Source organism: Gallinula chloropus, assembly GCF_964237585.1.
Source record: "Gallinula chloropus genome assembly, chromosome: 4".
Taxonomy (NCBI): Eukaryota; Metazoa; Chordata; class Aves; order Gruiformes; family Rallidae; genus Gallinula; species Gallinula chloropus.
Window position 1 is genome coordinate 43,450,690 of NC_140088.1, and position 144,179 is coordinate 43,594,868.

The 144,179-nt window shown below is 44.0% G+C and overlaps 2 protein-coding genes across 3 annotated transcripts; both read right to left on the bottom strand.

Annotated features, from left to right (window-relative positions):
* Positions 1-10,671: 10,671 nt before the first annotated feature.
* COX16 (cytochrome c oxidase assembly factor COX16) lies at positions 10,672-65,028 on the bottom strand. 2 transcript variants are annotated; one of them, XM_084264039.1, is made up of 5 exons: positions 64,947-64,973; positions 47,717-47,794; positions 38,922-38,973; positions 23,847-23,909; positions 10,672-11,038 (listed from the first exon to the last, which is right to left on the bottom strand). In XM_084264039.1, exons 2-5 carry the CDS (start codon positions 47,740-47,742, stop codon positions 10,922-10,924), a joined length of 258 nt encoding a protein of 85 aa, XP_084120165.1. In that variant the 5' UTR covers positions 47,743-47,794; positions 64,947-64,973; the 3' UTR covers positions 10,672-10,921. The 2 variants fall into 2 exon arrangements, with proteins under 2 accessions (XP_084120165.1, XP_084120164.1); XM_084264038.1 differs by lacking the exon at positions 38,922-38,973 and having other exon boundaries at positions 64,947-65,028.
* Positions 65,029-70,060: 5,032 nt separating this feature from the next.
* On the bottom strand, positions 70,061-131,127 carry LOC311191762 (deubiquitinase DESI2-like; the record flags this gene model as incomplete). The annotated part of the gene is made up of 5 exons (XM_084264036.1): positions 70,061-70,303; positions 87,912-88,053; positions 89,017-89,110; positions 91,023-91,095; positions 131,089-131,127. The coding sequence occupies 5 exons, from the start codon at positions 131,125-131,127 to the stop codon at positions 70,061-70,063; spliced, it is 591 nt and encodes a 196-aa protein (XP_084120162.1).
* Positions 131,128-144,179: the final 13,052 nt, after the last annotated feature.

Here is a 144,179-nt window from a genome sequence, read left to right on the forward strand (position 1 = left end):
TATCCCCTGTTACAGCACTTAAAGGCATGAAACAAACACAGCATCGCAACAAAACCCTAGATAAAACCCTTCAGTTATTTTATCTGGGACATCAGCATCTCCCCTCTCCCCCACTCTGATTGCCCAATAAACCCCATTTCAACCCCAAATTAATAGACCTGTGTATAAAAGTCAGGATTAGGTAAGGTCTTGAAGCATTAAGTCTGGCTGGCAATTATCCACCCTTGTGGATACTGAGCTTTGAATTTAGGAAGCTTACAACTGCCAAACCAAGAAAATTTCAGCACTGTATTGCCATAACAGTATATTAAAGTCATCCCACGTAAGAGATGTTTTTACCTGATGCCAGAACCCCACTGATGCAAGGGCACAAAGCTTTGAGAAGACTTACCCCTATTGTCTGTCTTCAAAAATAGCTGGTATTATATATTTTAAAGAAAAAAAAAAGGGGGGTGGGGGAAGACTCTCCTAATGCAGATTTTTGTTGGCCTCCAACAGAAGTGAAACAAAACCACCACCCACATTACCACTCCCGCAGAGGCCCACTACCTTTTTGTAACAGAAGTAATTGAGGCCAACGCAGCTCCTGTGTACTCAAAAGGCAAGTTAAAGGGCACTTGACTTATCAAAGCTGCCAGGTCTCATAAAGAGCAGAAAGGGTAGCCATTACAGATGGAAAAGAGCTAGGAGGGTCACCGAGCTCACAGCCTGCTGCCAGGGCAGCATTGAGTCCCCAAAGAGAGGACACAGCAAGACTTCAGCTGATACTGAGCTTGATCTAAGCCAAGAAGCGACAATGGAGACTGAGGATAAAAGCAACTGGCTGTTGCCTCTGTGTGTTCTGCAGAGGAGATTTGGTCAGACCTCTTTGGAATAACACTTTATCATGTTAGGCAGATGGTATTTGACTTGCTGCTCTTAATACATAATCCTGAATACTGCTGTTTTATAATAATAATTATCATTATCATAATCATGTAATAATAATGCTGGTTTGCTTGTTACAAGAAACCTGAAGCAGCATCGATAGTCTCACAGGGCCAGTTTTCTGACACACTGTTCGTGCCCTTGCTGTACACCAGGTTCTCTTTAATGGCAAGAAAGATCTTTTTCTTGCTCCCTGTTGACTTGGAGGAAACTACGGATCCTCTGAGCTTATTGCCTGGACACCATGAGCTCTGACTGAAGGATGGCCTAAGCACAACTTTGCTTTTGAAGTAGGAAAGGTGTGTTCCCTCAGGACTGCATTCAGTCCAGCCCAAGCAAGCCTATAGTGTGACTCCTACTTTTCCATGCAATGATTCCCCTCCTCAGAAAGGCATCTGGGTTTGCAATTTCTAGCTAAACACCAGTGTGACACAGTGAGATATTTGCTAAACTTTGTAATAATAATTTACTGACACAATCTTTCTCTCAGCTGTCAAGTAAAACAGCAGCTTCTTGAGACAAAGAAGAAATAATAACTTTAAAAATTAGGGCAGTGTCAGGTTTTCAAACTCATTCAGAGCCCCTAACACCCTCCCAGAGGGTTCAAGGAGAGAGGCTTGAGGGGACTAGCAGAACACAGGCCCTCACTGTTTTTGCAAGCCCCCATCTGAAGGTTTTGTCTTCACTTCCATGAAAGCCAAAAGTGGAGTGCCCCAGACTTACTAAATCAGGAGACTTCTTGGGATTCAGCTCACCCAGAGCTAGTCTTATAAAGACAAAGTGATCAAAACTCATCTAAGTGCCTTCCAAGATAGGAAGGGAAGAAGCAGTGAAGCACAATTCAACACCCACCTCAATAGAAATCTACCTTTGACTGAGGTGATCCAGGTCTGTGTGTGCCTTGATGTTAATGTATGCCTAGACACTTGGCTTCTACGGAGCTGCCATGTATCTTGGAGAGAAAATTAATTCTCTTCTGTGTGACCTTGCAGGCAGTCACTGCACAAGGCTGCCATCCTCATCCCTCAGAGGTGATCCCTGCAAGGCTCACCTGGGCAGGGCAGTGACCGCAAAGGAACACCATGTTCCACCTCTCCACTGTGTGTGCACAGAAAAGGGAATGCAGTCTTTCAGGCTTTCTAATCTCTCTCTCTTTATATATATATATATGTATCTCACATACACACAAAAAACTGTCTGAAGAATCATATTGCGACACGCAAGAGACCTTTAAGGTGTGACATATTTTCCAAATTCCAGGTCTTCTGCTACCCCTCTTCTCACAAAGAAAGCACAGAGTGGTGAGTCCCCATCTGGAGTCCTGTATCCAGAGCTGGGGCCCCCAATACAAGAAAGATGTGGAACTGTTGGAGAGAGTTCAGAGGAGGCAACAAAGATGATCAGAGGACTGGAGCACCTCCCCTACAAAGAGAGGCTGAGGGAGCTGGGCTTGTTCAGCCTGGAGAAGAGAAGGCTGCGGGGGGACCTCATTGCAGTCTTCCAGTCCATGAAGGGAGCAGAGAAACAGGAGGGGAATCAGCTTTTTAAAAGGGTAGATAATGGCAGGACAAGGGGGATGGATTGAAGCCAAAGGAGGGAAGGTTTAAATTAGATATGAGGGGTAAGTTCTTTACAGAGCGAGTGGTGAGGTGCTGGAACAGGCTACCCAGAGAGGTGGTGGATGCCCCGTCCCTGGAGGGTGATTCTAGGCTGAACAAGCCCAACTCCCAACAAGGACAATGCCTATTCTTAGACTAGGAAAAGTGTGGTTTCTCTTTTCATTATGTTAGGGCATATGAGCATGCTGTTGGAATATTTAACACAGGATGACAATATTTAGGGTGAACTCAACAGAAGTGAATTTAGGTTGCAGCATTAGAGGAAGCAGGGAGAAAAAAAAGGATGTGTTTTTAGATGCAACTTCCTCATTTCATCTAAAAATTGCCCTGCCATTAATTAGCTGGGGTAGCAGAATATTGGATGCAGTAAAGGGTAGAGAGGTCTTTTCCCCCATCGAATTGCAAGCGTGCACGTGTGGCAGGGAGAACGCTGGCGTACAGAGCCACAGAGGCGTGCAGCCACACTCGTCAGCACAAAGGATGAGCACTCATTTAATTAACAGAGGAATTGCCTGGTACAACTGATAAAAGGCATTTTACAATACTACTCTCTCTATTTTTTTCTTTACTCAGGTTGGCTGACGTTTTGCAACCCGTTCATTGAGCGGGATCTGGTTTGCTGTATCTTTGCTCTTATTGAGAACCCTTTTTTAGTGAAAAGATTGGAAACTGTTGAAACATTTTGTGCTGACAGTCTTTTAAGGGAAAACCCAGACTTTTAACATCAGTGGTGTTTTTTTCATTTCTAGGGTTAAGGTACCTGAGCTATCAAGAATGGCAAAACCTGGAAAGCAAAATAAAACATTGCAGTGCACTGAAAGAAAAGTATTTCTAAACCCAGCAGCCTGCAAAACATACTTTTCATTCTGACTTGAGTTTGAGCTCAGAAGTTTTTTCCTGAAACAGAAACAGTTTTCTTTCTGACTCTATCCAGAGGGATGAGGCAGAAATAATACTCCCTTTTCTATTACTATTTTTGTCCCCAAGCTTTTTCTTTTCCCATTTTTTCTTTTATTTCCTTTTTCTTCCCTTTCATTTTCCTTCTTTTATTTCTTAAAGTGCCCTATCTATTGCAAAAAAAGAAGAAACTTGAGCCTGGAATCCAAGATTCTTTGCTCCTGCTCTCCTCTCTTCCTCTGTTTATTCAGAAGGAGCTTGAAAAGAGCTATATTAAGCTGAAATTTTATTTTGCCATCCTCTGTTCAACAAAAGATAGGCCACTAAAGCCACTAAATCACAGATAACACTTCCCTGGGTAACATTATTAGGAACTGACAGCTGGTGATGGATGAAGATCTCATCTTTTAAAGAAAAAAGTACATTTAATTTCCTTTGTACATAAAATAGAGAGCACAGCATTGTGTATCTGAAGATAAAGAGACCCAGTGTTTGCTAGGTGCCATACTTAAGGGGATATAATACTAGTCTATGTTTCCAAGCTTACATTTTACAGGACATTTTCAAATTAATTTAGAAACTGCTATTCTTCAATTCTTGGTAGAGAATGAATTTAAAAAAAAAAGGAAAAAAAAAAGAGGGTGACATTTTACAGCCAGCTCCATTAGAAATCAACAGCTCAGAGGCTGAGCTGTTACTTTTTAGAGGGAACACTGGAAGACAGGACAGAAAGAGGAGGATGGATGTGCAGGGCAGAGAGATGGGTTTACCCCAATCCTGCCTGGGATTAAGCTGTAGGCCTGAGAGCCACTGGACCTTCTTGAGGTTGATAGCGTAATGGATTTGGCACCGAAACCACACATTGGTATTGAACAAGAAGAATCTCATCAACTACCTTGAAAAAGACATGCTAAGTATAGTCATTTTTCAATCAGCTGAAGCACATCAAGCCAGGAACCATGTGTGTGTGGCTACAGAGGCACTAGCAACACACAGTACCGCCTTATTTCTGGCTTTTGTGGTGGTTTGGGAGTATTTTTTTCCTTTCACAAATGACCTTTGTCTATGACATATGCTCCTAATATTTGCAATGTATAACCATATTTTACACGTCCTTTCAGCAGCACTACTAGCTGCTGCTTTGAGTTTAACACACCTCCCAAGCAGTGCAGAGAGCTGCTGAAGGTGAAATTTCAATTGCCTGTCTTTAAGCAAGACAGCTAAATTATGGAATCATTGAGTCCAACCGCTCCTGTCCTGTGATAAACCCTATCCCTAAGTACCTCATCTACCCGTCTGTTAAACACACCCAGGGTCAGTGACTCAGCCCCCTCCCCAGGCAGCCTGTTCCAGGCCCTGACAACTCTTTCAGGGAAGAACTTTCTCCTAACATCTGATCTGACCCTGCCCTGGGGCAGCTTCATGCCATTTCCCCTTGTCCCATCTCCTGTCATCTGGCTGAAGAGACCATCACCCACCTCTCTACACCCTCCTGTCAGGTAGTTGTAGGACATGTGGCTAAAGCACATGTTCAACAAGAGAATATGGTCAGTCTGATTCGAGTGGTGTGAAAGACTGCTCTGGGTTCCTGGGGTGAGGACAAGTTTGAGAGAAACATCTGCATGGAGTTTTTGTGTGTAAGTTTTCTGTTTGTGTGTTGGCTGAGTCTGGCTGCAAGTCCTTACAGGAAAAGAAGGCCTACCAGTAAGTAATTGCCTGCCTTTGATTGAAACCTAGTTAGGAAGTCTAAAATAGAGTGGAATTTTTTTGTGAACCTTACTCCACTGAAGGGATGAAAAGAGGTTTTCAACTGAAAACACTGACAAAAAGCAGCCCTTCCAACCATAAATTTTTATGGAAAGTTCTGTGACCATCATCATGTAAAAACAGTTATTCTGCTTTCCCTAAGACTTCAGAACATTCCCTGTCTCTGGTTCTTTAGTCTTATTTTTTTCCAGTGGACATAAAGTAGTTAGTAGCAAAGGACAATATTAGGCTTTTCCATCTCTTAGAGAAAGAAAAGACTGGAATAAAAGAGGATATAAAAATGAAATTTGCCCTGAACTTGAACCAGAAATTCAAACAAAGCAACTTTGAGCAAATGCATGATCATGAAGGTCTATGAAGGTCTACTTCAGAAGGTGAAACCGGCTACTTCAAGTTTAACCTCCAGACATGCACATACAGTTAAACAAGAAGCATCTGAACAGTGACCTTTAAATCACTCCCAGTGTCTGCTTCGCTGCGAAGTAATGGATTTCTCTCCTTGTTTTTTGGGATTGGTCCCCAGCTGATGATGGGCTATGTTTAAGTTGTTTTTCAGAAGTTTCTGCATCCTATATTCTGGTCTAAAACTATATGGTGGGTTGACCTTTACTGGACTTCAGATGTCCACCAAGCCCCTGTATCACTGGCTTCCTTGGTAGGACAGAGAGGAGAGAAAAATAAGATGGAAAACCCATTATGGATCAAGACAGAGGCAGTTTGATAAAGCAAAAGCAGAGGCTGCATGCTGCAAAGCATGAAGCAAAGGAAATAAAAAGTATTTAGTCTCCGCTGCCCATCAGGAGAGGATGTCTGGCTACTTCCCAGCAAGCAGGGCTTCTTCAGTAAGTGCAGCAGTTACTCCGGAAGACAAATGCAGTAAATAACAAATGCCTCCCCCTCCTTCCTTTCTTGTAGCTTTTATTGCTGAGCAGACATCATAAGGTATGGATCTCTTTTGGGCAGTTTGGGTCCGCTGGCCTGGCTAAGTTCCCTCCCACCCCTGGCCTACTGGTAGCAAGGGGGGAAATGTTGGAGTGACAGCATCGATACTCTGACTCCATCTCAGCCAGACACAATACGAGCTCCCATCACTCAACTAGCTAAAGGAAGGAAGGTTTACATTAGATAGGGGGAAGTTTTTTACAGAGAGTGGCGAGGTGCTGGAACAGGCTGCTCAGATTGGTGGTGGATCCCTGGAGGTGTTCAAGGCCAGGTTGGATGGGGCCCTGGGCAACCTTGTGTAGCTCCAGGCCTGGAGGTTGGTGTCCCTGCCTGTGGCAGGGGGGTTGGAGCTCTGTGATCCTTGGGGTCCCTTCTAACCTATGCCATTCTATCATTCTATGAACTCTTACTATGCCATAACCTACCTTTTTTGGGCAGCTGGAGCCATTTTCAAGACTTTGGAGGATTGATTTTTTTCTGCATCCAGATTCTGAAAGCCACCTGCTCATCCAGGTGTATCTAGGAGCTTTGAAATACAATTACTATGCAGGTTTTGAGACCTTTTTTTGGATCATGGTAGCTACAGCTATAGCTATGTCTCTCCATCTGTATCACAGCTGAACTAAAATATAGAGCATTTTCTCTTTTGGGTAGTCCATGAGTCTGCAAATTTGAAGCGCCACAGGAGAAACATGTCCAATTAGCAGGATCCACAGAGCTGATGTCATACAGAAATCTGGTAAGCGTTCTGGGCCGCAGATAGCTGCTGTTGGGAACCATCCATCTGGACACTTACTAGTGCTGCGCTGAGCTCTCCCCACATTACTTCTACTTCTGTGCCCTGCTGCTCTTCTGGTTATGGAAGATTCCACAGACCAATATCATGACAGTGTCTTTCAGAGACAATTTCTTCTTTACTGCCCAAACAGGGATTTTGAAACTGATTTTTCAGTTCACATAGACAGCTCCCTGGCCAGGCTCCCTTTAATTTCTAATTTCAGCAACACTGGCTTCTTCAGTCCTGTCTTTTACCCCTTTAATACTTCACAGCTCTAACTAAAGCCTTGTTCTCATTCCCCTCAGACCAGTATATGCCAGTTACCAAAGAGGATGAAAAGATGTCGATCAGTGTCTCAGACTGACAACTGCATTTAATTACCTCTGTGCCCCTGGCCACAGATGTTTAGAATAATGAAGCAGGAATTCAGCAAGGCTGTCCCCACCTACTTTGGAGGTAACCAGACAAAGGACAGTTCAGATAAGCAGCTAAAGCATGAGTCCTCCTGAACCAGCTGAAGTTTGCCTTTCTTTGCTACTGTTGTGAACTGTAATTCTCCACATTTTTGGAGTGCCTTCACTTAAGGATGCATGACAACTTAAGAAACTTTAATTGACTCTCAACATGCCTTTCATAGGTATTATTTCCAATTCAATGGCTAAGAAAAGCACAGCATAAAACATGAATCCATTGTCCAAGTGCATGGCAATAAATTGCTGAAATAGCTCTCCCAATTTAAAGAAAAGCACAGCTTCTGTACCTGCCCAAAGTTATTCTTTGTCAGGTTTGTTTTTTTTAAATTCATAAATGAGCCAACAGCAAAAAATAAGAAGTGGGATTTTCTTTTAGTGGTCTATCAATACATATGGGTTGTCTCTTAAGAGGGAAGTTGAAGGAAGGGAAAGTTTTCCAGCTGCATGTCAGTGTTTCTCAGAGATGCTAAGAGAAATCCATCACTTTCCAGAGATGCCACTACAAAGGTAGTTACAGATATGCCCCCAGAAACTACAGGAAATGTAGTGCCTATGAAAATGGGGGAGACGGGGGCACACCACAGTCAGCAAGCAACCAACTACAACCAGGTCCTAAGTTACAACATAAGAAGTGTTCTCCATAGAAGTAATTACTCCAGACCTGCTAAAATAAGATGACCATTTCCAAAACAGTCTTTGTGGGATATCAAATTACTAAAAATACACAGGAAATTTCAGTGAGCATTTCGTTCATCAAAAAAACCCCAGATAAGCCTAGGGGCTTCATGAAAGAAAAGTTGCTTTGCTTCTTCACCTGGGGCAAGGGGGAGCTTTTCCCTCACAGGCTGTTCTGAGAGGGCCCCGTGTTCGTTTCAGAGCCAGTGCTGGTCCGTGTTGTGAGCCAGTGTCACAAGGCTGGGAGCTGGTCATGCCCCTCCATGTGCAAAGCGATGGCAACTTCCCCTCTCCTTCAACTTCCCCTCTCCTTCAAGGCGACTTCAAGGAGAGCTGGGCGGTGAGAAACCAGATGAGGTTTAATAAAAGCAAGTGTAGAGTCTTGCTCCTGGGAAGGAATAACAGCTTCTATCAGTACAGGCTGGGGGATGACCTGCTGGAGAGGAGCTCTGTGGAGAAGGACCTGGGGGTCCTGATGGATGACAGGTTGGCCATGAGACAGCAGTGTGCCCCAGGGGCCAAGAGAGCCAATGGGATCCGGGGGGGACATCAGGAGGAGTGTGGCCAGCAGGTCAAAGGAGGTGATCCTCCCCCTCTACTCTGCCCTGGTCAGGCCCCACCTGGAGTGTTGTGTCCAGTTCTGGGCTCCCTGGTACAGAAAAGGCAGGGATCTCCTGGAGAGAGTCCAGAGGAGGCTACGAAGATGATTAAGGGCCTGGAGCATCTCACCTGTGAGGAAAGGCTGAATGGACTAGGGCTGTTCAGCCTAGAGAAAAGAAGGCTGAGGGGATCGGATCAATGTTTATCAATATCTGAAGTGTGGGACACAGGGGGAAATGGCCAGCCCCTTTTCAGTGGTCTGTGGGGACCGGACAAGGGGCAATGGCTGAAAGTTGGAGCACAGGATGTTCTGCACCAACATGCGGGAGAACTTTTTCCCAGTGAGGATGACAGAGCCCTGGGACAGGCTGCCCAGGGGGGTGTGGAGTCTCCTTCTCTGGAGAGATTCCAGCCCCATCTGGACGCCTCCCTGTGCGACCTGTCCTAGGGAGCTGCTTTGGCAGGGGGGTTGGACCCGATGATCTCTGGAGGTCCCTTCCGACCCCGACAATTCTGTGACATTGGAAAAATGGTTAGCAAGGCACGCAGGTTTAATTACTTGTTGCTTCTCCTATTTTATATCTTATTTGTCTGAGAATATTGTTTTCTCTTTTAGGGAAAGCTAATGAAAAACAATTAAACCAATTTCCTTCTTGTCTTGGTCTAGCACAGGCTTAATGCTTCCTTATTGTAGTTTTGAAGTTGTTTCCCAATAACATTTATGATTACCTCAACCTTCTATTGCTCCTTGTGTTCCTCTCCCACTGATTTAATTTGTTAGTACATTTATATAGAAGCAAAGCTATATATGACACTGAACAACAAGGAAAAGCACAGCTCCAACCTTGTTCCAGATAACGTGCAGCTTTTTCTGATAGTCTTTGCACCTCTATCAGAAGAAACATGCACAATACATGACTAAGCTATTTCCTGTAATGTTTTATGAATTGATTTACAACTCTCTAAAAATCAATATTGATTTCTTCTTTCTGAGAGAAAGACTGGACCTTATCACTGAAAGACTGAAGAAAATTAAATGCTGGGAAAGACTGACATGAGAACAAGGAAGTTAACCCTAAATGAAGTGGCTAAAAAGACATTTCAATTGCATTTGACCCTTCTTGCAGAGAGGAGTAAAACCACAGGTCTTCCACAGACAGTTCCAGAAGGTTTTAAATACAGATGTTACTGAATGCTTTGAAACTAGAATCTGCTGCTGATCTGTGCTCTGGTACCCCATTCCCCAGAAGAGGAGTTTTACCAGTCTGCTGTAATGCCTTTTACCAAAAGCTTCATTTCAACTGAAAACTCAACTAGATGCTTCTTCATTTAACTGTCTCAGCACAAGGGTCCTGCATGTTCACAAGGCTTCCTCTAACAGCAGACCTTTAGCAAAGACAAATATACAAAGAAGAATTCACCACAAGATAAAAGAATTCATGTGCATGTGCACAAAAATACATGTAATAACAGATGTAAGATGAGCTTTGCCACTATACAGTGGTTCAGTAAGATGCTGCTTCAGTTCTTGCTCACAGAGAAACAGAATGGCTCTTGGTGAAGAATCCTTCCAACTTAACCTGAGAAGTTCCAGTGCAAAGGTCCTGCCTGCACGAAGGTATCAATAAGCTAATCCCAAAAATCTGAGCACAGCTAAACAAATGCAACTTGGCTTCATCAGCAGCTGACACTCTGCACGTGCCTCTATAGAGTCAAGTTCATGGAAATGAAATGCAACAATATTATTCAGCTGAAAATGGACTCACTGTTCCAAACTATTCATATGCCTGTGGAGACCCTTTCGAGCTCGAGAGCCTGAGCTCATGTGAGAGCTCCCCCAGGCAGCACTGATCTGCTCACACACATCTCCATGGCAGTACCGTTGTCCTCATTAGGACCACAACTTCTGTTACTGACAAGTGTCTCCCAAAATGTTACTCCTGGTTGAAACATCTTCATTTTTGAGTAACAGGGATTGAAAAACAATGGGATATTGTCAGTAGAATAATCAGCTTGCTTTTTAATTGAGAATTCATATATACAGCCTATGGATGCAAACAAAGAGCTTCATATAATACAGTGTCTTTTGAATTGATCTCATACTTAGTTCTACATATACCAGCATGAATACTTCAGTGCAATCCACTCCTCCCACGTCTGTCCCTGACAATAGATTAAAAAAGACAGTCCAGCCTGAGACTTTTTTGGTTTTTTTGCAGAGGCACCAAAGTAGGCTTGCTCAATCACTCTGCCTTGAGATGGGCAGCCTCCCGCCGCTGCTTCTGAACAGCCCTGGAATCTTCCCACAGACTGGGTCCTCTGATGTTCTCCCAGTTATCCAAGTTGGACTTGTCCAGCTTCTGCAGAGAAACACCAAAAATAACAGTGTCACTTTGACAGCCCCGTGATTTGAAGTACATATTATTCTAAATTATTTATTTTTGGCACAAGAAACTCAGTATCACTGTTGGGTTGAAGAACTTTCATCTACCCTGCAAGAGAAGTTCAACAAGCAAAACAAAATAGTTGAGAGTTATGCAGAGGGCTCCATAAATGAGTAGGGTGCGCATTACTACATCTGCTTATCAACAGATCAATAACAAACAGGTCAGGAAGCACTCCAGCATCTGAACATGACTGAAGACACCTTGTGTTCACTTTTTCTTTCTTTTCTCAGCCCGTTTTCCAGATCTGTTCGTCATCTGCAGGTCTGCCAAGTACTGAAGTAGTAGATTAGTAATTAGTGACCTGCACTGTCCTGTCAGCAGAGACACATAGATGAACTATCTAGCACAAAGAGAGATGGTGACAGTACAATCCCCTTCAATCTATGTAGCTTTATCTTGAGAGAGGTATGCAATGCTTTCTGCTGCCTAATTTCTCGTGGCACTCAACCATCACAGCTAGGTCTCTCAAAGTCATACATGAGATACACTAACTGGCCAAACTGTCAGATATTTAGATACTTAAGAACCATCTAGATTTCAGTTGCCTCCTTGCCTATTCTAATCATCCCCCTTCAGAAACGCTAATGATCCAGTATTTATCTAGCCTTAAAGGCGCACAAAAAGCAAGAGCAGGCAACCTCCTGATGTCCCCTACCATATGTTGTCTGCAGTTGCATTTTCACAGTTCTACTGGTAGGGACACAGAAGTCCATTCGTGGCAGACACAAACCTCACACACCAGTATGCCATCTGGAATGGTACATCAGACACAAGGGGTGTCGCGAAAATGAGATTGAGGAGGGGGATCTGCACCAAAAATAGGGTTAAGAATCTATGTGCTGGTAAGAGGGCAATGCTGCATGCTGTTAATGATACGTACTGCAGCAGGATTTAAATCTCTGGGTTGTGGTCAGGGCCTCATCTCAGCAAATGCTGTAAAAGTGCACTAGAAAATACTTAACCTTGCCCTGCCCCTGTGGTCTAATATGCCTGCCATCACTCATCCAAATAAATGGCAAATACCTGAGTAACAGTTGCAGAATAATTCAACAGCTGGAACAGAACAAACCTGCTGCTGTTAGTTTCTGTTATGTAAAAGTTTTCTGCCACTGCTGCAACTGAGGAAATTTAGATTAGTCAGATATCAAAAGAAATTAGGCAACATTTGACAGAGGGTAGATGAGAACACATGCCCAAACCCATCAGACTCTCAACAAGGTAGGAGCAACTGGATTTTTAATACAGTGGAGTTGGCATAGGTCTTTCTGAAGAATTGTCCTCACTACTTTGTATATCTTATGATTAGCTGGTACTTCATTTAAACTGCAAGAGATCTGAGGTGAGATGGAAAGAGGCAGAAGGAGAATTATGCCCCCTCCCTGGATGTGTTAAAGGCCAGGTTGGATGGGGCCTTGAGCAGCCTGATCTAGTGAGAGGTGGTCCTCATGAGGAAAGGCTGAGTGAGCTGGGACTGTTCAGCCTAGAGAAGACTAAGGGGGGACCTTATTAATGTTTATCAATATCTTAAGTATAGGATGCAGGGGGAAATGGCCAGCCCCTTTTCAGTGGTCTGTGGGGACAGGACAAGGGGCAATGGCTGAAAGTTGGAGCACAGGAAGTTCTGCACCAATCTGGGGAAGAACTTTTTCCCAGTGAGGGTGACAGGCTGCCCAGGGGGATGTGGAGTCTCCTTCTCTGGAGATATTCCAGCCCCATCTGGACGCCTCCCTGTGTGACCTGTCCTAGGGACCCTGCTTTGGCAGGGGGGTTGGACCCGATGATCTCTGGAGGTCCCTTCTAGCCCCTACGATTCTGTGATTCTGTGATTCTATGATCTTGTCCCCCGTGGCAGGAGGTTGGAATTTGATGATATTTAAGGTCCATTCCAACCCAAACCATTCTGTGATTGTATGAAAACCTAATTATTTTTGGTCACTGACATGAAAATTCTTACAACAGTATCACCCTATAATCAATGGCTACATTACACGTAGGCCAAAGACACATCTGTAGCTATATTTTACATTTTAGATCTTATTAAACTGAAATCCCTATGAAATGCATTTTGCAGTCTAAAAACCAAAAAGCTTTTTCTCCCAGTTTGTATGCACTAAATAGTGAATCACTGGAGACTCCAGTGCAATGTAATCAGATCAGACCAGTAACACTACTCCTGCTTGTCTCAAGTAGCCCAAAGGATATTGAAAATTAGCTGTTAGAAGTAAGATCAGTGTAGTCCATTAAATCTACTGATTCACTTCCTAAATCAGTTAAACTGCCTCTTAAAAGTACAGGATTGACAGAAGCTGTAAATTAAAAAAAAAAAAATGCAGCTATGCATACAGGCACAGTGAGCAAAACTGCCAATTTTAAGACTTCTGTGGAACAGTTTGCCTGATGCAAAGGTACCAGTAAGGGTGTAGAGAGACCTTCACTTCTTCACAGTTCAAATGCCTGACTTGGTAGTAAGAAAAAGCCATAATCCTCAGAAATCTTCGGAAAGAGTTTGGATTCTACTCTCTCAGGGTAGTCTTCATGCCACTACAAACAGAAATCTGCAGAAGTTAATTTAGAGCTATTGCTGCTCAGGCTGAGTTAATTCAAGGTCATGACTTGCAAAGATGTTTGACTTCAGACTCTGTTTGCCACACGTGAAAGGAGGGGTAAGAAAATCCTGATTACTTTACAGCTTGATGCAATGAATTCTGTGAGGAACACCTGAGAAAGATCATACTCTAATTCAGAGAGACAATTATTTCTCATCATTCTAGTAATTAAACCCATTTTCAAATAAAAGATGAGAAGAATGTCCTCGTGGCTGAAAGATGCAGTGAAAGATATACATTAAACCAGCCTGTGGAGTGTCACAACACCCTGAAGACCATAAAAGATACACTGAAGAACTCTACAATGACATATACATAGAGAGCTGCAGAACTAAGGCTAATACTGAGTCTGCTGTCTTCTGTACTTCTGAACTTTATCATTACACTGGTATCACCTTACTGGTTTTTTTACAACTCTTTCCCAGATGTTTTGGACATCTGATTTTCTTAATATAAACTTGGTGTTACTTTCTTTAGGTTGTGACATAATTTACTATCTGTGATTAGTGATTCAATAATCTATGGTTTCATAGCCTGTGATTAGTGATTTAATCCTCAGGTTAAAAAGCAGTATTTTTTCCAACAAGAGAACGCTTAGTTTTTGTGTTATTAGTACACAAGTAATTCAGCAAGCAGATACTGAAAAAAGGCAGGGTAGGCGGGGGTTGTTCTTTAAGGGAAGAATTTTTAATTTTTATGTTTTTTTGTCTGTAGACATCCAGACATCTATTTTTAATTTTGGGCTTTGCTGAAGGCTGTCAAAAATTGCAATGATGAAACCAACAGAAGTTTTGTTGCTAATCAATCCCACTAATTAACTTATGGTGAATTGGTTTAAGAGACTCTTTCCCCATAAGTTTTTTTTTTCCCTTTAATTAGGCCAGTTCAGCACTTGGGTTGTGCTCCAATCACAAAACTGAAGTAGTTTAAGCAAACACATACTGTTTATGAGTGATTCCTATTTAAGCATATGACTATAAAAATACTTCACAGGCAGAGCTGAAGGCAGCATAGGGTGTAGAGAGAAACATCTTTAGGTGGCTCTGTTGTAAACCATGTGTACCAAGGAACTGCACCACCAAATGATGCACTTGTCTGTGCATCATTTTCCCAATTCGAAGAATGAGAACAGGACTTGTCTCCATCTCAGACGTGTCACAGTTTAATTAAGTTCACTGAATGCTCTCCAAGATGCTATAGTGATACAATTTCTTCAGTAAATCAAACAACCACAGCACTTGGTTAAAACTACATGGTTACACAGCCTTGAATTTTTAAAAAGTAACAGAAAGTAACATTAGGCAGATAGACTTGCCTCTAGGATTCAGGCTTCTCCATTATTTCCTCCTAACTAGCAAGCAGTTTCCCTTCTTCAAGTGAAGAATCTCTTTACACCCACATTAAATGTCAGAGGATAAGCCTGTACCATTTATGCTTTACAGCTGTGGTCCACCCAAGATGGACTTGTTGTTCCAAAGGATTCACAAGCCGTATGGATAAAGTCAACAAAACGCATGCGTGGGTCAACCTCTCTCTGAAACAGCCAACATATAAAGTATAGCATGCAATAGTATATCTCAAAATCAAAAATCCAGACTCAACAAATTCACTTTTAATGAAGTGATGAAGTATATTTAGGAAAGTTTTAATTTCCCTTGTATATGGAAGTTTTATCAAGTGATGGTTAATGTGTCCCAGAAAGAGATATGCTGCTTACTATCACTGAACTTGTAACTTGGGACACCCAGCCAAGTTAACAGGACCAAGAAATTTCCCAACTTTGAGTGCTTGATCTTGCCAGCTTTCTATCAGATTAAACTTTGTAAAGGTACACCCTAGTTACTGCTGCAGAACCCTCTGAAAGAGGAGCAGCCAGAGACAAGACTCTGAGGATGCCTTTTCAAGGTGAGCTTGCCTGCATGGCATATGTGACCTTTTACAGTGCAGGAGTGTGGGGAGAGAAAGAAGTGGCAGTTCTGTGTTTGGCAGAAAGAGCATATGGATTTACACTGCATGTCCCTGTCTGGAGCCCACAAAAGCCTGCTGACACCACATAGGTGGTGTGTTTCACACATCTTGCTATGACTATGATTACATGGAAGTGTGCACGATTTTTTTCCACTTTGTGTACATAAAATGTCCTTCTAATTATAAGATACTCAAAAAAGAAAGAGGTGTGCAGGAGGATCTAGACCCATGTTGAGTTCTGAAAAACAAGCTTTTACAGGTTTCTTATGCGAGAGGAAAAAGCTGTGATGAGATTACTACCACAAGAAACAACCAGATGCCACTATGAAACTACTAACAGAACTGTGTGGGCATAGGAAACAACTTGAGGACAATAACACCAAACTAAACTTAAATCCAGGCCATTAAATAACTATCTTAAAGTAACCACAGTCCATCAGCAGTCAACCTTATTGTCAGCCCTTCTGAATTAGTGACCTACATGTTCTGCCTCTCATGCTGCTGCTTCTATCCTGGCCTCAGTTAGTTCAGGTAGTTTAGGACTTTTGATTCTTATTTCCACTTTCCTGCTGTTTTTCCACTCATTTCTCTCGTGGTGGTTTAGCCCTGGCTGGAGGCCAAACGCCCATCAAAGTCAGTCGTTACTCCCCTTCTTAGTTGGACAGGGGAGAAAATATATATTAAGAGGCTCAGGAGACAAAATAATGACAAGGAGAGATCATTCTGTCAGCAATGACATGGGCAAAACAAACTCAACACAGAGTGAAGGAAAGAAAACTACCTAATTTATTACACTACACTACAAAGAACAGTGAAGAAATGGAGTTGGGAGCGTGACCAGATCTTAAAACAAATGCAACCAGATCTTAAAACACTTTCCCCCCACCACTCCCTCCTTAGCAGACTTCAGTCAGGATTTTGCTCCCTTCTTCCCCCCCGTTTGCAGCACAGGGGGGGCAGGGACTGGGGAAATGGGGTTCTCAGTAGCACCTTCCCCCCACCCCTCCGTTCTCAGCAGACTTCCCTTTAGCCATGATCTTGCTCCCTTCTTCCCCCCGCTCGCAGTACAGGGGGGCAGGGACTAGGAAAAAATGGGGTTCTCGGTTACTTCTTCATGAGCTGTTTTCCTCTTCCAGATCTTAAAACACCTCTAACCTCCCTCCCTGCTCCCTTCTTAGCAGACTTCACTCTAGTCATGATTTCACTCCCTTCTTCCCCCCGATGGCAGCACAGGGAGGCAGGGACTGGGAGATGGGGGCTTCGGTCAGTCCCTTGCAAGTTGGTTTCCTTCTCAGCTGGGGGGGGGGGGGGCATTCATTCCACACCCTCCCCCTGCTGCACTGTGGGGTCTCACCCACAGGAGACAGTCCTCCACGAACTCCAACGTGAGTCCTTTCCCACAGGGCTTTATCTCTGTATCACAGTGTCTCTCAGTCCCAGTCCTCCACAGGGTTATAAGCCTCCCCCTGCAAACCTGTTCCGACACAAAACTCTCTCTCCCATTTCTGTGTCTCTGATTCTCCTCATGGCTGCCAGTGCTGGCAGGGGCTTGTTCCAACGTAGGGTCACTGCGTCTTCTCTGTCTCCACCTGCTCCATCCAGCGTGGAGCCCCTCCACAGGCTGCAGGTGGGGGTCTCGGCCTTTTCCATGGGTTTCTCCATGGGCTGCAGGGGCATCTTTCTCTCCGGCACCTGGGCTGCCTCTTTTCCCTTTCCCAGCCTTGGTGTCTGCACAGCTCGTTACATCTTCTCACTCCCTTCTCTGGTGGCAAAATGCAGCTGCTGCCGGGTTGTTTTCTCCTGTATGTGATTCTCAGAGGGGCTGTGACTATCTCTTGGCTGCGACTTTGGCCTTGAATTGCTCGTTGTTTACACTTTTTGGGGCGGGCAGAAAACTGTAACTGCTGCTTACAAAAACTGTCTCAGCAGCACAGCTACAGAAAACTGCATCATCTCTGCCTGAGCTTACTTACCGATTTATATGAAAAGAAATGCTTTCTTCTGTGCAGAAACTATGGCCAGTACATCTCCCTTCCGTTCTGTCAGAACCAACAGGCCTTGAAAATCAAATCAGGAACACTTCTGTCTGAGCAGGAAGTTTCAGAAGGTAAGGTCTGCGGTCTTTCTATTGTTGGAGGGCATTTTTGGTTTTGAACTGCGTCATGCTAAAGACTCTTTATTCTCATGTTAGAGCTGTACAATGGCAGAGCTGTGCTATGACTTTCTGGGAAGATGCTATTGAACAAGGAGTATTACATATTGAAATGCCAACAGCATCTCCCTTAGCCTCTCAACTTCACAGGAATGTCTCCCAGCTATAATTTGGCAAAAGTGAAGACTTATCAGATATAGGATGAAGTCAGGGGTTGAAATTGGGAACTCTTCCTTTCAATTTTCTGAAGTTTGATTATTCAGTTTAAAAGTGTGCAAACTCTGCATTCCATCTTTCTGTTTTGTCAGACAAGTCTCTTAGGACAGCGACCCACATGGAACAAACTGAAATACAAAACGACTCCACTCGTCCCAGACACAACCTGTTGGACAATCAGAATCTAATGGCTAAGCTGGACAACACACCATCAAGAGAGCACGGAGAATGCAGAGTGATTAAAGGGGGTAAGAACAATATCTCAACCTCATTTAGTGTCACAACAGTTACTAAGGAGGGGGTTTTTTTCCCCTAGTATCTTTGTCACCTCTCCAACAGCTCAAGGTATGTAGCCATCAGTATCTTCACAGACACAAGGAAATGAATTCAATAAGCTAAGGTGTTAATTCTTAAGCAACAATAAAATCAGGAATCCTCTGGTACTGCTAATGGCAGCAACAAGATCCTTGCAAGACTTCAACTACTGGCATTCTGGAATTATCTTCATTCTAGAGTAGTCCTCATGTCCACATACATCAACACATCTAACTTAATATATGACTTACCGTGTCACTGCCCTGTTCCTTCCTGGCATTTCATCAATTCTGCTGGCACTTAAGTCAAATGAGCATTAAGTGGCTTGTATAATTTTTAGAAGAGCTTATTCAAATTATTCTTTTAAGAGAGTAAATAAGTTTACAGGCTACTGTCCCAAGCCACTTCTCCATATACATGCTTTTACTTTTTGAACTGTCCCTGAAAAAGTATTTTCATACTGCAATTAAAATACTTCTGTTGTAATCCTCAGGACAAACAGGTAACAATTACTCTCCACAGCTAATTTTGTGTTCTATCAAATTATGAGGAACAAAAACTGCTCAAAATATAATTTAAGTCAAAAAAGCAGCATTCTCTGGGCTATCTGCCGACCTGCATATTCCCTCATTTACCCAGTGAGGCCAATACCTTACAACCAGTTGAAGGAACGTTATGGAAGTGTTACAGTTTTGAAATTCTGAATGACAGAGAACCCATTTTTCTTGCTGTTGTGTTCAAATGATGTTCCCATCTATTAATAACAGACCTTACTTCTAATTTTAGTATCTTTGTTGTAATTAAAAAACCCAATTTCAATAGCTAGCACTTTCTTCTTATGAAGGTATTTACATAAAACTAACATTCCTTCTAGTACCTTTAAAAAGATTTAAATCTTTTAAGTTTCTTTTAAGGCATTTTCTCAAGATCTAAGTTAATATATTCAGCTTGCTCTGCAACCTAACATGTTTTTAAAGCCCTGTTCAAAACATGGACACCAGAAGTAAATCCAGTATGTCAATACCAGCCTCATCAGTGTGACACTCAAAAGTGAAATCATCTATTCCTACTACCTACCATTACTGTTTATAAAGACTGAATTAACATTTTGTGCCACAGCACCAAAGTAAAAGACCAACCTACATTGTTTATTCACTGACTCCTAAGTCTTTTTCTTTCTGCTCCAAGTTTTTAAACAAAGAGCTCTGGCTACTTTAAAAGATGCTTCCTTCATTGTGGCCAGCGGGGACAGGGGGGGGATTGTCCCTCTCTACTCCGCCCTCCTGAAGCCCCAGCTGGAGTCCTGTGTCCAGAGCTGGGGCTCCAATACAAGAAAGATGTGGAACTGTTGGAGAGGGGTCAGAGGAGGCCACGAAGATGATCAGAGGGGCTGGAGCACCTCCCCTATGAAGAGAGGCTGAGGGAGCTGGGCTTGTTCAACCTGGAGAAGAGAAGGCTGTGGGGGGACCTCATTGCAGCCTTCCAGTCCCTGTAGGGAGCAGAGAAACAGGAGGGGAATCAACTTTTTAAAAGGGTAGATAATGGCAGGACAAGGGGGATGGATTGAAGCTGAAGAAGGGAAGGTTTAAATTAGATATGAGTGGAAAGTTTTTTACAGAGAGAGTGGTGAGGTGCTAGAACAGGCTGCCCAGAGAGGTGGTGGATGCCCCATCCCTGGGGGTGTTCAAGGCCAGGTTGGATGGGGCCCTGGGCAACCTTGTGTAGCTCCAGGCCTGGAGGTTGGTGTCCCTGCCTGTGGCAGGGGGGTTGGAACTGGATGATCCTTGGGGTCCCTTCCAACCCATGCCATTCTATGATTCTATGATTTAATGGACCCATCTCACCAAGCTGTCCCTGCCTTGCCATACTTCTACTATTTCAATACTTCTGTGGCACTTATCAGCAATGATTTTACAATTTCTTCCATATCACTGAAAAAATTTCTCAATATTGCCCTTTTCACATAACAGTTTTGGTTGAAAAAGACCTTTAAGATGACCAAGTGCAACCACTAGTAAGTCCCCAATCTCACTGAACATTTAAAATATCATCTTCTGGCCTGGTGATGATTCCTAGAGATCCATCTTCTTAGATCCTAAAGATCCAGACCCAGATTTTTCAGCAGCCATTGAAGTCTTCCAAACATTTTGTTGAAACTCCACTACAAACTATCACAGCACAATAGACATGAAATACTATTGTGTTTAGTTATTAAGAGGTTTGAAAGTACATCACTTGTCTCTTCTGATTTGAATACAAAGGACTTTTTCTCTGAAAGAAATACAAATATATTTTGTAAATGCTGGCACACTGCCAATGTGGTTACTTATCACTGATTATTTTATTCTTAGTTTGCTGCAATACCATCCTCTTATCCATATGCTTGTCATCTTACTTAGGAGACAACTCTCTGATATCCTTAGTGTCTTTTATGAACCTTTTCTACTTGAGATTTCTCATTTACTGTTTCCATACAGTTACATTTTTTATTTATTGTGACACTTTATTCCTCTGCCTTCAATTGTCATTGGTTCCATACAACATATTTGATTCAAACTTAACTGATTTTTCCATCATAAAACGTTAATACATTATTTTTAAAGATGTTTTATTTCCCTGAAGAACCCTAAACAGCAATTATTTATTCTGGGGTCCAATGTGACTGAGGCAGATTTTTTTAGTGTGCATTAGACCATTAATTTCACAAAAATTCAGAGATCCAGTGTAGAAGAAGGAAAATTATTTTGCAGGGGGGTTTTATGCTCCTCTTTCAAACAATTTTTTGCGCTTTCAAATAAAATACTCAAGGCTTTCATCACAGGTCAGACACTTGATATTTTTTACAGGGTGTTCTACAAGGCCCCATCAGCAGCAGAACTACACTCCCATTAGTACCAGTGTCACTAGTGGACAGAGCGATGATTTATTAGACAAAGGGGAGCAGCAAGGACTAATTGGCCATATGAGGACACATAAGCATGTGAGAGGAATGCATAAACAATGGAGAACACATGCAAAGGGAGGCTGCTCCTCTGGCATGTCCCAAGGCGCAAGATAAATGGCATTATTAAGAGATCTGAGATAGAAGTAGTGCAATACGAATTACACATGCAAGTTCTTTCTTCCTCAAAATAGCATCCTGGCTAGAAATACTCCCACATGAAATAAAGTTAATTTCAAATAATTTGAGAAGACGTAATTTAGTACAACAGAATGTGAGAAAATGGCTTTATGTTCATTTCCTCCCAGTAAATAAATTAAATCTGGGACTACAATTTTCTTCATCACATTGGAGACAAAATGCAGACTGCAACTTCTTTGAACTATCAGAAATGTCTTTATCTTTTGCAATGTGCCCATAAAGGTGTACATGTAGAACAGGAATTAGAACATTCTAAAAGAATTTAGTATAGATTCAAGAAGCATGTTTCCATAAAGACAATCAGATAATTTTTGAAGTCTTAGGGTGGGATAATGGATATTTGCATGCATCAAGCAACCACGCTTCAAAAGAGCTGGCTTCGTAACCTCAGTAACAGCTGCAGATATAATGCTAATAATATTGTAAAATAAGGCTTTACATCACAAAACAGCAACTTTTTTTTTAACTGCCCTTGATCTCTTATCATACCGTATTTAGCAACAGCCACCAGAGTAATCCTCCAGTGTGACCTATATAGAGAACTAGAAGATGTTCTTCTTAAGAGCTGTATTTTGGACAAGTAAAATATAAAGGAAGAGGAATATTCCACCCGAAATCCCCTGGCCAGGAACACAGGGAGTCCATCGAAAACTCCTCTCCTAAATGTCAGCTGTACCTCAGTGATTTTGTCCACTAGAACATGGAAGTAACAGTGACTGAAATCGTCACCCACTCTGTGTGGGGCCTGCAAAGTGTGTGCCTCACTGCTGACAGTTCCACCAGCTTCAGTGAAGCGAGAAAGGAATCTGCCTAGTGCTTGCAGGTTGCTACCCGTTGTAAGACATATATTGAGATGTGAGTTCGGAACAATACAAACACTGGGGAAGAATTTCAGCCTGGGAACTCTCTGCAGTTTAGATGAACAGAAAAGCAAGATTGCTTCTGTTGTTTCCGTCCACCAGGAAGAAGCCTTCTTACCCAAGTAGGATTGTAACATTTTGTTGTGCCAGTTGTACTTTATTACTATTGATTTATCCATAAAGCTAATACAATTATGGCCATTTAAATATTACAGTTCAACTATTTACTTCTCTTCTGGAGAGAAAACAAGGCGTATCTGAATACAGATCAGTTGATGTTGAGGTTGGGTAGTGAGTTAAACAGAGATGTGGTTCTTTTTACCGCTGGTGGTTCTTCCACATGAATAAATCAGAGCAGCCTTACTGTATATTCCATGGAAAGTGAGAGACACAATAACCCCAGAGGCAATCAGAACTTAAAGGATTTGTATGTTTTGAGTTTCCGCTAGAGCTTTCCATATGTACTCAGGGATCACATCTCTTTATTTCCATCACCTAAAACACAGTTTTTTGAAGAAGGGAGATGATAAAACACTATGACAAATGTGGCAGGTAGGCAGATGTTCCATGAAATTAGGCATGTGAAAACAGAAAAGCTAGGTTTTATTTTTATTGTGGACAAATCATAATAGAAAGGTTTTATTAGCAAGACTATGTCCTGCCATTTGGACACCTAAGCATGAAGCCCATTGGTGCAAACAAGCTCTTCAAAGGCTTGTGACAGGAATGTGGTATGAGAACAAAAAGAAAACTAGAAAAACTGTGGTCAGCATAAAGACCATAGAGACAGATAAAGTGTTAGCTGGACATTTGATACAAGTTATGTTAAAATGTTAAAAATTATCCTAAATAACTTGAACCTTTTGTTTCTGGATACAGAGAGGGTTTTTCCAGTTTTCCTGCCATGGCTTTTTGCAGGCCTGAAGATTTATGAAACTAGGTATTACATTGGACAAAACAGCTATTTTGGAGCTCAGTAATGTTTGAAGAAAATGCATGGTTGAGGAAAGAGTGAAATATTTACCCATAAAATTATAATAGTGAAAAAGGAATGGCAGTTTCAAAAGCAAGAAATAACAGAAAGCACATCAAGCACCTTGTTCTGTAATTTGGTCTAAAGATCATCAAAACTCATGCAGCAGAAGCGCTGACATGTATGTACACACATTCCGTCTAAGGACAACATCTGCTCCACATTTATAGAGTAGGTTAACCACAGGAACAGCGGAATTTGTTTGTGTCACTGTACTTGGCACCTGGACATCAAAGTAAAGCTGTGTTCAGAAAGAGCACTGCATTTTCAAAAGCCTTTCTTTACATAAAACCTTGTTTTTATTGGACATCAGTGAGTCAAAAGCAGATGGCTGATCTAATTTTAGTTAGGGACAGATACAACCCACCAGCAGCCAGGGTAATCAAGGGTAGCCAAGGTTATGAGCCCCAAGCAACAAATTTATTTTACCTCATATTCAGATTCAAGTGTCACAGTGTTCTGTTTTAATTTTTCCTTCAAAGCTGGATCAACCTGAAAGACAGAAAAAAAACAAACCAAGAAAACCCTCAACAAAAAATGTTTGTTTTTAAGAAATATTTTTAAAGAAATCATAACCTCAAATAAACTAAATATTGGTAACCTCGAATAAACTAAATATTGGTACATGCAAACCTTGTCTCCTCTAAATTAGTTTATGTGCTGCCTGATCAGACACCAGGGTGATGAACATAGCACAAGAACTGGGCTGAAAAGAGGTCAAAAGCCAAACTTTTCAAATCAAAAGGGAAGCACATTTGTAACTAGCTCTGCACTTACATTACCATAAATACTTAAAGCTAAAACTGTTCAGTTTGAAACTGTCATGCTAAACAAAGCCTCAAATAAACAAAACAAGAAAGATCAAGAAAGAGCAAATTGTGATGACGTTACAAATTTTACTCCTGAATGTTGAGTTTAGTGAATGGTTGTCAAAGTCTCAGTCAAACTTCCAATCTTCTGGTGAACACACAGCTCTTGCCTAGTTTTATTCCTGTACCCACACTGCTGGTGATTCATGCCACTGTTCAGAGAAGTTTGTTCAAAGGACGTATCTAAGAACAGAAATGTCAGTGAATCACAGCAGATACATTCCACATTTTGTCTTCTTCTGAGCCCAGAAATGATGTCCATCCTCCCCTTTGCATTTTTCTCCCACAGGCCTAAGAGGGGGGAAAAGATAATTAGTATTCTTTATGCTTACATAAAGCGTTTTATGTTCTCCTCAGACATGAGCCACATAGGCAGTATTCAGACATAGTCTTTAGGCTAAACAATTAAAATATCAAATAAATCTACCATGAGAAGGCATTCTGATTTTTAGAACTTAAATAAAGCCAGATGTGTAAGGAGACTGGTAACATGTTTAGTTCTACAGTCCCAATACATATGTTCAACTAGTGTAGAAAAACTGTTATTCTTAATTTGCTGCTTCTTGATCTGAATGAAAAGGGTTGTTACCCTTGTAACAACCAACCTCAAATGTCTAAAGCTGTCTAGAATAAAAAAAAAAAAAGGAAGAAACACATTGTGGAATTTGCCTGAGATGACCCACTGACAGATTTCTGCCCCAACAAAAGCTCCTGATCCTCAGAGGTACTTAAAATACACATCTACCATCTCTATTGATGGGAACTGCTCTGAAGAATTTCCCTAGGCCGTAATGTTCCTAAGGATGCTCAGACAGGGAAGTCTAACACCATCTCTGCATGGCCAGAGGTTTGATTTCCCTATCTGATCAGAGATCTGGCCATGGAAGTACATGCATTTGCAACCTCCAGCCTCATTACACCTGAGAACGAAGCCAAAACATCTCAAATGGTTAAAGTTTGTACAGAACACAGCTCCCACCTTCTTTGTAATAGTAACAAAAAGCCCCAAACACCTTAAGCCACAAACCAACTTGTAAAACAAGACAGCAGCTCTGCACTAGCTCTCTACATCAAATAAAATTAAAATAAAAAAGAAGTGCTACATCTCTTTCTCAGCATTCAAGGTCTCCATAGAACTGCCCCTCATTAAAGATGGATTGCCTCTCCTTCTGTGACCACGACCTCCAACAACAGCCGTGCTTCATTAGAACAAGGAACCCATCCATCACATAGGCAGAAATGTGAGCTCTCTGGGCAGCCAGACAGGCTTTGGAGCTTGCTTCCACAGAGATAAGAGCGATCATGGACCTCAGTGTATTCAGAACTAAATACAAACTCTATTTGTACAGCTTGGTGTTCTTGGAACAAGGGGAAATGCTCCAGCAAATAAAGAAGGTTTTCTTTCCGTGTCTCCCCTACACTTAATAAGGCACCCGAGATAACATGGTTGGAGCAGCATTTTTAATTAATTAACCACAACCAGAATTTAACTTACAAAGACCCCCTTTATCAAGTATTACTTTAGCAATTTTTACTGTCTTAGTTGGCATGTGTGATGTTTGCATGGCCACATTTGTGTAAGGTAATGGGGTACAAGCAGTGAAGTTACAGCTGTTTCTCCTCCCTTCCAGACCCTTCTGTCCTCAGACTTCTTCATGTCTTCTTTCTCCCCCTGCACAAAGGGAGACTAGCTAAAACTGAGGCACAGCATCCTAATACCTGTAACTCTTTTGATGCTGTAGTTCTGATACTGACAGCAATGCAGAAATAAAGGAGGCCAGTCAAAATTTCTCAGGAAAAAGTTATCCTGTAAATGAGAAATGAAGAGAAACTGCTGCTTCTTTAGAAGCAGGAATGTTATTCAGTAAATTAACTTACCAAGAAAGAGTAGTTAAACACATATACACATATCTTGGCAAGCTCTTGACACTGAACATACAGGCACAGGAAAATCCATTCTGCAGAACACATTATTTTATGCAAAGTTCCATGAAAAAGAAAATAATTAAAAATGGAGCATATTTCCTCTTCTCTTTACCTTTTTTTTGTTCCCTAAACATTTCTCCATGTAGAATACTTGAGTTTGGGAGACTGAGTCATCTGCACATTCTAAAGCCTTGGTTGCAAACCCCTGCTTTTCAGTTGCCAAATGGAGCCAGACAGGTTACCAACTGTTTAAAAGCACATTATAAAGTTCTGTTTCCACTGTGTCTCTACCATGCTGTGACATCTTTGTAACATCACAAGGACAAAAAAAACCCCCAAAACCAGAACGGTGCTATTTTCATTCTGAAAAGGCAGATAAACATTGATATGAGCTACCAGCACAGAACACCACCAGGAAACACTTAAAATGTGGGCAGAGACAGGGAAGTGCCCATGCCAAAGTGGTAGCTCCTTTGTATTACACATCTGCCAGAAGATATAAACACAAACACATACATTTTACTTCCCCGACGACTTCGATGCCAACACACACACTGCCAAATGAGCTAGAAGTAGTCAGCTATGTACTGGCAAATGAATCATCAGCTAAATTATGAAGACAAGTCTGTATTGGTAAATATGATGGGGGCAGCAGACAAAACCCAAACGCTCTAACAGCCTGGCAGTGTCCTCTGCATTGTTATTTAGGAGGCAGGAAGGAACAGAAAATAATACCCCTTTACACTAGAGGACCCCTTTGTGTCAGGCAAAATCTCATAATGCTCCTTTAAGATCTATTTAAATTCACGCTTTGCCTCTAAATATGGAATTCAAAACCATTTGGACTTTTACAGCATAACTTCACATTAAATACTTACTGAAAAACTACTGAAATCCCTGATGCAAGTATTAAGGCAGCTTTCATGAGATACTGCCTGCAAGGCTTCCAAAACAATACTGTAAATATAATTTTTCAAAGCTTTACTATTTTTTTCAGAGGTGAGGTTGTTCTGTTGGGTTTGGGTTTTTTTCCTATAGAACACTTGTGGCAAAGATGAACAAAACACTCTCAGAGTATTTTACACTGTACAGGCATATTTCACACCACATCAGTTGGAGGAGCAAAGGCAGGTATACAGACAGATCTCAGAAAAGGTCTAAGAACAAAGGTTTTAAAATTTTGTCCCATTTCATAGTCCTTTGCTCCTTCAGCTTTGCCCTTACTTAACTTCAAAAGCTTCCCAAAGATAAGGACTTTCAGAAAAAATTCTTAGGTGACTAAAAGTAATAGCACAAAAATATCCTTAGAAATCTTAGTAGGCCACTATTGGTGCCTGGAAGTACTTCAAAACCTTTTAAAATAGGGCTGACACTTCTCATTTTAAGGCTGACATTTCAGTCAGAATTTCTAGGGGGAAAGAGATGCCCCTCTAGGTGCAGACCAGGGGCATCACTTCAGAGGCAAGCAGGAATACCTGGTCCTTGCAGCTCCTACCCAAATGCTGCTCTCTTTACACTCATTTCAGTAAATGGAATTTTTTGTTTGTGGCACAAATATTTCTGGTAGAGTTATAAACCCTAATGTGCTGCTACTAAAAAAATTCTTCATTTAACAACCCTGCACTGGTCCACAGTGACCACAGTTCATTTGGGTTCAGAAGCAAATAATCCAGACAGAGAGCGACTGTGAAATTGGTGAATGTCACTAACTTTACCTCCAGGATATGGAAAGGATAGCTCTACCACAAGGGAACCCAAAGAACACCATCACTATCCCCTTTTGATGTTCAGAAGGCTGGAGCACCTCTCCTGTGAGGACAAGCTGAGAGAGTTGGTGGTTCTTCAGCCTGGAGAAGAGAAGGCTCCAGGGAGACCATACAGCAGCCTTCCACTACCTGAAGCGGGGCTACAGGAAAAATTGGGAGGGGCTGTTGATAAGGGCATGGAGTGATAGGATAAGGGGTAATCACCTTAAACTGAAAGAAGGGAGATTTAGGTTAGATATTAGGAAGAAATTCTTTACTCTGAGGATAGTGAGGTTGCCCAGAGAGGTGGCAGATGCCCCCTCCCTGGCAGGGTTCATGGCCAGGCTAGATTTGGGCGAACTGGGTTAGTGGAGGGTGTCCCTATCCATGGGGGCGGGGGCAGGGGGGGAGGTTGGGACTAGATGGTCTTTAACATCCCTTCCAACCCAGACTATTCTATAAAACACAGAAATACAACACAGATCAGCAATGTCACTCTTGTTCAGTGTGCAGAGCTGTGGAGCAAGTCGATCCACATTCTGATTTTCAGGGTGGCACCTCAGTCATCCACGCCTGGATCTGTAACTCAGAGCCCACTTTCACAAGCAGTCTCCAGTCCCTCTCTCATCTATAACCACTCTTATTTATTTGCCCACATTCTATTTGTAGCCATGGGTTTTAGGGTAAACCAAGTCTCCAATATATTACATCTTCCAATATTAAGGGTTCAATTACTACACAAGGAAACTGTCATGAGACAACCGAGTCCTGAGAAGTAGACAGTCTCCTCTCACTAAGTTGTACACTTGTGTCCAGAGACTGGCATGTGTTGACCAAATATTTTTCTATGCCAAAGTTTTTTTAAAACTTTCCTTCTAGCAAGCATTTCCAGAAGGCCACAGAAGATGTTCTACCCTAATAATACTAGTTAGTTATTTTTACTGAAACATGAGTATCCTTTCTTACCCAGTCTTCCAGAAAATGGTATCCCACTGAAAAAGGTTTCAGCTTTGAAACCATTTGGAAATGGGGAAAAACAATGTCCTGAATGCAATAAACACGAACAAAGCTTGGTTTTTGTTTGAATCTGCTCACACTGGCATAAATAGATGTGAGACAATTCCCCTTGCAATATCCACAATGCACAGTCCACATAAAGTCTTGGCATAAAGTCTTTGATAACAGAGAAGGGCAAGGCAAAACATACCATTTCATGCAATTTCATTCACAACATCCTTTAACTAGTTATTTACAATATTTAATACATGAAGAACACTTAGATAGGGCTAACACTTCTGAACACTGGGAAGACAGCTGAGACTAGATGTAAAGCCTGGCTTTATGCCCTTTGATTCTTTCCTAAAATCTGTATAGAACACAAAGTTAAACAAAAAAGCATTTCATCAGGCCTCTGACAGAAATCAGTGCAGACATTACCAAAGGAGCAACAGAAAATCTATTACAATGGCAGAGTTACAGTACCCGCTGCATCTGTGATCTCTCAAAATCCAAATCTACTTGTTTCCAGATGGATAGCCCCCCCCCACACACACACACTATCCCAAACTGGACCAGACATTTTTACATGATGTTGTCATGAGAAATACAATATATTAAGTTAAAGGCTAATATGATGGTGAAACCGCCCAATACGTCAGCAAGCACTTAAGCATATCTAGAATTCTCATATATAAGGTATTCAAAACTAACAAGGGTTCTATAGCTTTCAGTTCTGAGAAGAAAGTACTCAAGCATTTAACCAATGATTTGTGTGCTTTTATATCCAGCTGGATTCACAGGTGCACATTTATTTATTTGATTTATAAAACATAAATTAGTGCCTTAAACCTTGGCTCTGAGCAAGCTAGCAGAAATTTAATTTCACAGTTAAATTCAGTGCAAAACCCTGTTTTTTCCAGAATAAAATAAAATATTCCAAGGGAGGAAAAAAAAACAACCCACAAGTTCAGAACTAACAGCAAGTCCCATGGTGTTTCTGTAGTGTCCCCTGCAAAGAAAAGCAAATTTTGCTGCATGCCTAAGACAAACCAGTTCTAAGTATGGAGTCAACAGCACCTGTGGCCTTAAAGTCAAAATAGCCAAGATCTCCCATACAGGAATCTCCAAGCTACCATTCCTGGGATTTGCTAGCTCTTGGTTTCCTTGCAACCTAATAGTACAAAGGGAGGAACTTGCTAAGTTTTTTTATGCAGTTTTTCCAAATTTCCTTTTTTACTTTCTTCCAAACAAGTAGATGGTGGATGAGAAGCTTGACATGAGCTGACAATGCTCACTCACAGCCCAGGAAGCCAACTGCATCCTGGGCCACAACAAAAGGAGCACGGCCAGCAGGTCAAGGGAGGTGATTCTGCCCCTCTACTCCGCTCTTGTGAGACCCCCACCTCGAGCACTGTGTCCGGTTCTGCAGTCCCCAACATAAGAAGGACATGCAACTGTTGGAATGGGTCCAGAGGAGGCCACAAAGATGATCCAAGGGCTGGAGCACCTCTCCTGTGAAGACAGGCTGAGACAGTTGGGCTTGTTCAGCCTGGAGAAGAGAAGGCTCCAGGGAGATCTTACAGCAGCCTCCCAGTACCTGAAGGGACCTGCAAGAAAGATGGGGAGGGACTTTCTAGAAGGGCATGTAGCGATAGGACAAGGAGGAATGGTTTTAAATTGGAAGGGGGTAGATTTAGATTGGATATTAGGAAAAAATTCTTCACTACAAGGGTGGTGAGGCACTGGCACAGGTTGCCCAGAGAAGTTGTGGATGGCCTCTCCCTGGCAGTGTTCAAAGCCAGGTTGGATGGGGCCCTGCACAGCCTGGTCTAGTGAGAGGTGTCCCTGCCTATGACAGGGGGTTGGAACTTGATGATCTTTAAGGTCCCTTCCAACCTAAAGCATTCTGTGATTAAGAAACAAAAGTTACGTGAATTGGTTGAAACATGCTGATGATCCATGGTCACATAAAAAGTTTCTTATCCTGGAACAAGAGTTGCAGAATTTGCTGAGTCAGCCATTACAAAACACTGATAGAGAAATCAGCAAGAGAAGCAAGATACCTATTTTAAAAACATTAAAAGACAGTTTCTCAAGGTGCCTTTGTAAAGTCTTTTTGTATGCTATACCTGTCCTGCCACAGCCACATCGTGAACTACAGTACATAAACACCCTTAAGAGATCAGTTCTGAAAAAGGAGATGTTACGTACAGCAGTACTTAAAACATCCCTTTCCTTCTCCTCCAAGTGTGGGTATAATTTATGAAAAATTAATTACATCTACTAAAATACTTCTAAGTTCATAAATCTCGGTTTCATACCTTATATGTGAGCTCTCTGCAATGTTTAACCCCTAACAATGCATCTGCTGGGAAGATAGATATTTGACATTTACGTGGAAAGGTGGGCCTGGGGGAACCTAATGAGGTTCAACACTGATAAGTGTCAGGTGTTGCACTTGGGCTGGAAGAATCCCAGACGTAGATACAGACTGGGAGAAGAGCTCCTGGAGAGCAGCCCTGCTGAGAAGGGCCTGGGTGTCATGGTGGATAACAAACTTAACATGAGCCAGCAGTGTGCTCTTGCAGCTCGCAAGGCCAATGGTATCCTGGGCTCCATCAGAAGAGGGGTGGCAGCAGGGACAGGGAGGGAATTGTCCCTCTCTGCTCTGCCCTCGTGAGGCCCCATCTGGAGTCCTGTGTCCAGAGCTGGGGCCCCAATACAAGAAAGATGTGGAACTGTTGGAGAGGGGTCAGAGGAGTCCATGAAGATGATGAGGGCAGGAGCACCTCCCCTATGAAGAGAGGCTGAGGGAGCTGGGCTTCTTCAGCCTGGAGAAGAGAAGGCTGCAGGGGGACCTCATTGCAGCCTTCCAGTCCCTGAAGGAAGCAGAGAAACAGGAGGGGAATCAACTTTTTAAAAGGGCAGACAATGGCAGGACAAGGGGGATGGACTGAAGCTAAAGGAGGGAAGGTTTAAATTAGGTATTAGGGGAAAGTTTTTTACAGAGGGAGTGGTGAGGTTCTGGAACAGGCTGCCCAGAGAGGGGGTGGATGCCCCATCCCTGGGGGTGTTCAAGGCCAGGTTGGATGGGGCCCTGGGCAACCTTGTGTAGCTCCAGGCCTGGAGGTTGGTGTCCCTGCCTGTGGCAGGGGGGTTGGAACTCTGTGATCCTTGGGGTCCCTTCCAAGCCAGACCATTCTATGATTCTATGATTTTCAAATGTGTTTTCTGCACATTTCAGTCAACCCATCACCACGCTGTTTAGCTACTATCAGTACTTCATTAAGCGGTGTATGCAAAAGGAAAGTCCAGTTCTAGTAACAATAAATATTGAACTTCGGTGTTCAGAATCACATGAAATTTGCTGGTAAAAGCTTTTACTTTAAATAGAAGTTGCACAAATACAAAAGGAACTTCAATAGTTCTTGAATTTACTGAACAGTGATTTGCTATATCCAAATTACAGGGTTACTTGGTTCCATCTGCACCATCTTGCAGTAATGGACATGCTACTGAAAGCATCACTAAGGTATACATAAGGATTCACAGAGTACAAGTTTGTGATGCTAGTGTTTAGGAGAAAAGAAACAACTCAATTTTGCCTCTAAATGGAAGATACTTCATAGCTGGAAATAATAAATAGAACTTTTTGGATGTAACTCCTGCAGAGTCAATACTTTGGTTACAGTTTTAAAAGACTGCATTTTAATGGCTATTTACCTACTTAAGTGAGTTAAAATTGGACAATTAGTGCAAACACAGTTTAAGCTTTTCCTTATCGTACCCTTAGTCATATCCTAACTCTAGACAGAACCAACCTCTTTGTGGTAACAGAAAAGGTCCCTAAAGTTTCTGTTAAAAGTAAGTAACTTCAAGAGAGAAGCCAGGAACTGGCAGCACACAATGCAAGCAGCCCATGTTCCTCTCATCTCCTTCTTTCCATTGGTGCACTAGCAGTCAGAAGACCATTGAAGAGAGAGTCCTCTTTACCTCTGTACTTCAGCAGAAATACCTGTGTTCAGGTGTTCACAGACTGTCCAGCAAGGCTCGTCCTGGTAGTAGCTTACTTTAATATAGAAAATCCAAGGCACCATACAATATCTAACCCACTATATTTTGGATGGTGTAACAGTTCAGAAACAGAAAGGAATTCATTTAAAAAGAAAAGTCTAACCATCTCACAGTAGACCAAACCTTAAAGCTTCAATAAAAGTACAAAGCTTCAAAAATCCACCAACCAATTAACCAACCAACCATCTCCTAATATATAATACAGTTAAAAGAATGCACAAACACACTAACAGATTAGGAATGCTTTCCTTAATTAAACTCAAATATAAGTGCTTTTTTTTCCTTGCCTAAATGTAGAAGTTAATGCTTAAGCCTTGCCTTGAGCCATGTGTATTTTAAATGTATTTGCTACCCTTATACAGAAAAGACCAGCTTTCACAAACCAACAGCAAGAAAACATATATTCAAATTTTTGCTGCCCCAAAATAAACAGTAATATAAAACAAAGCCAAAAAGTGTAGGGTTTTAACCCTAAGAGGAGTTTTAATTAACTTTTAGAACGTCATTTTGGTTCGTAATACAATTCTCAAACCTTTCTGCAAGTACTGAAACAATTCTTGAATTTCTATCTTCACACAGACACAATATTCAGAATTCGGTGTGAAGTTATCAAAATGGCTTTTTTTTCTCCTGAAACTGTTTCTACAAATAAACTATGTCTTGAGAAACCCTCCAACTACCAAATTCTAATACCTGCCACCCCAAATCCGCATGTGTTAAAGGAATTATCACTTCTCATTCTGCAGTTCACATAGCATTAAAGTGAAGATACTTTCCACACTGACATCTAGTGAAGTTTTACAGTAAGAAGAAAAGCCTACTCTAATACTTTTCACTTACAAAAAGCTTTCCATCTTCCAAATTACCTAGATTTTAGATTACTAGAATTTGCAACACATTTGTACATCATGACTGTTCTCTTCTGAAAGCTATTTTCCCACTATTTTTAATAAATAACACGTTTAGCTCCCAAAGGCTCACACATTACAGAAAGTTATGTGGTCTGATGCAATTACATTTAAAACCTGACTAGCAGAGTGTCTGTTTTTCTATTATGTCAGATAAAATTTTTCAGTTCCCATTTCCCACCAAGTTTTCTGATCAGTTGGATTTTGTCACTTAATGTATTGTTTCAAGTGCAATGTATCTGCTTAGAGCAGAGAAAAATAGAGAAGAAACACATCATACTTAACGGTACTAAAAATATTACAACGTTCAACACCACCCATGGAGAAGCAGATCCCTATGCCCTCTGGCTATTCACTAATACTTCTAAGGGTTAAACATCCAACACTAACAAAGCAGTTGTAGTAAATTAAATTCATAATTCACTGGGAATTATGAATGAAAAATATTCTAATTCATACATTTTAGATATTAATAAGACAAGTCATGTCTCTTCTCTATGTAGTAACCAGAAAGTTTGTATTCCTACATTCTCTCTGTAATCAATGAAGAAAGAGGGGTTCCTCTGGGAATACCTAAATTAGTCTCCTGCTCTGAATCATCCTGGGGTTTATGCATGGTAGATTTTATGAAGAGTGGAGGCACTCTTAAAGAGAACTCCTGAATTCCTTGACTCCATAGCTGCTCATCTGCTCCACAGGGACAACATACCATCTCGGATACCTTATACCCTCCTTGAGCTGCACTCCAGGGAGTCAAGATATGATGCTGCACTAGCTACAACATTCATTTCAGCATTGGTTAAGGTTCTAAAAGGCAAAGTTTCATTTTTATGCCTCATCAAAACAAAGGCAGTAAAGCATTGCCTGACACAATGTATAGGAGGTTCAATGCTCACTCCAGGGAAAACGTTATCACCCGTTGCATCACAAGCAAACCTCCAAATGCTTTCTGCAGTGACAGATACTTGAACAGAGACAGATTACGCATTTTCCCCTCTAATTAGCAGTGTTACTCCAGATAGGCCTTTGGGTGTTGCTTTTTTAGATTGCTGTGTAACTGCAGTTTGCAACAGAACCAATTGACTTCAGTCTTTCCAGCCCCAAAACACAGAGGAGAAGAAAGAGAAGGTCCATTTGAGCAGAGATTGCACTTAGAACGAAAAAATTCCCAGGCAAAGGGTTTTGAACACTTTCATGGTAAAAACTGTAGCGATCTACAAGGCAGGAACTGCAACAATTCCTCATCTAGGGACTGGGACCCCATTACTTCTGTTTGAGCTTCTGTCTGCAGACACCACAGCTATTGTCTTCACCAGATGAGCCTAAGAAACTAGATGTTTTCTGGTGCTTCAGGGAGATGAGGGGAAAGACAGCTGGATATTAAATTATGTTTTGGTTAAAAGCTGCCTGAAGCTAAATTACACACTTGTAATCATTTCCATTGCAAGGCAAAAATACTAGTAATTAATTGTGGCAACGTGACAGAGTTTAAAGCAACCAAACAGAATTCCTGGTTATAAAATGTAAAAATCTGAAATCTATCACCATTATATGTACTGAAATTAGTTCCACTTGCAATGGCATCAAAATGAGTTTCTCCACTTAATAACCTTCTCTTCGTCCGAATCTAATCTTTACAACAGAAACACCATCAAGAATTATGAAATAGAAAAATGGCTTCTGTTTAAGACAAAGACCTCTTAATACTTGCACTCTATCTTGTGTTTCATCACAGAGAAGCTCAATAATCTGAAGCAAAGCTGCCAGAAGTCCAGGTACCTCCAAACATATCCCTTTTCTTTTCCCCCCACATTAAATTTCTGTCCAGGAAGAAGAGAAAAAAAGAAGGAAAAAAAAGGACAAATGTGGCCATTTGCCTGGAATTTCCAGATGCTGGGCAGCACAGTCAGGTGGTAGCTCTAATGTGGTTGCTTGACGCTTGGAAATTGTACATGGACAATGTATATCTACCATGACTTACGTGCCTCCAAAGAGTTACCTTGTGTGTAGAACATACTTAGCATGCTCCCTCTGCTGAATGCTCCCAAGTAAGCCAGACAGCATCTAAATACTGCCTTGAATTTCCTGGACAGAAACAGAAGTGCCCCCACATGAAGTACTCGCTCTAAGGTAATCTTCTAAGTGCATCCACCACTAGTGTATGCATATAAGAAGCTGGAACAACACACTGGGACACGTGAGATACTTCCTATAGCAGTGGGCACATACGTGTTTGTACCTACATCTGAAGATTCAGAACTGCATTTACAGGGACCTCGCATGCAGCGAAACACCCAGCCTGAATTAGATGGCTGCAATGAAAGGGGGAAGAAAAAAACAGGGCAAAAGAAGATTTAGACACTTACAAAGAGGACAACAATTAGAGCAGCAGTAACTACAGGCCATCTCTAAGTACAAGGCAACTTACCCTGAGATTCGAGCAGACACTTCCTTTCAGTTAGGATTCATAGCCTTTAGCCATCTCAGACTGAGGTGGCCCAGGTTTGGTTTGTTTGTTTTAAAGGAAAAGAAACACCTCTTACTTAAGAGCAATGCCCTGAAAAAAGGGGACACAGCTTCAAGGTGCTTCTTAACACACATTGATTTGATAAAAATACTGAACTTCTAAGTGGTATAGGAATTAGAAAAGAGGTTTCCCCTATTTCACATACATACCCTAATCATCACCTCATGATCCTGTTTTTTCCCCCCTCATTCTTCCAAATCTTTAACTGTTCCCATAGAGAATTGAGTTTTAAAACTAGAGCAGTTAATGCCTGAAGCTCCAGGCTATCTACAACTTTCATCCACATCCTGGCTACCTACTCTCTGGCTGAACTAAGCAGCTCACAGGCAGCTACAGCATCCCTGCTTCCCCTGAAAAGCCTCATCAGTTGTACTCAACAGCTCACTCAGCAGTGCCCAGGTACTAGCTAACACAGATTGAGGAACATCTATTTAATGGAGCCTAAAAAATTTCTTGCTTGGCCAAAAGCAGAATTTCAGGTACATACAATTTCTTCAGTCCAAATGTGTAGGTAGCCACAGAACGGACACTTTAAGAATCAAAACAGTAGATCTAGGAAGATATTAAGCCCCTTAAACTTCATGTCATTTTTTTCAATCTTTATAACAGATTGCTCTGCCTCTTAGAGACACACCATTTTTGATTCAGTGATGTTTATTAATCCATGAGTACTGTGGAAAAGGACTTGGGAGTACTTGTGGATGAGAAGCTGGAAATGAGCCTCCAATGTGTATCTGCAGCCCAGAAGGCCAGTCACATCCTGGGCTGCATCAAAATAAGCATGGCCAGCAGATCAAGAGAAGAGATTCTGCCCCTCTGCTCTGCTCTGGAGTACCGCGTCCAACTTTGGAGACCTCAGCACAAGGAGGACATGGACCTGTTGGAGCACGTCCAGAGGAGGGCTGTGGATCAGCCCTCTCTGATCAAAGGGCTGCAGCTATAAAGACTGGCTAGGTCTGTTCAGCCTGGAGAAGAGAAGGCTCCAGGGGACCTTACAGCGGCCTTCCAGCCCCTGAAAGGTGCCTCTAAGAAAGCTGGGGAAGAACTGTTCATTGAGGGCTTGTAGCAGTAGGTCAAGGGGTAATGGTTTTAAACTCAAAAAGGGGAGATTTAGGTTGGGTATTAGGAAAAAAATTCTTCACTATGAGGGTGGTAGATCACTGGCACAGGTTGCCCAGAGAGGTAGTGGAGGCCCCATCCCTGGAGATATTCAAGGTCAGGCTTGATGGGGCTCTGAGCAACCTGATCTAGGGAAGATGTCCCTGCTCACTGCAGGGGGTTGGACTAGATGATCTCTAAAGGTCCCTTCCAACCTTGCACATTCTATGAGTCTATGATTAATGTATCCTTATGTGCAGCATATAGCATGACACCCTAGCATGGGTGTGATTTCTACAGCAGTAGTAACCACTGCATACATGGCAACTGAGAGGGAAGGGCTTTTCTTCCCGAAAAAAAGGTATAAAAAAAAACCTGACAGGGGTTCAGTGAAACATTTTCCCATGAAAATCCTGAACATTACTATTTAGGTTCTCTAGCCAAATTCAGCATCATTAACAATAAATTTTCATACCCATCAGCAAAAAGCTATGCTGGCACAATATTACAAGACTGAAACTAAATGTTGATTTTAAAATCAGGTATTTCACATTCTAAAATTAGTATAATTTTAGTTCTTCATCAGCAAACACAGGTATTACCAAAATAATCTTTGTATTACTAATATCAACATCATCTAATCCAGATGTACCATGACTGTGTCCTGACTTTTTAAAATATTTTGAGAGCTTGTATCTATTTCAAGTTATTAATAGAAGTCTTCTCATATTGACAGCTCTCCTGGTTTCATCACAACAGGCTAGGTGGCCTTGGACTATTTTTACTTTTTTTTTTTAAATCTTGATACAATATGGGATGAAAGAGCTGGTATGGGCAATACCTTCTTTCTAGTTTGTCTGACAGTGCTTTAAGCTGGTTTGGGGGACAATAATCAGTGGCTCTAGGTGGATCCAATCACTGGAAACCATTCAAAAGCCTTAGAATAGGGCAACAAACATCTTTCTGAATCCCAGACTGATTTCCTATTCACCTTTTACAGAAAGGTGGTGGTTAATATGCTGAACTGAAAAACGAAAACATACACCTCTGTCTGGTATGAGAGTGAATTCAGTAAGCAGCTTTTTAGAGAATAAGTGGGTAAGTCATCTGAGCTGAAGCAAAATGGATTAGTTTTTGCTGAAATCAATGCAAAAATATGAACCTAACACTAACAGCTGAACCTCAAAATCTTCAGGAATAGCATGGATAAAGAACTCATTTCCACACAAACCCTCTGGACTGAACTGAAACACGAAAGAAAACTGATGCCTGAACATCTGGTACCACCACAATATAGAATATGAAAAGCTCTGCTACCCTTTCATTTCTGTGCCATGTTGCAGGACTGAAATTACTACCTTGGATGCTTCTGAACCATGGTCAAAAGGCGTAACAAGTTCCAAATTCACCCTGCCAACAGAAACAAAGACATTATAAGGGCATCTGCTTAGCCATCAATCAAGAGCCAGGCTGCCACACTTCACATCCAATTCTAAAACCCTCCACTAAGTAGGCCATGCTTAAAAGCAAGGTCTGCTTTAATTTACCAAAATGTGCTTCATTACGTAAAGATAAACCACTGACAAAGATCTTTCTTTCCTATAAGCAATCATAAATGTATGTCTCTCACATTCTCTAAAGAGAATGTTGTTCCAAACAACATTTCAGTGTATTATTGCCTTAAATTCTGGAGGACCTAGGTCCAAGCTTGTTAATGAATTTAGTCTTTGAAAATCAACTAAATCTACTTACACAATGAAATTAGCCAAAGTTTGTCTTCATTAGACTTGAGACTCAGGTCAATCTGACCTGCTTAAGAATACAACAATAATCACCAACATCAATCCATCCCTTGCCACACTACACTTGTGTAATCAGCTTACTGAAACTAATTCAACGCATGAAGATGCATTTATAAATAAATAAATAAATGCTAAAAGACTATATGAGAAGACTTCCAAGTTCAGTGACAAATGTTAAAATGATTCCATATCCCCTTGCTGACAAGTTCAGAACAGGTACAATTCACATCCAATAAATTCTACCAATCACTAATTAAAGATACTTTGATTTGATTTTGTTCACTCAAATCAGACAGGATCCCTGTAATACAACCTCCTATGAAAGCACAGAGGAAACTGTCTAGAATCACCTAACACCTCAGATACAATAAATAAGAGTTCCTCTACCTTCATGCCATCTTGTTTGCCAGTAAAGCTCCAGGAAAAGAATATTTAAGGTGGGATTCATCTCACCCTATTTTTAGCCATCTAAACTTTTGACTGGAAGCCTGAAGTCTCTATTTAGGCTCTTCCAGCAGTCATCTGAAGAGAGATGAGTATTGCTAGAGAAAATTAAACCCACTTTATGGTACATGTCCAAAAAGCTAACTCATCTACAGTTGAAATGAGGCTGAGGTTTATCTTACCTACCACTCCCTGGTCAAATTAAGTAATATACTCTAACACTGACGATGATACTCATTGTCTCCCTGAAATGTGGTACTAATAAAGTGTTAAACTCAATCTCCTCTCTACTCTTCCATTGTTCAAAGCAGAAGTTCCTCAAGCGTCTATTTTAACGTTGAATGAAGCATATAATGGGGGCATTTCACTCTCAAACCAGCTATCCAGGCAGTCCATGTAGATATCTCAAACCAGGCATTTCATTTAACACAATGGAAACATGAGCAAGATGAATTCCCAACTTGGTGAACAGCACCACAGACATACATTTAGATTTAGATGAGCGTTTAAATGTCACCCCCTTAACTGCAATAATGCAACTAACCAACCCATTCATAGTGTTTTTAGTAATAATGGTGCTAATTTAAGTTGACCTTGGCACTGGTAGGGGTTCTAAAGAATGAGTTTAAGTCCATCTGGAACAAAATCAAGCAGAATGCCTGTAGAATACACAAGATAACGGAGAGCATGACACAACCTGGGCTGGCAGCAATAGATTTAAGTCCATTAGTTATCATTAGGAAAAACTACTCCCTGTGCTTGTCCAGTCCAATCACAATGACTTGGCCTATGTAGAATACTCCTTGAAATCCCTATGTGTGCAACTCCTGTAGACATGAGATAACAGGTTACAACTTAGTAACAGCAATATGAATGTGCCAGCCAGCAACTCCACGTAGTCTTGTCCAGTCACCTGCAAATTTATTCCCCTTTTTGGGTGGGTGTTGCAACCTCATTTAAACACTGTACTGCTGCAGCTGTCACCATGTCCACATGAGGGTTTGCAACAAACTGCAGTACGCCTGTGAACCAGGGCAATGTTCTGACTGCAACACAAAAGTACTCTGATATGCAGATACCACTTACTTCTCAACTATCCACTTATAATAATGAGAAAACGCTGGACTGATTTCCTGGACCTTCCAGAGGCAAATGCCAGTTACATACTCTTGTTATATAAAGGCCTCATGGAAAGTGGTTAATCCTCTACTCCTGTTTCCTCCTACACTATTTCACCCTGACCCAAAACACCTGAATTAATGGATCTCACCTGAGGAAATTTTTTTGGTTTAAATACTCATTTGTATGAAAATAATTCCCTCTGTTTGAATTAATTAACTTTCCTGTTCCCTATGTAAAGTAGAGCAGCATTAATTATGTCCCTTTTACAGACTAAGAAAGTGAGACACTCCAAATTCAATGACTTGCTCATAGGCAGAGAGGAGGTCTGTGGTAAAGGAGGCAACTGGAGCAAGAATCTGAACAAGGTGGAAATCCAATTACAATGAGATCAGTGGAAGTTATTTAAATCACATGCTGCTGAGGGACTCCTGAACCCATGCATGAGTTTCAAGACACAATGTTAAAGGTGAAAACCAGGGACCCACCAACAATATTTTAAAACTGTAATGAGTACAATCAACCAGACAATCAACACACTCAAACCACTTTCAAGCCCAGTTATGAGGACAGCTATAAACCAGTAAAATGTCAGTGTCAAGTACCATATTAGCCTTCTTTTCTCTTCCACTCCTCATTCTTTTATTTTTCAAAGGACAACAAGGCTTCCAGAATAATCCTCCACATACCATATGTGCTCTTCTTCTCAACTTCCAGGTCAAAGATTATAAAATAAAAGCTGAGATCCTCACAGTTATATAATTTCTTGAGTTAATGTTCTGGTTTTGCCCCAGCCGGCAGCTAAAGACCATGCAGCCGCTCTCTCTGGGGGAGTGTGGTGGGAAAGCCAAAGGCAAGCCTCCTGGGATAAGGACAGGTTTTTGGGATAGCAAAGGGTGGGAGCAATAACAAATACATGACTTTATAGCAAAAAATATAAAACTGGTGACACACAATGCAGTTTCTCACCTAACCACACAACTCAGACCGCACAGCTCAGAGCCATCCTCAAGCCAGACCGTGCCCAAACTGCACACCCTGGAAGTGTGTGTTCCTCTTTTGCCAGCCCCTGTTTATGCTGAGCATGATCTCATGGTATGGAATATCCCTTTGGTTAGTTTGGGTCACTTGTCCTGGCTGTGTCCCCTTTCAGCTTCCTGGGTGCTCCCTGCCTTCTCATTAGCAGGGCACTACAATCAACTGAAAAGTCCTTGACTGCTTGGCAACAACTAAAGCATCAGTGTGTTACCAGCACTGCTCTCATCCTGACTCCCAAACACAGCATCCCACCAGCTGTTAGAGAGAAAATTAACTCTATCCCTGCCAAAGCCAGAACAGTTAGGACTTCCAAGATACCTAGTAAATGCAGTAATTGAGAATTAACAATAGCAACACTAACAACTTGCAGGTGTCTATAAACAATGTCTCATAGGTAATTACATGCCATTCAACTGGTCAAACTCATTAGTAAGGAGCTTAAAATACTGCTATTCCCTGTACAGAATTTTTCAAAGCAAACTACTCAATCTGCATAAAGAAAGCCAACACACTTACTAATGAGTATGCTTTACATCACCACCACTCCTTTTATACTCCCTTCCAGGTTTACATTTTTACTGCTAATAAAGGACGACCAGGTCAGGTATTTCCATTTTCACTTGGATTTTAACCTCCGGAGTGGCAATCAATGTTCATACTTTAATGCAAAACAGCTGATTCAAGGATAAAACTCATATAGAAGAAAAGATTGAACTTCTGTCATTTTGACTCTTGACTACCTCTACTTTCTCCTTCAGTAAGACATTATTCTCATTTCTTAGCATTTTACTTTTGGGATGGACTCACTTTGCATAGGACAGAGGAAGAGCCAAGTGGATTGAGGTACTTTGTAAATACTAAGGAGGACTGAATAATAATAATGCTGTCATAGCTAATCTACAGCAGGAACTATCTGCAGACTTTAAAGGCTAATTGATGTTTTGTTTATTGACAAAATGACCTAGAGATTCCAACTTTACTAGAAGTGCTTCTACTGTATGTTATTCCGGAGGAACCTGCTCAGTCCTACCCCCTCCTCATACTCTGAGAACCTGCCTTACAACAGTATTTCCTCAACCAAGCAGTTTTGGGAGCTTACAAACTCTTTTATTCATTAAACCCTATTCATTTAATTAGCCTAAATGGTTTGCTAATGGGCTGAAATCCTGGATTTTCTCAGGTAGTTAAAACGTTGCTTCTCTTTAACCCTCTACAGTAACTATCAGCCAATAGTATAGACTATTCCAGAAGTCCAAGATTCCTATATCCAAAGTTAGATCTGAATGAGTAAGTTTCTCTCATGCCTTGAAAGACAGTAACAGGCACACAGTAAATAAAAATAATTTATTCTTGCATACTTGAAACATTTTCTGTAAAAAAACCTCCTTAAATAAGCATCTCTATTTAATTACATACATGACAAGAAGTAAGACAAAAAAGGGGCTAGTTTCCCATTTTAGAGTAAAGGGGTTTGGAACAATACCTATATAACCTTCTCTTTTCTACTCCATTAATTCCACATGATTTTCCTGTAAGCATACCTGGGTTTCTATAAGCAATTTTGGTTTGCATAAATTCTTCCCAGAAAAGAACCAATTATCCAACCTAATGATTTATCTATTAATGGACATTTTGGCAACAATAGATAATGGACAAGTCCTTGATTAGTTTCAGGAGGATTCTAACTAGCATAAACAGACATTTACATCAGCAACAGTCTCAACATAAATTCACTTTAAAAACAGAACATTCAGTGACTGATCTGGCATCCTGAGTAACTTAAGGTACACCCAAAATGGGTGGTTTTTTTGCTTTTTCCGCAGGATCCCAAGCAGCAGCACAAATGAACAAGAGGACAGATTACCTTTTGCAGGCCCTTCTCAGCCACACTCCAGCTACTGCTCTAGACTGTCTCTCTGCAAACCCCAATCCTAGCCCCAGCTGGATGCATCACCACCAAACCATAAATCACACTCACTCCAATGTCCAAACCACCATTTTCTCTTCATTTTCATCCCTTTATAAAGGAACATTCTTCAAAAGCCAGTTTGACATTAATAACAAAGGCATTATCACTAATGTAGCTTTTGCTCATTAAGCCACAAGAATACAAAGTCACAGTTAACCCCATAGTCACTGAAACTAAAGATTGACCAATGTTTTTAAAAGAGATGTCTTTCTTTTTTCCCTTCTAATTTTTTATATTCAGTATGTTCATTCTAGAGTCCCCAGAGGCTGCTGCTCTCTTCTAAGCTGCATGCTGCAGCAATCTGGGAGAAGCTATGCAGTGGAGGTGTCTGGAAGAAGAGGCAGAAGCCTCCTCAAGTACCACATTGGCAGAAGAACCAGATTCTGAGTTTATGTGTTGTTTTCTGCCTTATCTTTATGCTAGGAAGTGCAGTTAAGCAGCTGCTTTGCTAAGCATCTGAATTACTGTCCTGAAGAATCACAGAATCACAGAATCAGAGGGCTTAGAAGGGACCTCCAGAGATCATCGGGTCCGACCCCCCTGCCAAAGCAGGGTCCCTAGAACAGGTCGCACAGGGAGGCATCCAGACAGGTCTGGAATCTCTCCAGAGAAGGAGACTCCACACCCCCCTGGGCAGCCTGTCCCAGGGCTCTGTCACCCTCACTGGGAAAAAGTTCTTCCCCACGTTGAGGCGGAAGTTCCTGTGCTCCAACTTGAGGCCATTGCCCCTTGTCCTGTCCCCACAGATACTGAGAAGAGGCTGGCCAATTCCCCCTGTGTCCCACACTTCAGATGTTGATAAACACTAATAAGGTCCCCCCTTAGTCTTCTTTTCTCTAGGCTGAACAGCCCAAGTTCGTTCAGCCTTTCCTCACAGGGGAGATGCACCAGGCCCTTCAGCATCTCTGTGTCCCTCCTCTGGACTCTCTCCAGGAGATCCCTGTCTTTTTTATACCAGGGAGCCCAGAACTGGACACAACACTCCAGGTGGGGCCTGACCAGGGCAGAGCAGAGGGGGAGGATCACCTCCTTTGGCCTGTTGGCCACACTCCTCCTGATGCCCCCCAGGATCCCATTGGCTCTCTTAGCCCCCAGAGCACACTGCTGGCTCATGGCCAACCTGTCATCAACCAGGACCCCCAGGTCCTTCTCCACAGAGCTCTTCTCCAGCAGGTTACCCCCAGCCTGTACTGATTCCAGTGGTTATTCCTTCCCAGGTGACAGAGCTGCACTTAAGTTGGTGCGATAATGTTTGTTTATCTGCAGCAGTAAACTGTTCACCCTACGGCTTCTGTGATCTAGGTGACTGCTTTTAATCAGGGTGTTCTGTACTGAACCCTTTACTAGACACTAGTTATACTGTAACGCTTCTTCTGAAATATCACTGTCAGCTGAGAACCTGCCTAATAAGGTGGCTTCCCTCTCCACACAACAAGAATGGTTAGACTGGGAAAACAAAAAGGATAAATACTTTGAAAGGAAGGGATCATGGTTTAGTATTTGAAATGTAATGGAGATTTACCATGAAAGGACTAAGTTCTGTCTATCTAGCACCTGAATTAGTAGGAAAATAGGTCAGAGTCATGCTTACAAAAAGGCACATCCTTAAAACATGATCAAAAAAGATAGGCACGGGGGTACTACAAATCCTAGCCTACTTCTGGATGGGTTGCTTAACCTCTTGCAACCTCCATTTTTTCAGCAGTAAAATGGAAATAATACTACTGCCTTTTCTGAAATAAGGCTATGAAGCTTAAATTCTGTGAAAGTCTTTGAAGAATTCCCTATAAGAAAAGTGTTATTAAATTCCAAAGGATAAACGGTAACAAAAGAATCCTACTTATTTTACTGCCTCCTGCAATTTGTGTGTAACTGCTCAACCTCCCTAAAAGGAGTGCTTGTCCTGTCCTGATAAAGATTATGCTAGTCAAAGTACGCTTTATGAGAATAGCATATTTTACTCCAACCCCAAACCACTATAACCAGGGACAAATTAAAGAGATGTTCTAACCATCAGGAGTTTTGTTAGCATTTTTAAATTACTTAATGTTCTCTTCCTGAGTTTCATGTACATTTTAAACTAGGTTTGTTTCTCTTTTATCAGTTAAAATACATTCTAATCTCTTCTGACATATTTTTTAATGAATTAGAATGCTTCTTAACTCTCTTTTTACAGACATAGAAACAAAAACTAATGAAACACATTGCTTTGATTTTTCTGTCTAGAAACGAGCCCCAAACTGGTGATGTTAGTTCTCAAGCAACTGCACTGTTCTTTATCTAAAGTTCATCTATTCCTAAATAAAACCATAATGAAAAGAAAAAGAAAACACAAAAGAGATCCTGCAGCCTTAAGTAATACTGATCAGAGCAGAATCCAGATGTCCTCTTTTAGCTTTTCAGATCTTAAGAACTCCAGGGTGTAGTAGCTTCCCCTCAGAGCTTTCATGTACTACTGTCTAATTCAATGATGCTTCACTTGATTATAACTGCTGGGACAAGGAGCCTCATAGATCTGAACAAGCACAAGTATTATCAGGTTTTTTTCCCTGTGTTGCAGTCACAGTGCAGATCATGGAGGCCAATGGTAATTCACCAAGTATGATTCTGACCAAAAACCTGACAGAAACACAACAGGCGAATTCTTGCCCCTGTTGTGATCCCCATCTGGCTGGAGAAAAACTTAAAAGGCTCCCACTGGTTCTAAAAGCCCAGAACTGACAAAAAATAGCTACCCAGAAGACAGCACTAGAGAAAAGGTTTGTAAAATTACTCTCCCTAGTCTATGGGCTATGTCAAATATGGCACTGAGCAAGAGTGGGCCATGTGGTTCTTCAAAGGCCGCAGCTAGGTATGCAACACAAGGAACAGTGAGGAATGATGCAAATAATTTAGATGGCCCACAAGGACCTAAGACAAAACAAGGGGGTCTCAGACTCTCAACAGTTCAGGATCTAAAAGACTTGACCACAGTAGAAAGCTACGTTGTCCAGTATCTTACACATCTTTTTTTTTTTTATGAAGTGCCATATAGTCTTTAAAATAGCTTCATGCCACCTGCAAGTCAGCAGCACTGCAACCAGAAAGCCTCTCTGCACTGCAATGGCAGACTTGCATATTACAAAGTTAGGCAAAGCCACCCAATACTGCTTTCTGCTGAACTGATGTGCTCTGTTCAGATACTATTTGGAACTAGTGGCACACTAGTTTACACCTGGAGGTGTAAACAGCTATTTCCCTCATTCAGAAGATTTTCAGTTCATTTAAAGAAAGGCTACTTCCATACAGAACTTCCTGGCACACTGAGTAAAGACCAGCTCCTGTTTGTTTCATACAAATAGGATGTAGCACAGTGTTAAAGGTTTCTGCTTATCTCAGTCAATGCAAAGCCAAGCTCCAAAAATCATCTAACTTTATATACTCAATGGCCAAGTACTGTTTGAAACAGTTTTCTTCATATCTTATTTAGGTAGGATACAGTATTTTTGTAATAACCACTTCCTTCTTGGGATTCAGAATTGCCACTTATAAATAACCAAAGGAACAAAGTTTCTCTGCTATTTATGTCGATCCATTTCACTAATAGTAGAAGGATTCGCCATCATGTCGGCCCCTTTACTGTTACCCACACTCCTCACTGCTTAAGAACCTCAACTATAGCCCAGGGTGCAGTGGTGACAGGCAAATCCCCAATACCAATAGTCTGCTTGTCCTATCAACCCTTTAGAAGACAGTACATGTGAAAAGTTAAATAAAAAGGAAAAAATATCATGTCAACTACCTTGCCATGTAGTTTATGGACATCATATCTAATTTGAGCAAATTCACGGAGTCCAAAGGATCCTCCAACAAGATACAGCTGAAAAAGAACAAAATAAAACAGATGTGTTAGGACTATTAGGAAAAAGAACACTTGGCATACTGACCCATTTGATTTACCAAGGGACCCTACTATTCTCCCAACAGAAACTCCAGGACCTGAAGAATCAACTGGAAGCTACAGATAGAAGAGGAAGTATAAAATTAGAGCCACCTTCCAATCTCTGGGCCTGAACTTCTCAAATTTCTTCCTTTGTACAAAGACAGCTGCTTCACGACTCTCATTTTCTAGGGACTTCCTCTCCACTTGCCCCTTCTTCTCCCTCCCCATATATAGCTTCCTGCCTTAACTGCAGCAAAGGAACCTTAACCTCCTTTCCACAGCACTTACTCTCTTCATTTTCATGCCCTGAAAGACACTGATATCTGTGGGTAAGAGCTCTAATCAAATGCCTGAACACACCAACTGATTGGAGCTGTGGTTCAGTGATACATTATCACATCAGCTAAGAAATCATAACTAGCATACCTGCACCTTTATTATTGCCTCCTTAGTTGTCTTGCAATTCCCTCTACACCTCTTAAGTTTATGACTAATGAAGGGAGACATGGGGACAGGGGGAGAAAAACACCTTCATATCCACATAAAGAAATGATTTTTTTCTTATGACAGAAGGATACCATAAAACTATCCCTGTGGTTTTACCATTAAGAATGGGCAGAACAACCAAGAGATCAAGTCTTGTTAAAAAGCACCATTAAGGACTTGAAAATTAGTTTAGAACTCTAGCTACTCTGTAGAAGAATCAGGCCTCTTGTTCCTGCTCTGACCTGACAGACACCGTCTGCTGTTCTCCGTTAAGACAGATGCAGAGGAGGCCAAAAGGTATCACATCTAAAGACGCACATCTGTGGAAGGTGGAAGCACAAGGAAGCTCTAAGGATTTGACTGAAAAAAACCCCAAACCTCCAAACCTCTGTTTTACCACACAGCATTGTTCTTGCAGTCTGCCACTACAGGATATTGCTGTACTACCCACCTTCTACACATCGTCACCTGATTTCTTGTTATATGTTGTGTTTGCAGCAATCGCCTGTGTCCAAGAAGCCTGACAATTATGCTGCACAGGTAGCCAAAACTTATGTTCTTTCCAAAATGTATGGTATAAAAAGTTCAGGTCACTGGGGCCAGAAAGCCAGATTAATTTCATTTAAATTGAGAGGAGACAAGAGGAGAGGAGGGGCCTTCTACAATATTTATTCCTTCTAAAAACTGCTGGACTGCATAATTTCCTATTAGGCAGGTCAAACTGTTCCCAACCCTGTGAATGTGCTCTGCACACACACTGGTGCTGGTACATTCCAGACCGGTACCCAGGAACTCATGTGCTCCTTAGGGAACTTCACTGATTGACAGGAGTTAAAGGCCCCACAGTCTCTTTCTGGCCTGCCCTTTCAATAAGCCTAAGAATTGAGCTGAGAATTAGAAATAAACAGACCAAAACTTTGTGATATAAACATCCAGCTGCTAGGTCACAGAACTCCCATTTCAGAAAGTTAATCAGAAAACCATCATTTGGTAGCATGTTAACTGGGCACCACACTTGTATCATAACTGCTGAAGGAATTAACATTGCTCTTGCAAACAATCAATCATGGAATACACAAAGGAAAAAAATGTATTCATATAAAGGGGGGGAAAAAAAGGTCTTCCTTGTGTGTTAGTATTTTGGTAAGAAACAGTAACAGGAAACAGAAAAGAAAGTATTCAAAACAGTTGAAAAGAACCTGAACATTATTCAAGACTTACTCAATCAAGGCAAGTATGTCAGCTGAAGGAGACTGTGACACACAATGCTGAAAGTCACACCATAATGGAATTGTAAAATTGTTGACACTACAGCATACATCTTCATTAGCTGATCTCCTTTAACTGCTAACAAGTATTATGTTAATTACCTGCCAATGAGTTAGCTTAAACTTCAAGTCCTAGTGGAAAAGAAATCAGAAGGTCTACAGACAAGTTTGTGGCTGTTCCAAACCTCTTACTGCCTTTTTACATTACTAACACATTGTCAGAGAGTGGCTATGGCAAAAGCAACTGCACTAGAAATGGTTTAGATAAACTAGGCAGAAAGTAGCAATTAGAGACTTGCACAAACTACATACTGTTCTGAGGTGCAACAGGAACAAACATAAGGCATTTAACTGGCCTGTTCCTCAGAGCCCAACAACTACTTAGCATAATGAAAGGGCACACTGTGGCTTACCAAGCCATGCTCCAAGCTAAAAAGGAACTATGACATTATTCATCTCCCATCATTTAAAACTATGTCATGTACACCGTAAGTAAGGGAAATGAAGTAAAAGGTTGTTGCATGAAATCAATCATGTGCTACTCATCTCATCCTATCACCTGTTTGACAGCAACCATCAATTATTATACAGTGCCTTTTACATTTGTGGCTATTACACATGATGCAGAAGTTGATAAACACACCCCCCCTTCTCAGTTCCTTTAGGCAGGTTTTGGCCAAAGAGGGATCTCCTGGATGGAGTCCAGTGCAGGGCTACGAAGGTGATTAAGGGCCTGGACCACGAGGAAAGGCTGAATGAACTGGGACTGTTCAGTCTTGAGAGGAGACAACTGAGAGGGGATCTGATCAATGTTAATCAATATCTGAAGTGTGGGACACAGGGGGAAATGGCCAGCCCCTTTTCAGTGGTCTGTGGGGACAGGACAAGGGGTGATGGCCTCAAGTTGGTGCACAGGGAGTTCTGCATCAATCTGAGGAAGAACTTTTACACAGTGAGGGTGAGGGAGCCCTGGGACAGGCTGCCCAGGGGGGTGTGGAGTCTCCTTCTCTGGAGAGATTCCAGACCTGTCTGGACCCCTCCCTATGTGAACTGTCCTAGGGACCCTGCTGTGGCAGGGGGTTGGACCCAATGATCTGTGGAGGTCCCTTCCAATCCCTATAATTTTGTGAATCTGTGAATCTGCGATTCTGTGTAATTTTACTCACATCACCTTTATATACTACTAAAGTGAAAAAACCCAATTGGTTTTTTGCTCTTGATACAGCATAGGGAGTTGTTCTGTTAGTTTTCTCTCTGGCAGCTGGTGCAGCACTGTGTTTGGGAGTCAGGATGTGAGCAGTGCTGATAACACTTTTTCATTGTTGCTGGGCAGTCACAGGCTTTTCATGCTGCCCTGCTAATGAGAAAGCAGGGGGCACCCAGGAAACTGACCCAAACTAACCAAAGGGGTATTCCATACCATGACATCATGCTCAGCACAAAGGGAGGCCAGTGAGGGATGAGAGAATGGCTCCAGGACATGCAGCCTGGAGATGATCCAGCTTTAGCTGTACATCTGAGTTGTGTGGTTCGTTGAGAAACTGCACTGTGTATCACCAGTTCTGCAAATTTTGGTATAAATTCCTGTAATTGCTATTGCTCCCTCCCCACAAGGTTTGCCTTCCTCTGCCCAGTTTTTGTTTTCTTCCTCCTCCCTTGCCCATTTTCCCCCTTGGTGGGGGGAGTGAATGAGCAAGCAACTGCATGGTACTCAGGTACTGGCTGGGGCTAAACCACGACCTGGCAAGCTGGCACAATCTGCTTGTCAGGCATTACGAGGAAACATCAGTTAGGCCACCTCAGGGTCAAAATTACAAGAAGAAAAATTGTAAGAAATATGTAAGAAATTACAAATGCTACTGACAGATTACACAGTGCTGCAAGGTTAACTGATTTTCATATGCACAGAATACACACACACAAAATTATATGAGTTTACTTGATCAATGTTCTAAAGAACCAAACATGATGCCTAGGACTCTGTTGCAAAACCAGACCAGAATCAGTCATATTCAGCACTTATTTAATCAACCAACAGCATGTCAATACAGTTAGCTGACAGCCAGCAGCGTGAATTCCCTTGATCTACACAAGCCAGAGCAGCAATGGACAGCTATTCAGTCAATTAAATTTCTGAAAACTGTGTTCAAAAGGCATTAAAATAAGGTATAAAGTAATTTCTGCAACTATAATAGCATTAAAGGTAGTAAAGTACTCAGTGACTGACAATGCATTGAGTGGAAATGTTAGTCTTGGTTTAAGTGTTCCCTTTTTCTTTTTTAGGTTATGAGGAAAGACATCTTGTTTTCATTAAAGTTAATTCTGTTTAAAGGGAAGAATGTATACATACAAATAACAATGAAGCCCCAAGAGTCATCAGTAGAAGTATTAGAAGTGGGATAAGACTCAAGAACTCTAGCAACATTATCAACCTGTTGGCTTTGAATGTTCTGTATGTCTCATTTCTAGTTTCCCAATTCGTACAGAGATAATCTCTACATTTCTTCCAAAACACTCTTCAGTTAAGAAATGGATGCATTTGCTCAATGTAAGCCAATGGTAACAGCAAAGTCCAGCATGCTCCATCCACTAGTCCAAGCATAAAAGAGACAGAAGAAGACATTCAGGGTGCCATACACATAAAACAGAATATCAATTAAGTCAGGCTCAAGTTCATTCTCCAGGTAACTGAAAGGGCAAAAGTAATGTGTAGATCCAGGCCTGGAGGTTGCTGTCCCTGCCTGTGGCAGGGGGGTTGGAGCTCTATGATCCTTGGGGTCCCTTCCAACCCAGACCATTCTATGATTCTATGATTCTAATGACACATAGAGTGAAAATTAAAATATTTTCTTCATTTCGATCCGATACTTGACTGACTTCATATAAATACTTGACTTACATCATCAAATGTTAAGGCACTGGCATCTGAAGAGTACTCATGCTGGGAAGTTCAACTGCATGCATCTGCCTTTTTTCATTGTGAGGGAACTACTCATTTTATATGCTTCAGAATGCGAAGCAAAAAACATTATTTTGAACATCACCCCTCTGAGGATGCATCTCTCCTGAATGCACTCAGCAGATTAATGAAATGATAACTTCTCACTTTTTCCTTTATATTTGAAATTTACCTTAAGAAGGCAAAAATCATAAAACATACTAGTTAGCCAGCACGTAATACACTAGTTAACCAGCACAACCCCCATTAGAGATCTCATATTGGACTATTCCTTTATGTTTCAGTGAGTACACAAAAAAAACCCCCTCCAATGTTCTAATGCAATTACGCATGCATGGAAGATTTGCATGTTCCAAAACAAAATGAAAGATAGGATGTGACATAAGAGCACCATCTGTCACATACACTCAGCAACCTCAATAAATGTTTTATGTAAAAAAATGACATAAAATTCTCTTTAATAACATCCTTTTAAAAATTCTGTTTGTTCACTTCTCTGTTGTTACGCAATCACGGATGGCAGCAGACTGATCCCTTGAACCACCTCTTAGGATGGCAAATACTTGTATTTGTCACAAACTACAGTGAGATGGTCACTGAGGACTCAGAACAGCTGAACAATTTGGGAGTTAAGGCAGATCCCTATTTCTTTTGTAGTTTCTTGCATGACCTAAAGCAGCTATCCTAATTTCTCTGGCAGCACCAGCATTTTGCTGTATTACAGACATCCCTGTTGTTAGAGAACACCATTCCTGCTGCAGTACCAATTGTGAAAGCCAGATTACAAAGTTACATTTGCCATAAATTCCTAAATTAACCAAATCACAATGTTTTGTGCTGGCAACACAGATTATGAAGTGGTGGAAAATGTTATGTTACAAAGTACTAGAGAAGGAACATGATAATTTTCTAACCTCTTCAAAACTGCTGCTGTAAAACCCTCCAGCTATTCATCAAGAGCTTCAAAACTAGAACAGTCAATGTGAATGATTTTATTTTAGTTTGCAGTGATCACAGTAGAAAGGTTTTTGGGGCTTGCCTTTTTAAAGAACCTCTGTATGTGCAGTGCAAGACTGGTGAAAGACAGCAATCTGACAGCCCAGAGGACTGAAGTCTTTTTTTTTTTTTTTCTTTTCCCCTGTTCTTTAAATAAAGCAGCAGGGCAACCTGCCAGTCCCAGAAAAGACCCAGGGAAGTCATCTGAACCCGAAGCGCCCCCCTCTGCCAGCTCTACCTCTCCTCATGTCTCACAGCCAGTCCAGCATTTGGCTCCGATGCTGAAACTGCTCAGAGAGAACAGTGCAAAGTCTTCTCAGAACCTTACTAAACTCTCTCCCCCCGCACTTCGGTGGCAACAGGACTGTCTCGGCCTTTTCTTCTTGCCTGCAACAAATGGAAATCACCTTTAGCTCCGATCACAGGCCTCCTCCAGGGACAAACACAAAGCTCTACAACCCTCACGAGTTATTTCAAAAGCATGACAAAGGAAGAGAACACACTGACTTCATGCACAGATTTGAATTTGCAAAATGCAGAAAAACTGAAATGCATTGCATTCAAAAATGGGTGGGATATCCTGCCTGCATGGGTACCATGATGGCAATCCGGTACGGCAGCTGGCACAAACTGGTGCCAATCCTAAGCGACTGATAAAGGAGAGGAGTGTAGTTTTCCCTGTACGTAGAGCTCTCTGCAGAGTATTAAACTTGACCCAAGGTATCAGGTTAATTGGCTCTGTATAGAGTGTGTTCAAAGAAAAGATTTTAAAGGTTGCAATTATGTATAGCTACAGGTCAAAGCACAACACAATCTGCCTGTATCCTTACAGTGTTCCTATGTCTTAGGAAGAAAACAAAAACCATTGTTCATTAAAATGTCCCTTTCATAACACCTTGGAAAGCACAGAAAGTATATTTAATAGAAAACCATCTAAGAACAATGTAGAAGAGGCAAACCCATATGTTCCTCAGTGTGATTAGCTAAAAAGGGCATTTGCAGCCACAGCATTGTCATTTTGCATTACACACCTTGCGTGGGCTGGTAGCTTTGACAAGGGAATTTCATTCAGCAGCTGCAGCGGTTTGACAACCAAGCCTGCTGTGGTGGTCAAGCTGCAGTTTCTGAACACCACCTTCTCTTACTTAATAATCTTCCAAAAGCCAAAATTTCTATTACCTGTAAAATTATCATCCTCAGTACTCCCAGGTTCAAATCTAGCCAAGGTACAGTGCAGTAAGGAATTCCTTACATCTCATGGTGTTCTTGTGATGTGTTAGGCCCAGCTCAAAACAACAATAAACTGGAACCTGCTGTAAAGGATGTAAAAATGAACCACAGCTACTCAAGTAATACTTCCCTATTGACAGAGATGGGACAAAGGATGAAGATGAAATGTACTTCAGAGTAAAGACTCATCTTAGGTCTTTATATCTATCACCCCTCAAAGAATCATAGAATCATAGAATGGTCTGGGTTGGAAAGGACCCCAAGGATCACACAGTTCCAACACCTCTGCCACAGGCAGGGACACCAACCTCCAGGCCTGGAGCTACACAAGGTTGCCCAGGGCCCCATCCAACCTGGCCTTGAACACCTCCAGGAATGGGGCATCCAGCCCCATTCTGGGCAGCCTGTTCCAGCCCCTCACCACTCTCTCTGTAAAGAACTTCCCCCTAATATCCAATTTAAACCTTCCCCCCTTCAGCTTCAATCCATCCCCCTTGTCCTGCCATTATCTACCCTTTCAAAAAGTTGATTCCCCTCCTGTTTGTGTGTTCCCTTCAGGTACTGGAAGGCTGCAGTGAGGTCCCCCTGCAGCCTTCTCTTTTCCAGGCTGAACAAGCCCAACTCCCTCATCCTCTCTTTGTAGGGGAGGTGCTCCAGTCCTCTAACCATCTTCGTGTTCTCCTCTGACCCTCCTCCAACAGTCCCACATCTTTCTTGAACTGGGGGCCCCAGCTCTGGACACAGGACTCCAGCTGGGGCCTCAGGAGGGCAGAGTAGAGAGGGACAATCCCCCTCCCTGTCCCTGCTGCCACCCCTCTTCTGATGGAAGAAGGTGGAGACAGAGCAGGACTAAACACAAAGTGAAAACTGGCATCTGTACTTACGTTCCTGTCTTGAGGCTCAACATCAAACCTCAGTTTCCTGGAGCACCAGATCAGTCCATTCCAACAGCACTGAACAATGCAAATACACCCTCTATGTTTTTAAATGGAACAGAGGGGAAATCCAGGGTACTAAAGAGTGCTGGAAATAAAAGTTAGGCAAACTAAAAAAGTACTCAAATTAAGAATCAAAAGCCAAGTTTAACGTGTTGATTGGAAAGATGTGCTTGGAAATGTTAAAGCCTGACAGTCAACTGGAAAATGGAAGTGAGCTAATTCAGACTGCACAAACTGGAGTCCAGAGAAGCTCATTCAGCTTGAACACACTGGTTTCCACTCCAGCACAAAGAGTTCAGGGGGTGGTTTTTGTCCAGAACAGCCCCTCGCCCTGCTGTGGATTCAGACACACACAGATGAACATGAGATGCAAAGCAGAGGCGCAGCAGGAGCCAAAGATGTATTTCACTGTAAGCTTAGAGACCCAATATTTCTAACACAAATCACTGAAGCGTAAGAATGACACTCTGATTCGCTGATTGGGAGCAACCATTTCAAAATGCTAAAAAGAGTTTTGTATTTATTGCTCTTCCAGGCTACAAATGTAATACTTGTAGGCTTTTTCAGGCAATCACAATTTATCTGCAAATATTAGAAGTCAAAATTCTCTTCTCATTACCTTGTATTCATCTCTCAAAAGCATATTAACATTTAAATCAACTGTTCTGCATACATCAAATTTTATTGTAAAGTTGCAGGAAGCAATAGATATTAATAAAAATGCTGCAATTCAGTATTATGAATTGTTCAAGGTGATAATATGAATGATGTTAACAATAACACTGACATATCTGAAAGTGAAAAATGCTGATTGTAGTAATTCTGTTTCATACAATTATTAGAAGATAATGTAATAACAGCTTCTAGGCATTCACACTAATGGCAATGATAGAGCTTAGAAATGTGATTACTCAGGAGAAGAATTTTCCATATTTCTATCATCTTTTATGGCCAGATTTTCCATCATCTGTGGGGAAAAGTGTATTTAGTGTGTCCCAGGACTAGGAATTCAGCAGCTTTTTATGAAATAAAGAATGTTCTATTTAAAGAAAACTTCAGAAAAAGTTATTTAAATACATTTAAATGATAAAAACATACGTTCTTGTTTTGGGTTTGAGTGAAAAGGTTTTTGGGGAGGAATGAGGGTGCATCAGGAAGAAGGGAGGAGTAGCAGAAGATGTTTTAAGATTTGGGTTTATTTCTCATTATCCTACTTTGTTTTGATTGCGTTGAGATAAAGAAATTGGCATAAAATTAGGTGATTTTATATAGCCTTAGAGTTATTTTAATAAAAAAAGAGATCATAGAATCATAGGATGGCATGGGGTTGGGCCCTCCCAAGGATCACAGAGCTCCAACCCACTTGCCACAGGCAGGGACACCAACCTCCAGGCCTGGATCCACACAAGGATGCCCAGGGCGCCATCCAACCAGGCCTTGAACACCTCCAGGGATGGGGCATCCACCCCCTTTCTGGGCAGCCCCTTCCAGCACCTCACCACTCTCTCTGTAAAAAACTTCCCCCTAATATTTAATTTAAACCTTCCTTCCTTTAGCTTTGCATAGTTGAACTGCAGAAGCTGAACAACCTTAGAGGTAAGGAAGTAACTAGTTAACATGATTTTGTAGAATAGCATAATGTCTCTCATGACTCTATTGTAAATTAGTAACCAATTAAAGAGGGGCAATATGTTGCAATTGTTTAGGTGCATCCTGCTGGAAGTTGAAACTAGTTTTAACAGGGTGATGCTTATAGACCATGAAGAAAAGCACAAGGAACACGCGCTGAAAGAAGAGGTAAAAAGTTCACCAAGAGGAAGACATCCAGCCTTCATCCCTGACAACCACCAGAAGACCACCTGAGCGTTACTGGGCATGCTCTACCTGGGAGGAGTCAATGTAAATGACTTACTGGAAATGATATGTATAACCCTGCCTTTACTTAGAAATACAATGAATATGTAAAACTAGTTGGTTTAAAGTTAGGAAGGGTTGTCTTGAACGGCGCACGCACTAGCAGGGGCGGTCGGTCCCCTGTGTGCCCAGCGCTGCGATGAAGAATACCTGCTTCACAGCCACCAAGGCCTAGGGAGTTCGGATTTTGGCTTTCCACAACATCAGGGTAACAATCAGACGCAGTTTATTCCCTGTTAAGTCTGGTTTGCTCATATGCTGATTGTGGAATGATCTCTCCCTGTCCTCATCTCCACTCCTAAGCCTCTCAATATGTATTTTCTCCCCTGTCCACTTGAGAAGGGGGCAGATGGAGTGACTTCCATGGGCATCTGGCCTCCAGCCAGGGCCAAACCACCACAGTTCCCTACCAATTACCCTTTAAAACTTTCCCTTTCAGCGACTTACAGCACAACAGAATTACCATTTTGCAATATTTGCAAAACATTCCGGGCACCGGTCATAAATTCCAGGTGACTCTTCCCCAGTGAACAAAACTAATCCCCAGACATACAAATTCATGTCCTGATGTCTGGGAAAGGCTTTTTTTTGTTTGGTCAAAAAGGTTGAGAGGCAACTGGTTCGTTACCAAGGGCCTGAGATGCCATGGCCATTCTCTACCTGTGCCTAGAAGCACCGACCATATTTCTGCAGCATTGTTGGGGACTCTGACCTTTCTCCTTTGCCTGTGCATGACACAGACTCTTGGCCTCTCTTGACAAAGTGTTAACTGAATTAAACTTGCACTGTTCAAGGCAGCAATGCTGATGGCTTTGTAGTACAGTCTGTGTGCATAAACACTGACAAAAATAGATTTTAGGAACGTGTTTACTCACCAAAATAAAAATCTTTCCCTGTTCCAAGCTACCCTTATCTTCTCTTGGGGGGGTATGCAATATTATCCACAACATGTAAAACACCAAGACAGGATCCAGGAGAGTGAGATGCGCAGCCAAAGTACTTGTAAAAACACTGTCATTACAGGATGAGGAAAAAAAGCCCACAAAAATGAAGTCAAAATCTACAGCTATAGATGCGGAGGATGCTGCAGCTTGCCACAAACTGGAAACTTGCAGCACTACCTATATACACTTATTTTAGGTGTGCAATAAGTATCACCAAATGAGACACAGGCTCTATTTTCTGTCTGCTGAGATGTCACTTCAGCTCCTCAGAATTTAATTTCTCCCTTGTAAGACACTGACAACACAACTGGAACTGCATCTATACTTTCCTTATGACCTTGTCTAGAATCAGAGACAGAACCACAAATGCAAGTTTTGGAATGAAATATGCATATGAAATAACAGGTTTTTAACAGGTGCTTTAAAGCTGTTACTGCTTTGCAATTTTGAAATCCTAACATGTTTCCTCAATGATCCAGACTCACCATATATACTTGTCTTAAAAAAAAAATTCCTTTGAATGACCTTCGAGCATTTTAACTGCACTAGAGAAGTAACTTCACACTCTCAGTGTCTCCCAAGACACGTATGACACTAGCTGTAATACCAAAGAGACTTGTTCCCTCAAGATCTTACAGAAGCATCAAAGCAACAACAGGACACAGACAAGCACATCCTTCTTGGACAAGAGTGTGGAATATAAAGCAGCAGCAACACAAGCTCTTCTATAATGTGGCCAGCAGGTCAAGGGAGGTGATTCTGCCCCTCTACTCCGCTCTTGTGAGACCCCCACCTCGAGCACTGTGTCCGGTTCTGCAGTCCCCAACATAAGAAGGACATGCAACTGTTGGAATGGGTCCAGAGGAGGCCACAAAGATGATCCAAAGGCTGGAGCACCTCTCCTGTGAAGACAGGCTGAGACAGTTGGGCTTGTTCAGCCTGGAGAAGAGAAGGCTCCAGGGAGATCTTACAGCAGCCTCCCAGTACCTGAAGGGACCTGCAAGAAAGATGGGGAGGGACTCTCTAGAAGGGCATGTAGTGATAGGACAAGGAGGAATGGTTTTAAATTGGAAGGGGGTAGATTTAGATTGCATATTAGGAAAAAATTCTTCACTACAAGGGTGGTGAGACACTGGAACAGGTTGCCCAGAGAAGTTGTGGATGCCCTCTCCCTGGCAGTGTTCAAAGCCAGGTTAGATGGGGCCCTGCACAGCCTGGTCTAGTGAGAGGTGTCCCTGCCTATGACAGGGGGTTGGAACTTGATGATCTTTAAGGTCCCTTCCAACCTAAAGCATTCTGTGATTCTAAAACAGAACCATGCATCCTGTAAGTAGTTAAGCTTCACATGATAAAGAAAGAATCCCCCCAATGGAGATGTCGATACAGATGACAAAGATGTTTAAGTTACCACAGAGGTGGCACAGCCCTCCATCAAAACAGCAAATTTTACAGATATATCTGTAAGTTCACTGGAATTCATCCCAACATCTACACAGATGTTACCATCTTTACCAATGCTTTAGGACTACTCACCCTGCAGCACTCAAGCTGTTAAGATATTCCATGCCAAGTTACATCACTCTCCTGCATGCTTGTTTTATGCCATGCAGAGATACCTTATCTGTCAAGTTTACAGAGTTAAAGAAAACATTCATAAATCAAGGTTTCCTGCAAGTTTAATTCCTACCCCCTACAATCTTCTTGGTGCTCACAAAGAAACAATCTTATCTTCTGAGAAAGTATGAGTGAAAACTGTGATTTACACATCTTACTCTGAAAGCTGTTGTCAGTCTGCAGTTCAAAGATCAACCAAAAAAATCCCTTCTGCACTGTAATATTCTAACAGCCCCAAGCCCAAAAGGACAAAGGAACAAGATAATACGCACTAATCAGTGAGAAATATTAAATATATTTGTGCATGCATGGTATAATGAGACACTCATCTGACTTTGAACTATGATTTCTTTAATCTTGGAGACTTTACAAGTGTCACGGTGGATGAGAAACTTAACAGGAGCCAGCAGTGTGCTCTTGCAGCTCGCAAGGCCAATGGTATCCTGGGCTCCATCAGAAGAGGGGTGGCAGCAGGGACAGGGAGGGGATTGTCCCTCTCTGCTCTGCCCTCGTGAGGCCCCATCTGGAGTCCTGTGTCCAGAGCTGGGGTCCCAGTACAAGGAAGATGTAAAACTGTTGGAGAGGGTTCAGAGGAGGCCATGAAGATGATCAGGGGGCTGGAGCACCTCCCCTATGAAGAGAGGCTGAGGGAGCTGGGCTTGTTCAGCCTGGAAAAGAGAAGGCTGCAGGGGGACCTCATTGCAGCCTTCCAGTCCCTGAAGGGAGCTGAGAAACAGGAGGGGAATCAACTTTATAAAAGGGTAGATAATGGCAGGACAAGGGGGATGGATTAAAGCTGAAGGAGGGAAGGTTTAAATTAGATATTAGGGGGAAGATCTTTACAGAGAGAGTGGTGAGGTGCTGGAACAGGCTGCCCAGAGAGGTGGTGGATGCCCCGTCCCTGGAGGTGTTCAAGGCCAGGTTGGATGGGGCCCTGGGCAACCTTGTGTAGCTCCAGGCCTGGAGGTTGGTGTCCCTGCCTGTGGCAGGGGTGTTGGAACTGTGTGATCCTTGGGGTCCCTTCCAACCCATGCCATTCTATGATTCTATGATTCAAAGTGGCATGGGGACTTTTCATTCAAATATGTGATGTAACAAGGGAATATATAAAAGCCATTTGATTTTTTTTTTTTTTTTTTTTTTAAATAAAATACAGTACTTAAGAAAAGCCCAGCAGTACTGAAGAATAAAGAAAATCTGTTTAGTGAAAAATAAGATGCACAGGGTGCACAAATCTAACAGAAACCTCTGGTTCCAGTATTAACAAATCCAGCAGAATTTAAAGTGTTATGAAGGCTCCTTCTGATTTTGTGCATAGATTCAGTGCCTTTTTTGCTGTAATTGATCTTTTAGCACAATTCTGTTCAGCTGCTGAAATGCTTTCAGAGTTCAATAGAACGTTGGGTAACTGACAAGAATTGTATGAATTTCCCTTTTTCTTACTCCTTGGGAAGGCTTTAGCAGCAACACAGCAATATTCTGAAGTATTCACAGGGGAGAATAATTTTAAGGCAAGGAGACATGAAACCCTGGAAAGAAATATAATAGAATATTTCTCTATATAAAATTGTCTCTGGAGGAAAGAGCTCAGCAGCAACAGAAATAGAATAAAATTAAGCAGTACAAAGCCAAAGAAACCAGCCTCAAAAAAATTCTGCCATGTCCAATGGCAATTCAAGCAAAACCATTGGGAGGGCCAAAAGGACAACCACAGGTCTTCCTTGACCTGGGACACTGAAGCCTTGAGCTCCAGTGCTAAAGCAGAACTGAGAAAAAATCTATGCCATTGCTTCCAGATGGTTCTTGAACCTCTCCCTAAAAACCCCAAGTATGTATCACAAGTGCTCTTTTCCAACAAAGAGGAGTATTTTCCTAACATCAGCTTTAAATCTTATTTAGCTTGGTACTTCTTTCCCAAGCTATGAAAAGCAACCACCACTCTCAACATGTGATGCACAGAACTTCTCAGACCTTTCTAAAATAAATTAATTCCTTCAAGCATCCCTTAAGAGTGGACTGTCTGGTGTACCTTTTACGTTACTCTTCTCTATACTTCATAGTTTGCACCATAGTTAGCACCATAAAGCGGGAAAATTACTCCAGCTGAGGATTTTGAGTAGGCTGCAAGTGTCACTTACTTTACTTTCAACAAGTTTCTGTGCCTTATAATGACACTGCTGTTTTTTCACATTATTACAGCCCACACTATTTCTGCAGGATCCACCCCAACCAAGACACCTTTTGATTTGGAAGGCAGCTGATAACTACATTTTATACTATTTTTTCAATTCTTTGAGAGATCAAATGATAAGAAGCACATCTCTGGCATACTTTCTCTGAAGTGCAATTCTCAATAGCTAATTTATCAACATATAGAAAGCTTTATGATCTTGTGTATCAGTTGCATCTCCTCACCAACCACACCTATCAAGCATCACATCTGCTGTTTTTATTGTTGAAAAGCAAGGGTGACTGATTTTCTTCACTAGGTCACCATCTCTAAGTATCTACAATTTAATCATGTAATGTTTTCCCCAAAACCTTTATGGAGTTAAAATTTAGCCAGAGAGTAAAAAAACCTGCCTGAGTTCCCTTCATTTTGAAAGAGAAGCAGCAACCCTCAAATAATTATGTAAACAGTAAGACTGAGACCTGAAACTATACCCAAACTCAAACTCAAAGGTGAGATTAATAAATAATGTAAGGGTGCTCCAAAAAAACCCCCAAAAAACAAAGCAAAAGATGTGAAGAAATAGAAGGCAAAATAAACTCAGTGAAAGCATGAAAGCAGAACATTTCTGGACAGGCTTTTAGGTACACATACATGCAGCAGGATACCTAAACAGCTGTGCCACTGTGCTCATCACTTTATGAAAGGTGTTATATGAAGAGATTGTCTGCAAGCTCTGGGAGCCAAATTGCTGATGCAAATGATTCATACAGTTGGGGTATTACCACACTAGTTTGTTAGTTTGTTTGGGCTTTTAAAATGTTTTCATTTCTTACAAATGTCTTCAAGAATATTTTGAGAAAAGATACTTCAGTGTATTCAACTGCATGAATATTTCCACTTAAAAGTCCTTACTGCATAGAAAATAATTGGCCTTAAATGATTTTTACTCTAACAAATGTCACTATTCACCTTTGGAGCACTTCATTGTCTAAGGCATGCTGCTGCAGATGTGAGGATGACACTAATTTCTCTAGCAGTATTATAAAAATGTTGGAAATACCCTTTGCCCTACTCTTTACCCACCTTTAAATCTGCTTTTTTTTTTCTAATCTTTCTATGGAAAGTGAGCCATGAAGTGCATAATCAAGGCACACTGCTGCTTCTGACTTCCTTCCCAAGTTTTTATCCGTAAGTGCATCAGAATTTTTAATTTTTCCTCTGATGTGCACAGGTTCCCACGACAGGCAGCTGCAATCTATCATGCTGTCTTGTCCTAGGATTTTGTTCTGTTCCTTTATCAATCTTTTCTAACCTCAACTGCTCTAGCAGTTATACCTCCCCTAACACTTTGAGCACAACTGTAACTACAGCCTATGAACTAATTTAATTCAAATTCTTCCTATTTACTTACATGTACAAGTTATCAGACCAATACTGCCGTTGCCATTTAAAATCAAAACTAAAGAAAGACATGCATGTAAGCAGCATTTTAAGGAACATCAAGATGCAATGACCTCACTGCTTAGTTAGGAATACTATTTTAGTTAGGAACACTTTTAAGAGTACTTTAACTACTTTAAGAATACTTTAAGGCCAAAGGCATCCTGGCTTGTATCAGAAATAGTGTGGCCAGTAGGTCTGGGGAGGTGATTGTGCCCCTGTACTCGGCATTGGTGAGGCGGCACCTCGAGTGCTGTGTCCAGTTTTGGGCTCCTCACCATAAGAAGGGCATTGAGGTCCTGGAGCAAGTCCAGAGAAGGGCAACCAGGCTGGGGAAGGGGCTGGAGGGCAAATCCTATGAGGAGTGGCTTGAGGGAGCTGGAGAAGAGGAGGCTGAGGGGAGACCTTATCGCCACCTACACTGACCTGACAGGAGGGTGCAGAGAGGTGGGCGATGGTCTCTTCAGCCAGGTGACAGGAGACAGGACAAGGGGAAATGGCACGAAGCTGCCCCTGGGCAGGGTCAGATCAGATGTTAGGAGAAAGTTCTTCCCTCAAAGAGTTGTCAGGGCCTGGAACAGGCTGCCCAGGGAGGGGGTTGAGTCACTGACCCTGGGTGTGTTTAACAGACGGGTAGATGAGGTACTTAGGGATAGGGTTTAGCACAGGACAGGAACGGTTGGTCTCGATCATCTTTTCCAACCTTGTGATTCTGTGAGAATGTTCTAAAACCCTCCCCCTGACCTCCAGAGGCCAGCACTGAGCCCGCGGGCTGGGGGCAGACGCGGCCCACGCCCTCCCTTCATCTCCCCTCCGGGCACACAGCCCCTCATCAGCGTCGCCCACCAGCTAATACACGACCCGTCCCTGCTCCCTGCCAGCGCAGGTTCATCCACCCTGGAACACTGGGCACCGAGAGACCTCCCCGCGCTGCCTCCCCGACCCAGCACACAGCCTGGCGCCGTGCCCTCCGGAGACCAGGCGCCCGGCACTCAGGCAGCGTCGGGACCGTGGCATCCCCGGGGCCCGCCCGGTGCCGCCGGGGCGGGGCCTGGCACCGCTCCGGCCCTCCCCCAGACGCGGCACCTCCTCCCCGGCGCCGGTGCCCCCCTCCCCGCTGTGCTCACCAACAGGGGGACCCCGAAGGTCATCGTGCGGCCCCGCCACAGCTTCCGGAGCTTCTCCATCCCCTCAGGCCCCGGGCAGTGCCTCCCCTGCCGCGGCCCGGCCGCCACGCTTCCGGCGGGGAGCGGAACCGCGCGTCACCGCGGCTCCCTCCGCCGCGGCCGCGCGCCTCGGCGAGCAGGTTCCGCCGCGGTGTCAGCCCCCGGCGCCGCCGGCTGCCCTCCCGCTGGCAGGCGGGGGTCGCTGGGGCGAAGCGGGCAGGCGCGGCTGGCCGGCCGTCACCGGGCAGCGCAGCCGGGCTTAAAGCGCTCTCGCTTGCTGTCTCGTGGAAGGAGTCCACACGAAACGGCGCGGTCAGCGAGCCAGGGGCTTTCCCCCGCGCGGCTGCTGCGGCGAGCCTGCCTCTCCGTAGGCTGGTACAGGTGTGCCGTGCCCAGAAGCCACCACCGGCACGGTCACACTCACCAGTTACAAAGCCACAGGGTGCTTGATGGGTTTCTCTGGTTATACCCACACGCACCTAGCACAGAAACCTCTGGGAACTACCAGATATTTGTCGAACATACGACAGCCGTATGCCAGTACCAGACCAGTGTGAAGGGGGCCCTCCACGCGCTGGCTTTCCTGAGGGGAAATGCTTGCTGAGGGGCGCGACAGGAGAATGAAAGCTCCTTCCTCTGCGTCACTACGCACCGTTTGGTGGTCGGACTGGATGAGGTCCCTTCCAACCCCTACAGCCCTGTGATTTCCACAACCCAGATTGCTGCCTGATGGCGAGAACAGCCGGGACGAAGTGGAACAGGGCCCCTGGCTCAACACACTGGGAGTAATTTCAAACCATTTGGAAAATGAAACACTGGATTACTTGCTTTGGTCTACTCTATTAATCACGGTGAGGAATTGGGGGAGGGACTTCAGTTTTCTGGACATGTCAATAAGCCGCCATATCAATACAAACAAAACCAAGAAGAAAGTCAAGCACCACGTATAATAAATAACAATATAAACTGACATTATTGCAGCTCAGTGGCCGCTAACCTGTTCTGGGAGCCTCTCCTGCCTGGAGACAAATAATCAGAACTGAATAATAATAATTAAAAAAAAAAACATAGCAGGAGATAACTGCTTCATGAGTACCTCAGTATCATAAATCCAGTGCAGGTTTTGAATTTCTGAAATAGGAACTCTTGGCTGGGAGTGGAGAAAGTATGAGAGTAGGTCTCACTCTGTGCTGTGCTATGCTGAGACTGGGATGAACTCATCACACAGAACAGGCTCAGTGCTGGGGGACCAACACCCAGGGCCTCTGAAAGTACAACTGTTCCTGATAAAGTTTGACAAAGGTGGGAGAGATGTAGGCCTCAAATCACAAACTGAGGAAGAGCTGTGTCCAGTTTTGGGCTCCTCACTACAAGAAGGACATTGAGGTCCTTGAGCGTGTCCAGAGAAGGGCAACCAGGCTGGGGAAGGGGCTGGAGGGCAAATCCTGGATGAGGGAGCTGGGGGTGTTCAGCCTGGAGAAGAGGAGGTTGAGGGGAGACCTTATCACCACCTACAACTACCTGAAGAGAGGTCATAGAGAGGTGGGTGATGGTCTTTTCAGCCAGGTGACAGGAGACAGGACAAGGGGAAATGGCACGAAGCTGCCCCAGGGCAGGGTCAGATCAGATGTTAGGAAAAGATTTTTCACTGAAAAGAGTTGTCAGGGCCTGGAACAGGTTGCCCAGGGAGGGGGTTGAGTCACCATCCTTGTGTCTGTGATTCTGTGAAGAGAAAGCCAACTGACAAAAAATAAAAATCTGTAAGAACAATCTCCTGAAATTAAGAGTTGCTGTTACAGGTACAGGCATACTGAGAAGAGAGGTTATTACTTACCTCTTTCCTCTCACCCTGACTTTCCCTGGAAACTGTGTGTATTGTAGCTCTAATACTCCAGCATTAGGCTAACGTCACCTTCAGTTTTATTGTCTCATATGAGTGCTATTAGCTCTCTGCTAGAGGCATAACCCACAGCTGATGATACCCACATGAAGAGTTAGCAGTAAGAAAAAGGGTTTAAGAGTTTGTGCTTGTGCCATGCCATGGGTTGCTCTTGTTAATATTCAGAAGGTGCTCTTTTGTTTTCATTGATAACTGTTGCTAGCTATAATATTCATAGTGTTATGCTTGAAAACAGCGAAAGGAAACACATAACTAAATATGAATGTGATAAAATTATATGGTAACAACAATAATTTTATCATAATTGGAAGGAAAAGAAAAGGATACCTAAACCAGACATGCTGTGCTAGAGATGAGCAGTGAATTAGACTTTTAAAAGTCTTCATGTTTAATAATCTAAAATGCTATTAAATTACAGAGGTAAAGCTATCATCAATATATATTTTATTTCCACAGTGTCACTTTGTTCTTGTCATTGTTGGTCAGCTACCTTGAACAGAGAGGAGTGGGGAGAAACGCTTTTGAAGACTGGGACATACTCTGGTTTTCATTTACAACAGAGATTTGATGCCTCCTCGATGTGACCCCAGACTGCCATAAACAGACAGATAAATAAGGCAAACAAACATCTGGTTTTTATGACATTGACAATTTGCCCCAGTATTTCAAGCATATATTCGTGTCCCCAAGGAGGCTGAACATAGCTTTCTTGTGCAGGTTACCATACATACAGCTAGTTAAGCATTTTTTACTTTGTGGAATACTGTGAGGGGGTTTTCTGTGTGAAACATGTCTCTAGAGCCCTAGTTCCAGCCTAGATGTAGACACGATGCTTTGCCTGGAGTTCAGGTGCCGAGTGGAAATTTGAGGGCAATGGCTGGCTGGTTTTTATCACATAAGGAACTAGGTGTTTCTGGCTGCAGTTTCTCTGGCCTAGACAAAAGCTCTGGGAAAGCCTCTTCCCACTTTCCTCCAGAGAAGGATCTAAAAAGAGATTTTTTAAATTCAGTGCACGCAGTGTGCTGCTGGCTATTGGCAGGCTCCCCAGGAACTTCAGACAAATGAACCTTGCGCTGCTGGTTTAAGCTGCAATGACCATGACTGCAGGGGAATAGAGAGCGCAACAGTACATTGTGTAACGTGGCTTCTGGGCAGCAGCAGAATGGAGAACAGGATGGAAATCTCATTAAACATCCCTGGACAAGCCAGGGTAAGCAAGATTAGTGCTGGACTGGATACCAGGAGCTGCAGAATTGCTCACAATGCAGTATTGGCTGTGAGTAGCCAAGGTTAATAAGGAACATGACTTTAGTTCAGTACAGAACTTGCAGCAATTTGTTTGGAGGATGAAAACAAGAGGTGTGTTGTGAAGGTTTTGTTGCCCAAATAGGCATCACTTCAGGAGGCGGTGGAATAAGGCCATCCTGTGAGTTGTATTTCCATCCAATGCATCTCTCCAAAGCCTCCTGTTTCAGTTAGAGCATGCACATGTAACAAACCGTTAAGTGCTGTCTGTACAGATGCGATGTCATAGCCAAGACCTTCAGCCCTAGGAACACACATTTCTGTATACCTGAGCTAAAGAAACAGCTGGTTGGACTTAGCATGGTATTGTGACCAATAAAAGGAAACAGCCACTCATCTTAAGGGCTTACAGTTCTTTCTGGTTGAAGGGTGGAAGTTCTGACTTAGAAGTAGCTGTTGAGAACAACATTTCTAAAACAGCAACACCTTCTCAATGCTGTGCCTGTTCCTTTTTCATCCTCCTTTGTGTCGCCAGGAGGAGTTGCAAGAGAGAGAGGGGGCCTGGATTCCCCCTTTGATTCTCTCCATCTTCTGACTAGAACTCCTAGGGAGGTAATAGAGTGGAAGATTTGGTGCACTTGTCCTTTTCTCCTCTGCTTTCTTGTCAACTGTCAGAATGAGTGTAAATACATCCAAGGACCAGATTCTTGCCAAGAGCCAGCCCAGAGAGGCCAGTGAGCCAGCTGCGCCCATTTTTCATGCCACTGAAATACTGCACACAACAGAAGGCACCATGGTGACCTTTGCATTGGAAGGGTCATCCATGCTTTCCAGATGTGGCACTATGTTTACCCCTCCACCTCCAAAAAGGGAGGAGAAGGAAACAGGTTGACATTCTTTGGGTTCACCACTTATTTTTTAACTTCTTGAGTTGGCTCAAAAATAGGCTATGGAAGGGTGGCTCTGAAGCCACATTTTAGGTCTGTGAGTGCAGGAGGAAAAGCTGAAGGAAATACTGACCTTCCCAACAGATTGTCTCTCCTCCTCCTTGTACTCAGGAGGGCCATTTCCCAAAGACAGACAGCTAGGAGAGAGATTCCACAGGGAATCTGGGTGGGGGGAGGGGGGGAACCAAAGGAAACCAGGAACGCTGAAAAGCACCAATATGGTCAACAGTCATGCCTGCATCTACTTAGTAGCTGCCTCTAAGCACTAGCCCCATTCTCTTTTTTACCCCAAAGAAAAACCATAGTAACACATTCATTTTCTAGGTTCTTTGTTATTATTTTCAAGAGCAGGACAGTCATTCAAGCTCTTAAATTTGAGTACTGAAAACTGGTGGTTGTAGAACAGCAGCACCTATCATTTTTCCTTCACATGAGTTAGAAACCTGATAATTACAAAAGGGAAGGAGCTTGTTGCTGGTCTAAGAGATGAGAAGGTTGAGTTCTGGCTCTGCTTCCTTCACTGGGTGTGGGGAGGGGATTTATCATAGGGGAATGACAAATCCAGCCAAAACAGAGAGAGAGCTGCCGGGCTCACATGGGTGGGGGAAAGAGATAAAAAGATAAAACAGTTCCAGAGAAGGAACATCACAGTATGGTGCTCCCCTGCCCATATGTATGCTCTCATGCACAAGAGAGCCAGCAGTTCTTTGTAGATCAAGAACCATGAGGGGCCCTTGGAGGAGAATCTAGTTTAGTCACCATGCTCCTCAGTTCAGCGTTGGGGTTCACAGTCATTTTGCCAAGCAATTGTAGTGACAGCCCTTGGAAAAGGGACTGAAGCTTCACCTCCTTAGTAGAAAGGGTCTTCCCTCCCCTGTGTTGTCCGCCAAAGAGAAGAGAGAAGCTAAGGTGTGCGAAAAGGTGTGAGAAAGAAGTAGTACAAGAGAGAGGGGGATGTTATTTGAGGGCAAACTGGGCACAGTTTAAACCCGGGTATGTCTACAGGTTTGCGATGTGCCTGAGGCTGAGGGGGATGCAGAAGTGGAGGGGGATTCCTCATCCGTTGTGTCCCCCTGCTCCTCTTTGTGGAGGCCAAGGCTGATGTGGCTCTGCAGGGCTGCTGGGGTCAGCCACTCCTTGGGGAGGCAGCTCTGGAGGAAGGGGATGCACGAGCTGAAGTAGGCCAGGCGGTTCACCCAGCGGGGGATCTCTTTCCCACATAGTATCTGTGGAGCAAACCGAAAGGGAGCATGGTTAATAGTACCAAAACACACATGATCTGGCAATGTCAACCCCACCTGCACCACCACCTCAGCAGGATGAATTCCCCGTTGCTCAGAAGAGAGCAGTTTGACATGTAGGGAGCATGTTCTGCAGTCAGAAATACAAATGGCGACACAGAGTGCCAGGCCAGCAACAGCCCCTTGAGAGCACCGTCGCAGAGACTCAGGAAATCAGTCCATAGCCCTCAGTGTCCGTGCCACTCCACTTTCCAGGCAGTCCATTGGTAAAAGGACAGTCCTGCTGGTGCTTCTCAACCAAGACAATGACACTCATTCTTCCAAGTAGCAAAAAAATTTGGGAAAAAGCGTTTAGGCCATTGCTGGCCAGACCTGAAGAACCCAGAACCCAGCCTGACTAGGTAGATGGAGGTGCCTGAGAAACTGTTCTTCCTGCTCACTTCTCTTCCTCAGGCTGACACATTGGGTCAGTCAAGTTACAGTATCTGGAGATTCTTTTCCTATGATAGTATATCACCCTTTAATTTCTCATCTTACAGTATTTCCTAAATGTGGAGAAGAAAGCAATTAGCAGAAAAATACTAGCTTCTCACTAGGCCTGTGTTTCATCGTAAATGCTCCTGGCATTGATTTGGGTTACACTGCTAGCAGAGACACTGCTTTCCAAGATCACCTCTTGCTCCACACAGTGAAACAACTTGCTGTGTATGGCAGCTCCTGTCTTCTGTAGCATTTGACCACACATGCAGAGAGATGCCAGGCTCAGGCCACATCAGGACAGTTTCCCTTTACACTTTGCAGTTTCCTTTACCAGACACAGAGGAGGTACGTGGAACTCATCCATCAGGGTGCCTCAAGAGCCCATCTTCAGTAAATACAGTGCCTGGGTGGCACTTTAAACTAGAGCCTGAAGTCTGTGGCAAGTACAGTAGTCATAATACCCAAATTCTCCTTCCCTCTCAGTGCTGTGTCACGTGGGGCAAAACAGGCAGCAAGGAAACTCCACCCTGCAAACCTTGTCCCACAGTTTACACGGATTAGTGATTTCCAGGGTGTTCATACTGCACTTTCCACCAATACTAAATTCCTTTGCTCTTCCTCCTCCCACCCTCTTCCCAACTAAAACTCATCTTAATTTAGTACTAACTGCTGCAAAATCTAGGAGGGTGTTTTTCCATAATCCACAAAGGAGATTATTTGGCAAGATGCCTCTTAGTGATAATGGAAATGTAGAGCTTAGAATTTTCAAGAGATTTTTAAGGGAGCATAACTGGAGCGTTTGCTCTAGGATGAGCCATGATGCATTACAGTTGTTATGGCTAATGACCACCTGGTCCTTCATGTGTATTGCATGGCCAGCACAACCTAAGCCCCACTCTAACAGTGGTCACTCTAATAGTCACCTTGAGGATAAGGGAATAAGGTTGCTCCAACAGCCTGAATTTTCCAGTGAGGCATGGAGAAGGTAGTAAACCCGTGCCCATGCTAATTTGGCTCTGGAACTCCCTGTATTTTGACACAGGTGTTTTAAAAATCAGTGTGTGAAACTGAAGACATTACCATTAGGTACTGGAGGATGAGCAGAGCCGTTTACCTACTAAAATTACTGGCAAACATAGACAGTTATTTACATAATACACCCCAAGGAATTTTATTTCAGTTCCTATCAGTGCTGCATTCTACTTAAACCTGCATACAACTGTATGAATATGTATTTTTAAAATTTTTTATCTGGGGAGAATGACTTTATCAGCAAATCTTTATCTCCACCCTGATCCTGGTTTTCATTGCTCATACTATTGCCTGAGCCTATGAGCAGATGGCCTTTCCACCTGTGTTTAAGACTCAATCATAGAAAATTTGCTGATCCTTTTGATTTTCTCAGCAGACGTATCTGATTATTTTCACAAGAATACTGGTGAGTTTTTAAAATTATATTCAATACCTTCTACTCTAACACTGAACCCAAGCCAAAGTAAAAAAAAAAAAAAAAAATCAGCACAAGTTCCTCTAGATTTTGTACCATTTCTCATTCTTCCTCTCCAGGAACTTAGGAGACATATTGCCAGCATAAAAAGTGACTCAATTTAGGCTCCTTATCACATGTGCATGCATGTGAGTTGAGTTCTTAAGAAGCCCAAAGTCTTAATAAGACTTTTCCACCCCCGCCCCCCAGATATTAGCAGGAAAACAAAAGCAAGATCTGATTCTTTGGAAAATTAGCTGAAACAACAGAACAGATAAGACTGCCTGAAATGGAAATACTGGTTTTAAGAGTTGGCTTTCTTTTCTGAGCAGGTCCCCTAGCACTGAACAAGCAACTGAACAAGCACTTTCCAAAATGGAAGCGATGCTGAGAAGATTGCCTTTTGTCTATGGGAGCTTCTTCTCCCTGAGTGAATCAGTGAGGCAAGGAAGAGCCAGAATAAGAACGGAGATGTGTGGACGTTGGGCCATCAATCAGAAAAGGGCAGTTTGTGGAGCTTAAGGATAATGATGAAGTCAAAGTGGTTTCCCTTTCCTCAGTCATGCTTGTCCTCACCTCTTGTCAGCAAAGCCTCATTACTACTGCACAGCGAAACACAATGCTCACAGGAGCAAAAGGGCAATGGCAAGGGAATGCCACTAGCCATAGCCTGCTCCTGTGTTTTTCATTCCTTCCCATAGAACATACTGAGCTGGAGCATCCAGCGGTACTTCGCTTATGGAGGAACATCAAATAAACCTGACTGCAGTGGGATTAGGTCAGTTGAGTTACAATAAAACAGCACAAGCAAGGTGAAGTGGGTATTTTCCAGTTGCTTATGAGGCCACAGAAATATCTACCTACTGCAGCTCTCCAGGGCAATTCTCAACTGAAAACACCACACTAGAATGATAAACTCACAGAACCCTGTTACCATCCATTGTTTCCACCAACAGAACACTCTTCCAGATGTTTTTAGAGTTTAGGATTTCATAGGGTTTTTTTTCTTCCTTTCCAATCAAGTGGGGTTTTCTCTTTTGGAGGGGGTAAACTTCTCTGACAGGTCACACAATAAATAATAAACTGTTACAGGTCAGAAACAGGTGGTCCATACATCATATCAAATTGTCCTGCTTCCAGCCCTTCAGGAAACTTAATATACCATTTTGAAATCAGACAAGAAAGTAGCCGAGACTTTTGGCACTAGCTGACTTGAGAGGGAAATTCAAAGAAACAAAGTCACAGAAGGGCTAAACCCTATGTGATACTAAGCTGTGAGATAGAAGCTTGGGGGCTAGTTGTAACTTAACTAATGCAGAAAAGTGTTTGGGATGGGAAACTTTGCAGTGTACATGAGAGGCTGGACTACTGGCAGCAATGCCTGGGACACCTCAGTCCATGTAGGACTTCCCTCAGCTTTGCAAACCTCCTGTGAGCAACGTCCAGCTATAGTGGCCAACCATCACACTTCCTCATCTTTTCTCATTACTAGGTTCCTGAAGGTGTGAGTTATTCGCAGCCCACAGAGACAGCCATTCCCTGCCACACACTGAAATCCAGCCTTTGGGATGGCGAGCACAGCTTCTGCTTGCCTGGTCCCTGGTTCAGACAGGAACTTCTGCAAAGGCTGCATGCATGTGCTTACAGCTACCACTGAGTGGCACTTCATGACAGAGAGCCAGGTCTCCTACAGCTGCAGCTTCTCCTGGGGACTCTGTGCAAGAACTGCGAATGACCCAGCTGGCATCCACGGAGTCAAATGGAAACAGCAGTTCAGACATCCGTAGCTAAAGCCACGCATGTGGGAGAAATGGGAATTGGCAGTTTGGGTGCTATTTCTAGGCAGCTGTCAAATCCACACCAGGATTTCAAACTCATCAAGAAACAACTAGTTTGGGATACAAAAGCATCCTCAGAGTATCTTAAGCTGTATCATTTTACACTAAACAGTCACTGGCTAAAATGTACAAACTGCCCTGGGAATAAGGACTGCCCCTCATCACTCTTCTCTCCACTAAGTGCCCTAAGAACTCTGTGTCACTGCTCAGCAAGGCCTTCACGCTTCCCTGTAAAGTTTTACTGTGGGCAGGGGAACAGCCTAGCAGCTGGGGAACATGTTTTAAAACACATCCAGTAGTGGAACAAGCTGTGTCCTGCCGTCTAGAGAACAATGCTATCAGTGTGCTGCGTTTTGTGAGGGCTTTGGCTCTACGGGTATATGCTAGACAATATCTGAGATGATAGTCTAACAGGCTCAGCCCCTTTCAAAATGAAGTGGATGATTAGTTGGGGATCCTAAGAGTCAGCTCTTGAATGCAGTAGGTACAGCACTGTGCTGGATGATGCAATTGGGGCAATTCAGGCCATGCTCAGAAGTATAACTCAAGGCACTCAGATTTTTTTTTCAAGTGAGCCTTCCCAAAGGCATCGTTTAGTGCTCCGATCCATGAAAACCAAGATGAGCAGAGGCAACATTACGTTCCTCAAGCAATACATGCTAATTACTTCAATTCTTGTCTTCAAACTGAGGCTTGCAGAGTTCAGCACTGAACATCTGCTAAACCACCCACTGCCACTTCCACTTAGCAGCCTTGCTCAAAATGAGGTGGCGTCCACATGGGCCACAGATCCATTTGAGCTACTGTACAGTATTCCCCCTGGTGTGTCTTCAAGCATGCAGGCAGCTTTTATCAGTGCCTGAGGAGCCTAACACACACCCCAGAGAACTTTAACGGCAAAGCCTTTAGAGCCCAGGGGGAACCTTTCCAGCATTTGCATGAATTGACTCCTGTGAGGCCTAGACAATATAGCACAGATGATGATCATCAGAATTTCAGAATAAGACCATTAGACACAAACCAGCACATCTGCCCAGGCAAAGCTTGCAGGCTTTGGGCAGCCAAAAACATATGTATCTAAAGAAGCAAGGCAACACAATGAAATTAGTGCATGGATTCATCTGGAATAAGCCATTAACCTAATGCACAGGGACATCTTTTTTACCACCTTGCAACAACTAAACTGCCAGTATAACTGCCCAATGCTGGCAGAGACAAGGGAGGAACCACCAGTGAGGAACGTACCTCTATCCCTGCACTCCTGATTGGACAGTGCATGTGGTGTGTAAGCTGAAAATACACTCCTGGAACAGAACTGACACGCAGCCTTGGCACGGTCAGATCAATTGCTTGAAGCAGCTTTATGGTGTAGTTACTGTGTGAAAATGACAGGGCCTGCTCTAGGGACTACAGTTAGCCTGTGGGGATCAACTGAATAGATGAGGTGGCACTGGGCTGTGAAGCTGCATGCAGCATGCGTCCAGTGGAGCCAGGAGCAGCCTGCATCTTGCTGAGGAAAGGGTACAGCTGAGAAGCTGTAGATGAGGCTGAATGAGCTCAGTCGTGAGGCTGTGTTCTGGGAGATAGCATCCCAAGTCAAAGGGAGGGAGAGAAGAACCTTTCAAGTTGATTTAAGTGACTGTCTAAAATTTCCCCCATTTTCATATGGGTCCTCCCTAGACCTGCAGGTGTTTCTTCCACATAAAGCAGATGAAGCATCTGCGTCGTTTCCCTGAGACCTGCCATGAATGAGGAAGAAGGAAAGCTTTGAAAGGAGAGACTAATATCCCACAGACTTGCTCCCCTTGTGACATTAGTGGGAATGTGCCAGTCACCTCTGTGATCCTGTGGTGGGTGGACAGAGCTGCTTCTACACAGGAGTCTGAGAGAAGATACATCCCAGAGACTAAGTAGATAGCTGTGGGTGTTTTACAGCACCTCAGCACTCACAGCACAGTTTCAGCTTTACTGGCCAGGCCACCAGTGAAGAGGCACGGTGGCTGCAAATGTGACATCTTGATGAACCCCATTCAGGGCTAAACAATGAGTGGTATCACTGATTAGGTATGTCCTAGCACTGGAGCTCAGCAATATGCTCTTTGGGCATGAAGCTCTTTGCAACCACCACTTGTAAGTATAGTAGGGGCATCATTTGAAGCGTTACAGACATGCTGAACCCATATGCACCAGGCCGACCCATATGCACAGAGGAATGGACATCAAGAGCATCTAATTTTTTTTATGAAGAGTAACCAAGAAAATCCTTTGTTTTGGTGTCAATCCTTGTTTCCTGACATTAGTGAGGAGCAGATTTCTGCAGATGGAGATACAATGAGGAGAGAGAATAAAGAAGCTCAGAGGAAAGAGAACGGGGAAAGACCTTCTGTTGGGCAGTGTTAGCAGGACTCCTCAGCAAAAAGTTCCAGTCTCAAAAACCTATCACCACACTTACATGATTCATTTACACTCCTGACACTTTTCATTTATTAACAGGCAGTGGTGAAAAGGCCCAAGATTATTCTCACCCTCTTCATTTGTGGAAGAGAGGCATCTGTTCTCAAGTGTTGGTGTGCACAAAGACTCCATGGTGGTGTGACTAGAGATGAAGTCCCCAGACGGTGTGAACTAACTTGGCTCCAAGGTATTATGCTCCTTTCTAACAGATAAGGACACAGATAAGGGTTTTGGTTTGGCAAGACAGATGCAAAAAGTAGATAAAATAAATAGTACAAAACACATACATTTACACGAGCCCCAGAAAGCTTAAGATCTGGGTTTTTTTTTTTAATTTACTCTTAAAATATCTTCATATTTAATCTTTATGGCTAGGGAGATTGCATTAAAAGGAAAACCTGATATAACAGCAGAGGCACATGGGGCAAAATGAGCCCTTTTTCAAAAAATTGAAACAACAAGCTAAAAGCTTGCTGTTTAGGGGTGGGGTGGTGGTTCAGCCCCAAACAATGCTGCCCGGTGATAACACAGAGTACCTTAACAACCCGACAATAACACAGATTACTGCACAATAGAGGACCGACCTAACACTCTGGCTGCACTCAGACTGCTCTGGAAGCACCCAGTAGCATCCCTCCCCAACCAGCCCCTTTTTTTGGGAGGGTGATGTCAGGTGGTGTGGGAAACAGCCCAGGCTAATTCAGCTCACCTGTGCTGGCTGCTTGGGGAGGTAAACTCTGGCCTGGTTGGAAGCAGGACAGGGGCATTTATTTCTGTTTCAAATTACTTGCCACCTCATACTATCCCTCTGCACATGTAGATAGACAGGGGAGAGAAAGGACTGAGCTGAGAGGTGCAGAAGAGTTATTCCACTAATCTTTTGCATTGGACTCATTCAGGATAGCAAGGTAGGAAATGTTAATGACAGAAAAAAAATCAAGTTTATGCTTTTTTAGCAGCCTTCATTCTAAGGACTTCCCAAATGCTTCATAAATTTCAACTAATACATAAACCACACCTAGAAATCTCGTTTTACTGTGGCAGAGAAGCCACATCTAGAACACAATATAGCCGTTTACTAAGAACATGCAAGCAAAATTTTGCATACTTACAGGCAGAAACAAGAGGGGGAAAAAATACATCCATCTGAAATTGTGAGGATAATTTATGGGTGCATGATTAATAAGGTTCTTCTAAATGTATGTGGCAGTTAAAACCCAGAAAACAAATGCAGCCTGTTCCTTATACAGCCAACAACATTCCAAGTCTGCTGCAGTGAAGCAAGTCTTTCCATCAGCTTCACTGAGGACTGGCTCAGGCACCATAAAATAAAGCTTTCTTAATGTTCTTTCATGCCCTGTGGTTGATTTTTTATTTGTTTATTTGTTCATTTCCCTCTCCTCTTTCTGTCCATTGGGAGCATGTAGGCTTTTACGCAGCAAAACACCCATCTTCTCTACAGAGGAGGCAACTGAAAAGCAGCTGTTGACTAAGGAAAACATGGGTATTATTTGTCTGCCTGAAGACTGGTTTATAAAAGCTTCTGTTGCTTTTGACTGTGACTCAAATGCCACCTGAAGCTCCTTCTCTGGCATTTAATCCTTTCTCTCTGATAGCTTTCAGGGTAAGGAGAGCTTCCTATTTCTTAATATCATTATGATGAGAACTCATGTGTGCCTGGGGATGGACTTGAAAAGCTTTATGCTTGAATTATTCACTGATGATTAAAAAACTGCACTCACTTGGTCCTTGATTCGGCAAACGTGCCTTTTCCGGAGGATTTACTGAAAGCCAAGCTCCTCTAAGGAAAGCAGGTTTCTAAGGTCAGTTTGTTATGTGTGGCCAGCTTTACCTTGGTTGAAAAAGGACAGGTGAATAGCCAGAAAGAAAAGACTATGCACTGGCTACTTTCTCCTGTCACTTCAGCACAGCTCCACACCATCTACCAGTAAAGAAAGATCCCTCTGTTCTACTAAATCTCTAACCACATTGACAGAGGTCAACCAAAACAGCCACATCATCAGGGAAGTATACGTCAGACATTGTCCTAAAGCCCATCACAGACAGACCTTACATTGCACTTCAGTTACAAGAGATGCCTATTTCCTGCCACCACACCGATACACAATACTCTGCTACTACCAATAGACAAAGAAAAGGGGAAAGAAACCCCAGCATAGATATGATCCACAGGCAGAGAACCCTGGTTGCACCTGTGGCTCCCAAGGAGATTCAAACTGTGTGGCTTCACCAAGCCTTTCCATCTGATATGGCATGCAGGTTTAATAATATCACTGTGGTGTCAGCATCAACAGTGGGTGTGCCAGGTGCCTATTTCAGTCCTCTGTAACCATCAAGTTGCAGGAGTCACTGTGCAGACTCCATCTGTTAATCTTCAAGGTATATCCCACTGGACACCATCCTTTTAGGTTGACTTGAGTGAGTTCAAGAGACTGGGAGCTACTTATCTCTCAGGTTGAACATCACAGTGCTGGAGCTAAAAGACTGTGGCTGCCAAGCATTTGATGGTGACAGGGTCCATAATCCCTGCCCCGTAGGAGCAAGCCTCATCTAGAATGCTAATGAATTTTTCAAGGCTGACCTAAGCCACCTCAGATGCTTAGGAGACTGTCTTCCTCTCCTGTGTCAACAAATAATGGGCCAAGCTCACGTCATTAACCTTCAGGTCTATTTTTGAAGGCCCCTTCACCCCAAGAGCAAGACCCCCAATTTCCTAAAAAAAATTTCTCTCTCTGGAAACTTCTGGAAATTCTACAACTTCAAAATGAGTTTCTAAAACCACAAGCACACAAATTCTCCAGATGAAATGTGTTACCTCCCTGTTTATGTAAATAACTGAAGTAGGACAGTTCCCACAGGAGAGGCTGAGGGACTCCCTACTCCAGAACATCTTGTGGCTGATATTAAGAAGGATTTTTGCTGAAATACAGGAGAAAAGGTAAATAAATCTTTAGACTCCCACACCTCAGTAAGCTTCTTCCTATCCAGGTAGCTTTTAGTTACCAGCAGGTGACTCACCAGCTAAAAGTTCTGTTTGAACCCACAAAATGTCCTAGCGAAAATTGTGTGAAAACTGTTGGATTCCCCTAAAAGGCTTTGGGTTTGATGATTTGGTTTAGTCTGAAAGTCTTAGTTCAACTCTAACAATTTTAGACATTTACCCAGATGGCATCTCTGAGCACTGTTCCCCTGGATCCAGCCCTTTGGATCAGGAAATGCTGATCAATTAAAGGAAACAGATCCTTCTAAATAATAAAGGAATAAAGGGGTGGAAAAGATGGGCGGGTATAAGAGGAAGCTGAATAATGAGATACCAATCTATTTTCCTCAAAGGTTTTTAATCACCCAAATCCAAATGACCTTAAAGAACCTTCTGAAGAATGATCCCATGTGGATGTGAACCATGCACACTAACTTCAGAGTGGGTTTTAGTCTTTTTTTAATAGCTTTCTCCTGGTATGAGAGAAAGGCGTGATACTTTTAGAAGTAAATAGGGATGTTTCACTGTGCTTCATCATCCTTTAGTCATGCAGCCAGATTCTGCTTTCAGTGACGCTGGGGGAATTCATACCAGATCACTTGGGTGTTTCTGAGACAGGTTTGTCCAAGGGAGCTACTGCAGATTCTCTGAGTGGACTTTAAAAACCAAAACATACAGATCCTACTAACAGAGACTCAGCCTTCTTCTGCCTGTCTTCTCCTTGGAAATAAATAAATTAATAAATAAAGGTCTGGTAGTTTTAGATCAGCTGCAAGACAGATGAGTAACTCTGGGCTTTTTACCTTTTCTGGTACTTAGGATAAAATACACATACAAATCAGAAAAGATTGCCCTTTTGGAAAGAGGGAGAAAAGGCATGATAAAAGAATAAAAGCTTCTGTCACTGCTGTCCTCAGGTAAAGTTCCAGCATCAACAATTTTTAAAACAAGTAAAATCAGTGGCTCTTGATTAATTTCCTTATTATAATGAGCATCCACTTCATATCTTACCAAAAGGGCCCAGAAGACCTACTGATTTTATTGCTATTCTGTCTCTGGCAAGGCTACTGGGGAGTAAAAGGGACTCTCTTCCATGGTGCTCAGAAGCCATGCCTCTTTGATAGTTGTGTGTCCTGTAGCAAGGTGCCTTAAAGGGGCATTGTTCTGGCTGCTCGGATCACATTGATGAAGGGAGAAGGACAGATTTCCTTGAGTCTGTTCCACTCATCTTCCAGTTCTGGTGCTGATTCAAAGGTGTTTTTCTCCCTTCCCATGAGGGTTTGCCCTTTTCTGAGACATGCTATAGCAACTGTCATCACTCTGGTAAGCACACAGCTCCATAGCCTCTCTCAGGCAGGAAACTTCAGAAGCATGGAAAATTGCTGGTGGGAAGTCAAATGAATCATCTTCTGTTTGTGAACAGGCTAAACAGCAAAAGCTTTTTCAGAGTCTTTAAGCTGAAGTGACATGGCATAATCCTGACATTCAATACTGAGGAATGTCACAGGACTGGAGAAGAATCTGGAAGCCGAAAAACTTCATCCTCCCTCTAATCCTCTAGTTACTACTGTGTTCTCTAAAGAAGCTGTCCTCAGGCACTGTACACCCATACCACCCATCAGCAGAGCTTATATTCTTATATGCCCATATTTGAACACTTGGCAGCCATCCTTTACACGTGTGGGGATACGGCTGTGCCAGGTAGGCCTTTGCCTTGCAGAGGATCTGCCTTCACAAGTCCAAATTGCATTGTAGACTTGCAGGACAATCACAAGTCATGCTTCTGCATGGGGGAATTTCTGTCAGAGGGTTCAATCCCACCTCCCTACATGCACCTACCCTTACCTGTCCATGCCCAAAGAACACTTAGTGACAGAGCATGTCGCACCATGCCTTTCTTGGTACCCCATGGCATCCTTCCTTGTGGCTCACTGCTGCAGTGACAAGGGCTCCTGCAAAGCAGTGGCATGGTTGGCACCTCAAACCTGTGTGTCCTCCGAGGGGACTTACAGCCCAGGAATTACTTTGAGTTTAGCATTTTCCTGAAAGCACAAATGTAACCCTCTTCTTTCATGTCTGCTTTACAGCAATTTGTAACTTCTGGCCTTCTGCTATCTCACATCTCCTTGTTCTGAAAAATCAGGAAATTCAACAAATCACATTATGGAAAGAACTAATTATTTTAGGGTTTTTTTTGTTTTTGTTTTAAAAGTTTTTTGTAATGTTCAAAAGCCAGTTAGTTGGGTTTTTTTTTTCCATCTGGCAGAGTTTAAATAGTCTCCTTCATCAGCCAGCACAAATGATAAAGAACATAAATATTTTGCAATTCCCTGAAGGGCCATTTGAGCATATTGCTGTAAATACACATGGGGGATTCTTAGGAAGATAGTGACTTAAAAATAGATAATCAAACAGAAGGACTTCACCCAGTATTGATGTGGTCCGAACTGAACTCCTCACTCATGTATATCAGAATGCCAAAAGCCCTGCTGCGTGCCAGCAGCATTACCACCCAGAAGTACCAACATGCAGAAAGGCACAGACACTCAGAATGTGATGGACAGCAAGTTCAGGCTGTGCTGCTGATGGTCTGACTGAATTTTCTTTGCAGAAATTGCAGGCATACGTCACCCAGAAGGATTGTCCATCCTCCAGAACAGTTTCTTCAGGGCACGTTGTATTGATATTACTTGATTTTGGGGACAATCAACATAAGCAACATGAAGGGAATAAGCTTCTTGTAGGCAATTTGCTAATCCCAGCTTGACAAACCTCTTCATTTTAACCCACAAGCAATTTGCTGAAGTGGTTTATAAATATAGGTACCATGGGACCATGTTGCAGTAGTCGGAGCGGCTGAGGAAACCCTAACTAGGTTTTCATTGCTTAGATCAGGCTCCCTTCACCTTCCCACACTGATATAGATGGTGAAGGTGAAGGGAGACCACGGAGAGGTATTAAGTGGAGCATGTACCAGCTACTTTAAATGGAAGCTGGGTATACAAGCAGGGAGCGCATCTGAGTTCTCTTCCATGACTATCTACTAGTAATTTCTGCCCTGCTTTACATGAAAACTACCTCCAAAACTGTAATGAAGATGGTGTGCAGCACTTACTAGGCAGAAAATCATGCTCTCTATACTTCTTCACATCTTAAGTAACCCCAAGTTCCCCGATGAAGAAGAATTTCTCAGGAAATCCACAGGAAGAGACTCCTGATCCTGCAGCAGTTGCTGATTTGCTTGCTGAGAAAGCTGCCAGGAAATGGCAGTGGAGGAGATGAAGTCTGAACTACTGCTAAAACCAGGGAATTCTCTGTTGGTTTTTTTTCCAGAGGAGCTGCTTTGTGAGTAGACCTGGCCATGCCTCTTTGATCCAGTAGCTGCTCATTAAAAGTCCATAGGGAACTGGCAAAGCAGGGAGAGATCTAAGTCATGAGCCAGTATGAATATGCTTGGCAATCTGCAGCAGGGGGTGAGGGAAATTCAGAGCTTAGTGCCAGTGAGGGACTAACAAAGCCCCATGCAGCTTACAAGCAAGCGTGGGCAGGAAGATCAGAAGACTCAGAGCATTGTGGGAAGAGGCTCAATGTCACAGCCACATGCAATTAGGCTGCAATGGCCCTGCAAAGTGAGGGTTTTTTCCGAGGTAGATAACAAAGCCATGCCCAGTAGCTGAATAGAGCTTATCTGCCTGTGCTGGACTTGCTGCAGTCCAGGGATTTTTCAAGATGTACAGCCAAATGGCAGAGTCACAAACATAGGTCCAGACTCAGTCTGTATCAGCTACTTTGACCCCAAATTTTATAAATGTTAAAGATAACAGTTGCCAGTTACCATGGTGGGACTGGAGGCATCATTGCATTAAACATGAATTCAACAGAAAAGTCATTCATAAACAGATGTAGATGGAGTATTTCTGGATGTATGTTCTGTTTCCTCAGAAAACACTGGCAAAGGACAACAAAACAAAAACTTTTAAAGTAAAGTTCAGCTCCTGTGGCTTCAGCAATCCTTCTGAGGCTGGAGAATCTGACTTAGAGGTCCTGGCAACTGCACATGCAGACATTGCCTCATGGTGTGATCCTGAGAAAACTGATCTGTGAGGGAGAGCCAGCCGTATACCTCCTTCCTATTCCCTCTGCAGAATCATGACCTCAGCCAGCAGGACATAGGCCTGCATCTGCCCTCAGTCCGTGTGAACAGATGGTGTTCTCCCAACCCATGGCCCAGCCACTGGGGCAACATCTGCATGGGTACTAATTAGCAAGCCCACAGCCAGACGAGGAAATTAATGCAGCCCAACACAGCTACCGAGCACCTGGCCGTACAGCCAAATCTCAAGACCTGCCAGACAGCTTTGTGTCAACACACCTTAACTCACACATTGCCATGTGGCTCTGAAGCTCCAGCTCTGGTTTCATGTGCTGATACAGGACAACAGAAGACATAATCCAGCCAATTAACCCTGGCAGATAAGAAAGATGTCTTTTTCATCTGAAAGAGATCTCAGAGTCCTTTCTGAAGGAAGGAAATAACCCAGCACACAAAAGGGGGGGATACTTAGGCACAGAGCAGGGATGTGACTTGCCCGGTATTACCCAGGAGGTTCAGAACAACCATCTCCTGAACTCACCACAACTGCTTGCACCCATGAGCAGAAAGGCCTAAAAAGGCTGTAGGGAGCAGAGGTGGTCATTCCTTCTTTGATACTGAACATTAGCATCCACTCCAACCCCTCTCTGTGGTGAAAGGGCATCACGGTACTGACAGCATCATCTTTCTGCTGGGGCACAGCAACAGAGACTGAGAATTCATGCTCACTTAAAATCCTTGGTTGCTTTTTGTGTGCTTGGAGTTAAATCCCAGTTTCAGTGAGCAACTTTACTCTGCTGGAGAAAATTTCTACTCCTTTAAATTCTTTCAATAGTTTTCCCAGTTTCCTGTCTTTAACTACCACAAAACACAGCTATGCATAAATAGGACATCATTATTGTTGTTATTATTATTACTACTACTACTGCTATTATTATTATTATTATTATTACTGCTGCTGCTTCACAGATGAGGAGTCTGAAGACAGGGCAATACGAACACTAAACAGACTCATCCCAGAATTGGTTTTAAATTCTGTTTTCTGCCCTCTAGGGTGACACAGATCCACCCAGTCTTAAAAGCCACTCATCGTGTAGTCAGTACGTTCTGCACACTCTAAGGCTGGGCCTTGCAGCTCTATGTGGTAGGGCCTAGAGCTTCCTCATGTGGTGATTTTTGGTTTGTTTTGTTTAGTTTTAATGGGAACTAGAGGAAGGAGGAGGAGAAGAAAAAGAAAGCACTAAGGCTGTTAAGTGAACACTCAGATGTTGGTTAATGAGAATAGAAACTTCCATTGTTTTCAGTTCAAGCAGGTTCAGTCTCAAGGGATTTCTGGCAGCAGCCTTTCCTCCAGGACAGAAGTATCCTAAGATAAGCTACCTAGCTCCAAAACACAGTAGTGGCCAAATTATGCTGTTTACCAGCAAGGCACGTGGAATGACTAGGACTTCAGCTTGGTGCCTTAACACCAGCTATTTCTTTTAAGAATTTCAGCTGTCATTTTCTGGATCGTAATGCCAGAGACCATCCAGGGCCTCCTGTTCCTTGCTCTGAAGCTCACCTCCTCCAGTTTTGCATTTGTTATACTTTAGGGAGGGGATGATAAACGCAAGCATGTATGAAGACCAACAGCAACAAGAAATCCTGCTTGCCTGTGAGGGGTTTAAATAAACTGACCTAAATCCGGAGTAAATTCTACTCCTGGGAGCAGAAGTGTCAGAACTAGGCATTTATGCTTTTATCATCTGGACAGGTTATGGGGCAGTGAACGAGCACACAGAATCCACCAAGAAAGCTCCCAGCTTACCCCTAAATTCCTCCTGTAAAGATGTTCACTGAAGGTATATTTAAAGCAAAATTTGAAACACACTAGTGGGGTTTTATTGAGATCTGTCTTATTTGGCTTGTGTTTGGTAGGTGGGACAAGGAAGGGGCACAGAGGGGTCCATGGATACCTAGCAGCAGAATCAAGGAAGAATGGGTTTGAGCTATAGCTTGGACATAGACAGAAATTTTACATATCAAAGTATGTAATAACCTGATATACTTACATATCAAAGTATGAAACGACCTTAATTTCATGGCTGCAGGTAAAGGGGTTTTGGTTTTGTTTTTTGTTTGATTGGTTTTGTTAGGTTTCTTTACCTTTTGCTCATAATCACACAGCTTTCTCCTGGGTTTCCTTACGATTTTTAAAGAATCCCTTTTCTGCTGCAGTAGTTTGGTTATTCAACTCCAAAACAGCAGTGCAGCTAACATTGATTTGATCATTGATCTGCTTGAAACGTCATTCTCTATAGCAAAACAATTCCTCCCCATTTATTTTAATGAACTCATTTATAATGAGCGTGGCCAGCAGGTGAAAGGAGGTGATCCTCCCCCTCTGCTCTGCAGAGCCTGGTCAGGCCCCACCTGGAGTATTGTGTCCAGTTCTGGGCTCCCTGGTATAAAAAAGACAGGGGTCTCCTGGAAAGAGTCCAGAGAAGGGCTACAAAGATGATTAAGAGCCTGGAGCATCTCCCCTATGAGGAAAGGCTGAGTGAGCTGGGACTGTTCAGCCTTGAGAAAAGAAGACTGAGAGGGGATTGGATCAATGTTTATCAATATCTGAAGTGTGGGGCGCAGGGGGAAATGGCCAGCCTCTTCTCAGTGGTCTGTGGGGACAGGACAAGGGGCAACGGCCTCAAGTTGTAGCACAGGGAGTTCTGCACCAACATGTGGAAGAACTTTTTCATGGTGAGGGTGACAGAGCCCTGGGACAGGCTGCCCAAGGGGTGTGGAGTCTCCTTCTCTGGAGATATTCCAGACCCACCTGGACGCCTCCCTGTGCAATATGAGCTAGGGAGCTGCTCTGGCAGGGGGTTTGGACTCGATGATCTCTGAAGGTCCCTTCCAACCCCTATGATTCTATGATTTTTGATAACATTTACAGAAAGGACTCATTTTCTCATTCTGTAATTAGCAAGGATGAAACCAATAGACAACTGGCTAGCCTCTGAGTCTAAGTAGGTCTCTCATAAATTAATTGCTGTTTCACAAGATGTTTTCTTAAAATCTCATATGGTATTTTTTCTACAGAATCTCATTTCACTCAAGATCATTGATAGGCTTGTCCAGGGAATGAATGGACATGTGGCAAAAGTTATTGGCACAGGACCTGACCAGGCAGGATAGCTCTTTGGGCAACCTGGGCTAGCAAAGAGTGTCCCTGCCCATGGCAGGGCTTGGAGTGAGATGATCTTTGAGGTCCCTTCCAATCCAAACCGGTATATGAGTCAATCCTTCTCATCCCAAATGATGCAGGCAGGAAAGAGATGTGTAATGAATGAGGATAGGGAAGCCAGAAGAGAAAAGTTTCGCACTTAAAGCAGCTGAACTCGAATGTAAAGAACAAGGTTCTCTCCCCACATTTGCCATAAAACACCTAAGGAAAAAACAGATGGGGTTTTTATGGAAGGCCACTTCCATTTTGTGCTTGTCATGTCTTTTTCTGGCACTGAGTCAAGGTCCTGAGTTCAGATTTACACACATACAGAATACTTACACCTTGATTGAAACGTAAACATCTCATGTAGGGGGTGATGGGGAAGGCAGCTTCCCCCAGAAATACTCAAATCTTTGTGAACTGAAAATCAAGTACTCCAAATTAGCTAGATAAATTTGTGCTTCTCTGTGTTCAGTTCTCTCTGAAGAGAAATAACACCTCTGTTTTAATTCAGAGTTTTTGGGAACATGTGTAAGCAAAGGAATATGTGTATGAGAAAAATAATACTTTTTGTTTTAGTGCATTTTGGATAGTGCACATCAAATAAGGGAAGGGGATACCCACTCCCTGGATACTAGAAATTTTTCTCTGCAGAACTCTGGGAAGCCTTTTTGAAAATGTTTATCCCTTTGCTGATCATGTGGGGTTATTTGTGCTTGTTATTCAAATGGTGCACATTTGCACACTAGCCAGGTCTGTCCTTCCAGTTCCTGTTCAGCATCTAATCACTGAACCAAAATGCAGGCACTCCTCATTTCCCACACAGTTTAGACCAAACGTGACAAACCTGCTGCACCTGCACCTCCTGATCCTGTTGTTTTCAACAGCAAAGGGCTTCCCAAAAACGTTAAGGGTTAAGAGACAAGAGATTTGGCTACAGGCGCTGGCCTGGCTCACCCTGGTTCCCTGTCTGTAAGCACTACTCCAGATCTGAAGGGTGAAAATAATAAAAATAATACAAAAATGCTGTGCTCACCTCAGCCAGAGCAGCAGAGAAGTGATTGCAGTTCTTGTGCATCAGGTGGTATGCGTTGCCTTTGTACTCCTTGCCCAGCTCTTCCATAATCTTATCCACATCTTCTTCTGTGAAGTCTGTAGTGCCCAAGGCAATGGATTCTCTAGTTAAAAACAAAACACACAGCAGGAAACATGAAAAGATACCGTGAAGAGAGTGATATGTACCCAGGGAAAAGGAAATGATAAGACATTGGCAAGGGCAGACTTAAAATGTAGACATGGATGTCTGGGGCTATCAGAGGCTCTCGCTGACAATATGGCACAGTAATATCCCCCAGCAACTGTTCCAGAAGCTTCCCGCTCATCACCAGGGAAGCCTCAGCTCTGGGAGTCTGCTTCCACTCTACCCATCATCCCTCAGGTGTAACTTCCAGTAGGACAGAGGAGATGACTTTCTCACAGTGGAGAGGGTTTCCATGGGGCAGACCAGGAAGGAACAGACCGAGGGCTTCATGCAGACATCTATTGCTGCTCCCAGTACTGAATACCACTCATGCCTATAAAAGTCTCCAACGACCCTCTACATAAACTGGCAGTCAGGGGAGGTCAAGTTTCACTTTGCCACAGGCAGTTCCTTGACCCACAGCCCCAAAATTTTCTCAACATCCTCACAGACTCCTTTAGCAGCTGGCCTGTCCCTTGGGACATAGTAGCATTAAACACATGGGATGACTCCCAGTACTCTGTCCAGTATCCAAAAATAGGTGATACTCATAAAAAGGCTAGGTTTTGGTTCTTCCCCCTATACACTGGCTCTGCCTAACACACAGTTGCTCCAGTTCTTGTTGACAGGTGAAACTGCAATACAGAAAACAAAGCAAATGGGAAGAGAGAATGGCCTTGATTTGTAAATGTGCTTTAAACACCGTCAAAGGCAGTTCAGCACTGTTCTCTTTTTGGTGTACACGCTCTTTAATCCACCTCCAAAATCCCTGCAGGGCTGACTTTGAACCATGTGATGCTTGGATTACTGCATGTAAAGGATGCAGTGAGAGAGGCCCAGAGGAGAGCATTTTCCTGCTCCCCCTAGACCAAGAAAGGAAGAGGTAGAAAAGAGCGCTTACTTGAATTTAAAGGTCTCGCCAAGCTCTACCGCGCTGCCAGGTGTGATCTCGAAAATCCCACTGAAAGGGTAGGGATGCCCTCCGTAGGCAAACTCTGGAAAGGAAGGAAACAGGCTGTGAGTAATTGAATGAGCACAATGTCACGCAACAGTCGACGGCAGCTGTCCGCACGGCTCAGCATCAGCAGCAGCAGGGGCTGGGCTATTGCCAACAGCAGTTTCAGCCAGACTCTGAAAGCCACGTTCTCTGCCCGGTTCCCTGTCAGCCTGAGGATAGCCTCACAGCCTCCCTCCATGCTAACACTGCTGCCTTCCCACAGTGCCAGGGAAGCTCTCCCAGTCTGTCCAGGTGGCTTCCTCTCAGTGGGAAGTTCTGCAGTGGAGGCATCTGTGAACACTATGGGAAGCTGCTGGTGGTACCACCAAGCTGGAAGAAGAGCTTTTCTAGAGTAGAGAGAAATCAGTCTTCTTCCAAAGGGATTTAAAGGCAGCAACCAGGAATTCTTTGCAGGAAGCCAAGCTGATTGTGCTCTGCTGCCTCAGCACATGGGTCAAGCCAGGAGGTCCCTCCATGTCATACAGGCCACGATGCATGGCCTGTGAAACCCAACCTGAGGACCTCACAGTGTCATTCACACCATCTAACAGATCCTGTGAAACTTTCTGTGCTCAAGATGGAACACGGCGCCCTGAGAGCATTATTTACTGCATGGACAGGACAGGACAGGACAGGACAGGACAGAACAGAACAGAACCGAACAGAACCGAACCGAACAGAATAGAATAGAATAGAATAGAATAGAATAGAATAGAATAGAATAGAATAGAATAGAATAGAATAGAATAGAATAGAATAGAATAGAATAGAATAGAATAGAATAGAATAGAATAGAATAGAATAGAATCAAAGGGGTTGGAAGGGACCTTGAGAGATGATCAGGTCCAACCTCCCTGCTAAAGCAGGGTCCCTAGGACAGGTCGCACAGGGAGGCGTCCAGACAGGTCTTGAATATCTCCAGAGAAGGAGACTCCACCACTTCCCTGGGCAGATGCCATTATTTCTAGACTACAGACCCTGGTCAGGCCCCACCTGGAGTATTGTGTCCAGTTCTGGGCTCCCTGGTATAAAAAAAGACAGGCATCTCCTGGAGAGAGTCCAGAGGAGGCTATGAAGATGATTAAGGGCCTGGAGCATCTCCCCTGTGAGGAAAGGCTGAGTGAGCTGGGGCTGTTCAGCCTAGAGGAAAGAAGACTGAGAGGGGATCTGATCAATGTTTATCAATATCTGAAGTGTGGGACACAGGGGGAAGTGGCCAGCCTCTTCTCAGTGGTCTGTGGGGACAGGACAAGGGGCAATGGCCTCAAGTTGGAGCACAGGAAGTTCTGCACCAATCTGGGGAAGAACTTTTTCCCAGTGAGGGTGACAGAGCCCTGGGACAGGCTGCCCAGGGGGGTGTGGAGTCTCCTTCTCTTGAGATATTCAAGACCCGTCTGGATGCCTCCCTGTTTGACCTGTCCTAGGGAGCTGCTTTGGCAGGGGGGTTGGACTCGATGATCTCTGGAGGTCCCTTCCAACCCCTACAATTCTGTGTTTCTGTGATTCTGTGACATGGAATTACCACAAACATTTATATGCAGGTCTCATGACAACTACTGATCTGTCTGTCCCTCTCCCCTACTTCTCCCCTTCTCTCTCACCTCCTGTCGCTGCAGGGTGGTTTCTCAGCATGACTCAGTCCCTCTTATTCACCATCCTGCTATGTACCTGCACAGGCTATAGAGTCTGCAGTTACATCCTGAAGGTAAGAAGGACTACCTGGTTCGTGGCAGAGCTGCACAAGCTCCTGCTGGACTCCACACTAGACTCTGAATTTAGAGTTGGCTGAGCTTGTCACTTCTCAAAACATTCCTTGCCAAAAGGTCTAAGTTTGGGGTGCTGTTCCGTATCAGACCAGCCATACAGTTACCCCCGTGTTCTGCAGGCAGTAAAAAGGAAATACTTCATACCTCTGCCGTAGATCTCAATGCCGGAGTGGAAAACACCAATCCCCAAGGTGGAGGTGTATTCATTTATCCAGTACTACAGAAGAAGAAAAGCCACATTAGTGGAAAAGAAACATGCTATCTTAGTCTAGGATACATCCCCCATCTCCTGTCCTCAAGGCCACTTCTCTTAAGGACAAGAGTGATTTTGAAATTATCTTGAGACAAACAAATTGAGACTCCTTGCAGACCATCAGAAGTAGGCACTGTGTTTGTACAGCTGGCTGGGATTAGGGTGCCAAAAATGTTCATCTAGTCCTTTCCATGTCATGCACGTCTCTGTATTCCCTCATATAACAAGACTTGACCCTGCATAAATCCAGCTGCTGCAGTGATGATTTTTTTAATCTATCTCCTCACTTAAATAACTGACACTGAGACAGTTTTATCTTGCCTTACCTTCAAAATCTTGAGTTAGAGAATCCCCAGATATTTTCTGCACACTGTTTCACATCACCTCCCAACATCTACTTTTTAAGTTGGTTTTAGGCAAGGAGATCGTGGAGAGAGAAATCCATCCCTCTCACAGGTCAGAGGAGCATCATGTAGTAGTTATCTACATGGCCCTGGGAACTGCTTTATGGGAAAAAAGCAGTTGTGAGCTTACTAGTCAGCATTTTTGTTTAGACATGCCATAGACTATCAAGTATGGTTTCCAGAAGGGTCAAGGGCTCGTTGCTCCAAAATTAGGTCCAAGGTGACCACAACTTCACCCAAATCAAAGACAAAATTTCAAGAGGAGCTGTTAAGTGACTTTGCTCTGGACTCTGGCACCTCCCCAGTGCATTTAGAGCAGGGAAACACTGCAGTCTGGTGCACACAAGCAGCACTCCTTCACCGAGCACTGTTCGCTGTTTCCACCATACCATGAAGGACAATGCAGACATCCAGACAAGCCCCAGCTAAGCTAATTCCAGAGCAGGAAGCCACACAACCATTCCAGGGCAGTGCTACATTGAAGATAATTAGTCCTGCTCAGGACCAGTGTTTATTGGGTTAGCTGCAGAGCTGTGCTGCTACAGGAATCATGGTTTTGGGCAATGAGGGGAATCTGCCCTTGCCTGGTATGTGTCCAGCTCCCTCACATCTACTGTGCAGTGAAGATGCATCTCTAGTAGAGCAGCTGAATTCCTACTTTAATCAGGCACAGCAAGAAAAGTGTCTGCTTGTCCCAGTGCAGTGACGTGCCAGGCTGGCTCAGCTAAAGTTCTTGTTTGGGTCTGGCCACTGCTTCTGGTGGAGCCCAGAGTCTGGTGTCACTGAGCTGCCATGGTGTGAGTGGGAGCCCCTCTGCTGTCAGGGAACCAGAGGTCTGGCATACTCCATCAACTCTCCTCACACTGCTTGCTCGTGTTTTTTTGACAACTGCAGTAGCTCTGGAAATCACCTAGAAATGCTTTCTGTGAGACCACTGCTGCTGCTGTGGAAAAACACAGTAGCTTTGACATGAAAAGTGCAGTCCCAAGCCAGGCTGGATGGGGCTTTGGGCAACCTGGGCAAGCAGGAGGTGTCCTTGCCCATAGCAGGGGGTTGAAACAAGATGATCTCTGAGGTCCCTTCCAACCCAACCATGCTATGGTCCTATGATTGTAAGCCCAACGTAATGTATGGCTAGTCTTGATACCTCAGAACATGCCCCCCCAAATGCTTGCCTCTGGCAGTACAGCAGTTCCCTTTCCCTCCAGAAAATGCTGTAACACTCCTTGTTCTTTCTGAGTTTTGGTCTCATGCATGACATAACTGCAGGAAGGCAGAAAACCACTGACTCTAGCTGGACCCCTGCCCACTGCTCTCTTCAGACCTTGAATTACCTCCACTTATCTCTTCACTTGAATTATGCAGACTTTTGGTTTTAGGGTACATCACAGCATTGGACTGGAGCTAGGTCAGGGAGCTCTCAACCTCTGCCAGCACATGAGCAGTGAACCCTCTGTTGAACACCATGCCTAGTATTTAGGGACATGACGTGCACTTGCCTTCTGCTGCCTCTCTCCACAGATATCTGTTGCCCTGTCCTCTGCCACAGGAATATCCCTGCTGTCTGGGGAAGGAGATACAGAGGTGGAGGCTGCATACCAGAGCCTGTACGACACCAGCCACATCTGCTGAGGAACCCTCAGTCCAGTTCTTTGATATCCCAGATCTCATGGGTTAACTCCACAGACAGTCTCAGTAAGCTTCAGAGAAACACTGAGTCCCACAGCAACAACCCCTAGAGGGTATGGAAAGTAGGTTGTCTTCTTCCCTGAGGCTGAGCTATTGTCTCACAGCAACAAAACAAGCACAACATGCCCAGGTCACACCACCTGCTTTGCTTAGAGGAGTAACTAATAGGAAGAGAAGGGAGACTTTTTAAATCAGAAATGCTCCTGCCAGTTATCAAAGTCAGGGCTATCCACTGAGGCTTGGGCTGCATCAGGCTTTGGATTTCAAACAAGAAAGTTAAACTCAAAGCCACTTTCAGCTATAACTTTTACTTTTTCTGTGCTAACAGGCAGGGAAAACCAAACCTCTCCTTGATTACTGTGTTAGAATAGTGCATGGAGTCTTGTTCACCTCCTTTGTGCACAGAACACAAGGCTCTCCCATCCCCCATCTGCCTGCACTGCTCTTGGTCCCAGCACAGAGCCACAGCCTCCAAAACCCAGCATGCCCAACCGAGGGAGCCAAGAGCCAGGCTGCAGCACAGCTCTGGAAACAGAATCACAGAATCATAGGGGTTGGAAGGGACCTCCAGAGATCATCGAGTCAAACCCTCCTGCCAAAGCAGGGTCCCTAGGACAAGTTGCACAGGGAGGTGTCCAGACGGGTCTGGAATCTCTCCAGAGAAGGAGACTCCACACCCCCCTGGGCAGCCTGTCCCAGGGCTCTGTCACCCTCACCAGGAAAAAGTTCTCCCGCGTGTTGGTGCAGAACTTCCTGTGCTCCAACTTGAGGCCATTGCCCCTTGTCCTGTCCCCACAGACCACTGAGAAGAGGCTGGCCATTTCCCCCTGTGTCCCACACTTCAGATATTGATAAACATTGATCAGATCCCCTCTCAGGCTGCTTTTCTCAAGGCTGAACAGCCCCAGCTCACTCAGCCTTTCCTCACAGGGGAGATGCTCCAGGCCTTAATCACCTTTGTAGCCCTTCTCTGGACTCTTTCCAGGAGATGCCTGTCTTTTTTATACCAGGGAGCCCAGAACTGGACACAACACTCCAGGTGGGGCCTGACCAGGCTCTGCAGAGCAGAGGGGGAGGATCACCTCCTTCAACCTGCTGGCCACGCTCCACACACACAAATGATGAGGATGCCCCACCAGAGATAAAGGAGAGATGAGCAAAAGTACTTCTCCAGCTGATACCAGACCATCACATGGGAATTTGTGTATCTAAATGGTGTCTTTTTCACTATGAGACCCTTTGATGAACAATTATGTGCTGAACTGCAACAACCTTGGCCATACCTGAATTTGGGCAGAACAGAAACTGAACTGGTTTGGTTCTTCCAAATAACTCCAGTAACACCAGAGTGTTATTGAAGTGGATCAGATTAGCATCTTTTTTCTCTGCAAGTAAAATTGTTCAGTAGTATCTATTAAGCAAGCCCAAAATGCAAAGCAGGTCTGAATCATGGCTGCTGCTGTCCTCACCTCACCCCTGTCCCCAGGGTGCTGCAGGCTCTGCCTCCGGCGTGCAACTGAACAGGCAATGAGCACCTCGCAGCACTTTGGCACAGCCCACAGCTTGCCTGGGGAGGAAGCTGTGCTAAAGGGAACATGTCAGTCGCTTGCTGAGCTGGAAGAGAGAACCCATGCCAGATCTGAAACCAGGGTTTGTACACACAGGCACAAGCTGGCCTTGTTTTCCAAGGAAGGGGTTTGCGATTCCGAGTGCAAGAACAGTCAGCAAACCCTCGTCTGTGGAGAAATTGCCTGTTGCTGAGATTAAAAACAAAAATCTGCAGCCTGTTTTGAATCAGATGGAAGAGCCAGGGTATTGAATACAGCAGTACCTTGAAGGGAGCTGTGATTCATGCCTGCATCACACACGGCCTGCAAAATCGTGCTGTAAACCTGACACATAGAGACTTGGAGCATTCTGTCTCACTCCCATCTTCAGCAGGGACAGAGAGCAGCCCAGAAGCGAAGAGAGGCGAGGAGGGCAGCTAAACCAGACTGCAACCGCTGCACAAAGCAGCCGACAGCCCAGGACTCAGAACTGAAACCTGGAGAGGAACCTCTCTGCACTTCCAGTTTGTAGGGTATCACTTAAGAGCTTTTAATGCAACAAAGTAGACAAAGTAGAATTTGAAGTTTCCCAGGTTTTATTTAAGCCTTCCCTAGTTGGTTTCTGTCAGAGACTGAAGAGCCCGGTGAGACAGTTTAGATTCTAGGACATAGTCTGAGTCAGCTGTTGTGTTACCCATTTCACTTACCCATCTTTCCTGCAGACATAGAAGTGAAAATGTCACCAGGATGCTGAACCATACCTTAGTTTTCCCTAAAGAAAAGAAACTAAAAAGCTTTCTTATATCAGTGTACTTCTGGTAGGTCTAGGACAGAGGAGCAGATGATGCAATACTAGCAGATCATGTCATCCTGAGACTTTCCAGAGCTAGAGTTCCTGGAAACTCCTACTAGAAACAGGTTTCTAGGGGGGAGAGTAACATCAATGTAACCACTAACTTCTACTGCTAATCAATATCATACTACCACCATGACATTTCTGTCACTAACTTTCTCTTCACCCCCCTATTTCAGACCATTTGATTCTCTGTGGTGTATCACCAAAATCTTTCCTACATAACTGTGCTGAGCATCTTAACTAATCAGCTCCTTAGAGGTTAGAGACAAGACCAACTCTGTGGCTATCTCAGATACTGGTTTCTCTGAGCAGCTGGCACACTAAGCAATATTCCATTTACCCATCCTTTCTTATGATCTGTATGAACACATAGAAATCTACGGGAGCTGCTAAACAAATTGGGTTTCAGCAAGTAGTTGCAAACTCTGAGTATTCAAAGGAAGTGTTATAGATCCTTGTTATGCTTTCCTACTCTTCACCAGGTACCACATGCAAGCATCATCTGTGCCAGAATGCCAGGCTAGACCTGGGCTTCATTCTGACCTAGTCTGATCGTTCCCATGTCTGTGCATGACCACACACACTACTTTGAAACACATCTTTACCAAGGATGGGTGCAGGTGATTAACCATGTCTCCTTCCAAAGCACCATCTGCATATAATTCGGTAGGATTACTGCCTTTTCCCTGGCAAATCTTTGCTTCTAGGAGCAAAACAATGACAGTAAAGGAGGACTAGACTACAAATGACGTTCTGCTATTGCTAGAGAGCAAAGACCATGTTAAGGGACTGAAGGAAATGACCAAATCACACTGCCCTCTCCTAGTCTGCAGCTCACGGAGCACTCCTGGTACACAGGTCCAATAACACACTGTCCTGTCACTTCAGCTTGATTTTAATCCTTTCCTCTTAGAGAGTCAAGGCACACACTGTAACACCGAGGTCTCCTTTGTAGAGATGATGTCTCCTTTCTTAGGATGAGGGAGCATGTTCACCACAGAAGAGACCTTTGGCTCAAGAAACCCAAGTGGAGGACACCCAGGCCCCAGCTACTAATATGGCTTCATGAAAGGAGTCAGACTGACAAGGAGCATCTCTTCATTACTTCTATCTTTATTAGATATGCTGTGTAAAGTCTTTCCCCAAAGGCTTGGTCCTGGGTTTGGCAGTGCTTGGCCCCTGCAGTCAACTCACCCAAGCACCCTCATGAAAACACGCTGAGGAGCTAATAAATACATTGATCTATCTTATCTCAGACACCAGGAAAATCCTCTGCTATGTTAAAGCCCAACACAAAATCCAGTATTAAAGGTGTACTGGGTTTGTGTGGCAAGGTTTTTGTAGCAGGGGGTTGCTACTGAGGTGGCTTCTGCAAGAAGCTGCTAAAAGCTTCCCCTAGGTCTGATATACCCAATGCCAGCCAACTTCAAGATGAGCCAGTCAGTGATGGTGGTAGTGCCTCTGGGATAATGTGGTTAAGAAGGGGGAAAAAAACCCCAAACTTTAAAAAACCCCAAAAGAAACCTAAAACTAAGAAGAGTTTTTGCAGTCAGGGAGAATAGTGAGGAGATGAGAGGAACAGCCCTGCAGACACCAAGATCAGTGAAGAAAGGGAAAAGGAGGTGCTCCAGGTGCCAGAGCAGATTCCCCTGCAGCCTGTGCCCCTGCAGTCCATGGAGGATGATGGTGGAGCAGATATCTACCTGCAGCCAATAGAGGACCCCATGTGGGACCAGGTAGATGCCCAAAGGAAGCTGTGGCCCTGTGGGAAGCCCAGGCTTGCTGGCAGGACTTTTGACCCAGTGGGGTACCCATGCTGGAGCAGTCTCATCCTGAAAGAAGGGACACACACTGGAGCAGCTCATGAAGAACTGTAGCCCGTGGGAAGGACTCATGTTGGAGAAGTTCATGTAGAGGACTGTCTTCCATGGGAGGGATCTCACAACAGAGCAAGGGAAGGGTGTGAGGAGTCCTTCCCTGAGGAAGGAGGAGTGGAGAGACAACTCATGATGAACTGACCAAAACCTCCACTCCCCATCCCCCTGTGCTTCTGAGGCAGGGGAATGAAATAGAGAAACTGGGAATAAAGTTAAGCCCAGGAAGAAGGGAGGGGTGAGGTAGGTGTTTTAATACTTGGCTTTATTTCTTATTACTCTATTCTGTTTTGTTTGGTAATAAATCAGATTATTTTTTATAAGTTGAGTTTGTTTTGCCCATGACAGTAATTGGTGAGTGATCTCTCCCTGTCCTTATCTTAACCCATGAGCCTTTTATTATGTCTTCTCTCCCCGTTCAGTTGAGGTGGGGATTGATTGAGCAGCTTTGGTGGGCAGCTGGCCTCCAGACAGGGTCAACCCACCACAAAGGGCAACATCATATTGACACAGGAGACCAACCAGGGAGCAAAGTAATGTATTATTTTCTGAGCTGTGTTGATCCAGATGTGAAATATGAGAGCACAAAAGACAAAGCAAGAGAACATCACTTCAGGAAACCAGTGAGTGAAATCCCAGCCCTATATGGTCAAGTGCAAAACGCTCAGCAACTTCAGAAGAGATTTGGTTTCCCTGAAGACATTTTTCCAAACCAGGATCTAGAATCTTGGGCCCACAGAGGTGGAAGGAAAGACCCCAAAAAAGACCACAGGCTTTATTCCCTGAGCAATGCTCACAGCGGCCAGGGAAGCATTACCTCAACTACAGACATGCAGGATGGGGGCTTCCCACAGATCCTTGCCAAGGTGCTTCCATCATATTGCAGTAGTGCTCACTTATGTCCCACAGCCCTAGGCACGCACACAGCTCTGCCAACATGTCTCAGTCCTTCTGCTGTTCACCCCTTCTGAGCCTGGAGCTCACTCTCATATGGAATGACATCAAATTATACAGCATGGCTGCTATTAGTAAGTTCTTTTTAGCAACTGGATGAGCCCCAAGCTCATTTAGTGTGACCTGTGTCTCTCTAACGCTCAATTCTCCCGAGGTTCAAGGTTTGGATATTAACCAATCCGCAAATGCTATTTTCCCAATATTCTGTGAATACAGATTAAGCAGGAGAGGATTTAAATGCATGTGGGCAGAACAGCAGCTAAAAAAGAAGCTTAACAGTATATTGAGGAGCGATGACACAGATCTGTCTTCAGGACGTCATACCTGGCAAAAGCTATCCAGGCAAGTCCTCACTCCAGCACACACAGGACACTGCGCTTCCTGGCTGAAGGATCAGCCCCCATGCCAGGTCCTCTTCGCTGTTGGTACAAGCTGGCCGTCTGCGAGTCGTGGGCCAGGGTGTGCCAGCCCACGGAGTCACCGCAAGCCCAGCTGGCCAGAGGCAGGGGCGCCAGTGAGGCACGCTAGCTTTCACTGGGAAGCCGGCTGCTCCTTGAATTCACTCTGGTGCTCTCTGCCTGCAGCACCAGTTTCAAATCTGTGGCAGGGGCTGGCTGAGATGGGCTGTGTAACAAAAGAGTGTTCTGGTGATCTCATTGCTTTCTCAGCCCTTTAAATCTCAGCTACTGATTGTAGTGATGCCTTTAAACCAAGTTAGGTGACAGGGATGGATGTGCTGCTAAGACTTGCTTGGATGGCTAACTGATACAGTCCCTAGCACGTAGCAGAAATGTGTCCATCTGCTAAGCATAGCTTCAGTCTGATTTACCACACACCACAAAGCTGGTTTAACACTACGACAGGTAACGGGGTCTCTGGCTGCAAACAAGCTCAACCTCCAGCTGCAATAGGCAATAGCTTGCAAGTCTCAAGAAAAACAGTTCTCAGAGTGCAGCCAGTGGCATATTTGCAGACAACCCAACTGGCAGAACTGATCACAGCTTGAGGGGCTACAGGGTTGCTTCCAGGAGAGCATCCCAGTGCTGAGAAATCTACAGCTTCGATGTAGCCAGAGCTTTGATGTAGCTCTGATGAAGCAGGGATATATGGTTATACAAGGACCATACATGAGACTTGGATCAGGACAGGAGAACTGGCTGGAGAATAGATGCCTGAGGAGGACAGTCACATTATAGAAAGAAGAAAAAGACAAGGCATGTCCTGGCATGCAACTGACCCTGCTCTGCTGTATTTTGAATGAAGGGAGCTTCTGTCAAGGGCAGCTCTCGGCCTTTCAGGGAATCCGCTCTGGGAGTTTCCTGGGAAACCACAGCTTGAAATCTACAACTTTTGCTGCTGAACACACTCTCTCATTGCCTCATGCAAACCCACAGATGCTAAGAGAAGAGACACAAGGCAAGGTGTTCCCCTTGAGAGGAGCGACAGGCCGAGCCTCTCTAGGACTGTGACAGCCAACTCTGGCTCAGCACCTCTTCTGTTTCAGCCAGGCTCTGCTCTGCAAAGGATCTTTTCCTCTCAAGTTGGACTGAATACCTTCCTGAGCTGTCTCTTCAAGAGGAATTTCACTGGAGATTGCTGTGGCTTTTCAGGTATTATAATCTGCATCTGAACTGCCTGATGCATGAGCCAATATTAAAATCTTTGCAATCGTGAAGCATAAAGAGCTTATTTCAGTGGCTTCTAGAACGCTCTATGTGGATTAAAAACTGATGCTGCTGCTGCTGAGGGAGAGTTGGAAATCTGCTTATGCTTCAGTGTTGTGACGCAATGCAATTTTACTGCAAGAACAGCAGGACAGAAAAGATGCTGCAGAACGGGAACAGTATATGCATTTCAGCAGGTAACTTGGGTGTATTCAGAATATTTTTAATCAAAAAAAAAATCATAAACAAGACTTTTCTGCAAGAATGGGATACTGTTGGTATTTCGACTTTGAGCCTCACCCTACAAAAGGGCAGCCACTAGCTTATTATATTGGTATTACTTCAAGTCTCTTAATTTCTTGCTTTCTGCAGAACTGCTCTGCTTCCTACCCTGTTGCACTGACAGCAGGCATTGTCCTGAGCACAGCATCCTGTCCACAGTCACGCTTGAAAATAAGTTTACCTCTACGCATCCTTTACCTCAAGCCATATCCATTTGTAGCCTACTTCTCAAAAAGCAGCTGATCCAGCATGCTCTGTGTTAAATACAATTGAGTCTTGTTGGGGACAGTGAACACCCACCCAACCTTGAGTGGGAACCTGCCTTACCAATGGACACACAGGGCAACAAGCTGGCTAAATTAAGCAATGATTTTCTGTCCCTGAGGAGCAAATGTCCCCATCTCTTCTGTGTGCAAATTCACACAGAAGCCAGCAGAAGTTATCCACCAGCCCAAGGGTTTGTCACACCAGTCATGACACTAATGGCCCATCTTGGGTGTATGTGTACGCAACATGGGATTTGTAGTAGATTGTGCCATATCCAAAGCAATATACTATTTACCCAACCTCCTCCTGCTTCCCTTAACCTTAGTCCTGACTGTGCCTGAAGGAGTCAGCTGCAGGGTTTGAGTGGGACTGACTGGGGACATCAGGCAGGAATCAGAGAATGGTCTGGGTTGGAAGGGACCCCAAGGATCACAGACTTCCAACCCCCCCCGCCACAGGCAGGGACACCAACCTCCAGGCCTGGAGCTACACAAAGTTGCCCAGGGCCCCATCCAACCTGGGCACCTCCAGGGATGGGGCATCCACCACCTCTCTGGGCAGCCTGTTCCAGCCCCTCACCACTCTCTCTGTAAAAAACTTCCCCCTAATATCCAATTTAAACCTTCCCTTCTTCAGCTTCAATCCATTCCCCCTCGTCCTGCCATTGTCTGCCCTTTTAAAAAGCTGATTCCCCTCCTGTTTCTCTGCTCCCTTCAGGGACTGGAAGGCTGCAATGAGGTCCCCCTGCAGCCTTCTCTTCTCCAGGCTGAAGAAGCCCAGCTCCCTCAGCCTCTCTTCATAGGGGAGGTGCTCCAGCCCTCTGATCATCTTCATGGCCTCCTCTGACCCCTCTCCAACAGGAATCACTGACGGGGAGTTGTTGGAGATCGGTACAGCATCTGCTGGTGCCAAGACCCTGTCCCAGACAATGGCTGCATAAGCAGCATTGCAGAAGGACTATCCATGCCACAGCACGCCACTTCACATGCTGTACCTCCTTAGCTCTGACAATTTTCATGTACAATCTTAACCCCAAATATAGGAAGCCAGAAGAAAAAAGTGCCCATTTGCAGGATTACATTGAAGTGTACTTACTCAGGGAACATGCCTGAGAAACTTGGCTGTGTTGTAAGCTTAGCCTTTGCCTTAGATGCACTCGCAGTGACAAATTGAGAGGTATTCAGAAAGAACAGCAGCAAAATGATCAGGGAAATGGCTAGACTGACTTACAAGAGAATTAATTCAGAAGAGCTAATAGCTTGGCAAAGCAATGACTACAGATGACAAATGTGCAAACATTTGAAGGGCTGACATGAATGATGAGAGAAGACTTCTTAAGAACGGTATGAAAGGATTCAAGTAGGAGTAGCATACTCAGCTTAAAAAAAGAGAGACTTTGGCTAAGCATTTAGAATTTTTCTGGAAGTAAGGAAGCACAAGAAAACATTTGCATGACTGAAAGCCAGATATCAAGAAAGCCTTACTGTGCCTGTACAGGAGAGAGCATTGAACGGTCTGAAATATTTTCCTCTGCTAATGTCTAGGAGGCTGTTAAGGACGTCAGCTGAGCATATGCAGAGAACGTACTGAGTTGGAAGGGACCCATGAGGATCAAGTCCAATTTCTGGACCCTGCACACCCACCTGCATTGTGAGCCCTCAGCCCAGCCTTCAGACCATGTCAGGATGGACCCAGGTGACTTGAAAAAGGAAAAAAACCCATAGGGAGATAAATATCCTACCACCGTAGCTCACCAGGACACGCTTTGACCCTGGAACCAGCTTGGCCCTTTGAAAATGCACCCCAGTCTACATACCCATCTTGCCTAGGCCAAAGCATCTGCCTTTGTTCAGAGAATCAGTCTGCAGGTAACACGTACACCAAGCCCTCCACAGAACAGGGGATTGCCAAACAGCTGTGGCATGTGTCCAAAATGCCAAAAGCACAGTTCTTCTGTCACTTTTGGTGGACTAGTAGCAGAGATTTGAACTTTCAGCCCCTTTCACATCTAAGATTAATACCCTAATCACAAACTGTAGCTTCTCCATCAAAGTGATGTATGTACATATAAAAAGCTCCATCAGAAGAGATTGAGGGACCCATGACACTAAATAAACTGGCAGTTAAGACTTTTCTAGGCTCCTAAATTTCCTTCCCACAGTAGCAAAATGCTAATATCACACTGATTCTTCCTCATTGGCTTGCTCTCTCTTGGAGTGACCCCAACACAGATACCAACTTTTGGGCTAGTTAGGCACACCTAGCTAGGTCCATGCCTGACCAACTAAAACAGATTTCTTGGGATGTCATCTCAGCTTTCTAAGGAGAACATCCAAAACATTAGTATCTTTCAAGCTACAGCATAGTTTGAAATACAGAAGTCTAAAACACCCTCTACTACACCATCTCCATTCATAAGTATTGCTCAGCAGGACCCAATTTATGGGCACAGCCATCAGAGCTAACAAGGGGCAGAGCTCCATGGCTCAGTGGACTGGAATGTGTGGTCTTCTTCCCGAATCAGTTCCTGTTTCAGTTATCCCCTGACAGCTACTCAGACCTGCCAAGTGATCCAGACAAACATACTCAATCCTCATTTCATACCTTAAGGCTTCCTTACCTACCAAGATCAGTCTGCCTTTTCTCCAAACCATATCTAGTCATTGGTAGGGGAAGGGAGAATCATCTCCAAAGTAGCAGACTGTGACAATCCTGAAGGGATGGGATGCAACAGACTAACAATAAAGCCCCTATTGTCAAAGATAAGACCTGGAAAATTTTGATCAGCTGCATGCAGGTCACTTTATTTTGGCAGAATTGTTCCCTTAAGTGCTGCCAAGGTAGAACAGGACTGGGGAGAAAAACTTCCTACCAAGTGGAAGGAATTAGGAGACAAGCTTGACTCAGAGCTAGAAATTTCTGTAAAGATGAGAGGAATAATAATAAAAAAACCCAAAAAAAAACCCCCACACAAACAAAATAAACAAAGCAAGGAGAGAGAGAGGAGGAGGGAAGGTTCATCATAATCTGGCTCTGTGCCTATCCCTGGAGAAGTAAACCTCTCTAATGTAATACTAGAAGGGAAAGTCACTCAGGAATTGCTACTCTGGAAACCATGAAGCTGCAGATGTAGAGCAGGCAACTATTGAGTTGAGAACAGTTTCTATAAATTTAAAGAGATACTCAAAGGTTTTTTGGTGGAGTTTTTTATAGTCTCAGGTGAGGTGATCCAAAAACACTCTGCTCCTCTACTTTGCAATTCTTCCTAGGATTTCAAAATACTTTAGAGCATTAAATTGTTAAGCCTCACAGCGTTTGTGTGAGGCAGGAAGACTTTTTTATTTGGAGGTAAGGATAGAAAGTACCAGCACACAGCTTGTAGTATGAATATGAGGAGTCAGAAAATTGGTAGCAAAGGTGAGCTCAACATCCTGACTCAAAGGTTAACAGCCCAACAACACTTCCATACTGCCCATCAAAAAGAAGTGATCTACAGGACTGTCACAAGGTTTGGTGAAGTGGAAAGAACTGAAGTTGATCCACTGCTGCTTCTCTTCTGAAGAAGGATATGACAGTGGCTTCCTTTGCCAAAGACACTATAACCTGCTGAAAAAACAGCATCCCATCTGATAAATGGAATTAGAAGAAAAAGGATACAGAACAGTTTTTTTCTTAAAGTTTCAGCAGTGATTCTTCAGCTCAGTTCTAGAGTTCAACCTCTTATTGACAAGACTGTACCCATATTTGCAATGCAACCCAACTCATTAATGCTTTCACTGAGGACAACTGCTTCCTAGATATCACAGGTGGAGGCATCTACTCTTTTTATACCAAGAAAGTATAAGAAACTAGTTAAAACACCTTCTGACTTTTGCCTACATGGATAACTACTTGGAGAAGACTGAGGTAACAACAAAACTCTTGTAATTACAGCTGTCACAAAGAGATCAGAAGTCCTGTTATGATGTCACAGAAGGGTCAAGAACACCACAGGCAATGGAATAAACAGTTCCTTTTGTTCTAGCACATTAATGCAGAGCAAAACAACACATTGTTTTCAACCTGTTGTGCAGAGACCCAAGAGAGATAGCAGACTACTTCAAAGGAATCTGCAGGCTTATATTTATTAGACAAAAGCTGACATCTTCAGTGGGGAAAAAACCCCAAACAAAAAAGCCACCTTGCAACCAAAAAAAACCCCACAAACCTAAAAATGAGGCACAGAAATATTAAAAGAAAGCAGAGAAAAACCTCAGGTTCAAACAGGAGGTGGAAGCATGTTTGAACATCCACAGAGAAACTGATGAAGGATTGTTGCATAGCTAAGATGTCCAAGAAGGACTTGAGAGGTTCATATTCCTTGTTCTGCTGTGGACATACTACAGATTTCCTTTGGATCAGATCAAAACTAAAATTTCATCATCACGATGATGGTGATGGTCCAAATCACAACTGTGTCCCTCCAAATTCTGCCTCCAATTCCCATTTACCTTGAAGTGCTTAACACCATCAGCAGTCTGAAGGGAAGACACCTTCCCACTTCACTACAGCTAAAACAGGTGGGCTCCACATTCAGGTAATCCCCAGTAAAGACGGGGATCCCAGCTCTTCTTTCCCACATGGATCATTTGCTGCAGGAAGTCCATGGGCACAGGCCTCATCCCGGGGTTCCTAATGGCAGCAATAGAACCTCATGACCAGGAGTTCAACCTACCCACAAGAAAATCTGGATCCCTATGGAAAATAAGAAAGCAAGCAATGCTTCCCAGATCTCCTCTCCATACAAGCACTGCCTAAGGCCAGAATTCAGCCCAGAGCTTACGTGTTGTACAGGCAAGTAAATTCTGACGCTCTGTCTCATTCTCACTGACTTCCCAAAACCAGTTGTGCCTGTCCTGGGAGTGCACAGCAGCAGCATCAGAAAAGAGCAGTATGGAGGCTGTTTGCACCCAAGGAATCTATACTCCACGCTGGCTTTTGGTGGCACATGTTCAAAGTACATCATGGTGCTAATGACAGAAGTTGGCTGCAGGCCACTAACATTTGTTTGCTGCTAAAAGAAAAAAAATAGATAAAAAGAAATCAATATTTATCTCTAGGCTTCTGAGAAGGGAATCATCTCCAGCACGGGTGGGGAAAACCCTTTCACAATGTGAGCTGAGATTTTTTTTCCTGGAGAGGTTCCAGGGGCCATGCCTGGCTGGCAGCATGCCTAACCAGCTTAGTTTAGAAAAATACTGGGAAATAGAGACTTCCACAGCTAGTGACTTGTCCTTTTGTCCTACTGTGCTTTGTCCTGTCTTGGATAAAACTCTTACACAGTCCCAATTGCATATTGCGTCTCATCAATCTGCATTATCTTTCCTTACAAGAAGAAGGGCATGGGTGCATTTTTGCCATAATTATACACTCTTGTCTCTGCTGTTCTCACACAACTACTGAGGAATCACATTGTGGTGACAGCTCCAGGTTAGAGCTTAAGGGATAAAACAAAGTAAGGAACCTGAATGCAGTAATGATAGAATGCTGTTGTGCTGTGGAGATTCAAACACACCTTCTCCTAAAGCTCCAGTTTCTGCTGGGCTGAAGATGACCAAAAAGAGCAAGGAACACTTCATCAAAAAGGGAAGTCTCCTAGGAAGGGGTATCTGAATAATCTCCCCCAACAACAAAATGTGTTGTTGAAATAATTATCTACTACAAAGCACCAAACTGATATAAAAACAGGCAAGTTCAGATAGAAACTCACATATAACCCATGACCCAAGGGCTTCTATGCCGAGTTATTTTAGTACTGTTTATGATGACCAAAGATGCTAACCATTAATAGCTTTGGAAATGAGTAATCACATCTGATTGTTGGCATTTAGCTACTGGATGCTGACAGACTGCTCTAAGGATGCTTTTGCCCCTCCCATATGAAGGTGCCACAGAGTGATTAATATGCACAGCATGCCATGACAGCTGGGAAAAAAGTTAAAAAGCTGTGGGAGTATCTTAACAGCTCTGATGTAATGTGCTCTGTTCTAGTTAATCTGGAGGCCATAGGGGATTTAGTATTTTTTTTTTCCTCTTTATTCCCCCCAAGGATTCCCACTGTCTTTATATAATGAGCAGCATTGGACATGCAGCTCTGAAATGCCATTTAATAGCCATCCCTTGTTGAAAGGCAGAGCTGATGGTTAGCAGCAGTGCCTGGCAACAAATTGTTGGCATTTAGTAGTATTGAATATACCATTTTGGGTGCAAACCATTTCAGATTCCAACGTGGGTGGTTGAGCCTTCAAAAAATCACCCTCCGTGCTTGCTTCCCCCAAGAGTCACACACACCCTTGCACAGGGAGAGGCACAAACATGCCAGTGCAGCTTCTTTGGAAAACACTATGTTATCCTGTCGGGGAAGACAGCAGGCCTGCCGGCGGCCTAGCTCTCTTCACCGAAGACATAGGCCCTGACAATATCCTCGAGCCCTGGTCTTGCCCTTTTAAGAACCTTCTAGATGCACACATACCTACTGTAGTGAAACAGGAGATACTATCTTATTCAGCCTTAGCTGACAACTCATTTGTCAAAATGTAACTCACTGGAATGTAGAAGGACACTCCAAATACACACCCATTTTGAATAGTACCAAAAATAAGAGCCCATGCTCTTAATAATAGGAGATCACACTGCACCTAAGTCATATTCCATACTCATCCAAAAATGCTTCCCAGAGAACCAAAGACCTAAAACAACCAAAATAAAAGTCACGCTATTTCCAAAGTGATCCACAGGGCAGGAGAACAAGAGCACAACTCCATACAGTCAGGCCCAGCTTAGATTCAGAATCACTAGGTTGGAAAAGACCTTTGAGATCATAGAGTCCAACCATACCTGTCCTCTATGAAACTATATCCCTAAGTACCTCATCTACCCATCTGTTAAACACATCCAGGGTCAGTGACTCAACCCCCTCCCTGGGCAGCCTGTTCCAGGGCCCAACAACGCTTTCGGTGAAGAACTTTTTCCTAATGTCTAACCTGACCCTGCCCTGGTGCAGCTTGAGGCCATTCCCCCTCATCCTGTCTCCTGTCACTTGGGTGAAGAGACCAACACCCATGTTTCTACAACCTCCTTTCATGTGACTGTAGGCAGTGATGAGGTCCCTTCAGCCTCCTCTTCTCCAGACTAAACATCCCCAGCTCCCTCAGCTGCTCCTCTTATGATTTGTCCTCCAGCCCCTTCCCCAGCTTGGTTGCCCTTCTCTGGGCTCACCCCAGGACCTCAATGTCTTCCTTGTAACAAGGAGCCCAAAAATGAACACAGTATTTGAGGTGCAGCTTCACCAACACTGAGTACAGGGGTACAGTCACTACAGACATGACTCTCGCAATACTTTGCTTTACGTTTACTCATGAAAGCTACAGAATATAAATGCTCATAAATCTATAAATTAAGCTAATTATCCTGCAGACCAAGAGAAAAGAAAGATTTCTATACCTATAAAACAGGGAAGTATGGAGACATTCCAGCAATGAAAGTCATGCAAGTGATGCATGATGCAAGTGATGAATGGATAGGCCTGAGACCATTCAGTTCCCACTCCATATATCTGCCTTCTCCTGAGCTAGATGGATGCATGCAAGAGGTAAACAGATTCATCAAGCAAATAAGATCAGCATCCCAGGCTGAGATATATTTCATCTTGCGTGAAACTTTTGTTTGCTCTGTGAAGCACGAGTTCAGTAGCATTTATGTAATTCACTTTACTGTGCTTCTCTTTAACACCTCAAAAACCTTGCTCAGCCTGTCTTACTGAAAGAGACCAAAAAAGGAGATTACAAAAAGGAATTACTCTGTGTGAAACTTCACAGAGGAAAAAAAAAGTTGGGTTTGACCAAGTTGTATAAGACGAGGAATTTTTGCATTACTGGGAAATCTCATCTTGTTAGGGTCTCCAGATGCAGTTAACAATAACATCACTGTTTGCATGCATCCTATCAGAATCATAGAATGATATGGGTTGGAAGGGACCCCAAGGATCACAGACTTCCAACCCCCTGCCACAGGCAGGGCCACCAACCTTCAGGCCTGGAGCTACACAAGGTTGCCCAGGGCCCCATCCAACCTGGCCTTGAACACCTCCAGGGATCTAGGTGAAAAGTAGCTCATAATCTCTTTGGAACCAGAACTCGCTCTCTTGTTCCTGTTTATATAGTGTCTTTGTGAAATATGGTGGAATCCCATTTTATGGCTGGGGTTTGTAGTTGGCATCACAAGTAATTCATTAATAGCAAGCCAAGGCAGATGCCAGGCAGGAGAGCGTTACTTTGTTCCACAGAGGAACACAGATAAAACTTGCAGGTGTAAATAGGCTCTATTTGTTCACACTTCACATTTATATGCATACAGACTGTATTTTTGTTTGTACACAATGAAGTCTTTAAGAACAGCAGTGGTTTAACTCTCTCGTTTACATGAGGTATCCTCCTAGTGATAAGCAAACACGCATGTACAAAGCCAACCAGTGGCTAGACCGACAGCCAGCCTCCTTTCACATATGCTACATCAGTAATCAAGCCTAGAAGCAGGGCCGGTGTTGCAATAAAGGTGCAGCACTATGGATTTGTCCTTTGCAAGCAATCTCCTTCTGGGAAGCAGAAGGACCTCTCCCTCCAGACCATGGTCATTTGTACAGGAGTGCTGCTGACGCCCTAAAAATGCCTATGCTTTCTGTGGCAAGAGTCTGCTCAGAGGACAACATCCTCTGGCAAGTAAATTACTAAAAGAAGCAAATTTCTTAGCTCTCTCCCAACATACTTTATCATCCCAGGTGTATTTCTATGTTGTGAAGTATGAGCAGAAATACAGAGTGCCCTGGTTTCACTGGGATAGGGTTATTTTCTTCCTAGCAGCTGGTATAGTGCTGTATTTTGGATAAGATATTGTATTGTGTCGATAATACACAGATGTTTTAGTTGTTGCCAAGCAGTCAAAGGCTTTTCAGTTGCTCATACTACCTTGCCAGTGAGAAGGCAAGGGGGTGCCCAAGAAGCTGAGAGGGGACACAGCTAGGACAGCCAACCAAACTGGCCAAAGGCATTTCACATACCATATGACATCATGCTCTGTATATAACTGGGGGAGTTGACTGGGAGGAGACACACAGCTCAGGAACTGGCTCAGCACCAGTTCCAGGTGGTGAGCAAATGTGCTGTGCATTGCTTGGTTTGTATATATCATCTGTATTTTCTTCCTTGCCCTATTAAACTGTCTTTGTCTCAAGCCCCAAGTTTTACCTTTTTCTTTTCGATATTCTCCCACATCCCACTGGGGGAGGTGGGGGGGAACATGACACACACAACAGTGGGGAGCAAATGAACTGCTGTGTGGTTGTTTTAGCTGCCAGCTGGGTTAAAGCACACAGAGCTTGGTTTGCAACCCTTCAGCACTCTAACTTCCAGGTTACCAAGCAGGAAAACAGTGCTGGATATATAAATACTAGTCCCTGATGCATCTTTTCCCTCTCCCTGTAAAAAAACCCGCACAAAACAAAAAAAACCCCACCACAACCAAAACCCAAACAAAAAAGCCCCCAACGTCCCAAAAAACAACAAAACAAAAAGCCACAAAAAAACCCCACCCAACCACTGTATGCTGTGACTTGAGCTTCATTTCTATTCTGTGTCATTTTGTAGCCATGATTGCTACCTCACTCCAATGCTCATACCACTGGGGTTCTGGCACCTGTGCTTGCAAACACCTCCCATGCTTTCCCTTCCAGCTCCTCCCAAGCAAGGCACAAGCTTTTTCATCTGTGTGATTAGGTGGCAACACACAACAGATGTGAGCAAGACCAGCTCAATGCTGAATTGCTGCACTGGTGCCAGTTCTGCCCTGGTCAGGCCCCACCTGGAGTATTGTGTCCAGTTCTGGGCTCCCTGGTATAAAAAAAGACAGAGATGTTCTGGAAAGAGTCCAGAGGAGGCTGCGAAGGTGATTAAGGCCTGGAGTATCTCCCCTATGAGGAAAGGCTGAGTGAGCTGGGACTGTTCAGCCTTGAGAAAAGAAGACTGAGAGGGGATCTGATCAGTGTTTATCAATATCTGAAGTGTGGGACACAGGGGGAAATGGCCAGCCTCTTCTCAGTGGTCTGTGGGGACAGGACAAGGGGCAGCGGCCTCAAGTTGGAGCACAGGAAGTTCTGCACCAATCTGGGGAAGAACTTTTTTCCAGTGAGGGTGACAGAGCCCTGGGACAGGCAGCCCAGGGGGGTGTGGAGTCTCCTTCTCTGGAGAGATTCCAGACCCATCTGGACGTCTCCCTGTGTGACCTGTTCTAGGGACCCTGCTTTGGCAGGGGAGTTGGACCTGATGATCTCTGGAGGTCCCTTCCAACCCCTATGATTCTGTGATTTGAAAGGAAAACACTCAATGAAATACCAACCAGGTTCAGTGGAGAACAACACACTTCGCATCACAAGTCAGCCTTCAGAAGAAGGTTGAGATAAACAGGAACCAGTATTGAATTTTAAAGCACCCAAGCTTTTGGAAGCACACAGCTGCTCCTTTTCTTTGGAGCGTGGAACTGCTTGGCATTGTGGCACTCAAAGCTTAGTTCAAGTGCATCCACGTGAAAGATTTAGACAAGAACCCAGAAATTAGAGGGTGGGTACCCCAAAGTATCCAGAGAGCACTGCACAGGACCCTGTGCTTTCAAATCAGATTAAAGCATTGTAACTTTTAGCTTCTAGATAGACCTAAAAGAGATAAGGTAGCCTCCCCAGTAATGTTTAACCATTTATTCAATCCTTCCTCCAACGTGTGAGAAAAGTCACTGGGCCAAGTGACAGCAAAGATGTAAAAGCAGAACTCAGATATGACATGGCTGTTGCAGAGAAAGTAAACTTTTGCATCTGAGCTTTTTGTTTCCACAAAAAGAAAACCAACAAGATTCCCATGCCTGAACCTCCCACTTTTATTTTTGTAGGAGTAGGAAGAGTGAGGAAATCAGAAGAGACTCTATTTAAAGTTGACGTGGGTAAGTGAAAGATAGAGACAGACTGACTTGGCCTTGGAGGATCCCAGGGGCCAAACACCACTTACTCAAGAGTAACAAAGGAACCACAGGGACAGGAGAGCTGAATCACTACTGCTCAGGGGCAGCCTCTCATGCAGAATGTCTCTGGGACCTGAGCAGAGGTAACAACTGTAATGCTAATCTTCAAACAGAGGTCCATGTGAAAGCCAGGGAATTGCAAGTCCAGAAGCCTGGCACCTACACTGGATTAATTAGGTGACTTGATAACAAGAGATTGCATTAACAGACAAAGGATATCATCTTTTGGGTGAGGGTCAACATGACTTCTGTGAGAGGAGGTCCTGTAACACCCTTCTTGGTAGTCTTCAGAGAAATCAGTGATCTGGTTTCAAAGCTCTTGATTCCATTCTTCAGAACGTGTGTTTAAGGTTGTAACTAGTCACAAGACAGAGAGATGTTCTGCAGGTGGCATGAGAAAAGGATACAGATAGACTATTCTGTCAGCTATAAAACCTATTGGAAAGAAGCTATTCAAAGAAACAAAAAAGGAAGGACTTGGCTTTTCACCACCAGATACTAAACCTGCAAACTCCCTGGCAAGGTAGGGCTGTTGATATAAAGGTTACATTTGTTCAAGAGAACTGAATGGAAGAAAAAGCTGTCAAGTAAAGAGACAGAAGTCAAGATCAGAGAAACCCCGGTGCTGAAAGTTTTTGGGAGCTGTGAAAGTGTTAGAAGGAAATGTCATATATGCTCGTGCTGATGTTTCCAATGGTGGCCACAAGCAGGCACTGAGGGAAGAATAATATTGGGCTAGATGGACCCTTGGTCTGAGCTAGGTTGGCCATTCTTATGTTCATGTGTTCTTTTGGGTGAAAAAGAATGAAAACATTCAAAGGGAGCCTTGGAAATGAGTTCTTCCATCACAACATAGTGATTTAAAAAAAAAAAAAAGAAAAAGAAGTGTAACCACATTCCCAGAAGAGAGGGAAAAGATAAAGCGAGGACCTATTTAAAACACCCATCTGAAAGACTCTGGGCAAGCCTTCTGAACCACTGGAAAAGAATCTGCCTCCTGCGTTGATAGTCAGGATACAGTTTAAGCAAAGGTTTTGAGCTTATGTTCTAATTGACCAATTAGCTCTTGCGTGCAAAAGGGATTCTCTTGCATTTATCCATATCCAGCAGGGCAGAAATCCAAAGCTTTCTACTGTGGATTTGCTCTTCCAATTCATTAGGATTAATTTCTTCACCACCCACACCATTCACTGAATCTCCTCCTCCCCTCCCTGCCCCACCACCACCTGTCAGAGCTATAGAGATTATCGGTGCTTCTTAAAAGCAGCACAGAGCATCTTTATCCACCTATTTACTGGCAGATGCTTCCCCCCACCCTCCTTTGCTAGACAAGTTCTTTCCAAAAGCCTGCAATCTGCCAAGCTGTCCCCAGAGCACATACACACATGCAGCATTCAAACCACATCACCTCCTGGAACCCTAGCACATAAGGTAATTTTGCTTCCAGCCCCCCAAAATCCTAGGTAGCATTTTATTTTTACAAGTCCCAAGTAAAACACATGAAGACTTTTAAAAGCTATTGGCCATGAAATTAAATGATAACCACTGTAAACTGGCCAGGCCCAGAGCAATCAGGTTTTTATTTCTAAATCAGAGGCTGAATTTTAATAGATACACATGCACACAAACCTGTTGAGTCACCGGGCAGACCTAGGACTGACTGTTCCTCCTTATCTCTCCCTATCTCAGCCCAAGGCTCGTGCAGAGTCATGGGAAACAAGGGGAGCATTAATCTTTCATGTTCTGGCTTGTGTACTCCTGCTTACTAAGGGACATCTTCTCAAAAAGCCTACTGAATTATATTACCAGAGCTGCTCTGTAAATTAATTGGTTTGGGAAGAAGCATCTCTGATCCTGTTGTCATCACAGCACATGAAACCCTAGGAGCTTTCTTTCACACTGAAAGCCACCATAGCACAGAAAACCTGCATTTTCACCTTGAGAAGAGTGAGTGCTGGAAGAGTGCTTCTGACCCATGGTTTCCTCCTAGCTATCTGAACTCCATCAAATGGGAGCATGGGTGAAGTGGGCAGCCCCAATAAAATGCTTTGCTTTGAAACATCTATCATAATCCTTAAAAAGAAATCAGAGCATTTTCAGCAGCCACAACTGGAGAAAAGAAAACATCCTCACAAACATAACTGGACATCAAAACCCAAAAGACAGCACAGCAACAAGGTACCTAATCACAAAATACTTCCGGTTGGAAGGAATAAGGATCAAGCCCAATCCCCGCTCTTCACAGGTCTACCTAAAAATAAATCATATGACTAAGAGGAGCATCGAGATGCTCCTTGAACTCAGACAGGCTTTGTGCCATGACTGCTTCCCCAGGCAGCCTGTTCCAGTGTCTGACCACCCTCTCAGCAAAGAGCCTTTTCCTAACCTCCATTCCAAACTTCCCTTGAAGCAGCTTCATTCCATTTCCTCACATCCCAAAATCAGAGAAGCCAGCCTCCCTACATGCCAGTGCTTCAGCTGTGGAGTGGGAATAGCGGCCTCCTCCTTCTCCAGAGAAACACTGGAAAGCACACCAGCCAAGGCTGGGAAAGGCTCACGTGCTGGGATGGGGAGGGCAAAGTACATCACTTGGGCACCAGGCCATTCCAGCACCTGCAACAGCAACACAACACAGAGATACTCATATTTGCTTTGAACTAGCAGGTGCCAGCAGCATACTCTGGAGTACAGAACTGCTCAGTAGGAGCTAACATATCCTGGAAAGAAGCCTGGCACACAGCCACTCCCACTGCATTATTTCCTTTCCCCCACCCCTGTTTCTGCATCCTCAACCCCTCAAACAATATCCACCACACTGCAATATGCATTTCCGCAATTTTCACACTATCATCTCAAGATGCTTGGGCTTTCCTGACAGAATCAAATGAATAGCAAATCAAGTGCTGTTCTTCCCCCTTACTTCACTCTCCCCTTGCTTCTGTGCACACCAAAGTCAGTAACTTCCTCTGAGTCAGAGGACCACAAAGGCAACAGCTTTCTCCTAGAAAGTCTGGATGCTAATGACAGAAATAGCAGCTGCCTCTAAATACTTCATCTGTTCTATGAGGTCAAAGGGCAGTAATAGCCTAGGCCAGGAGCAGGTGTGGGGGCCAGCTGAATGCAGAACCTCACCACCCTCCTCCAGAGAGGCTCTGGGGAAGGAGGGAAGGGAAGGGAATGGGACCACCACCTCCTGATTGACAAGAAGGGTGGGGACAGCCAAGGAAGTGGTTCAGATGCCAAGAAGTGGTTTACAGAATCACAAGGTTGGAAAAGACCTTTAAGATCACCAAGTCCAACTGTTCCTGTCCTGTGCTAAACCATATCCCTAAGTACCTCATCTACCCGTCTGTTAAACACATCCAGGGATGTGCCCTCCCTGGGCAGCCTGTTCCAGGTCCTGACAACTCTTTCAGAGAAGAACTTTCTCCTAACATCTGATCTGACCCTGCCCTGGGGCAGCTTCGTGCCATTTCCCCTTGTCCTGTCTCCTGTCACCTGGCTGAAAAGACCATCTCCCACCTCTCTGCACCCTCCTGTCAGGTAGTTGTAGGTGGTGATAAGGTCTCCCCTCAGCCTCCTCTTCTCCAGGCTGATCACTCCCAGCTCCTTCAGCCGCTCCTCAGAGGATTTGCCCTCCAGCCCCTTCCCCAGCCTGGTTGCCCTTCTCTGCACTCGCTCCAGGACCTCAATGTCCTTCTTATGGTGAGGAGCCCAGAACTGGACACAGCACTCAAGTTGTGGCCTCACCAATGCCCAGAACAGGGGCACAATCACCTCCCCAGACCTACTGGCCACACTATTCAGTTTGTAACCTTCCAAGCATCCCAAAAACATCCCCTCCCACCCTAACAAGAACACTCTTTCCTTTCTTACAGGTGAGACAATCCAAGGTAAAGAGACTGAAGTGACTTGCTAGGAGTGTGATGGAGGTGGGAGCTTGGACTAAAGCTTTAGTATTTCTGTTTTTCAACATCCAGTGCTTCACTGGAAATGAAAGTTTGGTTGTTCTCGGCGAGGGTCCAAGGACATGCTTTGTTGGCAGCATTACACGATCTATTTAGAGCTTTTTGATTCCCACATGTTCAAAGCACTTGTACTGTTCACAAAACACTGTGGTGTCATTGAACACAATGTTATGTTTGAACTGAAAGGAAGAAAAAAATCTCCATCTATTACTGCATGTAAATAAGACTTGGTCTCCTACAATCAGGCTATCTTAGCAGAGAATGAAGCAAGAGTGAGCTTGACCCTCCCTATGCTAATTAGTGATGATCTAGCAACAATTTACTGAGACAAAAATCATCCTGCCAGATCCACTGGCATTTCTTTCATTCTGCATGGAGGCATCCTGGGATAGAAGGAAGGGTGGAGGATCTAACATCTTAGGAACACTAAAGAGCACAGTTTGAGTCATGTCTATAACCCTGGTTTTGATGAGTTCACTTACCTGCATCACCCAAGACTTCCCACAGTAGGATTTTAAACAGTGGCAGGGAAGTATAACATTGTCCCCAGTCGTCAGCTTCAGCAGCTTATTGTAAACATGCTCTTACTGCAGAGATCCTTCGAGTACTCCAAAAAACTTTTGCAAAGGGAACAGAGCCTGACAGCATTTACAGAGTCACTGGGTTGAAAGAGACCTTTGAGATCATCAACTCCAACCATACCTGTCCTCTATGAAACCATATCCCTAAGCACCTTGTCTACCCATCTTTTAAACACACCCAGGGTTGGTGACTTAACCCCCTTCCTGGGCAGCCTGTTCCAGGCCCTGACAACTCTCTTTCAGGGAAGAACTTTCTCCTAACATCTAACCTGACCCTGCCCTGGCGCAGCTTGAGCCCATTCTCCCTAATCCTGTCACTTGGGTGAAGAAACCATCTCCCACCTCTCTGCACCCTCCTGTCAGGTCAGTGTAGGTGGTGATAAGGTCTCCTCTCAACCTCCTCTTCTCCAGGATGAACACCCTCAGCTCCCTTAGACGCTCCTCAGAGGATTTGCCCTTCAGCCCCTTCCCCAGCCTGGTTGCCCTTCTCTGGACACTCTCCAGGACCTTGATGTCCATCTTGTAGTGAGAGGTCCAGAACTGAACACAGTATTTGAGGTGTGAGTGAGAGAGAATAACACAACACGTGCCAACCGCAGGCTTCACGAGATAGTTTTGTCCTGGTATCTTGTGCCACACAGCTAAGAGACTTCAGGACCTTTCTTTTTATTTGGGTGATTCTGAGAGCAGGACATTATTTAAAATGCTGCTTCTGCAGGCAGGCAAAAGGGAACAAATTTATTCCTGGTAAGAACTGCCCTACAGATAAGTGGAAATTAGCCATGATTTGAGAGATCTACTTCAATGTGTGTTATCAAAACCGAAGCAGAAATAAAGGGCTAGTACTGTTCCATTGCCACTAGAATAGTCCCAGCTAGAAGGAGCTGAGGGTCAGGTTCTCATGTCTGAATACTCCCAGCAGTAGTTAAGTGCCTTGATACGAGCTGAGTGATTTTCTTCTTCTTTTGTGCCTACTTCCCAGTTTGTCTCTGCTCAATCTGTCTTTTTTAGACAACGCTACCACCTGAATACAAGCCCCAGAGCCCCACACGAGCTCATGTGTCTCAGTGTTTCTGGAGCACTGTTCAGAAGCAGGACCCCAAACAGAGACACAACAGCCAAGAGCCACAGGAAATTAGTTGCATCCCCCAGGTTTTAAGAGGCCCTCAGGCTTTAAGAGGCTCCCAGGTACCTTTCGAGGGAGCTAAATACCTGTTTTTCCCAGGAGTTGCTCATAGTGGGCAATATACCTGTACTGCGGCAGCACTACAGTTCTAAACACACTCGGCGGTGCAGCACTCGTCCTGTTGCCGGATCCACGACACAAGTTTAACTTTCTCTTCCAGTTTCCCAATTTGCCCATGTGTCGTGGTTTTACCCCAGCTGAGAGCCGAGATCCACGCAGCTGCCTGCTCCTTAAAGGAAAAGAGCAGGGGAAGAGGGAGGGGTGTGTGAGGCAAGGGAAGGGAAAAGAAAGGGGCAAATAACCCCAAAACCAATAAACTGAAAGCCTGTGGGTTGGGATAAAGACAGTTTACTAGAATAGCAGAAAGATACAATATAACAATGCTAACAGGACTTTAGAGCAAAAAATACATGAAGCTGTTGATACACAAGGCAGTTTCTCACTGAACCACACAACTCAGGCCGTGCCACCCAGAGCCGTCCCGGAACCCGACCATCCCTCAAGAGCCACGCGTCCTGGAGCCGCCCCGCTGCTCCTCCTCCCATCACCCCCCTTTTATACTGAGCATGATGTAATTGGCATGGAATACTCTCTTTGGCCAGTTTGGGTCACCTGTCCTGGCTTCGCCCCTCCTTTCTCATGAATAGAGAAACATGAAGAGCTGAGAAAGTCCTTGACTGCTTGACACAACTAAACACATCAGGGTGTTATCAGCACTGCTCCCATTTTAACTCTCAAACACAGCATTCCCTCCGCTGCTACAAAAGAAGTTAACTCCATCCTGACCAAACCCAGGACACCACGTATTGCCCCTGCTAGCAGCCGGTCATCTGGTGTGGAGCTCAGATGAGATAACTGCAACTTCTAGGTGCTTTAGTTCTTTGACAGAACAACAACTTTAGAAATAATGAGTGGCAGGGCACTAAAACCCTTACGACTTGAGCGATAAACCAGTTCTCCATGCTTCACGGGCAGTTCAGGTGCTTGACATAAGGGATATCACAACGATTAATAATTAATTGGCTGTAGGCACTGAGACCCCAAGGACAGATGCCTCCCATCTGCAGGCTCTAGGAGCTGAGGCTGCACTTTGCAGGAGGGAGGAAGGGAGGTGGTAGGACAAGAAGGTGACAAGACTGGTGTGCCCCTGGAAATCAGCAGCCCTTTAGAGCTGATTTGCCTTTTGTCTCCCAACACAGAAGGTTGTGTTATTCTGCACACACACTTCTCCAGGTGCCTTTCACAAGCCCAGTCACTGGGGGCCCAGAGCAGCAATGATCCCTGCCAATTCCTGGTGACAGCTCACCTAAATGAGATGCATCGTTAGAAGCTACAGTCATGTATTTAATAGGCTTTAACATCAACTTTAATGAGACACCTCTGAGACCTCAAGAGAGGTAACCAGCATCTGGAAACATGCTTCAAAGTCCCGTGGGTCTGAGAAGTTGAATTCAAGTTCAGAGGTACCACGTACAAGATTCTTAAGCACCTGATGTGTTAGAGACTATAAAACTGTTCTTTACAGTAACTTTAAAAGCTCTGTCTGCATGATTTTTTTTTTGATCCAGCAACAGCTTTAACTGTCTCAAGATGATCCAAAACAGCAGCTGCAACAGGCACCAAACTGCACATCTCAAACTAATTACACATCACAAAGGGAATCCGTGCAGCATTTCAATAACACGCCGGATTACAAACAGCTTAAAAAGCCACAGATGGACGGGTGAGCCTCCTGGCATCACGGTGCTGCAGAGGTGGGTTTGGAAGACAGGATGTCACTTTTAGTCTGGCTTGCCTCCTGCTTCCTTGCCTTTCTCTCAGTAGAGTGTATTTTAAAGAGTGTTGAAGAAGTTCAAGTTCTGGTTGGTCCTGGGGGGTTGAAGACTGTGAAAGGGAGAAGTATAAGGAGTCTCACCTTCCCCATCCCCTTTTTCTCTTGCCTCTTGGTGCAGCCCTCAGACTGTGTTCCCTCCCATTAGTTCTGGGATGTTTCCTCCCATTAGTTCTGCCTGAATACAAGGGACAGAAGAGTATGCTCAGCAGTCAGTGGGATGTGTGACCAATCCAATTAACAGGGTGCTGGGATGACTGCCTTTCTGTCCTCCCTTGCCCCCCTAAGGGGTGTCCGGCCTGCTCGCCTGGCTTTACTAAGGCCTCTGGCTACCATGATGCAGAGCATCTCCTGCCAGCAGTGCTCTTCCCAAGGGATGAGACAGAATTTGGCCCAGACAATAAAGCCAAGTGAAATTTGCATGGATCCACATGGTTTGCATTTGTGTATCCTTCCAGATCAGCAGAAGTCACACCTCCCTTTTATTTATATTGAGACCCATAGGGAAAAAAGGATTTGGAGTACTTCCTTTCCTCTGGCCTGAAGAACACCTGAGCTTGAAATGGACCCGTTTAGTTTGCCCCTCTCTCTGATCTGCTGCTTCTTGGCTTACACTGGAATTAATCTGTTCTGTTTGGGTTCAGTACAACCCATCCCTCAATGCACTGGTCCCCAATATTCTCACAGTAGCAAGCACAAGAGGCACAGTGCTCCAGCAGCAGAAAATAGAAGAGGTCTATCCCACATCCCAAAGAACTGCCAAAGAGAAGATAGCCAGCTGTTTTGGATAACGAGCAGCCATAAAAATTAGAATGAATGAGGGCACAGCAAATGGCACTGCAATCAAGAACAATGAACATTAGAACTGGAGACAGATGGTGGGTGGATTTCAGCTCAGGACATGCATTTTTAGCTCTGGCCTCCACAGAGTTGGAAACCTCCAGCACTGCCTTTCCACAATGCCTCCATCATAGGGTTAATCTAAAGATGCACTAGCCTGTGTATTCTTCCTGCTGGGGCAGACTCAGAAAAAAGGCTGCACAAGTAACTCACTCTCCAGGTTAGGTAGCTAGTTAAGGAGGATAGGGCAGAAGAGATCCTCTTGGGCAGCAAAGCCTGACATCTGTATAAAAATGCCCTGAATAGAAGTAAAGCAATGGGAGGAGGGAAGAGCAAGGTTGGCCTCCCCTTACCAGGAGGAGTAAGTTCTTTCTGCTTGTATCTGACAACCAGGAGTCCAGACACATGTCCAAGAGAGTACAGACCAACTTTCTAACCACCTCAGCCTGCCAGAGGTAATCTGGGTCTCCACCTGCCCCTGAGGGAAGTGGCCTAGTCACCCTCTCATCATGTACCTGGAGTCTGACCTTCTCAGTCATTTGTAGTGAAGCAGTTTTCTTTCTAAAAAGAAAAGATTCCTTCAATACAAAAGGCATGTTCAGTGGGCCAGAGAACAAGTGTGAGTAACACTATAGCCTGGGTCCAGCCTGGACCCCCTCCTGGAACAGCTAGGATCCACTGGAAACAGCCATTCCTCTGCTAGGTGAATATTTCAAATACAAACTGAATCTTTTGACACAAGAGATCCAGAACAACCAAATTCAGAGTTTCCTGCTGTCTGCTTCTATGGCAGACCTGCATGTGTTCAAGCCCCTCAGAGGTTTTACCCAGGTCTCTGTCACTCCAGATCCATCAGCACACTAGAGTGGTAGAAGTCAAATGCAAAACTACTACTGATCCTCCCCCAGCACGTAGGTTGCACTCGTGTCACAACCTCTGGGCATGTCATGCCATCTCAAATGCCCTAAAATATTCAAAACATCTCTACAAAGTTGATAGCTATGAAACAGGATCCATGAAGGGAGATACTTGGACCTTTCCTGAGAGGAAGCCTGAGGTCAGACAATACCCTAAAATGGCCCTTGATGTCTGTGGTTAGGCAGCTGAACAGAGCATTTAATTTCCTAGATAAGTGATTTGCTAAGAATGCACCTCAGCCCTGCCTGGAAATACCTGCAACCCAGGCCTCTTCTTACTCAGTCAGATGCAGCCTGCTGAGGCCCTTGCCCCAAGTACTGCCCAAGCATGCTCGTTAATGGCAGAGGCTGTGACTTATCAGATTAGTCCCATGCTTAACCTCTTGGTCCTCTCTTTCTATCACTTCTCACATTCACCAGGAGCTGGGGGAAATGACAAATACAGGGCGATTATTAAATCACCTGCTCCAAGTAGTCCCAAACAGAGCAAGACACACAGAGGAGCCAAGAAGAGATGTCTAGAAGATCATGTACCTAGGGAAAGCTAACCTATGGCAAGGCCTATAAATCACTCTAGAAAGCAACACTGGGCCCCTTGTGCATGCACTCTAAACCCTGAGGTAGCAAGCAGCATCTAGTAAGCTTTTTTCTTGCATGGTTATTCAGTATAAATCAATCACTAGCAGAAGATACTGAAGGGAACAGCAAAGGGGTTGATAGTTCCTTGTGGGTTTAAGTAAAGACTGCATGGAAAGCACTGTAACAGATCCACTGCTGATGGTTCAGCAAACCCTGTTATCAACAGGGCTTGTGCCGTGCCACGTCCTCCATCTCTCAGACATGTGAATCTGTCAGGAGTCACATGGAATTCAACCCGTGTGTGACCCACACAACGAAAGCATTTACTAAACAGACTGAAATGCTTTCAGCATTTCTAGCATCTGACACATGTTTCTACAGATAAGTGTTTCTACCTACTAGAAATTACTTGTAACCTTTAGCATTTCTTCTTGCCTTTTCATTGCTTCTCCAGATACCTTAAGATTCATTGCTGAAAAACTAAGTTACCAATTAAAACTATTTTCGACTCCTAGGACATAGCCTCATATTTTGCTCTGAGATGAGAAGTCTCACAGATTCATGTGCTGATTAGATAAAGCTCTGAAGTAAGGAGATACCTACTTCCACTCTGCTAGATCTTTCATACTCAAGATCATCCACCTTTTACCTAGAATAATATCAAACATTTTTTTCTTTCCTAACACTTTGAATCCATTTGCTAGAGAAAGAATCATCAGACTTATGAATTTTGCTTCTTTTCTTCCCCAGCAGGAATGTAGATTTTTTGTATTGATTGTTCTCTGCCTCCCTCCCCAGCTTCAGCTACATCATCTTGGCATAATGACAGGAACAAGGGAGAAACAGAGAATTAGAATAAGGGCAACCCAGGTCACCAACATAGCTTTCAGCTAGGACACCCATTTAAATTCAGTCCATTGCACTAATGCACAACTATATACCTGCCCATCACCACACTTAGAAATGGATCTGACAGCTGTTCCAACTTAGTAGCTCTGTTTCCATCACTAGTGCTCAGCACTCCATAGCAGAAGCTCCCACCACATGCATAACTGGTCCCCATGGGCTGCCTGAGTAGGAAGCTGGATGACCAGCTGAGCCATGATGACACCAGAGCAGCTCAAACTATCAACCAGGGATGATGTGCAAAAGGCAGAAGACTCTGCACTGCTACCACCAGCATAAATGTACTTGGTAGGAGAGTGACAGTCTCCAATGCTGTCAACACATCAGCTTTCGTCAATACTAAGGGAGTTTTGTTTGGTTTTGGGTTTTGTTTGTTTTAAAAAATAGCCAAGTGACATTAGGAACCTTGACAGCCTAACGAGCCAGAGGCTAAATCTTGCTGACAGAAGTGTCATGTTTTAAAAGAAGTCTGCTTTGCTATTTGGGGAAACCCCTAAAAGCAGCAGAGAAAATTTACTGGCAATCAGCTTCCATATGGTCTCAAGAAAAAGCAATAATTTCTTTCAGAGTTGCTCAGAAACAGGCCAGGGGACTGTGACTTTTCCTGCAGACAGGGTTACGGGACAACTGCCAGTAGCAGCAAAAGTTTTCTGTATCATGAGGCTGGAGCTGACCTCACCTTGAGCCCCTAAGCTTACACCTGAAATCCTGCCCATTGGCACCCTGTCTCCACAAGTGTTCAGGCCGCCTTGAAACGCGTCCCTTAGAGACACTGAGTCAGGTTGTGATCTGCAGGAACTGACTCAAAAGCACTGATGAGGGAACTGGGTTAGTGACCTTTGAAGCTTTGCTCCAGAAGCGGAGTTGACACAATTTTGACAGTGTGTTAGCTTTCCCAGGTTCTCCTCATAAGTTTTTCTTGTATTTGCTGATGTAAAGGAGAGCATGGTGTGGAGGAGTTTTACTAGTGCATGCAGGACATGGAGATGCAAGAACTTCTGCATTGCCCTGGATGAGCCAGGTCGAGTCAGTCTGACAGAGCACTGGTTCAATGAGCTTGCTGATGGGATGGATCCTGTAGCTAGACATAGAAACACTCTGTGTACAGGCACAAGACAGCTCTCAGAACATCTCACGCATAAGCACAGAGTAGTCAGCTAAAGAACTGCAGTGCTGGAGAAGATCAGCAGTAACATGGACAGGTAGCCAGCTCATCACCCTGACAACATCAAAACACACTGTTCCCCTGACGGATAACACATCTCCAGGCTGTTGCTAAGACAACAAAGATTCATTTATTATGCATAAATGGGCACACTTCATTGCTGGACTTATTAACCCAGACCATGCCACTTAGTCTTTAGCTTCTTAATTGGTTTAGATCAGATGTTATGTTTGGATTCCTTCTTCTTGAAGGAATGGACTCAGCCACAGCTCAGTGTATTAGTTTTTTCATCTTTTCTTCCTCCAATTGATTTCCTCTCTCCAAAAACACAAAAGAGAATAGATGTCCAGTTGCATTTCATCGTTTTGTCACTTGAAAAAAATGTGCTTGAAACAGGCACTGACTCCAACACGGTGTTCTGCATCACAAAATTGTTTTCCTTTTCCCTCTGCTCCTCAGCTCAAGCAGGGAAAGGCAGCAGTCCCATTCTACAACTAGCCTGCCTGAGGTCAGCCTGCTGTCACTCACATTAAATTGATGTAATCTAGGAGGAAAAGAGGAGCAGAAGCAAAGCCCAGCCTTCCTTTCCTTCACACACTGCCAGACTGCTCAGCCTGATTTATTTGAAAAACCCTAATGTCCTGCTATCACACTTGCCACAACACCTTTTATTTTAACTATTTTATTATTTTTAATCGCGAGCACCTGCACTGGGAAATGCTGCCTCTGAGAGTGGATGGCCCCCATATCTTGGGCTCAGGACACTGCCAATATCCAGTGAGAGCAGCTTTCTCATTCATCATCCAAAGATTGATTACCTTTCGAGCTCCCTTCCAACTCCTAATGTTCTGTGATTCTGTGATTCACAGCAGTGGTCTATCTGGTCCCTTTGGCCAGAGAGTTTTTGGGCCCATAATAACAAACATCGTATCATGATATAATAACAACAAATATAATAATAACAAGGATCATAGTATGACATTACTGTTACAGACTTTGCAGTGGGACCATTACTACACCTGACTGGTTGTAAGCCCCAGACCTATTCTGCAGCATAAGCATAGCTTAGCAGTCAAAACTCAGTCCTGCAAAGAAACCAAGGAATGCCAATTAAATGCTCCAGTAAGGTACAGAGAACAAGCACCTGAAATACACCTGATCCCTCACACTACCTCCTGTGACCACCACTATGCTCAACCACTCTTAGGAACAGAGACAGGTTAGCACTTATGGGGGACATGTTGTAGCACTGTGGAGAAACCCACTAGTAGACACCAGGCACCTGTTCTGTGTGGTTACCCAGCTTGCTATGCCTGGTATGGTTTGAAGGCAGCAGAACAAGGTTCTGGGTAAATGAAGAGTCAGTGATAAAGTAAAATCCCAAGACCATAAGCTTCCCTTTTCCATTCAGCAAGGACCTGGGCTTGTTGATCCTTAGGGGTCCCTTTCAACTCACTATATTCCATGATTCTATGATCTGACCTCACCCCCACAACAAGCCTGTGAAGAAAATAAGAGACCCTGGATCTTTCTTAGCTAGGGCTTATTCACAGAAGAGTGAATCCTTACAAGCTTTAAGAGTGGCCACAGAATAAATAAGATGGGATACAAGTCCTTCCAAGATCACAGTAAACTTTTGAGTGAACAGTGTGTTTTAGAGAACTGAAATGATTCAGATTTGGCAAACAATTTTGGCCAGAGATGACTGACAAATATTTTAAGGAAGAGCCAAAACATTTAATTTAATGTGTTTTTAAAAGTGGTGATTTTGTTTCAGAACAACTTTTTGTATATATATATATATATACATATACATATATATATATATATATATATCTTAGGAGTTGCCAGAATTTAATTAAAAATCTCCCAAAGGCACTATTTCACATTTTGCTCTTCATTTATTAAGTACATTCAGTTTGGCCAATACATGAAGGAGGAAAAAGAAAGAAGAAATACTAGTGACTATCACCACTTAACATTTCAGGGCCACAAGTTCCTCCAAGGATTTAGAGCATCTCTTCAGTTCATTGCAGCAAGAAACTTCACAGCGATCAACCTACTGGATGAAAAAGTGCCCTTGCTTTCCAAGTGGCTTCCTGGAATACCAAAAAAAGAGGCAGGTGATGCTGCACTTCTCCACACACAGCAGCTCACAAACAACTAACAAGTAGTGCAGAGGTGGGACCACCACCTGCAACAGAATTTCTCACTCTTCTAAGTGAGCTGAGAGCATCTGAGACCTCTACTAGCAGCAATCACAAACAAGTTGACATTTTTCTGAGTAACTAGACTTATTCTTTCCTCCAGAGAGATAATAAAATGTTCCATGATCTAGTCAGTGCTTAGAACAATCACATCACAGAATGAAGTGCTCTGCTCACAACCCTGTTGCTGCTTCTAAAATAGATTCAAAGGCTCCTTACATACTGAAGCTAGAGGTACAAAGCACCTCTACTCCTTCACTCACAAATCATTTAACTTAGAGTATTAATCTCTCTTTTCCACTTGCATAGGAAGCCAAAAAGGGATGCTAAGGTGGCAAGCCTGTGCTGGTGTTCAAGGGTACACACAGGTCATGACCTCCAAATCCCAGGCAAGCAATGGATATTATAGTAAAATGATGAAAATGACAGAACTGAAAAGGGCAAAAGGCAAAGCATCTTCCACCTCCATGACAGCATTTTTGTATCACAGAAGTTGGCTTAAAGCATCAAAGCTTTATGTGTTTATTCGTGGCCATACAGACCCTCTAGCCTTATGGCTTTCCTCACAGATTGCTTATTTGTCCTCTTCACACAGGGATTCTCACACAGTCCTTTTCTCAGAGCACATAAACAAAACCCAACTTTTACCCTGTCTCAGAGTCTGCTGCAAAGTCCCACACACATGTTCCCACACCACAACTGCTTGTCCAAAAATCCTACCTCCTTCCCTTCCGAGACTGACAGAAAAGCTGGATTGTTTCTTCCAATTTCTTCTCCTTGACCTAGCACCCTCCTGACAGCACATGGTCCCTAGGCCAGCTCTATGAAGAAGCAACTGAAAGGTGACAGACATTCATAGAGCCAGATGGAAACAACCTCATCAGGGCTCTTCTCCCCTTGTATCTTCTGATCAGCCTCTACTGGGAGACCACAAGCATGATCAGTGTTTCTTGGTACTACATCTGAAGCTCTTCTTCTCTTTCACAGAGGAAAATAAGTTCATTAAAAACCCCTGTGGCTTGTAACACCACCTTCCTCCTTCTCTCTCTCCCCAGAATTCCTGCTCTCTGTGCAGGTGCAGCCTCCTGGGATGCTCAGTTCCAATGCACCAATAAAAATCAGGAGTGAGATTCATGTTCCTGGAACTCTTAGAAACTACACACATAACTAAGCTTTACATCCTCAGCCCCAAATGCCACTCATACTTCCAAACAGGCTGCCTGCCATATCACAAACAAAAACCAGGGGCCTTTATCCCAACTGTGGAGTTAAGAATGCTATTGTGTTTGATTTTCTGTCAGGTCCACTTGGATGATCCACTCAGTGGTGTGATGGAGAAATCAAATCAATGACATCATCACCCACTGATCAGTGAATCAAGAGAGATGCCAGTCAATCACCTGTGGGGCTGCCCTTGGCCATCAGTCATTAGCCTTCAGCCATTTAGCTGACAAATGATATAAATTATATAAAGACCTGGAAGAATATGGGAGGACCATTATAAATAATTACATTTTGGCTACCTCTCTTAAGTTGAAAGTCAGAGGGGAAAATCTCAGAGCTAGTGCATCTACAGTTACCTGAATCTTATTTCCCTCTCTTCTGCTCCAGAGAGGATGACAAGTAGTGCCAGCAGAACCCATGGAGTAACAGCGGGACAAGGCTGAGAAGGAGACTCACCCATCCCATCCAAACAGACCCTATACCATTGATCTCTGTCTCCCTGCTAACCAGGGCTCTCACTGTCCTCTGCAGCACATCTCAGGGTCTCATTTTCCTTGGCATAGAAAGTAAGCAAAAATACCAGTCAAAATAGATCAAAATGACAGGTTTGTACATTATCAGCTGCAGTGACAGTGGGAATTCAGGACAACCATATCTATAATGAAAGAGGGACAGCAGTGATGTGAGTATCTTTGGGTTTAATTTGATAGCATGAATGTGCTATGCAATAAGCTGAAAATATTATGAGTCCCCAACCTGAAATTTTGCCAAACAAACTGTTTTTCAGTGGAATGACTTTATCTAGCTTCCTTGTTAAAGATTTAAACCTAGGCAATAACTGCTGTTACTCATCTGTTTTATTTAAGTAGGCAACATTTATTAATGTACAGTGATTAAGTCAATTATTCCAAAGTAAGCCATAAAGACTTAAAGTGATGAGGAAACAGGATGATATCCCAGCTGAAGAAAGTCAGCCCTGTGATCTAAGTAAGATCTGATCCACAATAAACAGCTTATTAAGCAGAATGGACAAAAGAGAGCTTCAAGTTACGGAAGGGAGTTTGATTTTCCCTCTGAAGGTAAAGTGCTAACTGATTGACCAGAGCAAACCCTGTCATAGATTTTATAGACCCAGTTATTTCATGCAGGTCTCCAAACAGCTGTGGGCGTAAGAGTAAGTCCATGTGAGAGCTGGATTCCGATTGGAACAGAGATTCATCCATGACCAAACCCTGATCCATGTTGTTATCCTGTATCCACCTTAAATCAGTATCCTGCACATTCATTCTTTAAAATGTCCTGGTTGAGCAGCACAGTTCTTGGGCTGTGTATGCTTTGCAAGTGTACAGGTGTGTACAAGCTTTTTAGCAACAGACAAAGCAGGGCATCATCACCCTGCGTGCAAGGAAGTTGCTTTTGATGACTTGGAATACCCAAGTGATTCTTGCTCAGTTCTTTTACGCTGAGGAAAATAAGCCTACATCTACCTGCTTCACCTATTTGTGGAAAATGCCTCATTAAATAGAAGCACTTTCTTTCCTAAACAAGCCTGGTGCATATCTCCAATAGGTAAAAGGCTGAATCTTTGAATACACAAGACTACACAGAGTGGGTATTTCATAGCTGTACAAAGCCCATAATTGAACTTCTGCCCTAGGGGTAAGCTTTCCTGCAGTGTAAGTGCTTCCAGATGCTATACAGAGGTCATGTTCCTTGTCAGGAAAGCAGAGCTTTATATCCAGTGAATTGTTATCCCCAGCTGTCTGTCTTTTTTTTTTTCATTGAGACTAGTTTTCCAACAGTCATTCAAGCCAATGTGCTCATTTCCCAGTTCCCCCGCAATCCCCACCCCCCCACAGTGTAACCAAGTGCAGATCTTGGATGGCTCCATTCCAAACCCTGTGGTGTTAAAATCAGAGCAGCAATGGAAAAGCATGTCACCTCAAGAAACATAATGTAGGGCTAGAACTAGAGGTGACTTAGTGGTAGGCAAACATGCTGTGTGAAAATAGAATGGTTTCTATGCACAGAGCATTAAACTGTGGTTAACCCATGGAGTTAGTACTCACCATCAAGGTTCTCATGGTCTGCTAAGCAGCAAAAATTACTCAGTTTGAATTAAAGTGCTGATCTCAATTCAGTTCACTGTGTCAGGATGTCCATCTCAGAACACAGTGACCATGAACAGCAAGTTCCTCCTCCCATAATCCCTTTGGGTTTCATCTTCTGTGTCAATCACACAAAACAAAGGCAAAGAGTGTGTCCATTTGGATCTCTTCAGCTCAGGAGCAAATTATTCACCAATTTGGGACAGCTCAACACTGGGTGGGAGACGCAAGTTCAGACCACAGCCTGCTACAGAGCGAACTAAAAAAGCTGCAAGGCAGGCAATGGCTATCATAAAAGGACAACACAAGCCCATTGCCTTCCTCAAAGCATTGATGATAAACTCTTCTGTCTCCGTTTGCAATGTCAGTCCCTTGTTTCCAAGCACTAGCTACCACCTGCTTGGCTTACCAGAAGAACAGTTTGGGGGAGTTCACAGTTGAGGCTGCCAAGAAACTGACCAAAGACCAAAGTCTAGATAAGCATTTTAGAACAATTTGCTCAATTTTACCAATAATAGCTCTGGAAGAGACAGCTTCAAGCCGTTGTAGGTGTGCTATTCAGACCATCCTTCAATAGAGATACAGTCCTACCTACATAGCCCTTACCACTTCCCCTTCCCTCAAAAATCAGCTCAGCTTTTCTGGTCAAAGAAAAATCACCTTATCTTTGTAATAAGGGGTTTGACATTTACAGCAACCCACTCTAAATCACTTTGGTGTCTCTTCTCTGGGTTCCCCCAACAGGGAAACCCACACTGTTCTGTGGGCTTCCTGTTGAAAGTTGTCACTGCCTGATGAGAAAAAGCAAGTGTCTGCCATAATCTTAATGGTCTGGGGAGAGATGTTTAGAGCTCAGTCAACACCTGGGCCTCATAAAGTTATATTTTCCCCAGCAAAATTCACTAAATGTTTGGAAGACCTAAAAACTTGGGATTTTTTTTAATCATTAGTTCATAAATAAAACAACGAAGGGGAAGCACATCACCATCAAAATGTCTCTTATCTGAAGATACCTCTCCTAAGCATGTGTCCAAGGACTGGAAAGCAAACAGGTTGTGTCAAACTCCCTTTTGGGAGTTTGTGCCACGGCTAAGATTTGGATCTTCTGAATTGTTAGCACAGGAAATTACCACTCTCCTTCCTTCTGTCAAGAGGAGGGCAAAGGAGGCCACTTGCTACACGGTGAACTTTCAGGAAACATTGTTGAACAGCATGTCCCTGTGCTGAAACTTTACCAGTTCAGACAATTAACCTTCAGAGAAAATGATTAACTACAGTCTTATGCATATGAGGGATTGATCCAGATTATTAGCCTAGAAACTATGTGCTTACTGCAATTCTACAGTTGTTTTTCCTCCCTGGATGAAACCCTGACCCCTTCCCCACAGCCTGGCAGTGCTTGCTCGCTCAAAATTAAAGGACAATTAGCTCCAACAACAAGAGAGGTGATCAAATCTCCTTCCTTAACTGGGGCACTGGAAATTAAAAAGTCCTCCTCTCACCCAGTGCTGCTCCTGAAAGATCCTGCTGAAAACTGGGCAGAGTTTTCCCTGTAATCTGGCCTACTATCCTAAACGTTTCAAAGAAAAAAGCCAGGGTCAGCATCATCTCTGACAGCCAGAACATGACATGCTTGGATGAGGAGTTGGGGGCGGGGGGGGGGGGGAGGGGGAAGGAATTCAGCCTCTCTGGGGATCTCGTGCTTGACTCCTGTTCATACAATGCCTGCCTCCAAGCACAAACACCCCCAGCCGGCCCCACTGCCCCTCTCCCCTTCCCTTCCCAAGCCAGCACTGTTTCATACTCACCATGTCATAAACATTCAGAATCACCGGTTCATTTGCCATTGTTGATTGCAGCGGGGAGGCTGGATTCAAACCTTTCAGTCCCTGCCAGATGCGTGGTGCTGCCCCCAGGGTATACTTTTACCCTGAGACAAATAGAAGGAGATGCCTCATCCTTGAATCTCTGAAGGAAGGAGTGTGGAGGGAGGAGGAAAGGAGGGAATTCTCGCGGTTGGGGGGCGGGAGAGGGGGGGTTAAAGTTGCTCGCGGGGAGGCAGGAGGGCTTAGGCTGGGTTTGCTGGTTGTATAGGGTTTATTTGACCCCTCCAGAGAGCAACAGATCTGAGGTTTCTTTCTAACTCTGTAGCGCACCTCGGGGTCTATGGACGCATACGCCACTGTAACCAGGCACCGTCCGAGCTTGTAAATCCCGACTCACGGCAGACAGACAGACAGACAGACTCCGAGCCCAAAGATAAGCTCTCTTCTGGCACCGAGAGAGAGGCGGTTGGCAACGTATGTTTGTGGATCTCTCGGCGTCCTTCTCGGCAGAGCTGCGAGCTTCTATGGCAGAGAACTGCCAGCGGGATGCAATAAACCGGGACAGCAAGGCACGGAGCTGGTCCGGAGACGGGCACGGGTGTCCCTCCCTTCGGCGGGTAGAGCCCCGAGGCTCCCGGCCCTGGCCCGCCGGCAGCCGGGGGCTGTCCGCGGTGCTGAGGCTCGGCCCGCCGGCAGCCGTCTGCGGCGCGGCCCGGCGCCGCTCGGGAGCTGCCCGCGGTGCTGATGCCCGCGGTGCTGATGCCCGGGCCGCGCTCAGGCGCTGCGGGGAGGGCTCTCCGCCCCTGGCCGGACATCGCGAAGAGGCTGTGCCAGAGGGGCTCCGGCGCCGGGCTCGGCGGTGGGAGGAGGAAGAGGAAGGGGCTGGCTGCCCCCGGGGCAGAGGGGGGATGCCGCAACCCCCATCCTGCCCGCAGCCGTGCAGGCAGACCTGGCGTCGGCTCCCAAGTTAGCGGGCAGTTCTCCGCGGGAGACAGCGCGGGGATCACCCGCCGTCGGAGCTGGAGGGAGGAAGATGCCGAGCGGGCGATGCTTCCAGGGGCCGGGCACCCCTAGCTCTGCTCTCAGCCAGGGTTAGTCCTTAATTCGGGATCAGCTAGTCCCGAGCCGGGCAGCCCCTCCTGACTGACAGCCAGGGGGACCTACCCCGTCCTCTACTGGTTGGATGCTTCTTTGCACGGCACACGCTGAGAGGGCGGGGAATGGACGGACCGACTGGGCAGGGCGAGTAGTTTCACTTCTGGCAGCGGCAGGGTCTGGAGTTTCTTCCATGCTGGAGCTACTTTACACTCGCCGTGGGCCCGGGCAGCTCTGCAATGTCTTGCCAGCAAACAGTCCCCCCCCGACCCGGATGCGAGAGTCAATTATAAAATCCACTGCGGTAAATTCATCTTCCTTTTGCTCCTCCTCTCTCTTTAAAGGGAAAGGGTGCAGCCGGGGGAGGGGGATGCGGGGGAGGGACGGGAGGGTGTTCCTGGACCCAGAGATTTTCGGTGGTGGGGGAATTAGCACGCTGACCTTAAACGCTCAGGCACCACAGACTCTTTTCTGAAGCAGCCCAAAAAGAGGAGGAAAAAAAAAAAGCGAAAAAAAAAAGCAGGGATGACCTCATCTGAGTTGGAGGCGTATCTCAGGCTCTCTGCCAGCTCACAGCCAACCAGATCTGAATGAAAATTGCAGGGAGGCCATTACATCAGCAAAGCCCAGCACGGCCCAGCCCCTCCCGATAGTGTCTTTAGCCACAGGGGAACCATCCCATCCGGGAGAAGGGCTCACCTCTCTTTGTCAGGAGTGGAAGGACAAGACCACAGAGCCGCAGCCCTGTAAATGACTCATTACACGGCACACGGCAGCATTTGTGGTGGAGGCAGGCAGCGTGGAAGGAAAACGAGTCCACATCCTGCTCAGGTAAGTGCCAGCCTGACAGAGCTAGCATAAAACTTTTCCTCCAGCCAGTGCCAAAGGAGACCCAGAACAGCTTTGCCCTGACAGTATGCAATTTCATTTCAAAAGGGCAAAGCCACAGCTTGGGCCTGGGCATGCAGCATGGCAGGGGCTCTGGCACAGTAATTCCAACTGGGCTAGTCATCTCATGGGTGGGCTAGACAATTCCATGCACATGGCACAGGGTCTAGGCCAGCACCCCACCCAAACCTTGGCCCGCCAACTCCAACTTCCCTGTTAGGTACCATTGACCATCTGGGTCAGCAGCCTGGGCCTTCAGGAGCAGTTTGTGCAGGTAGGAAAAGATTCCTCCGCCCCTGCACTACAAGCTCGGAGTACAGACACTGCTCAGAGGCCAGACTGAGCCACCCTCATCACATGAAAGGCTGCGAAGTGATGAAAAGCTCCCTCTGTAAGGAGCTAAGTGCCATCATTCATGCCTTAACTTGGATTTAACAGGGCTCCTGTTAAACTGTCAAAGATACCCCGAGATTGTCACTTTTGTGTCTGTGTCCTGCTCTGGTGATGTTTTAAGGAGACTTGAAATGAGAGGGAATAGCTGATATTAGACATACTGATGTAATTGGAAAAGAAAAGCAGCACACAAGCTCTTCCCACACTTGTCCACATGCTTACTTGCTAAATTAACTCCAATGTCTGCTGTGCCCAGAGTTCACTGTAATAAATTAAGAGACTTAAAATGGAACCACATTCCAGAAACAAACACCTATAAATACTTAGGATTTGGGAAACATGACAGGCAGTCACAAGCTTAGATGTTTTGTTCTATGAACATTTCTAAAATAATTGGGGGGGGGGGAATATAAATTAAGACTAGAAATCCACTTCTAAATTTTAGAGTTAGAAGAAAAAAATAAAAAAGCTAAAAACTTGTCTTTAAACTCATCTTCTCACTTGAAGAGATCAAAGCCATTCTAAATGTGCACTTATTTAAAAGACTTCTGCTGTAGGGGAGACAGTAAATGTCACTTGCACATTAAGACCTGGATTCACTCTCTAACTTGAAATGTAACTTTTGTAACATTACAAATGTCATTACTCCAGGCTCCCCACATGTTCATGGAAAGAAGCTGTTCTACAAGGTGACTTAGCCCTGTCAGTGTTTCAGTGATCCTTTCAAAGCTCATTTTCCTACCCCATTCTACTCTGGGAGACTTACTGTAAATGTCCTAACATTGATGTAAGCTGTGTAACAGTCACACAGACTCTTTACAAGGCTTGGTTTGCTTCAGGCTGTGTTGAAGCTCAGGCTGATACCAGTCAAGAAACTGAATTGATGTACTCTGGGTGTGTAAGTACAATGCTGCAGACAGACAGGCTGCCAACAGACAACACAGGCCAAGTCTTGCCTTGTAAAAGCATTAACATTGAAATGAATTGCAAATACAGAAGAAAAGGGAAATTCTTCTTACTACTTATTAGAGCAGCTGGAACTAGAGCTTTGGGATCTGTTTTGAATTCTTTTAAGCATTTGTGCTACTCCTAAGCTACAGCAGAAACACACATTTTTCCTATGCATCCACCAAAAGCTAGACATTCCCTCCCATTTAAAACTGCCTGTTCAGAGATTCTTCACATCTATGTCACTCCCTTCAAGGGGATTCATGTATTAAACTGTGCCCATCCACCCTGTCGTGGTTTAGCCCCAGCCAGCTATTAAGCACCACACAGCTGCTCACTCACTTTCTCCCCCATGAGATGGGGGAGAGAATCGGAAGGGTGACAGTAAGAAAACTTGTGAGTTGAGATAAAGGCAGTTTAGTAGGTAAAGCAAGCAAAGCAAACCAAGGAATTCATGGGCAGGCAGGTGTTCTGTCATTTCTAGGACAGCAGGGTTCCATCACATGTAACTGTTACTTGGGAAAAGAAACATCATCATTCCAAACGTGCCCCTTCCTTCTTCTGCCCTCAGCTTTATAAACTGAGCGTGACATCTAATGGCATGGGATATCCCTTGGGTCAGTTGGGGTCAGCTGTCCTGGCTGTGTCCCTTCCCAACTCCTTGTGCACCCCCCAGCCTACTTGCTGGTAGGATGGGGTAAGGAGCAGAAAAAGCTTTGGCTCTGTGTAAGCCCTGCTCAGCAGTAACTAAAAACATCTGTGTATTATCAACATTATTTTCAACACAAATCCAAAACAACCCCATACCAGCTACTATGAAAAGAATTAAGTCTATCCCAGACAAAAGTAGTGCACCCACTTACTGTCTAAAGCAAACAGCCTGGACTTACATGTGTTCTTAGATTAAGAGGTGTAGTGAAAGGGTTAAAAGGAAAACAATGCCACCATCCAACATGGATTAGAAAATCATGAATCAGGTGCAAGCTTCAGTAATTCCCTGGTATTTTGACCAAGGCAGTAGCTGAGAGTTTCAGTTATCTCCTCTAGGTCCCAGCCACAAAAGTGGCAGCACTGGGTACTGTAACCAGTGCTGTGACATCCCACTGGGGACAAGAACAATAAACCAACAACGCAAGAGAGAGCTAATGGATATATTAGAGATAATGTTTGTAGCTGAGGGTCTGTCTACTCGGGTTGCTATTCAGGAATTCTAGTTTAAATTAATTCCTTAATTCACCCTCATGCACTTTCAAAGGCTCCTTAGCAACCCAGTAGACAATGGGGCTTTCAAGTACGTTTCACAGCAGGGCTGCCCAGTTTAAACTTCAAGACATGTAATGGTCTTGTCTCCATACCAGGTACACCACCCCTAGTTGCCTATTATGCTTATAACAACTTGTCATTTTGGACTGCATATCGTGCTTTTACCCACGTCAAGTTGTCATTATTATCCCATTCTGAGTACATTAGCCAAGACTATCCTTTTTAAAGGAAGAATAAAACTGCCTTTTAAAATCTAGAGACACTATTTTTTCAGGTCCCTGAGAACAGTGGAGGGTATTCAAGAATGTAAAAGAGAGTTGCATTGCCCTTCCTCCATCTACAACAATAAAACACCTTCTGGGCGGGCGCTGGAGCTTTGTAGCCTTATTCCAGGGGTGTCACAGAGGTCATTTTGATTGAAGGAGTTTTTATCTCACTTCTACCCAAGCCACTTGCGTACACCAAGGAGCTGAATGATTCTGGTCTAACTTGATAGTGGGATATAGGAAAAACTGGGGGGAGAAAATCAGCACAGGGTGCCAGCGATGCCAGAGGGCTTGTGCTTTGCCCTATGTAAGGCAGAATGTGAAATATGTAACTTCAAATTGCACCACAAAGGGAAAGAACATCAGTCAAACCAGATGATTTTAACCATCTACAAGATTTTATCCAAGAGCAAGGGGGTCTGTAGTTGAAGCTGGGTGCACATTAGCAGCTGGGGGAAACAAAGTTAACATTTGCATCAAATTTGTCATCGAGTCAGGCTTGATTCTGCATTTTGTCTCTCTTCTCATTGCAACTACACGTCCCAATGTTTCAATATCAAGGTGTTTGTCAGGGAGCAATGAAGGCTGACATCTGCTGAATGGATGGGGACCTGAGTGCAATAACATGGTTGACAGGGCAGGGACTTCACTCTCCAGGGCCTTGCCCCACAGCCCATGAGGAGATGCACAGGGCAGGCCAGGAGATGGCCACGACATTGAATCCAGATCATCACACAAGTTCATAGGCATAAGGCAGGTCCAAACTCAAGCCAAGGCGTTGGCCCATGGGTCACGCCCAGCAGGGCAGGGCTGGAGACTACCACATCACTGGGCAGGGACTTATGACCCCAGGCTGGGCTGAAAAGGTGCCCCTGGGTGATGGGCAGGAGCCCATGGCAAGAGGCCCCAGGGGAGTACAGGCAGGACAATTTGTGCCTCTTCATCACTTTTGTTAACCATAAAGCAATGCTCTTTTCTGACAGCCAAGCACTGTACATGCAAACTTTCGACATGGAAACTGGGATAAAAATGGTGAACATTCATGTTCATTCTGATGCTAAGCATTAGGCAAATACTTAGGATTGTCACTATTAATACAAACTCATGGCACAAACAATAATGGTTCAAGAGCAGCCAATGCATGCAGTTAAAAGGGACAGCACACAGGAACAGTAATTTGTGGTGTACTTCTGAGGAGCTAAGCAGGTTTAGTTTCAGAGAGCTCTTCTATCAGCAGCATCTTCAGCTTATTTTTATCGTGTTATAACAATGTTTAGAAGCTGCAGTGGTGAGCAGGGGACCATGATATTGGTTGCTGTATGAACACACAGGAGGATACCGCCCTTACTCAGTGAAAGGTGGTGATTTAAAGACATGGTACAGGTGAGCAGCAGGAGAAAAGACCCATTAACAACCTTGCCTCACAGAGGTCTGGGGAAGCAAAGTGACTGAACATCATCCAAACAGCAAGCAGTTGGGACCAAAGGGGGCTGAAACAAGGTGCAATGCTGCACTTGTAAAGAAGAGATAGGAACTGTGATAGATCACATCATAAGCTGTGATCCAAAAAGCCAGGCACTGCTGAACAAGCATCCTCCTACTGCATCTAAGCTGCCTCCCTGGTGGACCAGAACAACCTCTGTCCCCCTGCAGGCATGCACAAAGCTACCACAACCATGGCACCATGGTTCTTTACTCCTGTTGCAGTCTGACACAGACACAGAAAATCAGCATGATGGCACATCATAACCCCCAGAAGATGTGTCTGCCTGATCTGCACTGATCTCTCCTACCACATGTTGGCAGCTGAACACAGAATCCAGAAGAAAAGGCCAAGATCCTTCAGAAACCCTGCTGGGCCCACTGCCTGCTTTTTGCATAATCAAGTGTAAGTTACATTACAGGGAACTGGGTACTGTCTCTCTTAGTCCTGCAGATGTAAAGCTCCCCCCATCAAGGAGAGCACCCAAACCTTCAGATTAGCATGCTGGTGTAAGCGTCTTCCAGGCTTCTTGCTCACTACACAGCAACAGATGCAAAAGCCCCAGGCCCCATTCCCAAAGCATTTAACATTAGGTGAAGACAATCCACAGAGAAAGAGATGGGAGTTCTGGCTCTTGCTCCTACACATGACCGCTAGCTACAGTTACACGTCCCAGCACCCTCCAGCTTCCTTAGCACCCAGAAATCAGATGCCCAGGTATTATGTCTCTTTATTTCAGACAGGCTATCATATTCTGCAGCTGCATCATCGCTGCAGTCCACTCAATCTAAAAAAAGCTATGGAAGCTAGTGGTATAGGATATTCATTAGAGAGATGCATATAAGCATCACAAGCTATTCACAGAATTTAGATATTCCTTACTCTGTACCTAAACCACCCTGTGCAGCTCTTTCAGAGCCCCTCAGCATACAGGAAGTGAAGAAATCACAAAAAACACTGAAAGGTGTCTCCAAACTAGTCCTAATTTTTAATTTTTTCCATTGAGGTTTTTTTTATTCTATGTGCAAAGTAGAGTTAAACACAACTTGCAAACCAGTCTTACAGCTTTGTAACAGTGATTGGTAACTACAAGTGTCCTTGTAGCCTTTCACCTGTACCAAAGTCGCTGTCTTTACTTTTCAGTTTCATTACAAATCACCGTGGTTGGTTCTTTTGGTGTTTTGTCAGAATACTAAAACTTAATTCCCTTTTCTGATTGTACTTGCTGTAGCCTCATGCTGGATGATTAGCCAGCTGACACCATAGTACACTGCGATTCTTGGGGGCTGTTATAGCATCCAGACAACACAAGGAACCTTTGAGCTTCTGGAGTAACACACCAAAATCCAAATCTGATAGTGGGTGCATCTGCAAGTGCCTTCTGATAGGTTCAAAACTACTGTGCTCTGCTGACCAGCACCATCTATAGGTATCTCCATGACAGTTTTTTGAGTTTTTTAACTTGCTTTAACCTCTGCCTCTCAAAAAACTTCTGATAATTTTAAAGAGTGAGACATCAACCTGTACCCAAGCAATGGCAGTAGATCTCTTTGCCCTGGAGTACCTCAGCTCTCATTTGGTTAAATACAGAGGATGGGCAGCTCATTCTTCAGAACCAGGGCCGGGGGGTGGGGTATGGCTTCAGTGGATCTCTGAATGTGGATAACATTTTACAGCCTTACAAGACTTAGTGATGGGTTTTATTCAATCCAACGTATTCTGTAAAACAGATCCAGGGGCTCTAAAACAGGCCCATAACCTGTATGAGCAAACTGGCTGTGGCCAACCATCAGACATGTAGGACATCACTCAGCCCATGCGTTACTTTGTCAAGCCAAAACCCACTGCAGCATCTTCTCAAACAACACTGTTCATATATAAAAAGATCATCAAATAGCAAAGAGATACTTGCTGATAAAGAGGAAAATCTAGCAGCATTTGGAGATGGAACTCAATATAGTCCCCCCTGTCCTCCGCCCTCTATCATCCTCAAATTTGCCTAAGCCTGCTGTGGTGCAGTTCATCTGACTACCAATGGTTTGGAATGCTGCTATAATGTAAGCTGAAATCCATATCCAGCAAAACCAGTAAAGGTGTCCCATCTCACCAGTATTCCTTAAGTTTGTTGTTTGAGTTCTTGGCAATGAGAAACCAATTGAAAGAGCCCACTGCACAAAGGCATATTTCTGTTTTCTGCCTATTTTTGTTCACATCATGAAAGTGGCCCCAAGTTTAGTCACCATTTGCCAAGCTTTCACAAAGGGCCTACGTACTCAACTCTTTCTCAAGTCTAAAGGCAGAGAGATTCTGGTTAATGGTGCCAAACAAAAAAGCTGTGTGTTTATTTCTGCAGAGCTACTGAAAACCAAAGCTTCAGATCAAATACATTTTGTTGTTTAGAAAGGCAGAAGCTATCACAGATGTCTTGGAAGTGTATCGGTCAGAAATGGATTATTTGAATGTATTTTCCCCATCACTTATTAGCAATCTTGTAACACAGATGATAGAATCACAGATTCGTTAGGGCTGGAAGGGACCTTAAAGATCATCAAGTTCCAACCTCTTGCCCTGAACAGTGACACCTCTCACTAGACCAGGTTGTTCAAGGCCCCATCCAATCTGGTCTTGCACATCTTCAGGGAGGAGGCATCCACCACCTCCCCAGGCAGCCTATTCCAGTGCCTCACCACCCTCATAGTGAAGAATTTTTTTGTAATATCCAATCTAAATCCACCCCCTTCCAATTTAAAACCAACTCATCTTATCGCTACATGCCCTTCTAAAAAGTCCCTCACCAGCTTTCTTGTAGGCCCCTTCAGGTACTGGAAGGCTGCTGTAAGTCCTCCCCAGAGCCTTCTCTTCTTGTCAGATCAACATCTGAACAGCAAGCAAAAAATTGTGAACCCAGCCACCTGAAGGGTGAGGGAAAAAGCAGTTCTGTCTTTCAACTGTGATGGAGAAGGTTCAACTAACAGGTAGGGCAGAAAGACTGGGAGAGGCACTTTGCCTTTTGCAAAGTTGGTGGAATTCATGGATATAAAGACGTATTTCTTCTCCTGCATCCAACCTGATTTTGAGATGTTGTTCCCACCCTGCATCTCAATCTTTTCCTCCAGTTCTGGGAGCACGGCTCCCCATGGAACACAGTACACCAACTTCCTCCCACCCAGTGAAGAAACAGAGAAGGAGGAGAAACGGGACAGCAGCAGACCTGGCTCCCCAAAGCACACATGGGCAGGGTAGGCAGCAGAGCCTTCGTTCCCCTTTCTGTTTTTCCTCTCAGCAGTCAGCCCTAGGACCTGCCCATGGACAGAAGGCAATTCCACATGACTTCTTCAGGCAGCAGAGATGCTCATATCAGCATCCCTGCAGAACTCCATTTTCTGCCTTAATTTCCCCACATACTCTTAATTCATGAATGCTATGACATGCCACAAAGCACTACTGGAATGTCACTAACCACTCCAGCTTCATCACAGAGGTGGCAACTCCTGACTATCAATAGACCCTGAAACACTTTGAGATGAATCAGCCTGTTAAAATATTTAATAGCCATGCACCAGCTTGGCTGCTTCCTTACCAAGCTCAGCCCTTACAAGTGATGAGTAATACTTGCACTGAGCAAGGAACTAACATTTTGAAGAAAATCATCCCTATTTCTCCTCTGCTCTTTCCACAATTGGCTAATACCAGGGCAACAATTTTCAGAGCGCTGTTGAAAAGCTGCTGATAAAATTGAATTATTCTATCTTTAAACAAAGGAGGGAAAGAGATCATTACACAAATGTTTTCCAAGTTGGTTTTATCCTTCCAAATATTCGTGCCATGCTTCCTGCTCTCCAAAGGATGGGAAGGCTAGGTGGCACTGCAGGCCAATGGACTAGCTTATTATTAGAGGAATTAATTAAGTGAATTTGAAGATCTTCTCAACAAGCTTCATGGCTACAATAGATTTCTTCAACTCTCAGTCACTGACAAAATTGAAGGCAACAGGCCTAAGTATATAATTTTGCAAGATCAACCTGGAATGAATGGCAAATAGGACCCCACTTCTGAAGACTGCTTATCCTCAGAGCTTTGCTTGAAGCAATGGAATAAGTATAGAAAAATGTCAGTACTGCTTCAGACATATATCAGAGTTTACCTGTGCTGCCAGTCCCTCTCTGTAGGCATCACGAACACTAAAGCACACACATTCCCACCTACAGCTATAACCTAGCCCAGCAGACAGTGATAGCTGTAGCTATCACTTTAGCTTCTTTCTGGCTAAAGCTCTGAAATAGAAGAGTAAAAGGATAAAATAGAAGAACGCATTTCATTTGCTGTGTTGCCTACTCTGCAGAAACCATTTGTTAGCATCACAGGCCTAATTGTGTTCCAAGAAGCGATGGTATCAGTGGAGGTGTCACGCAGGTATAGTCCTGCCAGCTCACAAAAATATTCACAAGGGCCTTTTTTTGACAGAGCAAAGCCCCATAGCAGGCTTGCTCCTCCCAGTGAGTGACCTCTGTGCCTTGCTCTGTCAGTGTCCTGCCTGACACCTCTCTCAGTCTCACAGCTGACACACACAAGAGCATCTTGGGTTCGCCGCATTTTCAAACACTCCCAGACCACACAGTTAAGCTGTGCTCAGGCCCCATCTTCCAAGTCTACTGCCTACTGATTGCTCCCACTCTCTCAGACTATTTTATTCCACCAAGAGATTTCATTTATCTTTCTGCATGTCTGGAAAGAATACTCAGTGCCTGCCTGGCCCTTACTTGCATCTTTTCACAGCAGCAATCACAGTCAACTTCTATAACTGTAACAACTCTCATGGACAAAATAACTGCAAGGAAGGTGCTCTAGCTCGGAATTAGGGTGAAGATGTCACTTCAAAGGACATGTGTTTCTAGAATAAATGCTCCTGCAAGGTTGTTATTTAGAAAATGACTCTATCAAAAAGCAAAACATACCCTCAGCAGTATTCTATCAGAGGCAAGCTAAATACAAGACGCTTGGGAGGACAACAATAGATTGAGAAAGCGAAATCTTCCAGCTTCTCAAATCTGACACTCCTACTTGTATAGTGCAATTTTTCTTCCATGCTTTGTGACTTATATTTTGATTGTCATGAGTTGTATCTAAGATTGTGACATGCTTTACAATGATACGAGGACTGCACCTTTCCATCTGCAATAGACCTTGTCTAAAGAACTGTGGGACTTCAACGATGCCACCTGATCTTTCATCAGCCCCAACAGCATAACTCCATGATCCTTAAAGCACATCACACCTGCCTCCTCAATTCCAAATGCACTTATGTTGCAGTTACACCAGCACTCCAGAATATATTGCACCACCTTGCCATCACTGCACTTCAACAGAGACAAAACAGTTGTCCTTATGCTACAGCTCCAATGATAGCTTACACCCAGCCTGCACTCGTGTACTTCACATGGCTGTGGATTCACTTGAGCAGAAGCATCTTAGACCTTAGACCTCTCCTTTTTCCTACTGGGGGAGTCTGTGAATTCCCAGACCAGCACCCCTCTTTCTTTCTAACTTCTCATCTCACTCACCAGATGTGGGGAACGTCAGAAAAAAAAATATGACAGTGCTGTGGCAGGAGAAAAGGATGTGAGCAAAACCCTCTTCGGGGGCAGAATTTGCAGAGGAAACAGGCTGACGTGTTTCCCACAAGGTCTGTAAGAGTCCTGGAGGAAGAAACATGCAGGAATAAATAGCCTCCACATAACACCACCACCCACAAACCAGCACCACTGCCCTTTCTCACCAACAGGACAAGACAATATTCTTCAGCTCTTCTGTTTTCTAGTCTTAGCCATTTTTCTCACAGGTTCTTCTTGCCATAGAAGTTGTCTTTGAGCCTAAACAGAAACCCTGGCCAGGGAGCTCATGCTGACACAGGATAGATTTCAACATCCCCCCTAATCCTAGAACAACCAGGAGATGGAGAGGATTAACACACAAGCTGAAGAGGAAGGGGAGGGAAAAAAAGGGGAGGCGGCAGCTGAAAATTGACCCTTTTTGAGCCCATCCTATTAGAGTGTCAGCACACTTATGCCTCAGATTTTCAGAGGTGAGGAGACCCCAGGCTTACCTTCTGGTCTGTTCCTTACAGAAACAGATTTCCAGTAAGAAATGTAGCTAGTTTTTATTATCTATTATTTGATGATGGGCAGGGAACTGATCTGTCTGTGGCTAGAATTTGTTTTTATTTTTAGTTTTATTTTAGATGTGATAAAAAATGTAGTAGAAAAATAAATCAATTGGGTTGCAAATCAGTTGACTTCAATGGGCTGTCCTTGCTGATCTAGAAACCAATACATGTCAAAACAGCCGTGGAGATGGCAACTGCTTCTGGTACTCAACAGCTAAGAAGCTCAGTTACAGCACCACCTGTATTCTTCATGAAAATAAAGCTTTATAGGATACACAGACCCAAATGCTGTGTCTTAGATAATTTCCTGCTCACGACTAAATAAGAAATATGAAGATGACTGGCAGGCAGTAACAGACCAGCACAGGCTCTTTGTTGGCGAGGACATGCCAAAGTAATAGATCAGAACTATGCCACCTTAGCACTATGAGCAGAGGCTTGAAAACACACCAACCTGCCTGTGCCTGGGACACACCTCTAAGTAGGAAACAACAAAGACCTTAGTTAATGTATTTATACCAAGGGGAAATGAATGTTGCTAGCTGTGTGAGAAAGCAGGAACAGTTCTAAAGTG

Excerpts from the sequence above, each read along its gene's own strand:
- COX16 (XM_084264038.1), bottom strand. The coding sequence starts at position 65,006 with ATGGAGAAGCTCCGGAAGCTGTGGCGGGGCCGCACGATGACCTTCGGG. Across the intron at positions 23,910-47,716 it reads TCCATAAACTACATGGCAAG|GTTGATCCAGCTTTGAAGGA; the intron begins GTAGTTGACATG and ends TCTGTCTTTCAG. Across the intron at positions 11,039-23,846 it reads CACTTGAATCTGAATATGAG|AAGCTGGACAAGTCCAACTT; the intron begins GTAAAATAAATT and ends GTTTCTCTGCAG.